General features: G+C 35.7%; 4 protein-coding genes, 2 long non-coding RNA genes and 2 pseudogenes across 13 annotated transcripts; 2 read left to right on the forward strand and 6 right to left on the reverse strand.

The window, feature by feature from the left end:
- Positions 1 to 7,534: 7,534 nt before the first annotated feature.
- LOC114272754 (putative protein phosphatase 2C-like protein 44) lies at positions 7,535 to 10,026 on the forward strand (annotated as a pseudogene).
- A 104-nt stretch (positions 10,027 to 10,130) lies between these two features.
- LOC145793069 (uncharacterized) lies at positions 10,131 to 14,743 on the reverse strand. The gene is made up of 6 exons (XM_082875489.1): positions 13,654 to 14,743; positions 13,202 to 13,419; positions 12,879 to 12,931; positions 12,721 to 12,794; positions 10,624 to 11,581; positions 10,131 to 10,461 (listed from the first exon to the last, which is right to left on the reverse strand). The coding sequence occupies exons 1-6, from the start codon at positions 13,746 to 13,748 to the stop codon at positions 10,222 to 10,224; spliced, it is 1,638 nt and encodes a 545-aa protein (XP_082731615.1). The 5' UTR covers positions 13,749 to 14,743; the 3' UTR covers positions 10,131 to 10,221.
- Positions 14,727 to 18,785, reverse strand: LOC145793070 (uncharacterized). 3 transcript variants are annotated; one of them, XM_082875492.1, is made up of 9 exons: positions 18,647 to 18,785; positions 18,098 to 18,248; positions 17,649 to 17,866; positions 17,326 to 17,378; positions 17,186 to 17,241; positions 15,879 to 16,031; positions 15,427 to 15,644; positions 15,104 to 15,156; positions 14,727 to 15,019 (listed from the first exon to the last, which is right to left on the reverse strand). In XM_082875492.1, the coding sequence occupies exons 2-9, from the start codon at positions 18,190 to 18,192 to the stop codon at positions 14,867 to 14,869; spliced, it is 999 nt and encodes a 332-aa protein (XP_082731618.1). In that variant the 5' UTR covers positions 18,193 to 18,248; positions 18,647 to 18,785; the 3' UTR covers positions 14,727 to 14,866. The 3 variants fall into 3 exon arrangements, with proteins under 3 accessions (XP_082731618.1, XP_082731616.1, XP_082731617.1); XM_082875490.1 differs by having other exon boundaries at positions 18,461 to 18,769; XM_082875491.1 differs by having other exon boundaries at positions 18,404 to 18,753.
- Positions 18,786 to 27,028: 8,243 nt separating this feature from the next.
- LOC145793071 (uncharacterized) lies at positions 27,029 to 30,239 on the reverse strand. Of its 2 annotated transcripts, XR_014333572.1 has the most exons (3): positions 30,049 to 30,239; positions 29,799 to 29,924; positions 27,029 to 27,483 (listed from the first exon to the last, which is right to left on the reverse strand). It is a non-coding gene; the product is annotated as an uncharacterized LOC145793071 (long non-coding RNA). The 2 variants fall into 2 exon arrangements; XR_014333571.1 differs by lacking the exon at positions 30,049 to 30,239 and having other exon boundaries at positions 29,799 to 30,030.
- Positions 30,240 to 51,531: 21,292 nt separating this feature from the next.
- On the forward strand, positions 51,532 to 54,025 carry LOC114269165 (putative protein phosphatase 2C-like protein 44; annotated as a pseudogene).
- A 99-nt stretch (positions 54,026 to 54,124) lies between these two features.
- Positions 54,125 to 65,686, reverse strand: LOC145789333 (uncharacterized). 5 transcript variants are annotated; one of them, XM_082875496.1, is made up of 19 exons: positions 64,860 to 65,686; positions 64,318 to 64,468; positions 63,869 to 64,086; positions 63,546 to 63,598; positions 63,406 to 63,461; positions 62,096 to 62,248; positions 61,644 to 61,861; positions 61,321 to 61,373; positions 61,181 to 61,236; positions 59,871 to 60,023; positions 59,419 to 59,636; positions 59,096 to 59,148; positions 58,956 to 59,011; positions 57,653 to 57,805; positions 57,201 to 57,418; positions 56,878 to 56,930; positions 56,720 to 56,793; positions 54,623 to 55,580; positions 54,125 to 54,460 (listed from the first exon to the last, which is right to left on the reverse strand). In XM_082875496.1, exons 2-19 carry the CDS (start codon positions 64,410 to 64,412, stop codon positions 54,221 to 54,223), a joined length of 3,078 nt encoding a protein of 1,025 aa, XP_082731622.1. In that variant the 5' UTR covers positions 64,413 to 64,468; positions 64,860 to 65,686; the 3' UTR covers positions 54,125 to 54,220. The 5 variants fall into 5 exon arrangements, with proteins under 5 accessions (XP_082731622.1, XP_082731620.1, XP_082731621.1 ...); XM_082875494.1 differs by having other exon boundaries at positions 64,624 to 65,686; XM_082875495.1 differs by having other exon boundaries at positions 64,681 to 65,641.
- A 7,351-nt stretch (positions 65,687 to 73,037) lies between these two features.
- Positions 73,038 to 88,070, reverse strand: LOC145793073 (uncharacterized). Its single transcript, XR_014333573.1, has 2 exons — positions 87,839 to 88,070; positions 73,038 to 73,545 (listed from the first exon to the last, which is right to left on the reverse strand). It is a non-coding gene; the product is annotated as an uncharacterized LOC145793073 (long non-coding RNA).
- Positions 82,480 to 84,838, reverse strand: LOC145793072 (uncharacterized). The gene is made up of 3 exons (XM_082875498.1): positions 84,097 to 84,838; positions 83,355 to 84,013; positions 82,480 to 83,278 (listed from the first exon to the last, which is right to left on the reverse strand). The coding sequence occupies exons 1-3, from the start codon at positions 84,611 to 84,613 to the stop codon at positions 82,553 to 82,555; spliced, it is 1,902 nt and encodes a 633-aa protein (XP_082731624.1). The 5' UTR covers positions 84,614 to 84,838; the 3' UTR covers positions 82,480 to 82,552.
- Positions 88,071 to 108,023: the final 19,953 nt, after the last annotated feature.

The raw sequence follows: 108,023 nt of genomic DNA on the forward strand, positions 1-108,023 counted from the left end.
AGCCCCACTATGATGTCTATAAATACCCCAATATGATGTTTGTTGAAGTCATAACAATAGTAATATATCTACAATTACTATTATTATTAAATTTTTTATTTTATCAACAATGTCTTCAAGAGGTGCAGAAAGTTCACGCCGGCAAAGAAATTCGAAAGTGTGGCTGCTACCTCCATTTACCTATGACTACAAGAGCGAAAAGTACTCGAGTCTGAAGGATTATTATGCTGGTATCCGAGCAGAATGGGCGTTCAGGGTAACGGAGCAAGAAGGATTGTATAATGATCTACGTAACTTTGGGGCACCGGTACCTCATCGGCGTTCATTGACCATGGCTAGACGAAATGTGAGTGACTATGAAAAAGCAGTTAGCAGAATTAAGAAGGAGAACAACAGAATGTTGATGCGGAGATGTCGATATTTCATGCTTCAATTAGCCACCAAAATGGCAGAAGCAAACAACAGAGATTTGACAGTGATTGAGCGAAATAATGTCTTAAACAATGAAAAATATCTCTCTGACTACTACATGTCAGATGAGGAATAAGAAATCAAACACTGTTATCTTTCATATATGTTTGTATGTACGTTGTGTCGTATGTTCGTTACTGGAGTGTAAGGCAATGTTGTTGTTCATCTTACGTACGGATCTATTTCAAGTATTTGTTTTATGAACCTGAAGTTTATGACATAACTACATTTATAGTAATTTACAGTTATTAGTTCATGACTTTCTTTATTGAATTGCAATGAGTTAATGAATGTTCTGGATTAATGAATAGATTAATGTGCGGATCAATTATGTGAATAATTAAAACACATAAAACAGAACAGGTAGCTCGGTGAAAAGCTTCCCCTAACTGCGCCTCGTTAAATAGGGATCCTCTACGTAAAGAATTTCAATCTCCATCAGGAAAGAAGAAAGAGTCACCTTCCAATTCTTGTAAGTCCAGTACAAATGATGACTCTGGTAAGGAATGGGGGGTTGACAGAAAATTAAACTCGGTGAAACGAACTACCGCCTTCAATAACACATAAAACAAAGGAGGTAGGTCGGTGAAAAGCTTCCCGTAACTGGGCCTCGTCAAAGGCATTTTACTCTACGTAAATAATTTCAATATCTATCAGGAAAGAAGAAAGAGTCGCATTCTAATTCCTGGAAGTCCAATAAAAATGATGACTCTGGTAAGGAATGGGGGGTTGACATAAAACTAAACTTCGGGGGCTGGACAAACAGGCTCAAAACCAAGTGGTTGGTCCAGTTGGGGGACTAATAAAGTTCAGACAAACGAACTACTGCCTTCAATAACGCATAAAACAGAACAGGTAGCTCGGTGAAAAGCTTCCCTTAACTGCGCCTCGTTAAATAGGGATCCTCTACGTAAAGAATTTCAATCTCCATCAGGAAAGAAGAAAGAGTCACCTTCCAATTCTTGTAAGTCCAGTACAAATGATGACTCTGGTAAGGAATGGGGGGTTGACAGAAAATTAAACTCGGTGAAACGAACTACCGCCTTCAATAACACATAAAACAAAGGAGGTAGGTCGGTGAAAAGCTTCCCGTAACTGGGCCTCGTCAAAGGCATTTTACTCTACGTAAATAATTTCAATATCTATCAGGAAAGAAGAAAGAGTCGCATTCTAATTCCTGGAAGTCCAATAAAAATGATGACTCTGGTAAGGAATGGGGGGTTGACATAAAACTAAACTTCGGGGGCTGGACAAACAGGCTCAAAACCAAGTGGTTGGTCCAGTTGGGGGACTAATAAAGTTCAGACAAACGAACTACTGCCTTCAATAACGCATAAAACAGAACAGGTAGCTCGGTGAAAAGCTTCCCTTAACTGCGCCTCGTTAAATAGGGATCCTCTACGTAAAGAATTCCAATCTCCATCAGGGAAGAAGAAAGAGTCACCTTCTAATTCTTGTAAGTCCAGTACAAATGATGACTCTGGTAAGGAATGGGGGGTTGACAGAAAACTAAATTTCGGGGGCTGGACAAACAAGCTCAAACCCAAGTGGTTGGTCCAGTTGGGGGACTAAGTTTAAAACCCAATTGGTTTTATTTGATTTGGTTGGGATGAATCACTATTTAGAATTAATTATACCCAAACAGATTGTTTTCTGCACATTTTTGAAGAAATTGACGATTCTCTTAGTATAGAAACTAGAATTGTTATCAGTTCTAATGACGCTGATTTGTTAATTTTCGGATTTATACCCAAAGAGAACAACACTTCCGACATTCCTGTGTAATACCAGTTTTCGAGACAGATTTGAATGGACCACTTTTCTGGACAGATTTGAATGCACCATGATATTCATAAACATTGTTGGCCAAGTACTCCTACGTAACCCACGTTTCACTCACAAGATTCATCATTCTTTTAAAGTTGATTTCAAAAGTTGAGATTGTAAATGTTTCCCAAAATATTACAAATCGAATATTCAAAAGTTGATTTTAAAATAATTCCAAATGACAATAGAAATTCAAATAGTCATACTTTTCCTGTTGATAGAAATAGTAGGTCGTAACAACGAATGATGCATAGCTAAGTGAAACACAACATTGCCTACATAAGCTTCATTTTTTAAAACATTGAGTAGTCAAATCGTGGAGAGACTTGTCATTGCGAAGTCATGTGACCTGGTGCATAGGCTTTGGTTTTCTCGATATTTTGCTCGATTATTTGATACACAGTGACAACTCATCTCTTATTGATATATGTGGGATTCTCAATTCAGAAAGTCACATGGCAACAGTGAATTCACTGATTTACCTTACAGTGAGCATGCCCTTATTTTGTCCGTATATGCAGATGGATTGTCAAGTCATGTGACTTGGTGCACAGGCTTTGGTCAAGTTGATGTTTTTCTCGATTTTTTAATTACTGTGACAACTCATCTCTTATTGATATATGTGGGATTCTCAATTCAGAATGTCACATGGCAACAGTGAATTCACTGATTTACCTTACAGTCAGCATGCCTTTATTTTGTCCGTATATGCAGATGGATTGTCAAGTCACGTGACTTCGTATACAGTATTTGCTTTTCTCTGTTTTTTCAGTCTAGTGACACTCATACCTTGTTCATATATGTGGGATTGTGATGCAGAGGCATCTTTCTAAAGCCGTTCATAATCAACTATATAAACGGCTAAAGGTGAAGACACAACCTTACAACTCATTTCGCTCTACGAAATTGTCATTTATTTGTTTTAAAAAATTAGCATGGCTACATGGTTCATGGGAGGGAGTGGGAATCGCAGAGGTGGTAGGAACTTGCAAAGGGGTGACAGTTCACGACGAGGAGGGGGAAGGGGAAGTGGCAATGCTGAAGATGAAACACCATTTCCTTTGTTAGATGCCTCTTGTGCTTATCATGATAGGTTTGGGAAGCGACATTTTGTCATGCCCAAATACTATCGAGATCCATGTGGTTTGGTGGAGGATCCATCAGATAATCAAATAGGATATGGTTTAGCAAACGCTAGACTTCTGAAGTGGCCTGCACTATTTATAGAGCGCGTGCAAATGGAAAGATTATGTCGGGAAAATCGACTGAAGGTGTCAAAAGCACGTTCTATTGAGATCCAAAAGGAAGATCCTGATAATGTTGATCGACTATGTGAAAGACTACAACGTGAGATTTCTCAAATGCGCCGTAGGTTAGCCCGCGATATGCAGCTATACATAGTTAAGAAGGATGCCCAGAAGAACAGAACAGAACAGAACCAAATGTTGCGGCTATCAACGGTATCATGGAGGATCCTGAGCTTGTCTCTGATGCTGAGCTTTCGGATTATTCAGACTCTGAGCCACCTGCCGATTTAAGCGCGAATTAGGTGTTAATGTCTACACTTCGGCAATATTAGGTCATGCATTAATATGTAATGTTTGTGTTAGAGTAAGTATAACTGTTATGTTATGTTTATGTTTATATTTATGTTTATGTATTGTGTCTGTCAAATGTTGCGGCTATTAATATGCAATATTAGGTCATGAATTATGTGTTTGTCTGTCTAACTATTATGTTTATGTATTGTGTGTTCAGTTCAGGATGTCCAGGATGTATGTAATATGTGTTCAGTTCATGGTGTCCAGAATGTATTTTTGTGGGAGAATTATGTCTGTACTACCTATGTAACTGAAAACTATTACATTTGCAACTTCAGTTATGTTGTTTTCATGCTTGTATGAGTATTTAGTAAATTAGTGACTTTGTATATTATGTATTAAGATTTATTACAAAAATGTTGACAAAATTTATTTTAGGAGCTCTCGCTGTGGCCTTTTTCTTCTTGGCCTACTCCACGGTGGTCTTCGGGTCTCACCCTTCGTCGTTGCTCGTTGAGCTGCACAGTGTGTGGGTGTGCTTCAGACTGTAGAACATGCATATCACCTTCTAACCCATAACAAAGACGAAACAAAAAAATATTTTTTTTTAATGAAAACGGGTACAAAACGGTTTTACTAAACTGGTTTTCTGAATTACATTCTCACCTTCTAACCCAAAACAAAGACAAAAGGATTAATATATATGTATATTTAAATGAAAACAGCTTTCGTAAAGCCAAAATAAATTTCTGAATAACACCTTCTAACTCAAAACAAAGACAAGAAAAAAAAAATTTACATGAAAAACGACTTTAGTAAAGCAAAAAAAAAAAATATTAATTACATTATCACCTTCTAACCCAAAAAAACACAAAACAATAAACAACAAAAATTTACATGAAAACGGCTTTAGCAAAGACCAAAAAAATTTTTGAATTACATTTTCTAAACCAAAACAAAGACAAAAGAAAAAATAAAAAATTTAATATGAGAACGACTTCAGTACAGCCAAACAAAATTTATAAATTACATTATCACCGAAACAATGACAACAGAAAAAAAAATATTTACAAAAAAAAATTAAATCTAATTTAAATGAACAGTGAAAGTGTGGTTTCAATCCATACTTACAATAGTGAACAGTGAAACCATGACTTTTGTAAATGAACTTGATTGGCTTAATAATATCTAAATGAATATGATTTTAAAATTATATATATGAAAAATAGTATGTAAAATAAATATATGAAAAGAGGTTTTTCTCATATTATGTAAAATTTTTGAATTACACCTTCTAAACCAAAACAAAAACAAAAACAAAAGAAAAAAAAAAATTTAACATGACAATGGCTTTAAAAGCCAATAAAATTTTATGAATCACATTATTCACAATTAAAATCGCTATTTGCAATAGCGTTTTATTCAGAAGTGAACTCGCTATTTGTAATAGCGTTTTCTTTATTAAACCAATCAGAAAATGAAGCGCTATTCAAAATAGCGTTTTATAATTGAGGTCGAAAAAATAGCAAATGAAGCGCTATTCATAATAGTGTTTTATAATTGAGGCTAACATCGCTATTCCGAACAGCGTTTTATTAATTAAACTTGCGATTCACAATAGCACCTTAACTATTCATCAAATTTTGGCCTCCAAACAGTTAAAGCGCGATTTGTAATAGCGCTTTAGCTTAGTTTGGGAATTCTGTCAAAACTAGGCCTAGTTTGGGAAATATGAGGCAACAGAGGCTTAGTTTGGGAAAAGGCCCGGGAGAACCTTTTGACCTCCGGTTGAAGTACACAAAATTTTACCCATTGGATTTAGGATTGAGTAAAGAATTTGTGAAAGTAATCTAATCCAGTCCAGTCTAATTTAGTAGATTTGGATTGATTTTTTGAATCCGTCATTCGGTTTCGAATTGAAAAATTAAAAATCCGTAGTTTACGAATTGGTTCCGGATTGGATCCCACGGTTCCGGATTGGAACCGATCCGGACCGTATACAAATTATCTATATTTTTATTATACACCCTTTTACATAGTATCTTCTCTTATTTCATAAAAAACTAAAATCCAAACCTAAACTCGCATAATATTTTCTTTTATTATACTTTTGTTTTCTTCTTTTTAGTATTAAGTTGTAATGGTCTAAATACTTATGGTGTAACCAGTTTTCTTATAGTTATTTAAATTTTAGAACAGTATATTACTATTATGAAAAGACGTGTCGCTATTGTGAAACTAATATGGTGCTATATTTATATTTTTATGAAATTAAAGTGTTATATATATTTTTTTGTTATTTAATTATGTAAATCTGTGGTCTTAAACCGATCTAATCCGTATTTAAATGAATTGGTTCGGATTGGTTCCACGGTTTAAATAGATTAGATTGATTCTAATTTTTCATCAACCAAAGATAACGGATTGGTCATGATTTTATCCAAACCTGATCCAATTCGAACTATGCTCACCCCTAATTGGATTAACCATTGTCTTGCCCTTTTGGTGAAAAGGAAACAACCAAGATATCTGTGTAGTTGTTAGTTTTCTAAAATACTACTAAAATTTAATTTGGTAAAACTAGACATTATAAAAAATAATTTTTAAAATTTTTAAAAATTACTTTTGTATAAATAAGAAAATAATATAAAAAGGATGAATGCTTTGAAATTTTCATTATGTGGGTCATTCATCTATTAAGAATGAAAGTAAATTTTGAGAATTTTAAATACTAGTGTTTATTTCTGTTAAATTAATTTTATTTTTTTAAAAAAATATTTTGAAAACATAACCAAACAGAGTGATTATTTCATTTTAATTTTTTTATTAAATATATTTAATATTAGTCTAGTTGTACAGGTATCATCGATATCTTTTTAATAGTATTAATTCTATAAAAATTGGATTAACATTTAAAAAACTATATATGTTTTATCAAAAAAATAAATAAAAAGTAAAACAAAAAAAAAATGTAGAGAGAGATGTAGGTATACAAGTGTGTGTTGTGTGAAGTGTATGCAAGGTAGAGAGAAAGAAACATATACATATAAAAACGTGTGCATGAGGCGAGAGTAGTGTGAGTGGTGAGGACAAAATGGTAAATGTAACTCTAAATTTCACCCTTATCATTTGTTGTGTAATTTTAGATAGCGTCCCACCAAATGGTAAATATATTTTTTCTTTTTTTCACTATTTTGTGTAATTTTCCTAATAATAAAGCTTTCATATTTGAAATTGATAAGATTTGACATGTTATGTGGCTATTTTTTTTTCCAGTGAAATTTTTGTTGAATTTGAAAGTATTTCACAAGTCAGACAAGATAACAATAAAAAATTAACAGGTATTGGTGATATGTATGTCTAACAAAAGGAAGAAAATGACTAGATTAAATTTATATCAGAAATTCAAAACTCATAAAATGTTGGCAGCAATTAATTTAGATAAGAGTCTTCTTCTTTTTTTTGGGCCAAAAATAGGAGGTGCATTGAAAATTCCTAATAGCATTAAACTGCTCATTGACTACAAAATAATCTCAAAAACGTATATATACCAAGGTCCATATGGGAGTATATATCTCTTCCCAAGAAAATCTCTCTATATTTTGATTTGAAAATCAAAACGTTTAATCTTATTATCATCCTCAAATGCCATATATATTCATTTGGTGAAACACATCTCAAGTTTCAGCATAATCATGTGGTTTAAGGATCTTCATCTCAAGCTCAAGGTAACTCTCTCTCTCTCAAAATCTATATATACATGTGAGTGTACACACACACTATTTACATGGGTTGGAGAATTAGAAGATTTGATTAATGGAGTTTTAGAATTATGGTGAATTTTTCTAGGTACACCCCAAAAAGCACCTTAAAAGCAAAATTTTAACAACATAACCAATCCAGTTATATATATTATTCAATAATTTAGGAGCAGCAAGCATGAGTTTCTTCAAGCCTGTATTTGATAAAAACATGAGTTTGGTTAAGATAAAAGTGATTGGAAGTGCAAAAAAGCAAAAATTATCCACAGTTTTTATTTTTTTGGATCATGGAGTTGAATAGTCTTTGCATTGAGTGGGCATGCCATCAAGTATGGATCCTCCAGAGTAATTTTTCATCATAAAGTCATGTGTTGTTGTATGATCACTCTAGAAGATCCATGCTGCCATACGATCACCATGAAATTCTCAAAATACCAAATATTTACAGAAGAAAAAGAGAGAAAATCAAAACTTTTCCTAAATTTGTCAAGTATGAGAGTGATTGAAGCAAAATTTCTTGTACAATCCATGTCGACATGATAGCTTGGCTTTCAAGTTCTTTAGAAAAATACAGGATTTTTTTTTTCTCACGAAAATAACCAATTTTCTTACGAAAATTCTTCAATGTTTTTTGCTCTTCCAAGTTTATTTTTCTTGTTTCTTGTTTTTTTTAGATGTTTCCTTCATTGTTTTTCGAAGCCACTTACAATTTATATAACTAGACTGCAGATCACTACAATGTTAATTAATTTTTTATTGGACGGCTCCAAAACATTGTTCATTATGTGATGATATATATTTTTTTATTTTCTTTTGTTACTTTCTATTTTGTGTGGTAATTTTGTTAATGAATTGGGCAGGCATTTCGAGTGAGAAGATTTTTCAATGGAGATGTGTCAGGTAATGGAAAAAGAGAGACTGAGTTTCGAAAGAGGCCTTCATGGATGGTGCCAGTGTCACACGGTTATGTAGATGATCGCTAATGATGAGCCCCACTTGAAAGTTGTGGTGCAGAGAGAGCAAATTGAAGATCTTGAGTTGTCGTTTTTTGAAGTTTCCAATGCCAAAATTGGAGATGCAGTCACCAAGTACATGCAATCACGTCTGTTTGATAGAAGCCCAAAGAGGCAAGTATATGCTAAAGAAAAAGCTTGGAGATTAAATTTTTTATTAAAAAAAAAAAATGTTACAGAAGGTCCTAATTTTTTAAAGGTCCAATAAGATGAGATCCCATTTTGGATATGTAGAATTGCTCATCCACATATATGCAAAAATGTTTGACAGCCTAAGTTGAGGAAGAAGAGCAAAGAAACTCTGACAAAGGCGTATCTGGGCGCAAGAGTGAAGATCAGGGAGGCAGAGAAAGCAGAGGAGACATGGAAAGTGGGCTCAGCATCTGCCATAGTCATCAATGGGGAGAGGCTTGTGATGGCCAACATGGGTGAATACAGAGCTGTTGTGTGCAGAGATGGTGAAGCTCATCCGATCAGTAGGAGGCAACAACAAGGTACCAAAAGACACTGGTTTCTCAGATTCATTCCAGGCATGCAACTCTCTCCCCCACTCCAATTATATCAATTATATATTACGTTTAAAAAAAAAGAAAAAAGAAAAAGAAAAGTGAATGAAATAGAATTTTATTTTATTCTGCTTATTAGGTGTCATATGCATGCCTAAAGTGCGCACATCTAAAAGCTCAGAAGTTGTGGTTGGAGAAGAAAGAATAGACTCTGATACAGAGTTTGTAATCTCCTCATTGACTTCAAAACATTTCAAAAATGTATATATAACCAAGATCTATATGGGAGTATATCTCTTCCCAAGAAAATCTCTCTATATTTTGATTTGAAAATCAAAATGTTTAATCTTACTATCATCCTCAAATACCATATTTATTCATTTGGTGAAACATATATATCTCAAGTTTCAGCATAATCATGTGGTTTAAGGGTCTTCATCTCAAGCTCAAGGTAACTCTCTCTCTCTCTCAAAATCTATACATACATGTGAGTGTACACACACACTATTTACATGGGTTGGAGAATCAGAAGATTTGATTAATGGAGTCTCAGAATTATGGTGAATTTTTCTATGTACACCCCAAAAAACACCTTAAATGCAAAATTTTAACAACATAACCAATCCTGTTATATATATCATTCAATAATTTCGGAGCAACAAGCATAAGTTTCTTCAAGCCTGTATTTGATAAAAACATGAGTTTGGTTAGGATAAAAGTGATTGGAAGTGCAAAAAAGCAGAAATTATCCACAGGCGTTATTTTTTTTGGATCATGGAGTTTAATAGTCTTTGTTATTGGGTGGGCATGCCATCGAAGTATGGATCCTCCAGAGTAATTTTTTATCATAAAGTGATGTGTTGTATGATCCCTCTAGAAGATCCATGCTGCCATACGATCACCATGAAATTCTCAAAATACCAAATAATTACATAAGAAATTAGCAGAAATTAGCGCATGTTTAGGTTTCTGATAGACATCTAGTGATGTACTCTTAGATGCTCTGTACACTAACCATTTCAATGTCTGATTTTTGTTTGCTACTTAAATATAACTACAAGAGTTCATAGTTTCACATGCTTAGTTAACTATGAGACAAGATTCAATGCAGTATAAAACAATTTTGGCAAAGGAAAAGTGGATTTGAATGTACAATAAAAACTGTCTTATCAATTACTGGTTTGTGTTGGTCGTCGTTTGTTCCTTTGACAGAGCTTAGCGCAAGTTTTGTTGGCAATTGTTTTCGGGTTTTCTGTGAGGATGCCAACTGAGCAGTTCTTGCTGCAATTCTCTTTTCCCTCTCCATCTTCAAAGTTTCCAGTCGCTTGCGATATTCCTCTTCCTGTAAAAGAAACAACTTGAAGATATAAGAAGTCCATTGGAATGACAAACATGCTAAGCTGGCAAAAGAAAAATTGCACTGTAACTATAAGAACATGAAGCTAAAGCAAAAGGGCATCTTCTCACTGTGTTGTAGAGTGTTGAAGTATAATAAGCAACGTACCTTGTTTTTCTTCATTTTCTGGATATCAGCTTTGAAAGCTCTTAGTTTTTCAGCACGAGCTCGTGCATCTTCCAAAGGACGCATTTTTGAAGTTTTCCCTTTTCTTATTGGTCCCACAGTCTTCTTATCTAAAGCATCTTCAACTTTTGACTTCCGATCCTTGTCTGACTTCTTGGACCCTTGCTTGACATCTTCTTCAACTTCCTTATTTCTGTTATCCAGTGAAGCAGCATCTTCAACATGAGCCTGCATTTCATAGTCCAAAGCAGGGTCATATCCAGTAGTCATTTTTTCTGTCCCGCATTCAGGCATGAAGCTCAAATCATCTGGCTCATAGTTAATTTGGTTTCCAGTCCTATTAGAACTATATTCTGACCTCTGCATTGTTGAAGGAAGCTCAGAATCCATGTCAATAGCAGTTCTAACGTTAGTTCCAACATGATCTAGTGACATTGACTGGAATGGAACTATGAAGGATTCATCAATCATATCTTGTGGTGAACTCCCATCCAAATTATTGGTGGCACGCGTGAATCCATTTACAACCAGCGGATCTGATGAACTCAAAAAATGTGATTGGTTTTCTCGTCCAACAATCATAAAATCATCATTTGCATTGTTCCTATACAAAACCTTTCTTCCATTTGTTTCTATAAATCGTATATCCATTTGGTCATCAGTTGATCCTATACCATCTCCATAATGACCCTCTCCTCTAGAAATTAAACCTTCATCATTTGATGCCCTCAACATCCGAGCCACGTTTCCACTAGCTTTATGGAATTCAGTAATCCTCCCGTCTTGTCCTTCAGTTGAATCTCTCCCAACAACAGCAAATGACACCAGTGGTGCCATGTGATCAATGTCAAAACCAGCAGCTACTGCACGTGCAAAGGCCATGCCTTGTTCTTTCTGCAGTACACTTCTCCGTCTCTCTAGGACTTTCAAAAGTTGGACTCTGATTAAATATGCAAAATAAGTACAATGAGTACAGGGCTCCTCAAAATGTTTTCAAATATTGTTACCCATTAGACATACAAGCAGATGACAACATGTCTCACAACCTTAAAACATGGCATCTTCATTTCATTTTGATTTATGATATGCAAATGTTTATTTCGAATAAAATTGGTTCATTCTTGAGAAAGAAACATCTGGACATTTCACAAATTTATATGAGTATGAATGAGAAAGCAAATAATGCAGAACCAATATCAATGAATTATCAGGTTTCCCCACACAATAATGAGACTTTTGTGTGTGAGCGTGTATATTTATACAACTTATGTCATTAGGCTGGCCCACCACTATATAGGTAGGTGTAAGGTACTGAACCACTATCAAAGACAATACTTAGGCTAGAGCAAATAAGTGACATGGAATAGAATCATCCATAGAGATATTCTAGTAACTACACTGCATTCAGGCAAATAGCTTAGGCGCCATATCCATGGGGACACACACAGCGATTGCACTTGGAAACAGACAGGCATAAAAAAACAATAAATAAATAAAACAAAACTCCAGAATCTAGCCACTTGAACACAACAACTGTGCAGCAGCAAATGAGATTTTGTGAAACACACTTGAAGACACATTTCACCCATACCACTGTAATCAAAGTTTTCACGTTCCTTCTTGTGGACAAAAAGATCATTGAGTTGCATTTACCTCTTCAGCATTCAAACTAAAAGATAGTAATACAAGTATACTTTACATGTCAAGCAGAAATGAAATGGTATTGAATCCAAAGCAGTTTTGTGACATTAGGAAAACTTGAGACAAATTTAAAGATAGAGGCTGCATGAATCTATTCTGTGTATATGGGTGCCCAATGATGCAATACAAGCATAATTATGGGAACCTTGCCGTGCTATTTTGACATTCCAATTTATATTAAATTGTGCTTATTGGATACCATTTGACATTGGTTATGTCCAGATTTAGTTCGTACTTATCAGTGCACCCAGCAAAGTATATTATAACCATCTATATCAATGAAAATCAATTTAGAATTATTAGAGAAAAATTACAACCACCCTAATGTTTAAACCCTTGAGTAACAAAAGAAATTTCACAGATAATTTTATCACCCACCGTAGCACTAGAATATACTTTGAATTTCCTTCCTGTGCGATGGAACCATTTGCCTCAGGTGGATGCAAATCAGGCTGCCAGTACAAGAAACCATATTATGATTGCATATATGATAAGTCCAACATTTGAAGACAATACTTGATTTGATGTGGAGTTACCTTGTAAAGAACAATTGCTCTTTCCTCATTAGCATCAGTCACGGTTTTGTCGCCTGCCCAGAATTTTGAATGTAACTCAATACCATAAAAAATAAATTAAATTTAAAAATTAATATATTCAGCATCTACTGCAGCAGAGTACAAACTTCATGTTCATCGCTTAATCTTTTAAAGCCCTAAAATCTACCAAACCGGTGTGAAATTTGAAGGAACGGTGTAAATGGAATAGGGGGAGTCCAGTGAAATCTGTGATATGATCAGAAGAAAGAAAGGATAACATCTTTTGTTGGTAGGACCACTCATTTATGACTTGGTGTACATACCTGCACTTGCATCAATGGCTGCTTTTCCATTGTCCTCTGAAGCCAAGTCACCATGTGATTCATTCTGTTTGTTGGCCATGCTAGAAAGCATAATGCCTGATGCATTCATGGCAGAGAAGTCTGATCTGTTGGACATTGCTTCTGCTGCTTCAATTTCAAGCCACTGTCCAGTCTCATGCTTTCCCTTCCACAGATCTACGAACCTCGAGCATGCATCCCTGTAGCATGGGCAAATCTAACATCATACAAAAAAATGGTATCTACAAAGAAAAACTGGTGTGACAATTGTGGAAAAGAGGGAATAAAAAGCTCCATTCAATGCAATATCGAAGTGGGCTCTATGAGCACAAACATGAATTAAAAAAGAAAAAAGAAGAAGAAAATCGGTAAGAAAGGGGTTGAGGAGGTGGGGGATGGCAATCAACATCTGCAAACAAGGAATTGCTGCTTACATTAAACGCGAGGCTCCAAAGCATTCAGCAAATGACACCAGTGGTGCCATGTGATCAATGTCAAAACCAGCAGCTACTGCACGTGCAAAGGCCATGCCTTGTTCTTTCTGCAGTACACTTTTCTGTGTCTCTAGGACTTTCAAAAGTTGGACTCTGATTAAATATGCAAAATAAGTACAATGAGTACAGGGCTCCTCAAAATGTTTTCAAATATTGTTACCCATTGGACATACAAGCAGATGACAACATGTCTCACAACCTTAAAACATGGCATCTTCATTTCATTTTGATTTGTGATATGCAAATGTTTATTTCAAATAAAATTGGTTCATTCTTGAGAAAGAAACATCTGGACATTTCACAAATTTATATGAGTATGAATGAGAAAGCAAATAATGCAGAACCAATATCAATGAATTATCAGGTTTCCCCACACAATAATGAGACTTTTGTGTGTGTGCATGTATATTTATACAACTTATGTCATTAGGCTGGCCCACCACTATATAGGTAGGTGTAAGGTACTGAACCACTATCAAAGACAATACTTAGGCTAGAGCAAATAAGTGACATGGAATAGAATCATCCATAGAGATATTCTAGTAACTACACTGCATTCAGGCAAATAGCTTAGGCGCCATATCCATGGGGACACACACAGCGATTGCACTTGGAAACAGACAGGCATAAAAAAACAATAAATAAATAAAACAAAACTCCAGAATCTAGCCACTTGAACACAACAACTGTGCAGCAGCAAATGAGATTTTGTGAAACACACTTGAAGACACATTTCACCCATACCACTGTAATCAAAGTTTCCACGTTCCTTCTTGTGGACAAAAAGATCATTGAGTTGCATTTACCTCTTCAGCATTCAAACTAAAAGATAGTAATACAAGTATACTTTACATGTCAAGCAGAAATGAAATGGTATTGAATCCAAAGCAGTTTTGTGACATTAGGAAAACTTGAGACAAATTTAAAGATAGAGGCTGCAGGAATCTATTCTGTGTATATGGGTGCCCAATGATGCAATACAAGCATAATTATGGGAACCTTGCCGTAATATTTTGACATTCCAATTTATATTAAATTGTGCTTATTGGATACCATTTGACATTGGTTATGTCCAGATTTAGTTCGTACTTATCAGTGCACCCGGCAAAGTATATTATAACCATCTATATCAATGAAAATCAATTTAGAATTATTAGAGAAAAATTACAACCACCCTAATGTTTAAACCCTTGAGTAACAAAAGAAATTTCACAGATAATTTTATCACCCATCGTAGCACTAGAATATACTTTGAATTTCCCTCCTGTGCGATGGAACCATTTGCCTCAGGTGGATGCGAATCAGGCTGCCAGTACAAGAAACCATATTATGATTGCATATATGATAAGTCCAACATTTGAAGACAATACTTGATTTGATGTGGAGTTACCTTGTAAAGAACAATTGCTCTTTCCTCATTAGCATCAGTCACGGTTTTGTCGCCTGCCCAGAATTTTGAATGTAACTCAATACCATAAAAAATAAATTAAATTTAAAAATTAATATATTCAGCATCTACTGCAGCAGAGTACAAGCTTCATGTTCATCGCTTAATCCTTTAAAGCCCCGAAATCTACCAAACCGGTGTGAAATTTGAAGGAACGGTGTAAATGGAATAGGGGGAGTCCAGTGAAATCTGTGATATGATCAGAAGAAAGAAAGGATAACATCTTTTGTTGGTAGGACCACTCATTTATGACTTGGTGTACATACCTGCACTTGCATCAATGGCTGCTTTTCCATTGTCCTCTGAAGCCAAGTCACCATGTGATTCATTCTGTTTGTTGGCCATGCTAGAAAGCATAATGCCTGATGCATTCATGGCAGAGAAGTCTGATCTGTTGGACATTGCTTCTGCTGCTTCAATTTCAAGCCACTGTCCAGTCTCATGCTTTACCTTCCACAGATCTACGAACCTCGAGCATGCATCCCTGTAGCATGGGCAAATCTAACATCATACAAAAAAATGGTATCTACAAAGAAAAACTGGTGTGACAATTGTGGAAAAGAGGGAATAAAAAGCTCCATTCAATGCAATATCGAAGTGGGCTCTATGAGCACAAACGTGAATTAAAAAAGAAAAAAGAAGAAGAAAATCGGTAAGAAAGGGGTTGAGGAGGTGGGGGATGGCAATCAACATCTGCAAACAAGGAATTGCTGCTTACATTAAACGCGAGGCTCCAAAGCATTCAGCAAATGACACCAGTGGTGCCATGTGATCAATGTCAAAACCAGCAGCTACTGCACGTGCAAAGGCCATGCCTTGTTCTTTCTGCAGTACACTTCTCTGTGTCTCTAGGACTTTCAAAAGTTGGACTCTGATTAAATATGCAAAATAAGTACAATGAGTACAGGGCTCCTCAAAATGTTTTCAAATATTGTTACCCATTGGACATACAAGCAGATGACAACATGTCTCACAACCTTAAAACATGGCATCTTCATTTCATTTTGATTTGTGATATGCAAATGTTTATTTCAAATAAAATTGGTTCATTCTTGAGAAAGAAACATCTGGACATTTCACAAATTTATATGAGTATGAATGAGAAAGCAAATAATGCAGAACCAATATCAATGAATTATCAGGTTTCCCCACACAATAATGAGACTTTTGTGTGTGTGCGTGTATATTTATACAACTTATGTCATTAGGCTGGCCCACCACTATATAGGTAGGTGTAAGGTACTGAACCACTATCAAAGACAATACTTAGGCTAGAGCAAATAAGTGACATGGAATAGAATCATCCATAGAGATATTCTAGTAACTACACTACATTCAGGCAAATAGCTTAGGCGCCATATCCATGGGGACACACACAGCGATTGCACTTGGAAACAGACAGGCATAAAAAGACAATAAATAAATAAAACAAAACTCCAGAATCTAGCCACTTGAACACAACTGTGCAGCAGCAAATGAGATTTTGTGAAACACACTTGAAGACACATTTCACCCATACCACTGTAATCAAAGTTTCCACGTTCCTTCTTGTGGACAAAAAGATCATTGAGTTGCATTTACCTCTTCAGCATTCAAACTAAAAGGTAGCAATACAAGTATACTTTACATGTCAAGCAGAAATGAAATGGTATTGAATCCAAAGCAGTTTTGTGACATAAGGAAAACTTGAGACAAATTTAAAGATAGAGGCTGCAGGAATCTATTCTGTGTATATGGGTGCCCAATGATGCAATACAAGCATAATTATGGGAACCTTGCTGCACTATTTTGACATTCCAATTAATATTAAATTGTGCTTATTGGATACCATTTGACATTGGTTATGTCCAGATTTAGTTCATACTTATCAGTGCACCCAGCAAAGTATATTATAACCATCTATATCAATGAAAATCAATTTAGAATTATTAGAGAAAAATTACAACCACCCTAATGTTTAAACCCTTGAGTAACAAAAGAAATTTCACAGATAATTTTATCACCCATTGTAGCACTAGAATATACTTTGAATTTCCTTCCTGTGCGATGGAACCATTTGCCTCAGGTGGATGCGAATCAGGCTGCCAGTACAAGAAACCATATTATGATTGCATATATGATAAGTCCAACATTTGAAGACAATACCTGATTTGATGTGGAGTTACCTTGTAAAGAACAATTGCTCTTTCCTCATTAGCATCAGTCACGGTTTTGTCGCCTGCCCAGAATTTTGAATGTAACTCAATACCATAAAAAATAAATTAAATTTAAAAATTAATATATTCAGCATCTACTGCAGCAGAGTACAAGCTTCATGTTCATCGCTTAATCCTTTAAAGCCCTGAAATCTACCAAACCGGTGTGAAATTTGAAGGAACGGTGTAAATGGAATAGGGGGAGTCCAGTGAAATCTGTGATATGATCAGAAGAAAGAAAGGATAACATCTTTTGTTGGTAGGACCACTCATTTATGACTTGGTGTACATACCTGCACTTGCATCAATGGCTGCTTTTCCATTGTCCTCTGAAGCCAAGTCACCATGTGATTCATTCTGTTTGTTGGCCATGCTAGAAAGCATAATGCCTGATGCATTCATGGCAGAGAAGTCTGATCTGTTGGACATTGCTTCTGCTGCTTCAATTTCAAGCCACTGTCCAGTCTCATGCTTTCCCTTCCACAGATCTATGAACCACGAGCATGCATCCCTGTAGCATGGGCAAATCTAACATCATACAAAAAAATGGTATCTACAAAGAAAAACTGGTGTGACAATTGTGGAAATGAGGGAATAAAAAGCTCCATTCAATGCAATATCGAAGTGGGCTGCATGAGCACAAACGTGAATTAAAAAAGAAAAAAGCAGAAGAAAATCAGTAAGAAAGGTGAGGAGGTGGGGGATGGCAATCAACATCTGCAAACAAGGAATTGCTGCTTACATTAAACGCGAGGCTCCAAGGCATTCAGCAAATAACACCAGTGGCGCCATGTGATCAATGTAAAAAACAGCAGCTACTACATGTGCAAAGGCCATGCCTTCTTCTTTCTGCAGTACACTTTTCCGCCTCTAGGACTTTCAAAAGTTGGACTCTGATTAATATGCAAAATAAGTACAATGAATGAGTACAGGGCTCCTCAAAATGTTATCAAATATTGTTACCCATGGGACATACCTAAATCTATGATTGAAAAAGGAAATACAAAGTTTCCTGTTTACTTACACCACAACCTTGCCTTATTCTTACCTATTCCTAATATATACAATGCCATATATACAAAATATATTCTCACAGTCTCACAACCTTAAAACGAATCCGGATCTTCTGTCGCACTCGCCTGTCGCCCTCCAAAACGACGTCGTTTGGAGGTTTTTTTTTTTTTTTTTTTTTTTTTCCGTCTTCTTCTTTCTCTTGACCCTCCTCTCCAACACAGAACCAACCCATTTTTGCTCTGAATTGCACAGCTATGATTTGAACCCATTGCAATACCTTCAAATTCGAATGGTAAATGAGAAGGAACATCAAGCTGTCCACTTGAATTGCTTCCTTTGAAGATCAAAATCCCAGTCTGTGTCAATCCACAAGCATGAGACACCCCACATGGTAAGATTACCAAACTCCCTCTGAATCTCATCTCCAATTTCACTCTCTCCCCAACAAACAACTCTACTGTTATTCTTCAATATCCCACAAGGAAACCTCTCTGCTTCATCTTTTTTTTACCCACAAACCCAAGAACTAATTTCATCATCAGAATAATCATCATCATCAAACCCAGAATAATTTCTCTGCTTCATCTTTTTTTTTACCCACCCAAAATTTCAAACCCAAGAACTAAAATCAAATTTCATCATCATCATCAAACCCAGAATAATTTCAAACCCAGAATAATTTCGGTCTTTGTTTTTTTTTTTTTAATTGAAAAAAAAGATGTTGGGGGAGATGGGAAGGGTGTGGGAGTTTTTGTAGCATTGAATTGTTTGGGTGGGTTGGCCGGCGACGATGACGCAGACGGTAGAGGAAGTGATGGCGAGGGTGGAGGAGGTGGAGCGTAGTGGGAGAGGAGAGAGAGAGTTCGAAAGAAGAAGAAGAAAAGTCCTCAGCATAGACTGAAGAGAAAGAAGAAGAAGAAAAGAAAAAAAAAAAATACACGGCGGCTCCCCTCCCACCACCCTTCTTCTTCTCCCTTCCTCTCTCTCTTCTTCCCCTCCCCTCCCCTCTGGTTTCTGTTCTGCAGAAGAAGAAGAGGCCTCTGGTTTTCTTCAAACGGTGCTATTTCGTTGCTCGAAATTTAGTGGCCCTAAGGGCTCAAAATTTCCATATAAGGCAAAAAAAAAAAAAAAAAAAAAACAAGGCAAAAAAAAAACGGCGCTGATTGAGGGCCCGTAATTTCGGGGCTCGAATGCCCCGAAATTCCACTTTTGGTAAAAAAAAAAAAAAAAAAAAAGGAAAAAAGAAAGAAAAAAAAAAACAGTTTCCAAAAATGAAAATTAGGGGTATTAGGGGCAACTTTTTTAGGGTCACCAATCATTTTCCAAAAAAAAAAAAAAAAAAAAAACAAACTTATCCAAAAAAGGAAATTAGGGCCATTAGGGCCACTGTTTTAACCAAACACAGACCGAAGTGAAAAAAAAAAAAAAAACTCCAAAACGACGTCGTTTTGGAGGGCGACAGGGACGACGGCAGAGGAGCGCGACCGAGGACCCGGATTCACCTTAGAACATGGCATCTTCATTTCATTTTGATTTATGATATGCAAATGTTAATTTCGAATAGGAATTGGGGTCGCTGACTGTTGTGCCTCATTTTGTGGTGTTTTATGAATTTATTTTTATAATTTAAACTGTTCATGTTGTAGGGTTTGTTGTGTACTTTATGCCTACTAAAAATCATATTAATCGGATATCAATAACTTATGATTGATAACCAAAAAAATAAACAATAAGTTTTTCTTTTGAAAAATAGTATAAAAATATGTAATTTGATGGTATATTCATTTTTATTCAAGTATGTTTTTGGGGTTCATTTGTCTTTATAACCAAGTTATTTATCAAAAATGAGGAAAGAAAAGTGTAAATTTTGAATTTTGGTTTTTTATGTAAATGTTACATGTCAATACTTCATTCTCTTTTTATAAAATATTAACAAACTTTTATAAAGAAATTTTTTTTTGTTTTGCCAAGTTTTATAAAGGAGGTTTAACTTCAATATTCTTAAAAACTATTAGGTTGGCAGTCATGTTTTAAAATGTAAAAATATTTTATATAATTTAAAAAAAAAATTCACCAACAAAAAAATCAACAAAAAATTAACCCTTAAAAAAATATTGGATAAGGCAACCTTACTGCTTGCCAAATTGGTGCAGAATATTGTTTTCAAGAATAATTCTCTTCTAAATTAGTAATAATTTTTTGGTAATGGAAATGGTATAAATCCAAAATTTTTAACCTGGAAAATATTTCAAAATTTTAGTGTACAATATAAATTTAAAATTAATAAAATGTAAGTCACACAATAATGATGTTATTATTTTGAAAACAATATGGAATTGGTATGGGAAGTATGGATCATGGAAATTGATTTAAAATTAATAAAATGTAAGTTACACCATAATGATATTATTTTGAAAACAATGGGTGATCCAATTTTCAATGGAATTGGTATGGGAAGTATGGATCATGGAAATTGAACACGGATTGTGGAAAAAAATACATAGAAGGATATCGGATAAATGAGGAAGGAACCTTTTTTGACCATTGAATTATGACCATCCATTTTTGCCAATTAAATAGTAAACAACAAAAAAATATTTTGATAAATTATACTATACTCATTTATGTTTAATCATCTTTTTATTTAATTTTTTAGATTTTAAGTTTTTTTTTAATTGAATCTTAAAAATAATTTTTGTTAAAAATTTGACAGAAAATGCTATAATAACCATTACATAATGTAAATATTATCCTAGGAAGTTGCATCACACAACAGGTAAGACTCGAACCCAACCATCACCTCTGGCAAGGGAGCACCTCATCTACTGGCCCAATCCTTGGTCTTACTCTGGTACATTTATAGAGTCAAATTTGAGAAAGTAAAGAGTCAGTATTGTAACTTTATTGTCCTGACTATGGCATGAAAAACTTTCTTTCCCTTTCAATAGTTTAGCAAACTCCTAAACAACCTTGCTAAGTTAGAACAATTAGAAATTCTAATTCATAGTCAAATGTGAAGCATGGCATGAATCTCTCGCTATTATAAATCCAGCAAGTTTGAGTTAAAATTAGACTGTCTTTTTGGAGTTGTTTTCAAGAATTCAGTGATTCCTCTTGCACTGGATATTTTATCACTGCTGCAAAAAACCACTATTACCATTTTCGAAAACATCTTTCCTTTTAGTTTACTATTTCTCTTTAGCTGATCTGATGCACAGATCTTAATGGTTTGGGTGTTTTGACATCGGCACTCTCTCTATACAGTGTTTTGACATCCTCTCATTGGTCTTGGATGTTCTTCAATTTGAAGAGCGATAGAAAAACAGAGTGAGAAAGTGAGTCAGTTTTGAAATTGTATTTCTCTTTAGCTTATACACTGAGATCTTAATGGTTTGGGTGGGTGTTTTGACATCGGCTCTCTCTCCCTCACTCTCTCTGTACAGTGTTTTGACATCCTCTCATTGGTGTTGGTTGTTTTTCAATTTAAAGAGAGAAATAGAAAAACAAAGTGAGAGAGTGACTTAGTTTTGAGACTGTATTTCTCTATTAAATATATTTTTATAATTACATTTTAATTTTAAATTTAAATAGTGTTGTAATTACAATTATATTATAATCTTAATATTATCTACACCGTACCTTCAGGCACGGGCATACGCTAGTGTATTTATATGTTGGGACATGAATGTTTATGGTGTGTAGAGAGGTTGGATATTGATTATGATTTGCATGCAGAGTTGAATTTCGAGAATGGTTGTTTAAGTGAGATTTTTTGTGTTGAAATGAGAAGTTTTATTACAAAAAAGATAAGGTTTTTAAAACATTTTCTTTTGGAAGTAATGATGGGAATGAGAAAGAAAAGAAATCATTTTATATTGACTTGTGTCAAGAGAAACATTTCAAGAAAAACACAGTTATATGAGTACATTTTGTATAATAAATGTCACACTACTTATACGGTATGTCCTGATGCATTCATGATCATTTTTATCTATATGTTGTGATTGGTTAGGATCTTCGGGATCTCTATTGGGCTTATTGCTCATCTCACGTGTTGATGACCTTTTTCAGGTACAAGGCTGGAGGAATCGTGTATGATTTGAAGTCTCTTAACTGTTGGCCACAGGGCCCTTTATTTGTAGGCCGAGTGCCATGTATTGTGTAAGAGTAAATCCCTTTATTTTATTTGTGGTTATTCAATGTAAGCCTATGGGCATTGTATCATGTCTTATTTATATCATCATTGTTATCGTGAGAGAATGTTATTATTTATTCTAGTTATTCTCAACTAGATGGAATTGTTATAAAGGATTTGGTAATGGATTTGGATAATAAAAGTCGGGGTGTGAAAAAAACTCTATTAAAATCTCTAATCAACAGTCATAACCAAACTCTTTTTAAAATTCAATTCAAAAAATTAATTGTTAACAAAAAGGAACACTCTTAACCAAACTCTTTTTAAAATTCAATTGAAAAAAATTAATGATTAACAAAAAAATAACAGTCATAACCAAACTCTTTTTCAAATTCAATTCAAAAAATTGATTATTAATAAAAAATTTCAATTAAAATTTTTTTTATTCAAAATTTTATAAACAAAATAATTTGAAGGTCATAATAAATATTCAATTACTGATGATACCGAACTCATGATTGTATATTTGATTCGAATTATATTTTTTTCAATATTTTTTAGTTAAAATATTTTTATATTTTTAATAATTACTATCACAAATCATTTGCTAGTTATTATATTATTATTTTTCAAACAAATGGCCACAAAATTAGAAAGTATTATATACATTGATAGTCAAACAAAAATTAAAATATCATTTCATTCGTATCTACACAATTTATCACACATAATTCAATATTATTGGAATTTTTTCATTTGTTAAATTTCATCAATTGTGTGGGAAACCGAAAACCTATGTACCTTCATGGGAAACCAGTGAACCCTATGTACCTTCATCGTTTATATTATTGTGCCTCACCTGATGACTGAACCAAACCCGTGAACACTCTTAACCAAACCTTATGTACCTGCAAACCTGTCCTGCACACTCATGGCCCTTTCTGCCAAACCTCAGTTTCTGATAAAAAAAAAAAAAAAAACAAAAAATGATGCGTAAAGCTCTTTGGAACGTTGTGAAATTGAGACTATAATAGCCTCATAGCCTGACTTCAAAACACCCAACAACTTTCATTACTTCAATGCCTTCAGCAACTTCTTCACCATCTTCATTTATCTTCATCGTTGAATAGTGTCAATACAACCACCACTAACTTGAAACATATAACCAGCTCCTCCACCAGCTACCTCAATTACTTTCACAAATTCAATTCACCACCTACCTCAATAAATTTCAAAAATTCAGTCTATATATTTACAAATCTTGATCGTGTAAAACAAGAAGAGAGGAAGAGCTTTCTTTTTGTACAGAGCTTCATAACAACACCCGAATCCAAATTCAGTCCACCACCTTCTACAATTAATTTCACAAATTGAATCAATATATTTACATTAGTTTCCATGTAAAACAAGAAGAGATGAAGAGCTTTGATTAAGTTCAGAGTTTCACAACAGCAGTAGAGGTTCACAATAGTAGCAGGAGCCGAATCCATCAAAGAACTGATCAACTGGGGGTCTTCCGACCGATCAATCGGCTCCACCTTTTCACAATTTTTTTTTTTTTGCTCAACCTGAGACTTCATTTGGCTATCCTGTTTCTGACCTTTTGCACACCATTTCCTCACAGCAGCAACCGAAACCTTCCATACCTTTTGCTTACCTTCAGAAGTCATGCCCAGAACAAAAAGAACAAGACCAGAACATGGCAAAACCACTAACCCTCCACTACGCCAACAACAGCAACAACAGGCTTATCCAACTGTTGATTTTCTCACTTACAATCATGAACAAGCTTTTGAACAACCGACCAATTGTTATCGCGAAAAAGGGTAAATCTCCCTCGTCAATATGATCCTCTGTTGGTGAACAAACTTGAGACGATGGGATGACTAAATTTAATCAATTTACTACAAAAAGTATATTCACGTCCTGTGTATTTATTTTATGTTCACTTGAGACCAACTGAGGGAGAAGTTGGAGAGAATAATCTAACATCTTATGTCAAAGGTAAAATAATCACATTGAATAGCCACACTTTGGAGAGCAAATATGAGGGTGGAAATACATTTGGAGAGCACAACCAAATACAGCCAAAGATTTTTTCCTTTCATTTTACTTCTTTCTCTTTTTTTTTTCATTTTCTTTTATAGAAAGATTCTTTCCAAGTATATTATTTTTTTAATCTTAGATTTTAATAAAAAAATTTACTAAAATGTCAATTTTCAAATGAGTTCTTAAATGGTTGTTTGGCATGTGCTAAAATAGCACATACTATTTTAGCATATTATCCTATTTAGGTCACAATCATCTTATTGAAGTCGCATCACCTCTCTACTACATTACTTCAAACCCAACCCATATTTTATATATTTTTTTTTATAAAAAGTCAAAAAATATACTAATTTAACGCTTCTCAAACTATTATTATTATTATTATTATTATTATTATTATTATTAATATTAATACATGGAAGGTGAAGGGAGAACCCTATGACCTCTGGTTGAAGTACACAAAATTTTAACCATTGGATTAACCATTGTCTTTGCCTTTTTGGTGAAAAGGAAACAATAAAGGTATCTGTTTAGTTGTCAGTTGTCTAAAAAAACTACTGAAATTTAATTTGGTGAAAGTACACATTATAAAAAAATCATTTTTAAAAATTTTAAAAATTACTTTTGTATAAATAGAAAAATAATATAAAAAGAATGAATGCTTTGAAATTTTCATTATGTGGTTCATTCATCTATTAAGAATGAAAGAAAATTTTGAGAATTTTAAATACTATTTTTGTTAAATTAATTTTATTTAAAAAAAAAATATTTTGAAAACATAACCAGACAAAGCGATTATTTTATTTTAATTTTTTTATTAAATATATTTAATATAAGTCTAGTTTTAAAGGTATCACCGATATCTTTTTAATAGTATTAATTCTATAAAAATTGGATTAACATTTTTAAAAACTACATATGTTTTATCAAAATAAAATAAAAAGTAAAAAAAAAAAAATGTAGAGAGAGATGTAGGTATACAATTGTGTGTTGAGTGAAGTGTGTGCGAGGTAGAGAAAGAGAGAAACACATACGCATAAAAACGCGTGCATGAGGCAAAAGTAGTGCGAGTGGTGAGGATAAAATGGTAAATGTAACTCTAAATTTCACGTCCTTGTAAGTATTTTCATCTTTATTATTTGTTGTGTAATTTTAGAAAGCATCCCACTAAATGGTAAATATTTTTCTTACTTTTTTTTTTCACTATTTTGTGTAATTTTTCCTAATAATAAAGCTTTTATACTATTTGAAATTGATAAGATTTGACATGTAATGGGGCAATTTTTTTTTAGTAAATTTTTTATTGAATTTGAAAGGATTTCACAAGTTAGACAAGATTACGGTAAAAAATTAGCAGGTATTAGTGATACATATGTCTAAAAAAAAGGAGAAAATGGCCGGATTAAATTTATATCAGAAATTCAAAGCTCATAAAATGCTGGCAGTAATTAATAATTTTTTCAAGTAATTGATTCAAATAATAAAAGCTCATAATCCATTAGTATAATAATTTTTTTATCTAGCACAAAAAAAAAAAAAAACTGGAAAAAAAAAAAAGAAGAAAAAGAAAAAAGAAAGAAGACATGATAGACAAGATAAATATTTTTATGGGTAAATAGTTCCAGCCAAACAACTGCATGATATGCACTAGTCGCTAAATTGGGGAATTGTTTGTTCAATCCCGTCAATCCTTTTATGTTCTAAAGCATCCTCGGCTTGGACATGTTTTTTTAATAAATCCCTACTCCCTTTTTTTTTTTTATTTTTTTATTTTAGGAATTCTAAAGTCCAAAACATCCAATTTGTTTATGAATAAAACTTTCTAAAATAGACACTATGACTTTTGGTTCATACCTTTTTCCAATATGTACAATGTAGAAAATAATTTCCCAATTTTTAAAGATAGATTTAAATGCATTTGTAAGTAAAGTAAAAGAATAAAATAAAAATGTAGTTAGTTAATACGTTCATGTGTACCCTAGCAGTGTCTAATCCTATTTTTACGAAAATTACGAATGTCGACTAGTGTCCTACTTTTATTTTATTTTTAAAAATTATTGTGTTCATGTGTTTGTATTGTGTCGTGTATGTGTCCCGTGTTTGAATTCGTGCTTCTTAGACCAAAATGTTTTCCTTTTCTATTTATTTCCATTATAAAAGTCCAATCATTGCCAAAATTTTTATATGCAAAAGTACTAAAAAACAAACTGTTCTGTAACTAATTCACTTCAACTTCAATTCACCAAGTTAAATATAATTAATTTAGAGGCAAAACCATGTCCCTAGGATCTGCATCCTCCAAATAATCTATAAGGCTTCATTGCTCGACAAGCTTTATCTATAAAATTTTGGCAAACAAATTTATCATGTATTCTCGAAAAATCAATGGAAAGAATCTAACTGAATGATGCAAAACCACACCTTTGGCACAGTGGATAGGTGAAATGAACATAAAAGCATAGCATACACCTAAAATACAAAAATCCAAGGTACTATCAAAAGTGTATTAACTGAACAAGCATTGATTCCAATCGTCCTAGATCATATTCAAGACAAAATCTAAAACAGAAGAAAACAAAACTGAATTACAAAGAGTACTACGGCATAGAACACAACATCAAATCTCAAAAATCAACTGACAACAACTCTCAGATCGCTTGACGAAAAATGGACAAAAGATTCAATCTTTGATGAAATAAAACTCAAATTCACTAAGATTTTTACTATTATGAGTTGTAATAACCTCCAAAACTGTTGCATCAACTGTAGAATCTGATGCATCATTGGTAGCATGATTCTGAAGTTGAGGATTTCCCAACATCTTTTCCTTTAGGTTGGAGAGAACGTCTTTCAGTGTGTACCATGATCCTCCCACTTTGTTCTGGACTTGTGTTGCTTTAGGGAAGGTCCCTGGATGTGTTTCCATATATCTGTAAATTCAAAAAGTACAATATAAAGGGTTCAGAGAGCATATACTTAAAAACAATTGGTTTCAGATATGACTCCAGTTGCAACTATGAGACTATGAGAAATGTTGCAAACACCCATCTGGGCACTTTTTCTCACCCACAAGAGCACACAGACATGCAGATAGTCAATACTTGTATACAAACACCTCAACTGACCTTTTAAACAGTTGAACCAGCTGAATGCTGAGATATCAAGAGAAGAGGCATTCATGGTGCCTCTCGTGAAAGTTTGCAAATGGGAAAATTATGCTAAATTCTAATCAATTGCAAAGTGAAAGATCACTAAAGCTTGGTAGCATAGACATAAAATGAGGCATGGACACACAACACAACAAAGATACATAGATACGAACATAAAACAAAAAAAGCTTACCAAAGGGGGAAAAAATGTGAAAACAAGAAAATGAAAAATGTAAAAAAGGACATGAACAAGCCAAGAATGTTGAGATACAAATATCATACTTATTTTGTTTTATTCATAGTGACATTAACCTTATATCAACTTTATAAAAAAAAAATATTTACCTTGGATTAAATTGTGTATATTGCATTGTGTCTCCATTCATTTTCAAGATCATTAGAAATGGCCATGATGTTGTGTCAGCCAAGTGTTTAATTCTGTATCTTGTACCAAGAAAAATAAAATAAAATTGGAGAGGTGGAAAAGTGGGAGGGGTAGAGGAAGTATTCCTAGGGAATGGAAGGTGGTTTTTGTTCTTTATGTTGGGTTGAATTGAGGGAGCAGAGGAGGAAGGAAAGCATTAAGCAACTTCACAATTAAGTCTTCACATAATAAGGAATAACCATATTTTTAAGAAAAAGTGTAAAAATGCTTATAATGGACTCATCCAACAAGTGTTGGGGGCATTTCTCAAGGAATCCAATATTTTGACTGACAATGCTCCTCTATGGAAGTAACCATGTTGACTAAATCAAACCAATTAGATCATAATAGCAGAGCAATTGAAAACCACAATTATACAGTGATTTGAGTTTTAGATGCATTGATGTGCGAGTGACAATAAGACAAAATCCCATCCCAAACACAAGTAATTAGTTATTGTATAGTGGCATTCCAGTGTTCTTACAAATTGGGGTTATTTATTTCATTATATATATATATATATATATTTAAATCCTTCTTAGTTAAGGTTTCTATGTTCTTTAGATTCTAGTTTGGTGAGAGTTTCCTATTTTTTAAGATTTTTACTTTTTGTTGGTTATGAGTCTATTCTTAAGCTACAATCCAACCTGTTACTTGTTTAGAAACTGCCTATTTTGCAGGAGTTGGTATCCATTATGGTTTCTATGCGACAACTTTAAGAAAGTTTCTTCTCATCTGTAGAGTTCATTAAATATATACATAATGGCCCCCTTGCAATAACAGGAAACTAGAGTTGAAATCTTCCAGGCCACCACTTTTTCCTTGCAGTCTAGCCCTAAAATACAGAAATACCTGCATCATACACATTTTTAGAAAATGGTATTCCATTCTAATATGCTACATTTGTAATCCAATTTTTTTTTCCTATTTCTTCTCCCAATTTTATACATTTTAAGAGGTAAAATAAATAATTCTAACATATTAATCTAAAAGCCAATGTATGGTTTTGGAGGAGTAGATTGCAAAAGGGACAAAGCACTGAAATAGACTTAGTTGTCCATTTTTACATGATTTATTCTAATATAAGAAAGAAAATTCTAAATGTAAATAGATAACTCAAGTATTTCAATAACTGTCTAATTAATAGTCAATTTTAGAAAGAAATAAAAGTACCTCAAAATGTATTAAATTAACTATGTGGTCAACATAACCCCGCCCATATCATAGAGTATAATGGGTACCGAGTTTTAGTTCACGTTCCATGCGCCAAAACAATCCTACTTCCAGATAAGATTGCATCACTTTGTAGAGCTAACAAAATATATACATACATGTCAAACATATATCTAAGTTGGATCCTGGAAAACAAAACGCATTTTTCAAAAAACAAATATATATATATATATATATATATTCAAGGTATTTAAGAGCATATTACAAGAAGTGATCAATAGAGAAATGACAAATTCCTTTATATGGATTCAAATTAAAATACCCACTACTTATTTTTTAGCAAATTCAATTTTCTTATCATTTAGGCTGTGTTTGAATCTTATATTCTTGCACAAATCCAAGATCCAAACACAACCTTAAACTTGAAGCAATTGACAAAAACACAACCCTAACTAAATTCAATAGAGATTATAGTCAAGGGTTTTGAAAAGAAACTCACTCCTTCACGAATGATTCAACAGCGAGAGTCTTCTGTTCCTTGGCGGTTTCTTGGACTGCGATGACTTCTGGGCATCGCCATTATTGGAAGAGGTGGAGCAAAACCACCTTGTTGGGCTGACAAGTCCTACAAATAGAATCAAAACCCACTGTAATTCGAAACACGAAAAGAGGTGATTTTTCAAAAACAACACCAACATTTGGGTGTGGTGCGGAAACAAATGATTGTTTTGTGTGAGATTGGGGTTTACCTACTCTTTGCAAATGAAGTCCTGATTTTGCTTGAAGGAGGCGAGAGACTGCCATTCTCTCTCTCTCTCTCTCTCTTTGTGACAGTCGTGACTGTGGTGGGAGCAGAGAGAGGAAGAAGAGGGTTTTAGGGAGGTTTAGGGGAAAATGGTTGTTATTGCAGTGTACTTTTTTATTGGTTTTTTATTTGTTTATTTATTTTAATAGTGTTTTGCCCTTTTTAAGGTTGGTTTGGAAAGGGTTATATTAATTAAAAAGTTTTAAAAAATATTAAAAATTAAGAATATTTTAACTTATTAAAAAGTTAAAAATATTTTTTCCTTTCATTTTTTTTTTCACTTTCTTTTATAGAAAGATTCTTTCCAAATATAGTATTTTTTAATCTTATATTTTAATAAAAAAAAAAACTAAAATGTCAATTTTCAAATGAGTTCTTAATTACTATCTCTTGTCTATTATTATTATTATTATTATTATTATTATTATTATCATTATTACATAGAAGGGGGAGGGAGAACCGAGACTTTTCCCAAACTAAGCCTCTTTTACCCCCTATTTTCCAAATTAGGCCTACTTTTGACGGAATTCCTAAACTAAGTTAAAGCGCTATTACAAATAGCGCTTTAACTGTTTGGAGGCCAAAATTTGATGAATAGTTAAGGTGCTATTGTGAATCGCGAGTTTAATTAATAAAACGCTGTTCGGAATAGCAGTTTTAAATTATTAAACGCTATTTCTAATAGCGCTTCATTTTGAGAAAACGCTATTCAGAATAGCGACTTCACTGTGCAATAAAACGCTATTTCTAATGGCGACTTCACTGTAGCTAAATGAAAACGCTAATTGAAAAAGCGTTTTTCACACTGCTATAAAAGACGAACCCCGTCATTTGCATTCATGTTTTTCACACTTACATTTTTCGTCTCTCGATCTACAGACTCTCCATCTCTCACTCTTCATCTCCCTCTGCTCTCAGACTCACTCGATCTCGCTCTGCTTCGGCTCACTATCACTCTCCCTCTGCTCTCTGCTCTCTGCTCTCACCCTGATCTTTGCTCTCTGCTCTCTCTCTCTCTCTCCGTGGTATGACATTTAACCCTAATTTTATGTATTTATTTTTTGTGTTTGTGAAAATGTGATGTGTTTTAATTTGCTGTGAATGTTAGGGTTTTATATGTGAATTATTAAATGTGTTAGGGTTTGGAATTTTTTGGCTTTGGAATTTTTTGAATTTGTTTGTGGAATTAGGGTTTGGAAATTAGGGTTTGTGGAATTTTTTGAATTTTTTTTTGAAATTAGGGTTTGGAATTTTTTGAAATCAGAAATCAGGGTTTGGAAATCTGAAATCAGAAATGTGAATGCTTTTGAATTTGTGGAATTTTTTATGCTTTTGAATTTTTGGATGTTGCTTGTGAATTGAATATTTGGGTTTGGATTTTTTACGCTTTATCAGTGTGGTTATGAAATTAGGGTTCTAATGATAATTGTTGCTCGATATCAGATTGTTCACACATCTTTTTAGAATGACATTTTAGGTTTCACATTATTAAGGGTTGTAATGCTTGTGAATTTTTATGCTTTTGAATCATAAATCAGGTTTGGAATTTTTTTAATTTTTTGAATTTTTTAAATAAATCATAAATATGAGAATTGAGAATTGAAAATTGGAATTATGAAATTCATAAATTCATAAATCATAAATATGTTAATGTCATATTATGAAATTCATATAATTGAGAATTGAGAATTGAGAATTGAAATTATGAAATGTTTATATTTTGGAATTTGAAATCAGAAATTGGGATTTTGAAATTATGCTTGTGAATCAAAATGTTTATATTTTGAATTTTGAATAAACCAACTTATATTTGTTGAATTGGAAATTGTTTTTTTTTGCTTGTTAAGAGGAATTAAAAGGAAATTAGGGTTTGACATTAGGGTTTTAAAAGTAATTTTTTTAAATTAAGAATCGTGATTAAAAAATCCGAAATTCATATAATTGATAATTGTTAATGTCATATTATGAAATTCATGTAATTGAGAATTGTTGAATTGAAATTATGAAATGTCTATATTTTGAAATTTGAAATCAAAAATTGGAATTTTGAAATTATGCTTGTGAGTTTTTTTTTTTTGCTTGTTAAGAGGAATTAAAAGGAAATTAGGGTTTGAAATTAGGGTTTTAAAAGTAATTTTGTTTAATTAAGAATAAAATTTAAAATTTTGAAATTCATATAATTCATAATTGTTAATGTCATATTACGAAATTCATGTAATTGAGAATTGTTGAATTGGAATTACAAAATGTCTATATTTTGAAATTTGAAATCAGAAATTGAAATTTTGAAATTATGCTTGTGAATCAAAATGTCTATATTTTTTTAATCAAATTATGCTTCAGAAATTGTTAATGTCTATATTTTTTGAATCAAAATGTCTAATTTCTACTAAATGTAATTATTAAACAAAAAACATTTAATTTTGAATGTATTTTATTAAAAAAAAAAATTGTATTTACTTCAAAATAATAAATGAAAAGATCATGTTCTCTCAAATAAAAGATCATGTTCTCTGAAATATTTAATTTTGACTCTATTTTATTCAAAAAAAATATTTTTATTGACTTGAAAATAATATATGAAAATATCATGTTGTCTCAAAATATTTAATTTTGACTCTATTTTATTTAAATAAAAAAATTTTGGTTTAATTTCGTTTGGTTTATTTCACTATATTTGGGGTCAGGCACCCAGAATATGATTAAAAAAGTTAATGAGCTGAATTTGTAATACATATAATAGCATTATAGTACAAATTAAAATTTCCTTTGAAAACTTAAGAAAATTTGAAAAAGTTTTTGAAATGGGTATTGAACGAAGTGACTTATCGCCACTTCCGCTTTGTGACTGTCCACCACCATTGAAAAGGAAAATCTAAACATTATGTTTTAATAATTTTTATTTTTATTTATATAATTACAAGTCATTATTAGACTAGTTATAATATATGCATGAAAAGAGTCTTAAACTATTTTAATTAATAGTCCATAGCAATTTTGTAGGTAAGAAGGAAAAAAAAAATGGCACTTTGATGGGTAAGCCTGTGTTTCGTAATACCAAATAATTGGTACGGATGGCCCCATAGATTCACATGGATAATTATTCAAAATTTAGTCCATACATTTAACCACCAACTTTAATTTAATTCTCTCTAATGGGTATTGAACGAAGTGACTTATCGCCACTTCCGCTTTGTGACTGTCCACCACCATTGAAAAGGAAAATCTAAACATTATGTTTTAATAATTTTTATTTTTATTTATATAATTACAAGTCATTATTAGACTAGTTATAATATATGCATCAAAAGAGTCTTAAATTATTTTAATTAATAGTCCATAGCAATTTCGTAGGTAAGAAGGAAAAAAAAAAAATGACACTTTGATGGGTAAGCCTGTGTTTCGTAATACCAAATAATTGGTACGGATGGCCCCATAGATTCACATGGATAACTATTCAAAATTTAGTCCATACATTTAACCACCAACTTCAATTTAATTCTCTCTAATGGGTATTGAACGAAGTGACTTATCGCCAGTTCCGCTTTGTGACTGTCCACCACCATTGAAAAGGAAAATCTAAACATTATGTTTTAATAATTTTTATTTTTATTTATATAATTACAAGTCATTATTAGACTAGTTATAATATATGCATGAAAAGAGTCTTAAACTATTTTAATTAATAGTCCATAGCAATTTCGTAGGTAAGAAGGAAAAAAAAAATGGCACTTTGATGGGTAAGCCTGTGTTTCGTAATACCAAATAATTGGTACGGATGGCCCCATAGATTCACATGGATAACTATTCAAAATTTAGTCCATACATTTAACCACTAACTTCAATTTAATTCTCTCTAATGGGTATTGAACGAAGTGACTTATCGCCACTTCCGCTTTGTGACTGTCCACCACCATTGAAAAGGAAAATCTAAACATTATGTTTTAATAATTTTTATTTTTATTTATATAATTACAAGTCATTATTAGACTAGTTATAATATATGCATGAAAAGAGTCTTAAACTATTTTAATTAATAGTCCATAGCAATTTCGTGAGTAAGAAGGAAAAAAAAGAAAATGGCACTTTGATTGGTAAGTCTGTGTTTCGTAATACCAAATAATTGGTACGGATGGCCCCATAGATTCACATGGTTAACTATTCAAAATTTAGTCCATACATTTAACCACCAACTTCAATTTAATTCTCTCTAAAGGGTATTGAACGAAGTGACTTATCGCCAGTTCCGTTTTGTGACTGTCCACCACCATTGAAAAGGAAAATCTAAACATTATGTTTTAATAATTTTTATTTTTATTTATATAATTACAAGTCATTATTAGACTAGTTATAATATATGCATGAAAAGAGTCTTAAACTATTTTAATTAATAGTCCATAGCAATTTCGTGGGTAAGAAGGAAAAAAAAAATGGCACTTTGATGGGCAAGCCTGTGTTTCGTAATACCAAATAATTGGTACGGATGGCCCGATAGATTCACATGGTTAACTATCCAAAATTTAGTCCATACATTTAACCACCAACTTCAATTTAATTCTCTCTAATTTTTGGCCATTATAAATTATCTCTCTAATTATTTTTTTGTTTTTGTATGTTTAAGAAAAAAAGGAGTAAATAAATTAAATTTTTTTTCTTATTTTTCAGAACGATCCCAAATGAGCTTTTGTTTTAATTTTATAAGAAAGCCTCTATGACCTCTACAAAGAGGACGAGGGTTACTAGTTGACATAGGAAATAACTTTGTCATTAAGGTCCCTAAGCACAAGTTTGAGCAAATCAAATTAACTTATATTGTCCTTGAATCTGAAGAATTGGATCACCAGTTTTAAAAAATTAATAACAATGTTTGCAACTTCTATTTTATATTGTCCAAATCAATCGCGTTCTTTCAACTCAATGGAAGAAATATTTAATTATCTACAAAACTTACACTATGATTTAAGATGTTTGTATGATTTGTCCAATTTTGTCCAGTCTCACTGCATAACAAAAATTCTTCATACAATGAAGTGTTTTTTAAATGTGTGATATATCTGTCTACCTTATGAAAATACTAAAAAATAGATCAAGATTTATGAAAAGAAAACAAAATACGTGTTTTTAAAATTGGTCCCACTTACATGCGTACGATTAAATCATTGCCTAAATTAACGGTTGTGTAGAGTCGTTATTATTATTTATTTATTTATTTATTTTCAGTGAATGCCTTTTACAAATTGATCATATTAAGGAAGGGATCACATATGAAGTTATTGCTGCAATGTGATTCAAAATTTATTTTTCGCCACTAATTCAAAAGAATTAACACAAGAAGTATACTTGTTGTGATGTTTTTTTTTAAATTAAGACAAGAGAGCAATGACAACAAAGAACATTCACGTAGAGAAGATAGGAGTCTTCACATAGGAAGTAAATGAAAACTCCACGTAGAGATGAAATCTCAGCTGTTGTTTTATACGAATAAAAATAAGTGAGAAAAATGAGAAAATAAACAGTAATAATCAAATTGAGACACAAATATACAGTTGACAAAATATAAATTGAATTAATGTTTCACCTTTACAGTTCCTTCAATCCTGGAAAATATAAATTGACAAAAAATGAGAGAGTTGATTTTGATAGGAAAATGTCACTTATGATATAAATGTGACTTCTTGAAAATTTATTGTTCTTCTTTTAATGTTTGTTTTAGAAGTAGAATTCGATATATGTATATTGTTGATATTTTAATGTTTATTGTTTCATTGAAGCAAGTATATGGCAACTGTTCCAATTATCTTCTACTGGGGGCGAAACATAATTCGGGATCCTGATGAAGGTGTGTCATATGATGCTGAGCCAAAAGGGATATATGGGGTGCAACTTGGCACCACACTTGGCAATTTGGAGGAGATGTTTATGCCCAAGGTGGCAAGTTACGGGGAAACAGTCCGATTGATCTTCAAATGTAAATATCCTTATCGCCAGTGGCAAGCAACCAGCAAATACAAAATATTACCGATAAATGACGATGAGGCGTTGAACACCATAATAAGTATCGGTGGAAGTTTCCAACCACCTAATTGTTTGGAAGTGTACATTGAGAAAGAGATTGTACACAATCTTCCGAATATAACACAGATGGATCCTCATCCGTTCACTACATTGCTGACACATGGGATTGACACGACAGCGTTTCAGTCTCCTATGTATGAATCAAGTGAATGTTATGCAGCTGGCTACACACAACAGACATTTCATGGCCATGGTGGGGAATCAAGTTCACGTGGTGGATACGAGACTAAATTTCACAATAACACTGAAGATGTGCCCACCTACAGCCATCATACCACTCCAGTTGAAGTTGCTGGTAATATGGCTGAAACGGTTAATTCTATGCAGTTTGCTGACAGTGACATGTACGGTCCTGATGTCGCCCTAGACAATGATGAGAATGAAATGTGTGATGAAGAAAATGTATTGGGCGGATCAGATGATGATGATGATGAAGATGATGCCGACGCTCCCGTTGATATTCAGAATGCCCCCATTCCACTTAGACTTGAAATCCCTTTTTATGACAACATTCGCATGGGTGGTGATTTTGACATTAGTAACCGCGATGCCGTTTCCCGTAACCGAATCTGGAATGCTGAAAATCCAGAGTTGGACAAAGGGATGGTTTTCGTTGATAAGAAGCAACTCGTACATGCTGTGAAATTGTACCATGCAACAAATAATCGAGAGTATAAAGTCGTAACCTCCAAGCGAGACGTTTGGGTGTGTGCTTGCAAGCACGATTGTAGATGGTGGTTGCGTGCATCTCTTAGTAGGATACATGGTCTTTTTGAAATAATGCAGTACAGGGGTCCTCACCATTGTTTATACCCACGAATGAATAGAGACCACACAAATATTAGCTCCAGTTACATTGCTTCTCATCTTTTGGGACAAGTTGCGGTGAGTATACAAAATAAATGTTTACATTTATATACATATTTGTTTGTTTAAAGTGTTCACACAAAAATAATCTAACTCATAGGTATTGTCGTATGCAGAATGAACCTGATATGCCCGTTAAGAATGTCATCGAAGATATAAAAAAGACCATGAACTATAGTATATCATACAAGAAGGCGTGACATGCAAGGGCAAAGGCAATTAGAATGGTATTCGGGGATTGGGATGAATCATATAGGATGTTGCCTAAATTCATGTATGCATTACAAACATCTAATCCTGGCACCATTGTGCAATGGAAGCATAGATATACCGGAAATACAACCATTATGCCCGTCTTCCACTTTGTTTTCTGGTCTTTCAAACCCGTCATCGATGGATTCAGACATTGTAGGCCTGTTATAACCATAGATGGTACATTTTTATACGCGAAATACACTGGTGTGTTGCTTGTAGCAACGATTGTCACTGTCAATGGCAAAATATTACCGCTTGCATTCGCTGTTGTCGACAGGGAGAGTTTGGAGTCTTGGTCGTTCTTCATTGCAAATATCAAGGAACATATTGTCATGGATCAATAGGGAGTGACTTTGATATCTGATCGAGCTGAGAGTATTTTAGCTGCTGTGAGGCGGCATTGGCTGAATCCCTTGCTCCAATTTGTTGGATATCATCGGCACTGCCTTCGACATGTTTGTAGTAACTTCAACACTAAGTTCAAAAATAAGGAGCTCAAACAACTTCTATGGAAAGCAGGGAGTGCTCATCAACGACGGAAGTGTAATGGTTACTTACAACAAATACAGGCTATTGACTAAGAAGCCATCAATTGGGTTTACAAGATGAATCCTGAGGAGTGGGCCCTTTCGTGTGAAGGTGGACATCGGTGGGGGGTATTGACCAGCAATGATGCAGAGTGCTTCAATAGCGTCTTGAAAGGTGCAAGGAACTTACCTATCTCAGCTATGGTTGAATTTACATTTCGGCGGCTTGTAAAATATTTTGACGAGATGGGAGCCCAAGCTGAAATAGATGTACGAAATGAGTTTCAATACCCTAGAGAGATGCAAAAAACTATTGAGGATGGCATCGCAAGGGCAAATACTTTCAGGTTGATATCATATGACAGGTTAGTTTGTAATATAAACTAAATTGTTGTTATTATGTTGTCAAGTTAAGTACACCTAAAAACATGAACTTGATTAATTTCTATTACAATTTTCTAATAGGCCACGCCGCGTGTTTGAGGTGCAAACATCTTTTTACCATGGACGAGGTCGCAATACACAAATTGTGCGGATGAATCAACCCACATGCAGTTGTGAGAAATATTTGATACGACACTATCCATGTTCTCATATGCTCGCTGTAATGTCTGAATGCGATGACAATCCATTCGAGTACGTTGATCTAGTATATAGGCTTCCTGTATACATGAGGGTTTGGGAAACTAAATTCAATCCAATACCGCATCAAGATTATTGGGTTGATCCGCAGTGGACCTTAATGCCTAATGTACTGCGTCTGCGAGAAGTAAAACGGGGTTGTGCATCTATGTCTCGTATTCCGAATGAGATGGACATATCAGATAGGCGTTTGACTGCTCGTTGCAGTGAGTGCCAGCAGACAGGTCATGATAGGCGAACATGTCCGGCACGAGTTGGTCGATGAAGACTATGTATTACTTACATATTGTAATAGATCATTTCTTAATTCTTTATTTGTAATAGATAATTTTATTTTCTTTTGTAATTCATTATTTGTAAACGGGGTCGTACATTTAAATAGATAATTTTTTATTTGTAATAGATTATTTCTATTTTGTAATTCTTTATATATTGTAATTGTTTGATTTCCTTGACAAAATTTACAACTAACATACTAAACAAATAAATTAAACTAAATGACAATGCAAAAACATTTAACTATACCACATAGGCCTATGTTTTTTATTCTCTACTTGATTGAAAATGTCTATTAAAAAATTTTAGTTAAAATCACATAGTTCTTCTACCATTTGAAGATTTTAATAGTTTGACTGATGCAAGCATTTTGTACATTTACAATTTCTGAACTAGATGTACGTAATTTACAAATTTTATACTTTATTGGAAAAAAAAACCTTACAAAATCAATAATGAAGTTTTGTCAAATATGCCAAAATCAATAATGAAGGTTTGGAAAAAATATTCTCATTCTTGTTTTTCGCAATTATTTATGTACGAAAACTATCCACATGTTACTGGTCGTTATTAAGCTTATGTAACTGAGACCGTAAAATGATTTTGTAAAAGATTTCTATATTAGTTATAGCGTACATAACGATAGGTTCTGTTGAATTGCTTATCACATTTTATGGCACATAATATGCAAACTTTAGATTTTAGTGAATTGCTTCCATGTTAATGGCATACAAATTGATACTTTTAAAATAATCGACCACACAAATTTGATACTTTTTCAAGACGTCATGTACTGAATAATTTGAGTTTAATTGTTATAGTTAAATTACATGCTCACCAATACAGTTTTTAAAAATGTATTAGTTTTTTAACTGTACAGGCTTCATGGCACATCTACCTGATGAGGTCCCACTTTTGAGTCATCCACATCGGGCTGACAGTATATGGGAGGACCCGGTATGCAATAACGTTTGTTGGACTTTACGCTTACAATGAAAATATCCTGCATTTTGTTTTATATTACGTGATAATGCTATAATTTAAACTACTCATTCTGTTATGCAGGACCAGGCACGCACCGTGGTAGCATGCCGGCAGGGAGATTCCGGCCTGTGGGAGCATCTATTGGACCATAGAGTCTTGCAGTGTCTACTACGCGCGGGATTCTATGGTGTATATCGTATAGGCCATATCAGACTGGACCACCCATTCATTACTGCTCTCGTTGAGATGTGGCGCACAGAGACTCATACATTTCATTTCCTGACCGGTGAGGCCACCGTCACTACGGTGTACACAGTGCAGTAGCTGCTCCAGACACATCAGTCTCGTCCACGTCAGTGCCTCCCACTTCAGCGCCAGCCACAGCAGGTCATTGGACTTCAGTCACCCCACCGCATTATACCCCATACATTTCTCCAGATTTCCCACACGTATATCTTACCCAGCATGCTGACCCTGACCTTGACCCTGACCCTGATTGGACACCGCCCCGGTTCATGCATGATGTTGTTACCCCACCCACCCAGTTACCACCTGCTTTTTTGGGGAGTACTTCGATCGCGCCCCGGTTCATGCATGATGTTGTTACCCCACCCACCCAGTTACTACCTGCTTTTCTGGGGACTATTTCGACTGCGCCCATGAGTACACATGATGCAGTTCTCACTGATATCTCCCACGTTGATGATGAGGCCGATATTGAGCCCTTCCCCAGAGCGCGAGGAAGAGGCCGAGGTTATGGTTGTGAGGGACGTCGCGGCCAAGGTCGGGGTGCAGGCAGAGGCAGAGGTCGAGGTCGAGCTGCAGATCGTGACATAGTTGCACCAGATGAGGGAGTTTCACAGCTCACAACAGTATCCGATCTGCAGGCACAGACAGGATCAGGGGCAGCAGATGCAGGAGAGGGGGGGTCACACTCACAGGCGCCACAGGCAGTCACTGGAGGGCCACATGCAGGGGAGGGAGTGCCAGATATTCAGAGAGTCTACCGCAGGAGACCGAGGAGGGAGGTCCACAGTCGGGGTTGTGGGACTGAGGGCAGGTTAGGGCATTAGTGGTTGTGATATGGACTGTATAGTTTTTCTTTTTTTTTTGGTAATTGTTATAGTTTCTGTAAATCAAACTTGTACATCTGATGTAAATGTGTCATACTTATTTACTCGCAATTATAATTTCATAATTTTTTATTCTTACTTATATTGATAAATCACACAAATCTCTTTCACATCTCTACCTCTCTCTCATTATCCGTAGTCTGTGCATTATTTATAGTAATTTACGATTTTTCCTCAATTTTACAAATTGAGACAACCATTTATAAAATTGAAGTTTAAATAAATTTGAAGAATTAAATTATAAATCTTAAACCCTAAAATAAAAATAAATAAGGTAGCGTTTGGTAACGTTTACGTTTTTGGTTTATGTTTACAAAAAAAATTTAAAACTGATTTTTGTTTATTTTTAGAAAAACATAAATTACAAATGCGTTTGGTTTGAACAAAATGTTTAAACAACCCATAAAAACATAAAATAAAAAATATGTTTGTTCATGCCTAAAAAATGTGTTTCTTCAAGCCTAAAAACAATTGAAATATCTCCCATCATTGATAAGTCGTGGATAAGCATTACAAATTCATTACAACATAAATGGTTTGGTCATTCATCCAAACAATTTCATTCATTATCATCATCATTTGACATCTCAATATCAGATTCATACATAACATCCATGCTCCACGCGTAATACTTGTGTGCATCATCCATTAACCCATCTTCGGCACGCTCATTTGCGGTCTTCATTAGTGAGGACCTTTGCAAACGTTGGGTCATGCGATTAACTTCGTCGCGGATACGATGCAATGCCCTTTGCAATAACTGTGGAGTGTCAGTTGGCATACGCATGGCTAACCGGTGAGGAAATTTAATATTAACTTCACGACATAACTTAACGAGAACGTTTGCTCGAGTTATGCGAAATTTCCACTCAGCTCTCATGGTATTGACGGTGCCACATGAGTAACGCAAATTTGGATTTAATGGGTATTGAAATTCATCTCCATCCGCAACCCAACAGCGACCCATTGCTGAATATAGATCAACCACCGTATATTTCATGATGATATCGCTCGAAATAGCTGTAAAACTTTTGTTGTGGTATCATGCGATATTTATACCATATATACACATGGTAGCTGTATGTATGAAATTATTGTAAACAACTATGACAACTATGCATCAGAGTTGTCACGTCAACTTTGATGACCTGAACAACTATGCATCAACTTGATAGGAGTTGTCACTTCGACTTTTATGAATTGCATAATTTATTGTTATTTGAAAACAAAAAGTAACAAATTTGTGAAAAAATATTTCAAGAAATTAATAAATACATGAAAATACAAAAAATGTACTGAATGCTTGTATTTTTTTTTTTATATTTTTGGTATTTAGTGAATTTTTAAAAGATTTTGTTTAGAATTTTTTTACTTTTTAAGTGTATTTATGTTAGGTGTGTCTAAAAAGTAAAAAAAATTGCTTAACATATTAAAAAAATTCAATAAAAGAAAAACACGAAAATTAAGAAAGTAGAATTTTCTGGAAAATATTTTCTGAAAAATAAAAACAAGCAAGCTAATCAACCGACTAAACGTCTGAATTAGTCAAATTTCTCTGCTTGAAATTTTTTTGAAAAAATAAATGTGAAATTATAATTTAAAAATGCAAAACAAACACCACGGCCGTAAAATTGGGTAAAAATGTAATTGACAAATATAACTGAACACAGCCTGAATTTTGACTACAACATTGCATTGAAATATACTTATAATTTTAAGTACTAAAATATTTTAATTTATTATAATATTTTGTCTCAACCAATTTATGAGCATTCCCTGTTGGATCACATGCATGCCACTGACCTTATACAGTGCATTTGGCTGGCAGGACTCGACTTTTGTCAAGTCATGAACGAATCAAAGGCCTGTAGCATCGGCTGTTGTGCCGCAGATGGTGTCAGCCTGGCTACTGTAAAAATGTAACTTTACCTTCTTTCAAATGGAAGTTGAAAATTAAGAGGTTGTTTGGGATGATCAAAATAAGTGTATTTTTTCCTCACATTACAATATTTTTCTACAATATATTTTTCTATCCATTGTTCAAACCACTTTTTCTACAATATTTTTTACTTTTATGTATTTCTTAATTTATTATTTTTTAGCAAATTTTTTTACTTTTTACGTGTATTGTAATGGTTATTAATTTATTGTTATTTTGTTCTGACACCCCCTCAAAATTTGTATGAATTGCATAATTCCAATGGGCACAGTAGGTAGGTATGTGACTTTGTGCAGTGATGCAGTGATGTATCTGACTTGGTGCAGTGATACGGTGATGCATGTGACTTTATGCAGTGATGCAGTGATGCATGTCACTTTATGCAGTGATGGAGTAATGCATGTGACTTTCTGACTTTGCCATGCTTCCTCACATTACGTGATGCATGTGACTTTCTGCAGCGCAACTTACATGCTTTGTTTTTTCTTCACATTTCAGAATTCATCTAAGTCACATTAAAACGACTGTGAAAAGAAGCAGAAAATGCTATTATGTTGGTGAAAAAAACATGATGGACGGTTGTGTAATAACAATGAAAATGGGATGACTGTGAAGTTCATTAAGTGAAAATAAGATAAAATATAGGCTGCAAAGTTCCAATCGTGTTTACATATCAGGTGACCATTTTATTATTTTGGAAAAAAAAAACAACGATTGTTTTGTAGGTCGAAGTGAGTTGGACGGTTATGTATTTACTTGCATTTTGTTTCATAGTTGTTTACGAACAATATTACTTTAAAACAAAGAAAATTAAAGTCGGTGTTTCATTTTCAGATTTCAATTATTTTTTTTTTAAAACACCTACACGTATTGAAATCGTCAATTCCAAGTGACTACTTACTGTATTACAAAAGTAAGCATGACAAAATAGTTTCATGTGGCGATGTGACAACTCACTGCATTTTGTTTTATTTGACAACTCACTGCTCGAATATGAAGGGATTGCATTCTGATTCTCTGGCCTACAATTATGATTTTATCTGACAACCATGTCCGTGACTACATCACAGGTACACAAAGTCACGGGTACTCAAAATTACATGAAATGAATAACATAAAATACTATCACGTGTATAACTTTGTCCATAGTGCCCTAGCACGCATTATCGTCACCAGATCATCTCTAGTTAAGCCCCACTATGATGTCTATAAATACCCCAATATGATGTTTGTTGAAGTCATAACAATAGTAATATATCTACAATTACTATTATTATTAAATTTTTTATTTTATCAACAATGTCTTCAAGAGGTGCAGAAAGTTCACGCCGGCAAAGAAATTCGAAAGTGTGGCTGCTACCTCCATTTACCTATGACTACAAGAGCGAAAAGTACTCGAGTCTGAAGGATTATTATGCTGGTATCCGAGCAGAATGGGCGTTCAGGGTAACGGAGCAAGAAGGATTGTATAATGATCTACGTAACTTTGGGGCACCGGTACCTCATCGGCGTTCATTGACCATGGCTAGACGAAATGTGAGTGACTATGAAAAAGCAGTTAGCAGAATTAAGAAGGAGAACAACAGAATGTTGATGCGGAGATGTCGATATTTCATGCTTCAATTAGCCACCAAAATGGCAGAAGCAAACAACAGAGATTTGACAGTGATTGAGCGAAATAATGTCTTAAACAATGAAAAATATCTCTCTGACTACTACATGTCAGATGAGGAATAAGAAATCAAACACTGTTATCTTTCATATATGTTTGTATGTACGTTGTGTCGTATGTTCGTTACTGGAGTGTAAGGCAATGTTGTTGTTCATCTTACGTACGGATCTATTTCAAGTATTTGTTTTATGAACCTGAAGTTTATGACATAACTACATTTATAGTAATTTACAGTTATTAGTTCATGACTTTCTTTATTGAATTGCAATGAGTTAATGAATGTTCTGGATTAATGAATAGATTAATGTGCGGATCAATTATGTGAATAATTAAAACACATAAAACAGAACAGGTAGCTCGGTGAAAAGCTTCCCCTAACTGCGCCTCGTTAAATAGGGATCCTCTACGTAAAGAATTTCAATCTCCATCAGGAAAGAAGAAAGAGTCACCTTCCAATTCTTGTAAGTCCAGTACAAATGATGACTCTGGTAAGGAATGGGGGGTTGACAGAAAATTAAACTCGGTGAAACGAACTACCGCCTTCAATAACACATAAAACAAAGGAGGTAGGTCGGTGAAAAGCTTCCCGTAACTGGGCCTCGTCAAAGGCATTTTACTCTACGTAAATAATTTCAATATCTATCAGGAAAGAAGAAAGAGTCGCATTCTAATTCCTGGAAGTCCAATAAAAATGATGACTCTGGTAAGGAATGGGGGGTTGACATAAAACTAAACTTCGGGGGCTGGACAAACAGGCTCAAAACCAAGTGGTTGGTCCAGTTGGGGGACTAATAAAGTTCAGACAAACGAACTACTGCCTTCAATAACGCATAAAACAGAACAGGTAGCTCGGTGAAAAGCTTCCCTTAACTGCGCCTCGTTAAATAGGGATCCTCTACGTAAAGAATTTCAATCTCCATCAGGAAAGAAGAAAGAGTCACCTTCCAATTCTTGTAAGTCCAGTACAAATGATGACTCTGGTAAGGAATAGGGGGTTGACAGAAAATTAAACTCGGTGAAACGAACTACCGCCTTCAATAACACATAAGACAGAGGAGGTAGGTCGGTGAAAAGCTTCCCGTAACTGGGCCTCGTCAAAGGCATTTTACTCTACGTAAATAATTTCAATATCTATCAGGAAAGAAGAAAGAGTCACATTCTAATTCCTGGAAGTCCAGTAAAATGATGACTCTGGTAAGGAATTGGGGGTTGACATAAAACTAAACTTCGGGGGCTGGACAAACAGGCTCAAAACCAAGTGGTTGGTCCAGTTGGGGGACTAATAAAGTTCAGACAAACGAACTACCGCCTTCAATAACGCATAAAACAGAACAGGTAGCTCGGTAAAAAGCTTGCCTTAACTGTGCCTCGTTAAATAGGGATCCTCTACGTAAAGAATTCCAATCTCCATCAGGGAAGAAGAAAGAGTCACCTTCTAATTCTTGTAAGTCCAGTACAAATGATGACTCTGGTAAGGAATGGGGGGTTGACAGAAAACTAAATTTCGGGGGCTGGACAAACAAGCTCAAACCCAAGTGGTTGGTCCAGTTGGGGGACTAAGTTTAAAACCCAATTGGTTTTATTTGATTTGGCTGGGATGAATCACTATTTAGAATTAATTATACCCAAACAGATTGTTTTCTGCACATTTTTGAAGAAATTGACGATTCTCTTAGTATAGAAACTAGAATTGTTATCAGTTCTAATGACGCTGATTTGTTAATTTTCGGATTTATACCCAAAGAGAACAACACTTCCGACATTCCTGTGTAATACCAGTTTTCGAGACAGATTTGAATGGACCACTTTTCTGGACAGATTTGAATGCACCATGATATTCATAAACATTGTTGGCCAAGTACTCCTACGTAACCCACGTTTCACTCACAAGATTCATCATTCTTTTAAAGTTGATTTCAAAAGTTGAGATTGTAAATGTTTCCCAAAATATTACAAATCGAATATTCAAAAGTTGATTTTAAAATAATTCCAAATGACAATAGAAATTCAAATAGTCATACTTTTCCTGTTGATAGAAATAGTAGGTCGTAACAACGAATGATGCATAGCTAAGTGAAACACAACATTGCCTACATAAGCTTCATTTTTTAAAACATTGAGTAGTCAAATCGTGGAGAGACTTGTCATTACGAAGTCATGTGACCTGGTGCATAGGCTTTGGTTTTCTCGATATTTTGCTCGATTATTTGATACACAGTGACAACTCATCTCTTATTGATATATGTGGGATTCTCAATTCAGAAAGTCACATGGCAACAGTGAATTCACTGATTTACCTTACAAGGAGCATGCCCTTATTTTGTCCGTATATGCAGATGGATTGTCAAGTCATGTGACTTGGTGCACAGGCTTTGGTCAAGTTGATGTTTTTCTCGATTTTTTAATTACTGTGACAACTCATCTCTTATTGATATATGTGGGATTCTCAATTCAGAATGTCACATGGCAACAGTGAATTCACTGATTTACCGTACAGTCAGCATGCCTTTATTTTGTCCGTATATGCAGATGGATTGTCAAGTCACGTGACTTCGTATACAGTATTTGCTTTTCGCTGTTTTTTCAGTCTAGTGACACTCATACCTTGTTCATATATGTGGGATTGTGATGCAGAGGCATCTTTCTAAAGCCGTTCATAATCAACTATATAAACGGCTAAAGGTGAAGACACAACCTTACAACTCATTTCGCTCTACGAAATTGTCATTTATTTGTTTTAAAAAATTAGCATGGCTACATGGTTCATGGGAGGGAGTGGGAATCGCAGAGGTGGTAGGAACTTGCAAAGGGGTGACAGTTCACGACGAGGAGGGGGAAGGGGAAGTGGCAATGCTGAAGATGAAACACCATTTCCTTTGTTAGATGCCTCTTGTGCTTATCATGATAGGTTTGGGAAGCGACATTTTGTCATGCCCAAATACTATCGAGATCCATGTGGTTTGGTGGAGGATCCATCAGATAATCAAATAGGATATGGTTTAGCAAACGCTAGACTTCTGAAGTGGCCTGCACTATTTATAGAGCGCGTGCAAATGGAAAGATTATGTCGGGAAAATCGACTGAAGGTGCCAAAAGCACGTTCTGTTGAGATCTAAAAGGAAGATCCTGATAATGTTGATCGACTATGTGAAAGACTACAACGTGAGATTTCTCAAATGCGCCGTAGGTTAGCCCGCGATATGCAGCTATACATAGTTAAGAAGGATGCCCAGAAGAACAGAACAGAACAGAACCAAATGTTGCGGCTATCAACGGTATCATGGAGGATCCTGAGCTTGTCTCTGATGCTGAGCTTTCGGATTATTCAGACTCTGAGCCACCTGCCGATTTAAGCGCGAATTAGGTGTTAATGTCTACACTTCGGCAATATTAGGTCATGCATTAATATGTAATGTTTGTGTTAGAGTAAGTATAACTGTTATGTTATGTTTATGTTTATATTTATGTTTATGTATTGTGTCTGTCAAATGTTGCGGCTATTAATATGCAATATTAGGTCATGAATTATGTGTTTGTCTGTCTAACTATTATGTTTATGTATTGTGTGTTCAGTTCAGGATGTCCAGGATGTATGTAATATGTGTTCAGTTCATGGTGTCCAGAATGTATTTTTGTGGGAGAATTATGTCTGTACTACCTATGTAACTGAAAACTATTACATTTGCAACTTCAGTTATGTTGTTTTCATGCTTGTATGAGTATTTAGTAAATTAGTGACTTTGTATATTATGTATTAAGATTTATTACAAAAATGTTGACAAAATTTATTTTAGGAGCTCTCGCTGTGGCCTTTTTCTTCTTGGCCTACTCCACGGTGGTCTTCGCGTCTCACCCTTCGTCGTTGCTCGTCGAGCTGCACAGTGTGTGGGTGTGCTTCAGACTGTAGAACATGCATATCACCTTCTAACCCATAACAAAGACGAAACAAAAAAATATTTTTTTTTAATGAAAACGGGTACAAAACGGTTTTACTAAACTGGTTTTCTGAATTACATTCTCACCTTCTAACCCAAAACAAAGACAAAAGGATTAATATATATGTATATTTAAATGAAAACAGCTTTCGTAAAGCCAAAATAAATTTCTGAATAACACCTTCTAACTCAAAACAAAGACAAAAGAAAAAAAAAATTTACATGAAAAACGACTTTAGTAAAGCAAAAAAAAAAAAAAATATTAATTACATTATCACCTTCTAACCCAAAAAAACACAAAACAATAAACAACAAAAATTTACATGAAAACGGCTTTAGCAAAGACCAAAAAAATTTTTGAATTACATTTTCTAAACCAAAACAAAGACAAAAGAAAAAATAAAAAATTTAATATGAGAACGACTTCAGTACAGCCAAACAAAATTTATAAATTACATTATCACCGAAACAATGACAACAGAAAAAAAAATATTTACAAAAAAAAATTAAATCTAATTTAAATGAACAGTGAAAGTGTGGTTTCAATCCATACTTACAATAGTGAACAGTGAAACCATGACTTTTGTAAATGAACTTGATTGGCTTAATAATATCTAAATGAATATGATTTTAAAATTATATATATGAAAAATAGTATGTAAAATAAATATATGAAAAGAGGTTTTTCTCATATTATGTAAAATTTTTGAATTACACCTTCTAAACCAAAACAAAAACAAAAACAAAAGAAAAAAAAAAAATTTAACATGACAATGGCTTTAAAAGCCAATAAAATTTTATGAATCACATTATTCACAATTAAAATCGCTATTTGCAATAGCGTTTTATTCAGAAGTGAACTCGCTATTTGTAATAGCGTTTTCTTTATTAAACCAATCAGAAAATGAAGCGCTATTCAAAATAGCGTTTTATAATTGAGGTCGGAAAAATAGCAAATGAAGCGCTATTCATAATAGTGTTTTATAATTGAGGCTAACATCGCTATTCCGAACAGCGTTTTATTAATTAAACTTGCGATTCACAATAGCACCTTAACTATTCATCAAATTTTGGCCTCCAAACAGTTAAAGCGCGATTTGTAATAGCGCTTTAGCTTAGTTTGGGAATTCTGTCAAAACTAGGCCTAGTTTGGGAAATATGAGGCAACAGAGGCTTAGTTTGGGAAAAGGCCTGGGAGAACCTTTTGACCTCCGGTTGAAGTACACAAAATTTTACCCATTGGATTTAGGATTGAGTAAAGAATTTGTGAAAGTAATCTAATCCAGTCCAGTCTAATTTAGTAGATTTGGATTGATTTTTTGAATCCGTCATTCGGTTTCGAATTGAAAAATTAAAAATCCGTAGTTTACGAATTGGTTCCGGATTGGATCCCACGGTTCCTGATTGGAACCGATCCGGACCGTATACAAATTATCTATATTTTTATTATAGACCCTTTTACATAGTATCTTCTCTTATTTCATAAAAAACTAAAATCCAAACCTAAACTCGCATAATATTTTCTTTTATTATACTTTTGTTTTCTTCTTTTTAGTATTAAGTTGTAATGGTCTAAATACTTATGGTGTAACCAGTTTTCTTATAGTTATTTAAATTTTAGAACAGTATATTACTATTATGAAAAGACGTGTCGCTATTGTGAAACTAATATGGTGCTATATTTATATTTTTATGAAATTAAAGTGTTATATATATTTTTTTGTTATTTAATTATGTAAATCTGTGGTCTTAAACCGATCTAATCCGTATTTAAATGAATTGGTTCGGATTGGTTCCACGGTTTAAATAGATTAGATTGATTCTAATTTTTCATCAACCAAAGATAACGGATTGGTCATGATTTTATCCAAACCTGATCCAATTCGAACTATGCTCACCCCTAATTGGATTAACCATTGTCTTGCCCTTTTGGTGAAAAGGAAACAACCAAGATATCTGTGTAGTTGTTAGTTTTCTAAAATACTACTAAAATTTAATTTGGTAAAACTAGACATTATAAAAAATAATTTTTAAAATTTTTAAAAATTACTTTTGTATAAATAAGAAAATAATATAAAAAGGATGAATGCTTTGAAATTTTCATTATGTGGTTCATTCATCTATTAAGAATGAAAGTAAATTTTGAGAATTTTAAATACTAGTGTTTATTTCTGTTAAATTAATTTTATTTTTTTAAAAAAATATTTTGAAAACATAACCAAACAGAGTGATTATTTCATTTTAATTTTTTTATTAAATATATTTAATATTAGTCTAGTTGTACAGGTATCATCGATATCTTTTTAATAGTATTAATTCTATAAAAATTGGATTAACATTTAAAAAACTATATATGTTTTATCAAAAAAATAAATAAAAAGTAAAACAAAAAAAAAATGTAGAGAGAGATGTAGGTATACAAGTGTGTGTTGTGTGAAGTGTATGCAAGGTAGAGAGAAAGAAACATATACATATAAAAACGTGTGCATGAGGCGAGAGTAGTGTGAGTGGTGAGGACAAAATGGTAAATGTAACTCTAAATTTCACCCTTATCATTTGTTGTGTAATTTTAGATAGCGTCCCACCAAATGGTAAATATATTTTTTCTTTTTTTCACTATTTTGTGTAATTTTCCTAATAATAAAGCTTTCATATTTGAAATTGATAAGATTTGACATGTTATGTGGCTATTTTTTTTTCCAGTGAAATTTTTGTTGAATTTGAAAGTATTTCACAAGTCAGACAAGATTACAATAAAAAATTAACAGGTATTGGTGATATGTATGTCTAACAAAAGGAAGAAAATGACTAGATTAAATTTATATCAGAAATTCAAAACTCATAAAATGTTGGCAGCAATTAATTTAGATAAGAGTCTTCTTCTTTTTTTTGGGCCAAAAATAGGAGGTGCATTGAAAATTCCTAATAGCATTAAACTCCTCATTGACTACAAAATAATCTCAAAAACGTATATATACCAAGGTCCATATGGGAGTATATATCTCTTCCCAAGAAAATCTCTCTATATTTTGATTTGAAAATCAAAACGTTTAATCTTATTATCATCCTCAAATGCCATATATATTCATTTGGTGAAACACATCTCAAGTTTCAGCATAATCATGTGGTTTAAGGATCTTCATCTCAAGCTCAAGGTAACTCTCTCTCTCTCAAAATCTATATATACATGTGAGTGTACACACACACTATTTACATGGGTTGGAGAATTAGAAGATTTGATTAATGGAGTTTTAGAATTATGGTGAATTTTTCTAGGTACACCCCAAAAAGCACCTTAAAAGCAAAATTTTAACAACATAACCAATCCAGTTATATATATTATTCAATAATTTAGGAGCAGCAAGCATGAGTTTCTTCAAGCCTGTATTTGATAAAAACATGAGTTTGGTTAAGATAAAAGTGATTGGAAGTGCAAAAAAGCAAAAATTATCCACAGTTTTTATTTTTTTGGATCATGGAGTTGAATAGTCTTTGTATTGAGTGGGCATGCCATCAAGTATGGATCCTCCAGAGTAATTTTTCATCATAAAGTCATGTGTTGTTGTATGATCACTCTAGAAGATCCATGCTGCCATACGATCACCATGAAATTCTCAAAATACCAAATATTTACAGAAGAAAAAGAGAGAAAATCAAAACTTTTCCTAAATTTGTCAAGTATGAGAGTGATTGAAGCAAAATTTCTTGTACAATCCATGTCGACATGATAGCTTGGCTTTCAAGTTCTTTAGAAAAATACAGGATTTTTTTTTTCTCACGAAAATAACCAATTTTCTTACGAAAATTCTTCAATGTTTTTTGCTCTTCCAAGTTTATTTTTCTTGTTTCTTGTTTTTTTTAGATGTTTCCTTCATTGTTTTTCGAAGCCACTTACAATTTATATAACTAGACTGCAGATCACTACAATGTTAATTAATTTTTTATTGGACGGCTCCAAAACATTGTTCATTATGTGATGATATATATTTTTTTATTTTCTTTTGTTACTTTCTATTTTGTGTGGTAATTTTGTTAATGAATTGGGCAGGCATTTCGAGTGAGAAGATTTTTCAATGGAGATGTGTCAGGTAATGGAAAAAGAGAGACTGAGTTTCGAAAGAGGCCTTCATGGATGGTGCCAGTGTCACACGGTTATGTAGATGATCGCTAATGATGAGCCCCACTTGAAAGTTGTGGTGCAGAGAGAGCAAATTGAAGATCTTGAGTTGTCGTTTTTTGAAGTTTCCAATGCCAAAATTGGAGATGCAGTCACCAAGTACATGCAATCACGTCTGTTTGATAGAAGCCCAAAGAGGCAAGTATATGCTAAAGAAAAAGCTTGGAGATTAAATTTTTTATTAAAAAAAAAAAAATGTTACAGAAGGTCCTAATTTTTTAAAGGTCCAATAAGATGAGATCCCATTTTGGATATGTAGAATTGCTCATCCACATATATGCAAAAATGTTTGACAGCCTAAGTTGAGGAAGAAGAGCAAAGAAACTCTGACAAAGGCGTATCTGGGCGCAAGAGTGAAGATCAGGGAGGCAGAGAAAGCAGAGGAGACATGGAAAGTGGGCTCAGCATCTGCCATAGTCATCAATGGGGAGAGGCTTGTGATGGCCAACATGGGTGAATACAGAGCTGTTGTGTGCAGAGATGGTGAAGCTCATCCGATCAGTAGGAGGCAACAACAAGGTACCAAAAGACACTGGTTTCTCAGATTCATTCCAGGCATGCAACTCTCTCCCCCACTCCAATTATATCAATTATATATTACGTTTAAAAAAAAAAGAAAAAAGAAAAAGAAAAGTGAATGAAATAGAATTTTATTTTATTCTGCTTATTAGGTGTCATATGCATGCCTAAAGTGCGCACATCTAAAAGCTCAGAAGTTGTGGTTGGAGAAGAAAGAATAGACTCTGATACAGAGTTTGTAATCTCCTCATTGACTTCAAAACATTTCAAAAATGTATATATAACCAAGATCTATATGGGAGTATATCTCTTCCCAAGAAAATCTCTCTATATTTTGATTTGAAAATCAAAATGTTTAATCTTACTATCATCCTCAAATACCATATTTATTCATTTGGTGAAACATATATATCTCAAGTTTCAGCATAATCATGTGGTTTAAAGGTCTTCATCTCAAGCTCAAGGTAACTCTCTCTCTCTCTCAAAATCTATACATACATGTGAGTGTACACACACACTATTTACATGGGTTGGAGAATCAGAAGATTTGATTAATGGAGTCTCAGAATTAAGGTGAATTTTTCTATGTACACCCCAAAAAACACCTTAAATGCAAAATTTTAACAACATAACCAATCCTGTTATATATATCATTCAATAATTTCGGAGCAGCAAGCATAAGTTTCTTCAAGCCTGTATTTGATAAAAACATGAGTTTGGTTAGGATAAAAGTGATTGGAAGTGCAAAAAAGCAGAAATTATCCACAGGCGTTATTTTTTTTGGATCATGGAGTTTAATAGTCTTTGTTATTGGGTGGGCATGCCATCGAAGTATGGATCCTCCAGAGTAATTTTTTATCATAAAGTGATGTGTTGTATGATCACTCTAGAAGATCCATGCTGCCATACGATCACCATGAAATTCTCAAAATACCAAATAATTACATAAGAAATTAGCAGAAATTAGCGCATGTTTAGGTTTCTGATAGACATCTAGTGATGTACTCTTAGATGCTCTGTACACTAACCATTTCAATGTCTGATTTTTGTTTGCTACTTAAATATAACTACAAGAGTTCATAGTTTCACATGCTTAGTTAACTATGAGACAAGATTCAATGCAGTATAAAACAATTTTGGCAAAGGAAAAGTGGATTTGAATGTACAATAAAAACTGTCTTATCAATTACTGGTTTGTGTTGGTCGTCGTTTGTTCCTTTGACAGAGCTTAGCGCAAGTTTTGTTGGCAATTGTTTTCGGGTTTTCTGTGAGGATGCCAACTGAGCAGTTCTTGCTGCAATTCTCTTTTCCCTCTCCATCTTCAAAGTTTCCAGTCGCTTGCGATATTCCTCTTCCTGTAAAAGAAACAACTTGAAGATATAAGAAGTCCATTGGAATGACAAACATGCTAAGCTGGCAAAAGAAAAATTGCACTGTAACTATAAGAACATGAAGCTAAAGCCAAAGGGCATCTTCTCACTGTGTTGTAGAGTGTTGAAGTATAATAAGCAACGTACCTTGTTTTTCTTCATTTTCTGGATATCAGCTTTGAAAGCTCTTAGTTTTTCAGCACGAGCTCGGGCATCTTCCAAAGGACGCATTTTTGAAGTTTTCCCTTTTCTTATTGGTCCCACAGTCTTCTTATCTAAAGCATCTTCAACTTTTGACTTCCGATCCTTGTCTGACTTCTTGGACCCTTGCTTGACATCTACTTCAACTTCCTTATTTCTGTTATCCAGTGAAGCAGCATCTTCAACATGAGCCTGCATTTCATAGTCCAAAGCAGGGTCATATCCAGTAGTCATTTTTTCTGTCCCGCATTCAGGCATGAAGCTCAAATCATCTGGCTCATAGTTAATTTGGTTTCCAGTCCTATTAGAACTATATTCTGACCTCTGCATTGTTGAAGGAAGCTCAGAATCCATGTCAATAGCAGTTCTAACGTTAGTTCCAACATGATCTAGTGACATTGACTGGAATGGAACTATGAAGGATTCATCAATCATATCTTGTGGTGAACTCCCATCCAAATTATTGGTGGCACGCGTGAATCCATTTACAACCAGCGGATCTGATGAACTCAAAAAATGTGATTGGTTTTCTCGTCCAACAATCATAAAATCATCATTTGCATTGTTCCTATACAAAACCTTTCTTCCATTTGTTTCTGTAAATTGTATATCCATTTGGTCATCAGTTGATCCTATACCATCACCATAATGACCCTCTCCTCTAGAAATTAAACCTTCATCATTTGATGCCCTCAACATCCGAGCCACGTTTCCACTAGCTTTATGGAATTCAGTAATCCTCCCGTCTTGTCCTTCAGTTGAATCTCTCCCAACAACAGCAAATGACACCAGTGGTGCCATGTGATCAATGTCAAAACCAGCAGCTACTGCACGTGCAAAGGCCATGCCTTGTTCTTTCTGCAGTACACTTCTCCGTCTCTCTAGGACTTTCAAAAGTTGGACTCTGATTAAATATGCAAAATAAGTACAATGAGTACAGGGCTCCTCAAAATGTTTTCAAATATTGTTACCCATTAGACATACAAGCAGATGACAACATGTCTCACAACCTTAAAACATGGCATCTTCATTTCATTTTGATTTATGATATGCAAATGTTTATTTCGAATAAAATTGGTTCATTCTTGAGAAATAAACATCTGGACATTTCACAAATTTATATGAGTATGAATGAGAAAGCAAATAATGCAGAACCAATATCAATGAATTATCAGGTTTCCCCACACAATAATGAGACTTTTGTGTGTGAGCGTGTATATTTATACAACTTATGTCATTAGGCTGGCCCACCACTATATAGGTAGGTGTAAGGTACTGAACCACTATCAAAGACAATACTTAGGCTAGAGCAAATAAGTGACATGGAATAGAATCATCCATAGAGATATTCTAGTAACTACACTGCATTCAGGCAAATAGCTTAGGCGCCATATCCATGGGGACACACACAGCGATTGCACTTGGAAACAGACAGGCATAAAAAGACAATAAATAAATAAAACAAAACTCCAGAATCTAGCCACTTGAACACAACAACTGTGCAGCAGCAAATGAGATTTTGTGAAACACACTTGAAGACACATTTCACCCATACCACTGTAATCAAAGTTTTCACGTTCCTTCTTGTGGACAAAAAGATCATTGAGTTGCATTTACCTCTTCAGCATTCAAACTAAAAGATAGTAATACAAGTATACTTTACATGTCAAGCAGAAATGAAATGGTATTGAATCCAAAGCAGTTTTGTGACATTAGGAAAACTTGAGACAAATTTAAAGATAGAGGCTGCATGAATCTATTCTGTGTATATGGGTGCCCAATGATGCAATACAAGCATAATTATGGGAACCTTGCCGTGCTATTTTGACATTCCAATTTATATTAAATTGTGCTTATTGGATACCATTTGACATTGGTTATGTCCAGATTTAGTTCGTACTTATCAGTGCACCCGGCAAAGTATATTATAACCATCTATATCAATGAAAATCAATTTAGAATTATTAGAGAAAAATTACAACCACCCTAATGTTTAAACCCTTGAGTAACAAAAGAAATTTCACAGATAATTTTATCACCCACCGTAGCACTAGAATATACTTTGAATTTCCTTCCTGTGCGATGGAACCATTTGCCTCAGGTGGATGCAAATCAGGCTGCCAGTACAAGAAACCATATTATGATTGCATATATGATAAGTCCAACATTTGAAGACAATACTTGATTTGATGTGGAGTTACCTTGTAAAGAACAATTGCTCTTTCCTCATTAGCATCAGTCACGGTTTTGTCGCCTGCCCAGAATTTTGAATGTAACTCAATACCATAAAAAATAAATTAAATTTAAAAATTAATATATTCAGCATCTACTGCAGCAGAGTACAAACTTCATGTTCATCGCTTAATCTTTTAAAGCCCTAAAATCTACCAAACCGGTGTGAAATTTGAAGGAACGGTGTAAATGGAATAGGGGGAGTCCAGTGAAATCTGTGATATGATCAGAAGAAAGAAAGGATAACATCTTTTGTTGGTAGGACCACTCATTCATGACTTGGTGTACATACCTGCACTTGCATCAATGGCTGCTTTTCCATTGTCCTCTGAAGCCAAGTCACCATGTGATTCATTCTGTTTGTTGGCCATGCTAGAAAGCATAATGCCTGATGCATTCATGGCAGAGAAGTCTGATCTGTTGGACATTGCTTCTGCTGCTTCAATTTCAAGCCACTGTCCAGTCTCATGCTTTCCCTTCCACAGATCTACGAACCTCGAGCATGCATCCCTGTAGCATGGGCAAATCTAACATCATACAAAAAAATGGTATCTACAAAGAAAAACTGGTGTGACAATTGTGGAAAAGAGGGAATAAAAAGCTCCATTCAATGCAATATCGAAGTGGGCTCTATGAGCACAAACATGAATTAAAAAAGATAAAAGAAGAAGAAAATCGGTAAGAAAGGGGTTGAGGAGGTGGGGGATGGCAATCAACATCTGCAAACAAGGAATTGCTGCTTACATTAAACGCGAGGCTCCAAAGCATTCAGCAAATGACACCAGTGGTGCCATGTGATCAATGTCAAAACCAGCAGCTACTGCACGTGCAAAGGCCATGCCTTGTTCTTTCTGCAGTACACTTTTCCGTGTCTCTAGGACTTTCAAAAGTTGGACTCTGATTAAATATGCAAAATAAGTACAATGAGTACAGGGCTCCTCAAAATGTTTTCAAATATTGTTACCCATTGGACATACAAGCAGATGACAACATGTCTCACAACCTTAAAACATGGCATCTTCATTTCATTTTGATTTGTGATATGCAAATGTTTATTTCAAATAAAATTGGTTCATTCTTGAGAAAGAAACATCTGGACAATTCACAAATTTATATGAGTATGAATGAGAAAGCAAATAATGCAGAACCAATATCAATGAATTATCAGGTTTCCCCACACAATAATGAGACTTTTGTGTGTGTGCGTGTAAATTTATACAACTTATGTCATTAGGCTGGCCCACCACTATATAGGTAGGTGTAAGGTACTGAACCACTATCAAAGACAATACTTAGGCTAGAGCAAATAATTGACATGGAATAGAATCATCCATAGAGATATTCTAGTAACTACACTGCATTCAGGCAAATAGCTTAGGCGCCATATCCATGGGGACACACACAGCGATTGCACTTGGAAACAGACAGGCATAAAAAAACAATAAATAAATAAAACAAAACTCCAGAATCTAGCCACTTGAACACAACAACTGTGCAGCAGCAAATGAGATTTTGTGAAACACACTTGAAGACACATTTCACCCATACCACTGTAATCAAAGTTTCCACGTTCCTTCTTGTGGACAAAAAGATCATTGAGTTGCATTTCAGCATTCAAACTAAAAGATAGTAATACAAGTATACTTTACATATCAAGCAGAAATGAAATGGTATTGAATCCAAAGCAGTTTTGTGACATTAGGAAAACTTGAGACAAATTTAAAGATAGAGGCTGCAGGAATCTACTCTGTGTATATGGGTGCCCAATGATGCAATACAAGCATAATTATGGGAACCTTGCCGTAATATTTTGACATTCCAATTTATATTAAATTGTGCTTATTGGATACCATTTGACATTGGTTATGTCCAGATTTAGTTCGTACTTATCAGTGCACCCGGCAAAGTATATTATAACCATCTATATCAATGAAAATCAATTTAGAATTATTAGAGAAAAATTACAACCACCCTAATGTTTAAACCCTTGAGTAACAAAAGAAATTTCACAGATAATTTTATCACCCATCGTAGCACTAGAATATACTTTGAATTTCCTTCCTGTGCGATGGAACCATTTGCCTCAGGTGGATGCGAATCAGGCTGCCAGTACAAGAAACCATATTATGATTGCATATATGATAAGTCCAACATTTGAAGACAATACTTGATTTGATGTGGAGTTACCTTGTAAAGAACAATTGCTCTTTCCTCATTAGCATCAGTCACGGTTTTGTCGCCTGCCCAGAATTTTGAATGTAACTCAATACCATAAAAAATAAATTAAATTTAAAAATTAATATATTCAGCATCTACTGCAGCAGAGTACAAGCTTCATGTTCATCGCTTAATCCTTTAAAGCCCTGAAATCTACCAAACCGGTGTGAAATTTGAAGGAACGGTGTAAATGGAATAGGGGGAGTCCAGTGAAATCTGTGATATGATCAGAAGAAAGAAAGGATAACATCTTTTGTTGGTAGGACCACTCATTTATGACTTGGTGTACATACCTGCACTTGCATCAATGGCTGCTTTTCCATTGTCCTCTGAAGCCAAGTCACCATGTGATTCATTCTGTTTGTTGGCCATGCTAGAAAGCATAATGCCTGATGCATTCATGGCAGAGAAGTCTGATCTGTTGGACATTGCTTCTGCTGCTTCAATTTCAAGCCACTGTCCAGTCTCATGCTTTACCTTCCACAGATCTACGAACCTCGAGCATGCATCCCTGTAGCATGGGCAAATCTAACATCATACAAAAAAATGGTATCTACAAAGAAAAACTGGTGTGACAATTGTGGAAAAGAGGGAATAAAAAGCTCCATTCAATGCAATATCGAAGTGGGCTCTATGAGCACAAACATGAATTAAAAAAGATAAAAGAAGAAGAAAATCGGTAAGAAAGGGGTTGAGGAGGTGGGGGATGGCAATCAACATCTGCAAACAAGGAATTGCTGCTTACATTAAACGCGAGGCTCCAAAGCATTCAGCAAATGACACCAGTGGTGCCATGTGATCAATGTCAAAACCAGCAGCTACTGCACGTGCAAAGGCCATGCCTTGTTCTTTCTGCAGTACACTTCTCTGTGTCTCTAGGACTTTCAAAAGTTGGACTCTGATTAAATATGCAAAATAAGTACAATGAGTACAGGGCTCCTCAAAATGTTTTCAAATATTGTTACCCATTGGACATACAAGCAGATGACAACATGTCTCACAACCTTAAAACATGGCATCTTCATTTCATTTTGATTTGTGATATGCAAATGTTTATTTCAAATAAAATTGGTTCATTCTTGAGAAAGAAACATCTGGACATTTCACAAATTTATATGAGTATGAATGAGAAAGCAAATAATGCAGAACCAATATCAATGAATTATCAGGTTTCCCCACACAATAATGAGACTTTTGTGTGTGTGCGTGTATATTTATACAACTTATGTCATTAGGCTGGCCCACCACTATATAGGTAGGTGTAAGGTACTGAACCACTATCAAAGACAATACTTAGGCTAGAGCAAATAATTGACATGGAATAGAATCATCCATAGAGATATTCTAGTAACTACACTACATTCAGGCAAATAGCTTAGGCGCCATATCCATGGGGACACACACAGCGATTGCACTTGGAAACAGACAGGCATAAAAAGACAATAAATAAATAAAACAAAACTCCAGAATCTAGCCACTTGAACACAACAACTGTGCAGCAGCAAATGAGATTTTGTGAAACACACTTGAAGACACATTTCACCCATACCACTGTAATCAAAGTTTCCACGTTCCTTCTTGTGGACAAAAAGATCATTGAGTTGCATTTACCTCTTCAGCATTCAAACTAAAAGGTAGTAATACAAGTATACTTTACATGTCAAGCAGAAATGAAATGGTATTGAATCCAAAGCAGTTTTGTGACATAAGGAAAACTTGAGACAAATTTAAAGATAGAGGCTGCAGGAATCTATTCTGTGTATATGGGTGCCCAATGATGCAATACAAGCATAATTATGGGAACCTTGCTGCACTATTTTGACATTCCAATTTATATTAAATTGTGCTTATTGGATACCATTTGACATTGGTTATGTCCAGATTTAGTTCGTACTTATCAGTGCACCCAGCAAAGTATATTATAACCATCTATATCAATGAAAATCAATTTAGAATTATTAGAGAAAAATTACAACCACCCTAATGTTTAAACCCTTGAGTAACAAAAGAAATTTCACAGATAATTTTATCACCCATTGTAGCACTAGAATATACTTTGAATTTCCTTCCTGTGCGATGGAACCATTTGCCTCAGGTGGATGCGAATCAGGCTGCCAGTACAAGAAACCATATTATGATTGCATATATGATAAGTCCAACATTTGAAGACAATACTTGATTTGATGTGGAGTTACCTTGTAAAGAACAATTGCTCTTTCCTCATTAGCATCAGTCACGGTTTTGTCGCCTGCCCAGAATTTTGAATGTAACTCAATACCATAAAAAATAAATTAAATTTAAAAATTAATATATTCAGCATCTACTGCAGCAGAGTACAAGCTTCATGTTCATCGCTTAATCCTTTAAAGCCCTGAAATCTACCAAACCGGTGTGAAATTTGAAGGAACGGTGTAAATGGAATAGGGGGAGTCCAGTGAAATCTGTGATATGATCAGAAGAAAGAAAGGATAACATCTTTTGTTGGTAGGACCACTCATTTATGACTTGGTGTACATACCTGCACTTGCATCAATGGCTGCTTTTCCATTGTCCTCTGAAGCCAAGTCACCATGTGATTCATTCTGTTTGTTGGCCATGCTAGAAAGCATAATGCCTGATGCATTCATGGCAGAGAAGTCTGATCTGTTGGACATTGCTTCTGCTGCTTCAATTTCAAGCCACTGTCCAGTCTCATGCTTTACCTTCCACAGATCTACGAACCTCGAGCATGCATCCCTGTAGCATGGGCAAATCTAACATCATACAAAAAAATGGTATCTACAAAGAAAAACTGGTGTGACAATTGTGGAAAAGAGGGAATAAAAAGCTCCATTCAATGCAATATCGAAGTGGGCTCTATGAGCACAAACATGAATTAAAAAAGATAAAAGAAGAAGAAAATCGGTAAGAAAGGGGTTGAGGAGGTGGGGGATGGCAATCAACATCTGCAAACAAGGAATTGCTGCTTACATTAAACGCGAGGCTCCAAAGCATTCAGCAAATGACACCAGTGGTGCCATGTGATCAATGTCAAAACCAGCAGCTACTGCACGTGCAAAGGCCATGCCTTGTTCTTTCTGCAGTACACTTCTCTGTGTCTCTAGGACTTTCAAAAGTTGGACTCTGATTAAATATGCAAAATAAGTACAATGAGTACAGGGCTCCTCAAAATGTTTTCAAATATTGTTACCCATTGGACATACAAGCAGATGACAACATGTCTCACAACCTTAAAACATGGCATCTTCATTTCATTTTGATTTGTGATATGCAAATGTTTATTTCAAATAAAATTGGTTCATTCTTGAGAAAGAAACATCTGGACATTTCACAAATTTATATGAGTATGAATGAGAAAGCAAATAATGCAGAACCAATATCAATGAATTATCAGGTTTCCCCACACAATAATGAGACTTTTGTGTGTGTGCGTGTATATTTATACAACTTATGTCATTAGGCTGGCCCACCACTATATAGGTAGGTGTAAGGTACTGAACCACTATCAAAGACAATACTTAGGCTAGAGCAAATAATTGACATGGAATAGAATCATCCATAGAGATATTCTAGTAACTACACTACATTCAGGCAAATAGCTTAGGCGCCATATCCATGGGGACACACACAGCGATTGCACTTGGAAACAGACAGGCATAAAAAGACAATAAATAAATAAAACAAAACTCCAGAATCTAGCCACTTGAACACAACAACTGTGCAGCAGCAAATGAGATTTTGTGAAACACACTTGAAGACACATTTCACCCATACCACTGTAATCAAAGTTTCCACGTTCCTTCTTGTGGACAAAAAGATCATTGAGTTGCATTTACCTCTTCAGCATTCAAACTAAAAGGTAGTAATACAAGTATACTTTACATGTCAAGCAGAAATGAAATGGTATTGAATCCAAAGCAGTTTTGTGACATAAGGAAAACTTGAGACAAATTTAAAGATAGAGGCTGCAGGAATCTATTCTGTGTATATGGGTGCCCAATGATGCAATACAAGCATAATTATGGGAACCTTGCTGCACTATTTTGACATTCCAATTTATATTAAATTGTGCTTATTGGATACCATTTGACATTGGTTATGTCCAGATTTAGTTCGTACTTATCAGTGCACCCAGCAAAGTATATTATAACCATCTATATCAATGAAAATCAATTTAGAATTATTAGAGAAAAATTACAACCACCCTAATGTTTAAACCCTTGAGTAACAAAAGAAATTTCACAGATAATTTTATCACCCATTGTAGCACTAGAATATACTTTGAATTTCCTTCCTGTGCGATGGAACCATTTGCCTCAGGTGGATGCGAATCAGGCTGCCAGTACAAGAAACCATATTATGATTGCATATATGATAAGTCCAACATTTGAAGACAATACTTGATTTGATGTGGAGTTACCTTGTAAAGAACAATTGCTCTTTCCTCATTAGCATCAGTCACGGTTTTGTCGCCTGCCCAGAATTTTGAATGTAACTCAATACCATAAAAAATAAATTAAATTTAAAAATTAATATATTCAGCATCTACTGCAGCAGAGTACAAGCTTCATGTTCATCGCTTAATCCTTTAAAGCCCTGAAATCTACCAAACCGGTGTGAAATTTGAAGGAACGGTGTAAATGGAATAGGGGGAGTCCAGTGAAATCTGTGATATGATCAGAAGAAAGAAAGGATAACATCTTTTGTTGGTAGGACCACTCATTTATGACTTGGTGTACATACCTGCACTTGCATCAATGGCTGCTTTTCCATTGTCCTCTGAAGCCAAGTCACCATGTGATTCATTCTGTTTGTTGGCCATGCTAGAAAGCATAATGCCTGATGCATTCATGGCAGAGAAGTCTGATCTGTTGGACATTGCTTCTGCTGCTTCAATTTCAAGCCACTGTCCAGTCTCATGCTTTCCCTTCCACAGATCTATGAACCACGAGCATGCATCCCTGTAGCATGGGCAAATCTAACATCATACAAAAAAATGGTATCTACAAAGAAAAACTGGTGTGACAATTGTGGAAATGAGGGAATAAAAAGCTCCATTCAATGCAATATCGAAGTGGGCTGCATGAGCACAAACGTGAATTAAAAAAGAAAAAAGAAGAAGAAAATCAGTAAGAAAGGTGAGGAGGTGGGGGATGGCAATCAACATCTGCAAACAAGGAATTGCTGCTTACATTAAACGCGAGGCTCCAAGGCATTCAGCAAATAACACCAGTGGCGCCATGTGATCAATGTAAAAAACAGCAGCTACTACATGTGCAAAGGCCATGCCTTCTTCTTTCTGCAGTACACTTTTCCGCCTCTAGGACTTTCAAAAGTTGGACTCTGATTAATATGCAAAATAAGTACAATGAATGAGTACAGGGCTCCTCAAAATGTTATCAAATATTGTTACCCATGGGACATACCTAAATCTATGATTGAAAAAGGAAATACAAAGTTTCCTGTTTACTTACACCACAACCTTGCCTTATTCTTACCTATTCCTAATATATACAATGCCATATATACAAAATATATTCTCACAGTCTCACAACCTTAAAACGAATCCGGATCTTCTGTCGCACTCGCCTGTCGCCCTCCAAAACGACGTCGTTTGGAGGTTTTTTTTTTTTTTTTTTCCGTCTTCTTCTTTCTCTTGACCCTCCTCTCCAACACAGAACCAACCCATTTTTGCTCTGAATTGCACAGCTATGATTTGAACCCATTGCAATACCTTCAAATTCGAATGGTAAATGAGAAGGAACATCAAGCTGTCCACTTGAATTGCTTCCTTTGAAGATCAAAATCCCAGTCTGTGTCAATCCACAAGCATGAGACACCCCACATGGTAAGATTACCAAACTCCCTCTGAATCTCATCTCCAATTTCACTCTCTCCCCAACAAACAACTCTACTGTTATTCTTCAATATCCCACAAGGAAACCTCTCTGCTTCATCTTTTTTTTACCCACAAACCCAAGAACTAATTTCATCATCAGAATAATCATCATCATCAAACCCAGAATAATCATCATCATCAAACCCAGAATAATTTCTCTGCTTCATCTTTTTTTTTACCCACCCAAAATTTCAAACCCAAGAACTAAAATCAAATTTCATCATCATCATCAAACCCAGAATAATTTCAAACCCAGAATAATTTCGGTCTTTGTTTTTTTTTTTTAATTGAAAAAAAAGATGTTGGGGGAGATGGGAAGGGTGTGGGAGTTTTTGTAACATTGAATTGTTTGGGTGGGTTGGCCGGCGACGATGACGCAGACGGTAGAGGAAGTGATGGCGAGGGTGGAGGAGGTGGAGCGTAGTGGGAGAGGAGAGAGAGAGTTCGAAAGAAGAAGAAGAAAAGTCCTCAGCATAGACTGAAGAGAAAGAAGAAGAAGAAAAGAAAAAAAAAAAATACACGGCGGCTCCCCTCCCACCACCCTTCTTCTTCTCCCTTCCTCTCTCTCTTCTTCCCCTCCCCTCCCCTCTGGTTTCTGTTCTGCAGAAGAAGAAGAGGCCTCTGGTTTTCTTCAAACGGTGCTATTTCGTTGCTCGAAATTTAGTGGCCATAATGGCCCAAAATTTCCATATAAGGCAAAAAAAAAAAAAAAAAAAACAAGGCAAAAAAAAAAAGAAAAAAAAAACAAACTTATCTAAAAAAGGAAATTAGGGCCATTAGGGCCACTGTTTTAACCAAACACAGACCGAAGTGAAAAAAAAAAAAAAAAACTCCAAAACGACGTCGTTTTGGAGGGCGACAGGGACGGCGACAGAGGAGCGCGACCGAGGACACGGATTCACCTTAGAACATGGCATCTTCATTTCATTTTGATTTATGATATGCAAATGTTAATTTCGAATAGGAATTGGGGTCGCTGACTGTTGTGCCTCATTTTGTGGTGTGTTATGAATTTATTTTTATAATTTAAACTGTTCATGTTGTAGGGTTTGTTGTGTACTTTGTGCCTACTAAAAATCATATTAATCGGATATCAATAACTTATGATTGATAACCAAAAAAATAAACAATAAGTTTTTCTTTTGAAAAATAGTATAAAAATATGTAATTTGATGGTATATTCATTTTTATTCAAGTATGTTTTTGGGGTTCATTTGTCTTTATAACCAAGTTATTTATCAAAAATGAGGAAAGAAAAGTGTAAATTTTGAATTTTGGTTTTTTATGTAAATGTTACATGTCAATACTTCATTCTCTTTTTATAAAATATTAACAAACTTTTATAAAGAAATTTTTTTTGTTTTGCCAAGTTTTATAAAGGAGGTTTAACTTCAATATTCTTAAAAACTATTAGGTTGGCAGTCATGTTTTAAAATGTAAAAATATTTTATATAATTTAAAAAAAAAATTCACCAACAAAAAAATCAACAAAAAATTAACCCTTAAAAAAATATTGGATAAGGCAACCTTACTGCTTGCCAAATTGGTGCAGAATATTGTTTTCAAGAATAATTCTCTTCTAAATTAGTAATAATTTTTTGGTAATAGAAATGGTATAAATCCAAAATTTTTAACCTGGAAAATATTTCAAAATTTTAGTGTACAATATAAATTTAAAATTAATAAAATGTAAGTCACACAATAATGATGTTATTATTTTGAAAACAATATGGAATTGGTATGGGAAGTATGGATCATGGAAATTGATTTAAAATTAATAAAATGTAAGTTACACCATAATGATATTATTTTGAAAACAATGGGTGATCCAATTTTCAATGGAATTGGTATGGGAAGTATGGATCATGGAAATTGAACACGGATTGTGGAAAAAAATACATAGAAGGATATCGGATAAATGAGGAAGGAACCTTTTTTGACCATTGAATTATGACCATCCATTTTTGCCAATTAAATAGTAAACAACAAAAAAATATTTTGATAAATTATACTATACTCATTTATGTTTAATCATCTTTTTATTTAATTTTTTAGATTTTAAGTTTTTTTTTAATTGAATCTTAAAAATAATTTTTGTTAAAAATTTGACAGAAAATGCTATAATAACCATTACATAATGTAAATATTATCCTAGGAAGTTGCATCACACAACAGGTAAGACTCGAACCCAACCATCACCTCTGGCAAGGGAGCACCTCATCTACTGGCCCAATCCTTGGTCTTACTCTGGTACATTTATAGAGTCAAATTTGAGAAAGTAAAGAGTCAGTATTGTAACTTTATTGTCCTGACTATGGCATGAAAAACTTTCTTTCCCTTTCAATAGTTTAGCAAACTCCTAAACAACCTTGCTAAGTTAGAACAATTAGAAATTCTAATTCATAGTCAAATGTGAAGCATGGCATGAATCTCTCGCTATTATAAATCCAGCAAGTTTGAGTTAAAATTAGACTGTCTTTTTGGAGTTGTTTTCAAGAATTCAGTGATTCCTCTTGCACTGGATATTTTATCACTGCTGCAAAAAACCACTATTACCATTTTCGAAAACATCTTTCCTTTTAGTTTACTATTTCTCTTTAGCTGATCTGATGCACAGATCTTAATGGTTTGGGTGTTTTGACATCGGCACTCTCTCTATACAGTGTTTTGACATCCTCTCATTGGTCTTGGATGTTCTTCAATTTGAAGAGCGATAGAAAAACAGAGTGAGAAAGTGAGTCAGTTTTGAAATTGTATTTCTCTTTAGCTTATACACTGAGATCTTAATGGTTTGGGTGGGTGTTTTGACATCGGCTCTCTCTCCCTCACTCTCTCTGTACAGTGTTTTGACATCCTCTCATTGGTGTTGGTTGTTTTTCAATTTAAAGAGAGAAATAGAAAAACAAAGTGAGAGAGTGACTTAGTTTTGAGACTGTATTTCTCTATTAAATATATTTTTATAATTACATTTTAATTTTAAATTTAAATAGTGTTGTAATTACAATTATATTATAATCTTAATATTATCTACACCGTACCTTCAGGCACGGGCATACGCTAGTGTATTTATATGTTGGGACATGAATGTTTATGGTGTGTAGAGAGGTTGGATATTGATTATGATTTGCATGCAGAGTTGAATTTCGAGAATGGTTGTTTAAGTGAGATTTTTTGTGTTGAAATGAGAAGTTTTATTACAAAAAAGATAAGGTTTTTAAAACATTTTCTTTTGGAAGTAATGATGGGAATGAGAAAGAAAAGAAATCATTTTATATTGACTTGTGTCAAGAGAAACATTTCAAGAAAAACACAGTTATATGAGTACATTTTGTATAATAAATGTCACACTACTTATACGGTATGTCCTGATGCATTCATGATCATTTTTATCTATATGTTGTGATTGGTTAGGATCTTCGGGATCTCTATTGGGCTTATTGCTCATCTCACGTGTTGATGACCTTTTTCAGGTACAAGGCTGGAGGAATCGTGTATGATTTGAAGTCTCTTAACTGTTGGCCACAGGGCCCTTTATTTGTAGGCCGAGTGCCATGTATTGTATAAGAGTAAATCCCTTTATTTTATTTGTGGTTATTCAATGTAAGCCTATGGGCATTGTATCATGTCTTATTTATATCATCATTGTTATCGTGAGAGAATGTTATTATTTATTCTAGTTATTCTCAACTAGATGGAATTGTTATAAAGGATTTGGTAATGGATTTGGATAATAAAAGTCGGGGTGTGAAAAAAACTCTATTAAAATCTCTAATCAACAGTCATAACCAAACTCTTTTTAAAATTCAATTCAAAAAATTAATTGTTAACAAAAAGGAACACTCTTAACCAAACTCTTTTTAAAATTCAATTGAAAAAAATTAATGATTAACAAAAAAATAACAGTCATAACCAAACTCTTTTTCAAATTCAATTCAAAAAATTGATTATTAATAAAAAATTTCAATTAAAATTTTTTTTATTCAAAATTTTATAAACAAAATAATTTGAAGGTCATAATAAATATTCAATTACTGATGATACCGAACTCATGATTGTATATTTGATTCGAATTATATTTTTTTCAATATTTTTTAGTTAAAATATTTTTATATTTTTAATAATTACTATCACAAATCATTTGCTAGTTATTATATTATTATTTTTCAAACAAATGGCCACAAAATTAGAAAGTATTATATACATTGATAGTCAAACAAAAATTAAAATATCATTTCATTCGTATCTACACAATTTATCACACATAATTCAATATTATTGGAATTTTTTCATTTGTTAAATTTCATCAATTGTGTGGGAAACCGAAAACCTATGTACCTTCATGGGAAACCAGTGAACCCTATGTACCTTCATCGTTTATATTATTGTGCCTCACCTGATGACTGAACCAAACCCGTGAACACTCTTAACCAAACCTTATGTACCTGCAAACCTGTCCTGCACACTCATGGCCCTTTCTGCCAAACCTCAGTTTCTGATAAAAAAAAAACAAAAAAAAAAACAAAAAATGATGCGTAAAGCTCTTTGGAACGTTGTGAAATTGAGACTATAATAGCCTCATAGCCTGACTTCAAAACACCCAACAACTTTCATTACTTCAATGCCTTCAGCAACTTCTTCACCATCTTCATTTATCTTCATCGTTGAATAGTGTCAATACAACCACCACTAACTTGAAACATATAACCAGCTCCTCCACCAGCTACCTCAATTACTTTCACAAATTCAGTTCACCGCCTACCTCAATAAATTTCAAAAATTCAGTCTATATATTTACAAATCTTGATCGTGTAAAACAAGAAGAGAGGAAGAGCTTTCTTTTTGTACAGAGCTTCATAACAACACCCGAATCCAAATTCAGTCCACCACATTCTACAATTAATTTCACAAATTCAATCAATATATTTACATTAGTTTCCATGTAAAACAAGAAGAGATGAAGAGCTTTGATTAAGTTCAGAGTTTCACAACAGCAGTAGAGGTTCACAATAGTAGCAGGAGCCGAATCCATCAAAGAACTGATCAACTGGGGGTCTTCCGACTGATCAATCGGCTCCACCTTTTCACAAATTTTTTTTTTTGCTCAACCTGAGACTTCATTTGGCTATCCTGTTTCTGACCTTTTGCACACCATTTCCTCACAGCAGCAACCGAAACCTTCCATACCTTTTGCTTACCTTCAGAAGTCATGCCCAGAACAAAAAGAACAAGACCAGAACATGGCAAAACCACTAACCCTCCACTACGCCAACAACAGCAACAACAGGCTTATCCAACTGTTGATTTTCTCACTTACAATCATGAACAAGCTTTTGAACAACCGACCAATTGTTATTGCGAAAAAGGGTAAATCTCCCTCGTCAATATGATCCTCTGTTGGTGAACAAACTTGAGACGATGGGATGACTAAATTTAATCAATTTACTACAAAAAGTATGTTCACGTCTTGTGTATTTATTTTATGTTCACTTGAGACCAACTGAGGGAGAAGTTGGAGAGAATAATCTAACATCTTATGTCAAAGGTAAAATAATCACATTGAATAGCCACACTTTGGAGAGCAAATATGAGGGTGGAAATACATTTGGAGAGCACAACCAAATACAGCCAAAGATTTTTTCCTTTCATTTTACTTCTTTCTTTTTTTTTTCATTTTCTTTTATAGAAAGATTCTTTCCAAGTATATTATTTTTTTAATCTTAGATTTTAATAAAAAAATTTACCAAAATGTCAATTTTCAAATGAGTTCTTAAATGGTTGTTTGGCATGTGCTAAAATAGCACATACTATTTTAGCATATTATCCTATTTAGGTCACAATCATCTTATTGAAGTCGCATCACCTCTCTACTACATTACTTCAAACCCAACCCATATTTTATAATTTTTTTTATAAAAAGTCAAAAAATATACTAATTTAACACTTCTCAAACTATTATTATTTTTATTATTATTATTATTATTATTATTATTATTAATACATGGAAGGTGAAGGGAGAACCCTATGACCTCTGGTTGAAGTACACAAAATTTTAACCATTGGATTAACCATTGTCTTTGCCTTTTTGGTGAAAAGGAAACAATAAAGGTATCTGTTTAGTTGTCAGTTGTCTAAAAAAACTACTAAAATTTAATTTGGTAAAAGTAGACATTATAAAAAAATCATTTTTAAAATTTTAAAAATTACTTTTGTATAAATAGAAAAATAATATAAAAAGAATGAATGCTTTGAAATTTTCATTATGTGGTTCATTCATCTATTAAGAATGAAAGAAAATTTTGAGAATTTTAAATACTATTTTTGTTAAATTAATTTTATTTAAAAAAAAATATTTTGAAAACATAACCAAACAAAGCGATTATTTTATTTTAATTTTTTAATTAAATATATTTAATATAAGTCTAGTTTTAAAGGTATCACCGATATCTTTTTAATAGTATTAATTCTATAAAAATTGGATTAACATTTTAAAAAACTACATATGTTTTATCAAAATAAAATAAAAAGTAAAAAAAAAAAATGTAGAGAGAGATGTAGGTATACAATTGTGTGTTGAGTGACGTGTGTGCGAGGTAGAGAAAGAGAGAAACACATACGCATAAAAACGCGTGCATGAGGCAAAAGTAGTGCGAGTGGTGAGGATAAAATGGTAAATGTAACTCTAAATTTCACGTCCTTGTAAGTATTTTCATCTTTATTATTTGTTGTGTAATTTTAGAAAGCATCCCACTAAATGGTAAATATTTTTCTTACTTTTTTTTTCACTATTTTGTGTAATTTTTCCTAATAATAAAGCTTTTATACTATTTGAAATTGATAAGATTTGACATGTAATGGGGCAATTTTTTTTTAGTAAATTTTTTATTGAATTTGAAAGGATTTCACAAGTTAGACAAGATTACGGTAAAAAATTAGCAGGTATTAGTGATACATATGTCTAAAAAAAAGAAGAAAATGGCCGGATTAAATTTATATCAGAAATTCAAAGCTCATAAAATGCTGGCAGTAATTAATAAATTTTTCAAGTAATTGATTCAAATAATAAAAGCTCATAATCCATTAGTATAATAATTTTTTTATCTAGCACAAAAAAAAAAAAAAAAAAAAAAACTGGAAAAAAAGAAAAAAAAAAGAAGAAAAAGAAAAAAGAAAGAAGACATGATAGACAAGATAAATATTTTTATGGGTAAATAGTTCCAGCCAAACAACTGCATGATATGCACTAGTCGCTAAATTGGGGAATTGTTTGTTCAATCCCGTCAATCCTTTTATGTTCTAAAGCATCCTCGGCTTGGACATGTTTTTTTAATAAATCCCTACTCCCTTTTTTTTTATTTTTTTTATTTTAGGAATTCTAAAGTCCAAAACATCCAATTTGTTTATGAATAAAACTTTCTAAAATAGACACTATGACTTTTGGTTCATACCTTTTTCCAATATGTACAATGTAGAAAATAATTTCCCAATTTTTAAAGATAGATTTAAATGCATTTGTAAGTAAAGTAAAAGAATAAAATAAAAATGTAGTTAGTTAATACGTTCATATGTACCCTAGCAGTGTCTAATCCTATTTTTACGAAAATTACGAATGTCGACTAGTGTCCTACTTTTATTTTATTTTTAAAAATTATTGTGTTCATGTGTTTGTATTGTGTCGTGTATGTGTCCCGTGTTTGAATTCGTGCTTCTTAGACCAAAATGTTTTCCTTTTCTATTTATTTCCATTATAAAAGTCCAATCATTGCCAAAATTCTTATCTGCAAAAGTACTAAAAAACAAACTGTTCTGTAACTAATTCACTTCAACTTCAATTCACCAAGTTAAATATAATTAATTTAGAGGCAAAACCATGTCCCTAGGATCTGCATCCTCCAAATAATCTATAACGCTTCATTGCTCGACAAGCTTTATCTATAAAATTTTGGCAAACAAATTTATCATGTATTCTCGAAAAATCAATGGAAAGAATCTAACTGAATGATGCAAAACCACACCTTTGGCACAGTGGATAGGTGAAATGAACATAAAAGCATAGCATACACCTAAAATACAAAAATCCAAGGTACTATCAAAAGTGTACTAACTGAACAAGCATTGATTCCAATCGTCCTAGATCATATTCAAGACAAAATCTAAAACAGAAGAAAACAAAACTGAATTACAAAGAGTACTACGGCATAGAACACAACATCAAATCTCAAAAATCAACTGACAACAACTCTCAGATCGCTTGACGAAAAATGGACAAAAGATTCAATCTTTGATGAAATAAAACTCAAATTCACTAAGATTTTTACTATTATGAGTTGTAATAACCTCCAAAACTGTTGCATCAACTGTAGAATCTGATGCATCATTGGTAGCATGATTCTGAAGTTGAGGATTTCCCAACATCTTTTCCTTTAGGTTGGAGAGAACGTCTTTCAGTGTGTACCATGATCCTCCCACTTTGTTCTGGACTTGTGTTGCTTTAGGGAAGGTCCCTGGATGTGTTTCCATATATCTGTAAATTCAAAAAGTACAATATAAAGGGTTCAGAGAGCATATACTTAAAAACAATTGGTTTCAGATATGACTCCAGTTGCAACTATGAGACTATGAGAAATGTTGCAAACACCCATCTGGGCACTTTTTCTCACCCACAAGAGCACACAGACATGCAGATAGTCAATACTTGTATACAAACACCTCAACTGACCTTTTAAACAGTTGAACCAGCTGAATGCTGAGATATCAAGAGAAGAGGCATTCATGGTGCCTCTCGTGAAAGTTTGCAAATGGGAAAATTATGCTAAATTCTAATCAATTGCAAAGTGAAAGATCACTAAAGCTTGGTAGCATAGACATAAAATGAGGCATGGACACACAACACAACAAAGATACATAGATACGAACATAAAACAAAAAAAGCTTACCAAAGGGGGAAAAAATGTGAAAACAAGAAAATGAAAAATGTAAAAAAGGACATGAACAAGCCAAGAATGTTGAGATACAAATATCATACTTATTTTGTTTTATTCATAGTGACATTAACCTTATATCAACTTTATAAAAAAAAAATATTTACCTTGGATTAAATTGTGTATATTGCATTGTGTCTCCATTCATTTTCAAGATCATTAGAAATGGCCATGATGTTGTGTCAGCCAAGTGTTTAATTCTGTATCTTGTACCAAGAAAAATAAAATAAAATTGGAGAGGTGGAAAAGTGGGAGGGGTAGAGGAAGTATTCCTAGGGAATGGAAGGTGGTTTTTGTTCTTTATGTTGGGTTGAATTGAGGGAGCAGAGGAGGAAGGAAAGCATTAAGCAACTTCACAATTAAGTCTTCACATAATAAGGAATAACCATATTTTTAAGAAAAAGTGTAAAAATGCTTATAATGGACTCATCCAACAAGTGTTGGGGGCATTTCTCAAGGAATCCAATATTTTGACTGACAATGCTCCTCTATGGAAGTAACCATGTTGACTAAATCAAACCAATTAGATCATAATAGCAGAGCAATTGAAAACCACAATTATACAGTGATTTGAGTTTTAGATGCATTGATGTGCGAGTGACAATAAGACAAAATCCCATCCCAAACACAAGTAATTAGTTATTGTATAGTGGCATTCCAGTGTTCTTACAAATTGGGGTTATTTATTTCATTATATATGAGAGGGTAATTTTTGGGAAAAATTGGGCCGAGCTCCGAGTTTGGCTTCGAGGCCCAAAACGCGAAGGACTAAGTAAAAAGGCCGTAATGGCTACTTCGGCCTAGGGGCAAGGTTACTCCGGCCTGAAGGAGACAAAGTTACTTCGGCCCGAGGAGGTGAGATTACTCCGGTCCAAGGAAGAGTAAAGCCACTCCGGTCCGGAGACAACTCGGAGTTAGGCCGGTCTCAGAGTTAGTCCGGCCGCAGTATGTTCTGGGAAGACCGGTTTCAGAATTAGTCCGGTCGTGACATACAGCGGTTGGGACGGTCAGAACTTGCTACTTGGAAGTTTGAACTAAGCACATCAAGGTCAAACAGGGCAGCCGAAGTAATCAATTGGAGGAGCAGACCGAGCTGAGTATAGTTCGGCCCTCTGTGGCTCGGTATAGCCAATTTTACTTCGGTCATGTGGAAGTTCGGTCATATAAAAAACCATCCCACTTGGTTTAAGCAGTGGGGGAGGGTGCAAAAGGATAAGCATTATCCTTAGGAGAATGAATCCTAGGAGGACTCTGCATGGAGAAGTACAAGTCCTACTAGGATTGTGCCATACGAAACTTATAAAAGCTCACAAGCAACACCTTGGAGGAGGTAATTGAACACAATCTTTCTGAGAACTTAGAGCTTTGTCTATTTGTCAAGTTTTCTGACTTAGGCATCGGAGAGGTTTCCGGCACACACCCGCCGGCTAGCTCTCGTTTGTGTTTTCAGGTGACAAAGCGACGTCGTACGGAGGAGCGTGGACTTGGTCAACAGGATTATACGAGGAGAATTATTTCCTCCCCGTACAATTGGCGCCGTCTGTGGGAATTTCAGACAAGAACAAAAACCTCTTGACTAAGCTTCTCCTTTTCTCATTCAATGGCGCACATTGAAGAACCACCACAGTCCGCCGTCGACGGGTTAACACCAGACGGGGGCGCAAGGCGAGAAGGATTACCCCCTGTCCCTCCAATGGGAGATCTAGAGCCCCAGCAACATAACTCCAGGAGGAGTGGCAGGGGAAGGCGGAATAACAGCCCTCGCCATTCTCAAAGTCCTGACAGACAAAGGAGGAGGATTGATCCTCAGGCCTTGGAAGATCGCGTAAAGGAGCAAGATGAACTAATTCGAAGGATGGCGGCGGACATGGAGGCTTTGAAACGCCAGATGAAGACTAAAGACGTTGCGACAGGAGAGGGGCGCAAGCACAAAACGCCCCCTCGCCACTCAGAGAGTCGTAGTAGGAATACTACACCTTCCCAAAGAGAGAGCAGAAGCCTCAGGACAGGCGACACTCACTCCTTATCTTCAAGAACTCGTCACTCCAGGTCTGAACGGACGAGATCCGAAAGATCATACACTGAAGGAAGCACGTATTGGCCTTCACATTCACACCAAACCAGATCCAGACAAACCGAGCTACCCAGGTCATCCGACTTACGAACCGTACTAGAAGAAAAAGCACGATGCAAGGAGGATGCCAGGGCAAAGGATCCACACCGAATTTCGGCCCTACAACGGTTGGCTCCTCGAACGCATGGAAGCGTCGAGGTTGGAATGCCAATACCGCGACCGGCCTACGAACCAGCGGACAAAGCATTGGCAAGACTACAGACTTCGCCGTTTGTCCCAGCGATCGAAAACGCACCCCTACCATCAGGCTTCCTTCAGCCGAAGTTCAATACATATGAAGGGAAGACGGATCCGTATTCTCACCTCAGCCACTTTCGCCAAGTCATGGCTGTGTACAGGCGAAACGAGGCCCTAATGTGCATACTCTTCCCATCAAGTCTGGGCGACTTAGGCTTGACTTGGTTCGAAAAACTCCCAGAGGGCAGCATAGCCTCCTGGGCCCAATTGGCAGAAGCGTTCGTAACAAGGTTTCGGACAAATACTAAAACACCGGTGGAGATAGACCAGCTACTCTCCATCGACATGGGTGAGAAAGAAACCCTCAGATCTTACAACAGTCGCTACTGGGAGACATTCAACCAGATTGGAGACTGCCCCACCAATCTAGCCATTGCGCAATATAAAAGAGGCCTACCAGTAGGGAACCGACTAAGGGATTCAATTACCATGACGCCACCCCTCACCATGGAAGCCCTGATGGAGAGAGTGCATCAGCACATCAGGGTAGAAGAAGATGGCGCACGTTCCAAAGCCAAAACAAGTGCGGCCACGGTACCAGAAAAGAAAACCTCAGCAAAGGTTAATACGGTGGACCGAAGTAACAAAAATGGACGTGGCAGACGAGATAACGGAGAAGACCCAGACAAAAGATGGTTGAGAATCCGCACTGCCATAACAACAGTGTTCAAAAAACCAATATATCGGATTCTAAGCGAAATCAAAGATGAGCCTTTTGTCAAGTGGCCAGCCAAGCTTGGGGAAACTCAGAAGAATTACGACGACAGATCACGGTGCACCTTCCACAAGGAAAAGGGGCACCGAACTGAGAATTGCACGCCCCTAAGACAGCATTTAGAAGAATTGGTGGCAGCAGGCCACTTGGATGAATACATTGAAGGAGGAGCGCAACCGGCCCCCCAAGATCATGACCAACCCAACAGAATGCCAAACGACGCACCACCGCAAGGCATTATCAATGTAATTCATGGAGTTTTTGAACCTGAGCGCGTATGCGAGCTTAGAGGTTCAATCAAGAAGGCTGAACACTTTAGGGAAGTATTAAGTTCCCAACCCGCCATCAAGAAGGGGAGGACAGAGGCAACAAACGTCATGTCCTTTTCGGATAAGGACTTGGAGCGAATTTACTGCCCCCATAATGATGCCCTGGTTGTCACTCTCCGAGTCAAGGATTTTGACGTCAAACGGATTCTGATTGACCAGGGTAGTTCATGTGAGATCATGTATTACGACACATTCAAACAACTAAAGCTGCAAGACAAAGACTTGGCACCTGCAGTTTCTCCCCTGATTGGATTCAACTCCATGCCAGAGTGGCCTGTCGGCAAAATAATCCTTCCAGTCAGAGCTGGAAGTGTATCAAAACAGGTGGAGTTCTGGGTATTGAAGGTCCCCTCCACCTACAACATCATCCTGGGCAGAACATGGCTGCATGCCATGCGTTCAGTGGCGTCATCATACCATCAGGTAATGCGGTTCCCCAATGACGCCGGTATAATTGAAGAAGTCTATGGCGATCAGATCATGTCAAAACAATGCTTCGCCACAGCAAATGGAAGCCGAGCTGCCAAAGGATATGTTCATTCGGTGGAAGAGCCAGAAAGTAATGGACTATTCGCTGACGTCGGCAAAGAGGCTGATCAGAAAGCAGTGGAAGACTTGGTGGAGGTAAAAATAGATGAGAAGAACCCGGATAAGTTCTTCTTGCTTGGCTCATCATTGTCCAGCACTGAGAGATTAGAGGTCATGGAATTCTTGACTTCTAATATCGAAGTGTTTGCCTGGACACCTTACGACATGCCAGGCATTGATCCAAACCTCATCAGTCACCAACTCAATGTCCACCCATCTGCCAGACCAGTCATTCAACGCACGCGCAGATCGGCACTCCACCACGCCGAAATAGTGGCAGAAGAGGTGGGCAACCTGCTGGAGGCAGGAGCAATAAGAGAGGTGCACTACCCAAAATGGATCTCGAACACCGTCGTAGTGCCAAAAAAGAATGGTAAATGGCGTGTCTGCGTCGACTACAAAACAGTCAACAAAGCGTGCCCAAAAGACAGCTTCCCTCTACCAAGGATAGATCAACTGGTGGACTCAACAGCAGGACATAACCGACTTAGCTTTTTGGATGCATACAGAGGCTACCACCAGATCGCCATGCATGAACCAGACCAGGAGGTCACTTCCTTCACAACACCAAGAGGGTTATATTGCTACAAGGTCATGCCCTTTGGCCTAAAGAACGCAGGGGCGACATTCCAAAGGATGGTCACCAAGATGTTTGAACCATTGTTAGGCAGAACAATGGAGGCGTACATCGACGACATGGTGGTCAAAAGCAAGGATGAGAATGACCATCTGAAAGACTTAGGCGAGATGTTCCAGATCCTGAAGAAACACAAGCTACGCCTCAATGCGTCCAAATGCGCATTCGGAGTTGGATCTGGCAAATTCTTGGGCTTCCTGGTGACCAACCGAGGTATAGAAGCCGACCCCTCTCAGATCAAAGCGATCCAGGAGTTGGAGAGACCAAACTCAGTCAAAGAAGTACAGCATCTTACTGGTATGGCGGCTGCACTCAACCGGTTCATAAGCAGATCGTCGGACAGACTACGACCGTTCTTCCAAGCTTTAAAGGCCAAGTTTGAGTGGGATGAAGAATGCGACCGAGCTCTGGAAAGCTTGAAGGAATACATGTCTTCCCCACCACTACTTGTTACTCCAGTACCTGGTGAAGAACTCTTTTTGTACCTAGCAGTCTCTCAACACGCAGTCAGCGCAGTGTTGGTTCGTGCAGAAGGAATACAACACTTGCCCATCTTTTATGTCAGCAAGACATTGTTGGGAGCCGAAACAAGGTACTTACCATTGGAGAAACTAGCATTAGCATTAATGATGGCATCCAGGAAATTGGCACACTACTTTCATGCCCACACCATAGTCGTCCTTACGGCCTTTCCATTAAAAGCTCTGTTTGAAAGGGCGAACTTCAGTGGGCGAATTTTGAAATGGGCAGTAGAGTTGGGACAATTCGATATCAAGTTCCAACCAAAGACCGCAATAAAAGCTCAATCTTTGGCAGACTTCGTTGCAGAGTTTACTCCTGGAAGTCATCATATCTGTCCAGTCGACCTGACTAACTCAACCGAACTAGGGACGGGAGTTGACGCCGGAATAACGCAACCCCTAGTGAAAGGTAGTCCATCGACCGAACTAGAGACGGAAGTTGACGCCGGAATAGCGCAACCCCTAGTGGAAAGTAGTCCATCAAGCACAAAGGCAGACCACATTAAGGACGACAAGGAGGAGCCAAACAAAGGCTCACCAGCAGTTCAAACAGAGGACGAAGGGCAGACAGCCAATATGGACTTTGAAGAAAACACCATCCTTGACCCCACGGCATCGTCTGACCCTTCCACATGCTGGAAACTATTTGTTGGAGAGATGTGGAAGCTCTTTGTGGATGGAGCATCCAACCGACATGGTGCAGGGCTTGGCATAGTCCTCATCTCTCCAGACGGCCTGGTTATAGAGCAAGCAATCAACCTTGGCTTCCCAGCATCCAACAATGAAGCAGAGTATGAGGCGCTTATCGCAGGACTCAAGTCAGCACACTTCATGAAAGCAGCCGAACTAATGGTATACAGTGACTCTCTGCTGGTAGTAAACCAAATTTCGGGCGAATACGAAGCAAAGGACGACAGAATGGCCAAGTACCAAGAGTTAGTCAGAACAGAGATCAAGAAGTTTGATGTGGTAAGGATAGAACAAATTGGCAGGGAGGAAAACAGCCGAGCGGACGAGCTAGCAGGCTTGGCCTCAATGGCAGATACATCGATCCCTCATCCAGTACTCATCGACTTCTTACCAAGACCAAGTATAGAAGACCCCGAAGCAGAAGAAGTATATTGCACTGAATTAGGCCCTTCATGGATGGATCCCATCATCCTGTTCCTAAAAGACGGCATCCTACCAGCAGAGAAAAAAGAAGCCAACAAAATAAGGGCAAAGTCGCAGCGATTTTGGCTGTCTCCATCTTTTGCATTATACAAGAAGTCATTCTCTGGGCCTTACCTCAAGTGCGTTCATCCCAACAAAGTAGAAGCCTTCCTGTTCGAAATACATGAAGGGGTATGTGGAAGTCATCAAGGGGGAAGGTCGCTCGCCTACAGGGCTATTTCGCAAGGATATTGGTGGCCATATATGCAAGCAGACTCAGAAAAATATGTGAAAAAGTGTGAAAAATGCCAGAAATTCGCGCACCAAATACATCAACCAGCAAGAGAACTCCTACCCTTAACTAGCCCATGGCCTTTCGCAATGTGGGGCTTGGACATAGTAGGACCACTTCCAACAGCACCCGGTGGCAGAAAATTCTTTCTCGCAGCAACAGACTACTTCACAAAGTGGGTGGAAGCAGAAGCATTGGCGTCAATCAAAGAGAAGGATGTGAAGAAGTTTGTCTGGCAAAATATTATCACTCGGTTTGGCATACCAAAAGCACTGATCTCAGACAATGGAACTCAGTTCGACGGCAGAATTTTCAGAAGCTTTTGCGAAGAATACAAGATAGAGTTCTACAATTCTACTCCGGCATATCCTCAAGCAAATGGGCAGGCTGAAGCATCAAATAAAGTCGTCTTGGATGGACTAAAGAAAAGGCTAGAGAAAGCAAAAGGCAAATGGGCGGACGAACTCCCTCACGTCTTATGGGCTTACCGAACCACACCTCGGCGATCAACAGGAGAAACACCATTCTCCTTGGCCTATGGAATAGAGGCAGTCATCCCACTAGAAGTTGGCCTCCCCACAATCCGAAGCGAAAATTTTGATCCAGACTTAAATGGAGAAGCCATAGCCTTAGAACTCGACCTTATAGAAGAAAGAAGAGAAAAAGCAATGGTTCACATCGCCGCCTACCAACGAGAGTTAATCAGAAAATACAGCAAAAAGGTACATCCAAGACAATTCAAGATTGGGGATTGGGTACTACGCAAAGTAATGGGAAACACCCTAATCCCAGGAGACGGCAAGTTAGGCCCAAATTGGGAAGGTCCTTATAAGGTGGTTGGATTAGCAGGCAAAGGGGCATACCACCTAGAAGACAAGGACGGCAAGGCAATCCCTAGGCCATGGAACACGGCCAATCTCAAGTTATTTTACTTTTAGCTTTTTCTTTTTCTAGCATATGTAATTTTCTCTTCCTTCAATAAAATAAGAAATTCTTTTTGGCGCAAATTACCCTTTGTAAAAGTTAGCTTTCAAGACTTACGTATATTACAAACATGTTACTCTAAGTTAGCTGGAAAAACTAACTTAAAGGTTGGCTGGATTAAACCAACACCCATCCTAAGCCCAGGATAAGGATCCAGGCTGCAGGACATTTGGTCGGAATAACCAAATACTAGAAGTTAGCTGGAAAAACAAACTTCAATGGTTGGCTGGAATAAACCAACACCTGTTACTCCTTAGCCGAAGTAAGCGCATGACTAAGGAGTGGTTGGCTGGAATAAACCAACTCTTACTCTTCAGCCGAAGTAAGTGTAAGGCTGAAGAGTGGTTGGCTGGAACAAACCAACACTTTGTACTCCTTAGCCGAAGTAAGTGCATGACTAAGGAGTGGTTGGCTGGAATAAACCAACTCTTGTTACTCTTCAGCCGAAGTAAGTGTAAGGCTGAAGAGTGGTTGGCTGGATTAAACCAACACTTTGCACTCCTTAGCCGAAGTAAGTGCATGACTAAGGAGTGGTTGGCTGGAATAAACCAACTCTTGTTACTCTTCAGCCGAAGTAAGTGTAAGGCTGAAGAGTGGTTGGCGGGATTAAACCAACACTTTGTACTCCTTAGCCGAAGTAAGTGCATGACTAAGGAGTGGTTGGCTGGAATAAACCAACTCTTGTTACTCTTCAGCCGAAGTAAGTGTAAGGCTGAAGAGTGGTTGGCTGGATTAAACCAACACTTAGTACTCCCCAGCCGAAGCAATTATGTCGGCTAAGGAGTGGTTGGCTGGTAAGTATAGTTTAACCAACCAAAAACCGAAACAACACTTGGAGTAATAGAAGACATTACAAATGCAAGCATATACACAATAACCGGAATAAGAGAAGTAAAATTTTCATTCAAAAAGAAGTCATTACAAGGCTGCTTAGTTCGGTTACAAAGAAAAGACTACAAAATTAAGAAAAAAGTTCATCTATTTCGGCGTCGAAGGCAGCATCGGCGTCAACTTGAAGACCGGTTTCGGGCACTACAACATTTTCAGAAGGAAGGACGGGTTCGGCTGGAGCCACGGCTTCACTTGGTTGATCAAGAGTTAGATCTTCCACCACGGGCTCCGACCGAACTACCTGATCTGCATTCACAACCGAAGTATCCTCAGGGGCAGAGTCTTCATCAGAAACTTCATCGTCTGAGCCCTCAAGGAACTGCTGTTGCATGGCCGTGGCATAATCCATCAGGGAGTTCGGTATAAAGTAGGCTGGAGGGTTGAAAACCTCGGTCTGAGGATCATGACCGAGCTTCTCAACGGCTCCCCTCCAGCCGCACTTAAAGAACAGATCCTTGGCCGCATTGCATTGTTGGGCATAAGCATCCTCTGCCCTCTTGAAGCCTTGTTTGTCGGCTTCCTTCACCTTCTCTTTTATTTCGGCATCCTTCTTTCTTTCAAGTTTTAGCAACTCGCGCAAGTACTTGTCCTTCAGCACAATGGCAGTCTTTTGCTTTTCGGCCTCGGCCGAACTAACCATTCCGGTCAGACGACCGACCTCACCTCGGAGTTCGGCCATTTCCTTTCTGGCCTCCTCTAGTTCGGCCGATTTCGCCTCCGCCTCTGCCGCAGCTTGCCTTGTCACTTTCCTCAGCTCCAGCACCTTCCTATGGGTGATTTGATTTTTCTGGATAGCCTGACAAAGCAACAACTTCAATTTAGCCGAAGAAAAAGAAAAGTAGAAAAACAGAAATACGACCGAAGTTACTTACCAGAATCATTGATTTCGTAGCTGACCGGATGGACTTCAGCTCGGTGGTTAACTGTTTGTGGTGATGTTCCATGTCTTTAGGCAGACACACACTCTTGGCCAAATTGATGGCCAACAGGTGGTCCTTCTCAGCAACAACCGAGTCTGTTTCCAGAATGTCTCGGTCGTTGAAAGATAGCTTCGGTGCCCAGCAACTAATGGTCCGGTCGGAAGACTCCGGTCGAGGGCTTGGTGGTAAGCTCGGCTGAATGACAGGTTCTTCATCAACCAAAACTCGTTCGGGTTCGGCAGTCCGGGGACGTTTGGTCCGGCGGGAAGAGGATGGCTGTTGGGAAGGGAGGGCGACAACGGCAGGCTGCGATTGACTGGGAGGCGTTACTTCGGGCCTAGCCGTTTCGGTAAGAAGGGCCCTAACTCTGCTCCTTTTCGCCATCTCTTCTTCTGCTGTTAGAGGGACAAGCTTTATCTCGGGCAGAGTTGGGTCCGGCTCCGGTGCTTCCTCGAGAAGAAAATCAGTTACCTTTGCTTTGCGGCGACCGCTATACCGGTAGGTCGGCTCAAAATTTAGAAGCTTTGACCAACTTCTTTCTTTAACCCGTAGTGCGGCTCGCAGAACCCCAAGGTTGGGATAACTGTACAGGGAACGGAGATGGGCGAAATCTGCAAAAAAGAGAAGTGTTAGTTCGGCTAATAAACTAAACAACCGAGATAACAAACAAGACAGAAGACCGAAGCAAAATTACCAGGCTCTCCCATTTTCCAATTTATAGGTCGGCCAGGAATTTGAGCTTGAAAATCCTCAAAATTCCCAGAGACCCAAAGGAAATCATCATCGTTAAGATCTTTGTCCGGAGTATGCTTAATTATCTTCTCTCGGCGGCGGCGAATTCTGAGGTAGTAGACCCACCCAGCATTCTTTGAGCCGATGGAATACTGATGGAATATTTCGGCTAGACCAAGATTTAGTCCGGTTTGGTGGTTTAATGCGTCTATTCCCATTATAATACGGTAAGTATTGGTGGACAGTTGGGTAGGACATAACCTAGTCTGTCTAAGAAATTCGCAGATGAGCGGTTGGACAGGAAACCGTAGTCCGGTTTCAATTATTGACTGAAGGGTAAAAGGGACGGAGCCTTCATTGTCCCAGGGAGTAGCATCTTTCTTGGCCAACTCCAGTTGGACATCATCAGGAATCTGGTAGTCCTGCCTGAATTCGGCCATACCACCAGGGGTTTCGACTAAATATCTATACTTACCCATTTGTTGAATAAGTTACGAATAAATTATTTCGGTACGAAAATTTGGCTCAGTAGCCCGGTTGAGCACACGTAGGAGTGCCTGGGCAACCTAAGTCTGCAAGGTAGAAAACAAAGGGGTTAAGCACAGATCGTGGGACCGCGCTACAAATTATAAGCAAGATATACAAATCCTACTTCGGCTCAGTGGGCTGGTTCTACCTCGGCTCATCAGAAGGTTTGTTAACTCGGTTTTGAACAGGTTAGACCGGTTTTAACGTCTAGGGGCAGCTTTCTGAGTTCGGTCTAAAAAACTCAGAAAGCTGGTTTAGTCCCAAGGCCTAAATCGGTTGCAGTTTGAGGAAAGTTACTTCGGTCGAAGCCCCTAGGGGCGGCTTTCTGAGTTCGGTTTAAGAACTAAGAAAGCCGGCTGGGCCCCGAAAGCCTTAGCTCGGTTATTGACCGAAGTACCTAGTTCGGTACGTGCACGTTTTTCCGGTGAGTTTATCTTGGCTAGAGTGGTTGAGAAGAAACTACTGCTATTCCTTTGAGTCCTAGTTCGGTTGTTCTCTGAAATCTATCTACATACACAACACAAACAGTATCCTGGTTCGGTTGGGATGTGATTCTGGATCGAAATCGAGTTTTCTCTAGGGTATATGACATATACTCTTGGGTTCTATGGTTTCTTCATCAAAGTACGAAGAGCAAAGCAGACAAATGAAGAAAAATGTTTGCAAAAAGCATACAAAGCAAAAACAGATGGAAAAACAAGTAACAAAAGCGAGAAGGGTAGACCTGCTTACCAGATTGAAGAAGAAGAAGCTGAAGATGGAGCAGTAGCAGCAACAGAAGCACGAACACAGTAAGCTCAGAACTCGAGCAGCAAGAGAACAGAGAGAGAAGACGAAGGAATAGCAAAAGTGTAGAGACCCTAGCCTCAGGAATTACTCTTGTTAGAAAGCCCAAAATTTGGGCGGGAACCGTTTCAAGATCACAAAGCACGAAGACGGCGTGACAGCCGTCCTTAACCAATCAGAGCCTGCCACGTGTCATTGGAATGAGAAGCGTTACAGTCGCTGTGATTGAAGAGACGTTTTTGACCGGACATAGTGATATCCGAGGTAAAGTTAGATCGGCTAGAGAGGCTAAAGGGTTCTTAGATCGGCTGAAAAAGCCTAATGAAACTCTAGCTCGGCCAGTAGACTGGTAATCCCAATCTTGTTGCACAGATGGAATTAAGGGGCAATTGAGAGGGTAATTTTTGGGAAAAATTGGGCCGAGCTCCGAGTTTGGCTTCGAGGCCCAAAACGCGAAGGACTAAGTAAAAAGGCCGTAATGGCTACTTCGGCCTAGGGGCAAGGTTACTCCGGCCTGAAGGAGACAAAGTTACTTCGGCCCGAGGAGGTGAGATTACTCCGGTCCAAGGAAGAGTAAAGCCACTCCGGTCCGGAGACAACTCGGAGTTAGGCCGGTCTCAGAGTTAGTCCGGCCGCAGTATGTTCTGGGAAGACCGGTTTCAGAATTAGTCCGGTCGTGACATACAGCGGTTGGGACGGTCAGAACTTGCTACTTGGAAGTTTGAACTAAGCACATCAAGGTCAAACAGGGCAGCCGAAGTAATCAATTGGAGGAGCAGACCGAGCTGAGTATAGTTCGGCCCTCTGTGGCTCGGTATAGCCAATTTTACTTCGGTCATGTGGAAGTTCGGTCATATAAAAAACCATCCCACTTGGTTTAAGCAGTGGGGGAGGGTGCAAAAGGATAAGCATTATCCTTAGGAGAATGAATCCTAGGAGGACTCTGCATGGAGAAGTACAAGTCCTACTAGGATTGTGCCATACGAAACTTATAAAAGCTCACAAGCAACACCTTGGAGGAGGTAATTGAACACAATCTTTCTGAGAACTTAGAGCTTTGTCTATTTGTCAAGTTTTCTGACTTAGGCATCGGAGAGGTTTCCGGCACACACCCGCCGGCTAGCTCTCGTTTGTGTTTTCAGGTGACAAAGCGACGTCGTACGGAGGAGCGTGGACTTGGTCAACAGGATTATACGAGGAGAATTATTTCCTCCCCGTACAATATATATATATATATATATATTTAAATCCTTCTTAGTTAAGGTTTCTATGTTCTTTAGATTCTAGTTTGGTGAGAGTTTCCTATTTTTTAAGATTTTTACTTTTTGTTGGTTATGAGTCTATTCTTAAGCTACAATCCAACCTGTTACTTGTTTAGAAACTGCCTATTTTGCAGGAGTTGGTATCCATTATGGTTTCTATGCGACAACTTTACGAAAGTTTCTTCTCATCTGTAGAGTTCATTAAATATATACATAATGGCCCCCTTGCAATAACAGGAAACTAGAGTTGAAATCTTCCAGGCCACCACTTTTTCCTTGCAGTCTAGCCCTAAAATACAGAAATACCTGCATCATACACATTTTTAGAAAATGGTATTCCATTCTAATATGCTACATTTGTAATCCAATTTTTTTTTCCTATTTCTTCTCCCAATTTTATACATTTTAAGAGGTAAAATAAATAATTCTAACATATTAATCTAAAAGCCAATGTATGGTTTTGGAGGAGTAGATTGCAAAAGGGACAAAGCACTGAAATAGACTTAGTTGTCCATTTTTACATGATTTATTCTAATATAAGAAAGAAAATTCTAAATGTAAATAGATAACTCAAGTATTTCAATAACTGTCTAATTAATAGTCAATTTTAGAAAGAAATAAAAGTACCTCAAAATGTATTAAATTAACTATGTGGTCAACATAACCCCGCCCATATCATAGAGTATAATGGGTACCGAGTTTTAGTTCACGTTCCATGCGCCAAAACAATCCTACTTCCAGATAAGATTGCATCACTTTGTAGAGCTAACAAAATATATACATACATGTCAAACATATATCTAAGTTGGATCCTGGAAAACAAAACGCATTTTTCAAAAAACAAATATATATATATATATATATATATATTCAAGGTATTTAAGAGCATATTACAAGAAGTGATCAATAGAGAAATGACAAATTCCTTTATATGGATTCAAATTAAAATACCCACTACTTATTTTTTAGCAAATTCAATTTTCTTATCATTTAGGCTGTGTTTGAATCTTATATTCTTGCACAAATCCAAGATCCAAACACAACCTTAAACTTGAAGCAATTGATAAAAACACAACCCTAACTAAATTCAATAGAGATTATAGTCAAGGGTTTTGAAAAGAAACTCACTCCTTCACGAATGATTCAACAGCGAGAGTCTTCTGTTCCTTGGCGGTTTCTTGGACTGCGATGACTTCTGGGCATCGCCATTATTGGAAGAGGTGGAGCAAAACCACCTTGTTGGGCTGACAAGTCCTACAAATAGAATCAAAACCCACTGTAATTCGAAACACGAAAAGAGGTGATTTTTCAAAAACAACACCAACATTTGGGTGTGGTGCGGAAACAAATGATTGTTTTGTGTGAGATTGGGGTTTACCTACTCTTTGCAAATGAAGTCCTGATTTTGCTTGAAGGAGGCGAGAGACTGCCATTCTCTCTCTCTCTCTCTCTCTCTCTTTGTGACAGTCGTGACTGTGGTGGGAGCAGAGAGAGGAAGAAGAGGGTTTTAGGGAGGTTTAGGGGAAAATGGTTGTTATTGCAGTGTACTTTTTTATTGGTTTTTTATTTGTTTATTTATTTTAATAGTGTTTTGCCCTTTTTAAGGTTGGTTTGGAAAGGGTTATATTAATTAAAAAGTTTTAAAAAATATTAAAAATTAAGAATATTTTAACTTATTAAAAAGTTAAAAATATTTTTTCCTTTCATTTTTTTTTTCACTTTCTTTTATAGAAAGATTCTTTCCAAATATAGTATTTTTTAATCTTATATTTTAATAAAAAAAAAAATTAAAATGTCAATTTTCAAATGAGTTCTTAATTACTATCTCTTGTCTATTATTATTATTATTATTATTATTATTATTATTATTATTACATAGAAGGGGGAGGGAGAACCGAGACTTTTCCCAAACTAAGCCTCTTTTACCTCCTATTTTCCAAATTAGGCCTACTTTTGACGGAATTCCTAAACTAAGTTAAAGCGCTATTACAAATAGCGCTTTAACTGTTTGGAGGCCAAAATTTGATGAATAGTTAAGGTGCTATTGTGAATCGCGAGTTTAATTAATAAAACGCTGTTCGGAATAGCAGTTTTAAATTATTAAACGCTATTTCTAATAGCGCTTCATTTTGAGAAAACGCTATTCAGAATAGCGACTTCACTGTGCAATAAAACGCTATTTCTAATGGCGACTTCACTGTAGCTAAATGAAAACGCTAATTGAAAAAGCGTTTTTCACACTGCTATAAAAGACGAACCCCGTCATTTGCATTCATGTTTTTCACACTTACATTTTTCGTCTCTCGATCTACAGACTCTCCATCTCTCACTCTTCATCTCCCTCTGCTCTCAGACTCACTCGATCTCGCTCTGCTTCGGCTCACTATCGCTCTCTCTCTGCTCTCTGCTCTCTGCTCTCACCCTGATCTTTGCTCTCTGCTCTCTCTCTCTCTCTCCGTGGTATGACATTTAACCCTAATTTTATGTATTTATTTTTTGTGTTTGTGAAAATGTGATGTGTTTTAATTTGCTGTGAATGTTAGGGTTTTATATGTGAATTATTAAATGTGTTAGGGTTTGGAATTTTTTGGGTTTGGAATTTTTTGAATTTGTTTGTGGAATTAGGGTTTGGAAATTAGGGTTTGTGGAATTTTTTGAATTTTTTTTTGAAATTAGGGTTTGGAATTTTTTGAAATCAGAAATCAGGGTTTGGAAATCCGAAATCAGAAATGTGAATGCTTTTGAATTTGTGGAATTTTTTATGCTTTTGAATTTTTGGATGTTGCTTGTGAATTGAATATTTGGGTTTGGATTTTTTATGCTTTATCAGTGTGGTTATGAAATTAGGGTTCTAATGATAATTGTTGCTCGATATCAGATTGTTCACACATCTTTTTAGAATGACATTTTAGGTTTCACATTATTAAGGGTTGTAATGCTTGTGAATTTTTATGCTTTTGAATCATAAATCAGGTTTGGAATTTTTTTAATTTTTTGAATTTTTTAAATAAATCATAAATATGAGAATTGAGAATTGAAAATTGGAATTATGAAATTCATAAATTCATAAATCATAAATATGTTAATGTCATATTATGAAATTCATATAATTGAGAATTGAGAATTGAGAATTGAAATTATGAAATGTTTATATTTTGGAATTTGAAATCAGAAATTGGGATTTTGAAATTATGCTTGTGAATCAAAATGTTTATATTTTGAATTTTGAATAAACCAACTTATATTTGTTGAATTGGAAATTGTTTTTTTTTTGCTTGTTAAGAGGAATTAAAAGGAAATTAGGGTTTGACATTAGGGTTTTAAAAGTAATTTTTTTAAATTAAGAATCGTGATTAAAAAATCCGAAATTCATATAATTGATAATTGTTAATGTCATATTATGAAATTCATGTAATTGAGAATTGTTGAATTGAAATTATGAAATGTCTATATTTTGAAATTTGAAATCAAAAATTGGAATTTTGAAATTATGCTTGTGAGTTTTTTTTTTTTTTTTTTTTTTTTGCTTGTTAAGAGGAATTAAAAGGAAATTAGGGTTTGAAATTAGGGTTTTAAAAGTAATTTTGTTTAATTAAGAATAAAATTTAAAATTTTGAAATTCATATAATTCATAATTGTTAATGTCATATTACGAAATTCATGTAATTGAGAATTGTTGAATTGGAATTACAAAATGTCTATATTTTGAAATTTGAAATCAGAAATTGAAATTTTGAAATTATGCTTGTGAATCAAAATGTCTATATTTTTTTAATCAAATTATGCTTCAGAAATTGTTAATGTCTATATTTTTTTGAATCAAAATGTCTAATTTCTACTAAATGTAATTATTAAACAAAAAATATTTAATTTTGAATGTATTTTATTAAAAAAAAAATTGTATTTACTTCAAAATAATAAATGAAAAGATCATGTTCTCTGAAATATTTAATTTTGACTCTATTTTATTCAAAAAAAAATATTTTTATTGACTTGAAAATAATATATGAAAATATCATGTTGTCTCAAAATTGTAACGACCCTCACCTTACTCTTGCCATACTTGCATACATTCTTGCATGGTCTTGCTTGTTATGATAATTTAAAGGTTTTATCTTGCCTTGATTTGCTTAAATTGCTTGCATGATTTTGTTCCTTGCTTAGTGTGTGTAGCCGAGGTCATCTTGAGCTTAGTCCGCCTTTGACCCTTTGAACTTAGAACTATCTTGAGGTCTTGTTCAACCCCATCTTCACCTCGGGCATTCTTTGCCGAGATGTTCCGCACTTGAACCTTGTCCGCAGGCAGGTATGGCCTAGGCCGAGATGTGGCGCACCCCGGCCAAGGTGTGGCACAGCTTAGTCAAGTGTCGTCCTCCCTAGCCGATGTTTTTCTATCCTGTTGCTGGATCCTTGTTTTGAGCCGATGTCATCTCTTTGCCGATGTGTCTTACCCGAGCTTGCTGCATACGATTTGTCAGAGACTTGTCTTGTCTATCAATCACCTTTTTGGAGCTGAACCAACCCGTTAATGCCACGTGTCCGAGCTGTTTGTTAAGGCAGCCGACAGACCTTGAAAACAAATCATTTCCTTGTCTCAAATCTTGGTCTTAGAGAGAGAAGCTCTAGAGAGGAGGAAGAAGAGTTCTTGAGTGAGAGTTGTCTTCCAAGCTTGATCTTTGTGGCTTGAACCGTTAGATCCGAGTTTTGAGGTTAGAATCTTGATCTCCTTTGGTTGTTCTTGCTGAATATCTAGCTGCATTGCATGATCGGATTTGTTTTGCATGTCATGCATCGTTTTGAAGTTGGTTTTAGAAAGAGAAAATGGTTTTTCATGTGTTCTTGAACAAAGTCTCATTTTGATCGAAGAGTTTGGAACGAAAACCATGTTTTTGTGTTTGTTCTTGCATGACCTTCTTGAATGGGTACTTAAGTCCATATGTTTTGAACTCTTGGCATGAAAACTCAGATTTTGTAACAAGTTGTGAACTTGCATCCATCTTTCAAAAGATCATGTTCTTCATATTCTTCAAAGGAAAACCCAGGTTTCTCCTGACTTTGTTAGCGGGACCTCGGCTTAGCCCTGGACGGTACCCAGTGTGTTTTCGAGAAACGGGAGCAGTGGTTAAGCTCCCAGCTTGTTTTGTTTTGTCTTTGACTTAGATCTGGCATGAATGCCGAGATCATTTGCATGTATATATAGAGCTTGCTTTGAGAATGTGACTTGCCATGTGATTGTAGGTCCTTGATATTTGCTTTGAGTCTGCACCTGAAGAACTAGGTGAGTGGTATTATTGATAAAGCTATGTTATACTTGTTTTGATAAACCTTGCTTGCCTTGTTTTGACAAAAGTATTTGTTAGCATGAATAAATAGCTCTTGTTTGATGTGCCAAGTATACTCCTTGTTGATGCCACCTTTGAAAAGGATACGGTCCTTGTTAAATCGGGCTACGGGCCTAAGTAACACAAGTCCCTTGTGCTGGAGGACTCTAAACTTTCGCAGTACTAAGTATAAAAGGATACGGTCCTTGTTAAATCGGGCTACGGGCCTAAGTAACACAAGTCCCTTGTACTGGAGGACTCTAAACTTTCGCGGTACCAAGTGCACAAGTCCCTTGTATTGGAGGACTCTAAACTTTCGCAATACTTTTGACCAAACGATTACAGATCGTACAGCTTTTGATACTTGACTGATGAATACGGTTCATCCCTTGCTTCGCCGATGTTATGATAATTGAATGATGAATACGGTTCATCCCTTGTCTCGCCGATGTTACGATACTTGACTGATGAATACGGTTCATCCCTTGTCTCGCCGATGTTATGATACTTGAATGATGAATACGGTTCATCCCTTGCTTTGCCGATGTTACGATATTTGAATGATGAATACGGTTCATCCCTTGTCTCGCCGATGTTATGATACTTGAATGATGAATACGGTTCATCCCTTGTCTCGCCGATGTTATGATACTTGAATGATGAATACGGTTCATCCCTTGCTTTGCCGATGTTACGATATTTGAATGATGAATACGGTTCATCCCTTGTCTCGCCGATGTTATGATACTTGAATGATGAATACGGTTCATCCCTTGTCTCGCCGATGTTATGATACTTGAATGATGAATACGGTTCATCCCTTGCTTTGCCGTTGTTACGATACTTGAATGATGAATACGGTTCATCCCTTGCTTCGCCGATGTTATGATACTTGACTGATGAATACGGTTCATCCCTTGTCTCGCCGACGTTATGATACTTGAATGATGAATACGGTTCATCCCTTGCTTTGCCGTTGTTACGATACTTGAATGATGAATACGGTTCATCCCTTGCTTTGCCGATGTTACGATACTTGATTGATGAATACGGTTCATCCCTTGCCTTGCTAAGTTTGATGTGTTTCGTTTTGAAGGACTCTGGCCTTATTCATGCAAACCTTTATTTTTAGTACCATTCACTGAGTTTTGTACTCACCCCTCTATATATATGTAGGTGATGAGCAGGACGGCGGCGACGCCTAGATCGTTGGGATGCTTGTTTTGGATTTGTACTTATGTCGGCTTGCTTTTGCATTTACGTCGGCAATGCCCTGTTTTACATGTCGGCAAATCTTGAAAATCATGCTTCTTGACTTGTATTAGCTGTATTTTGTATATGTCGGCTTGAGAAGCCTTTTGATCAAGATGTAACATGTATTATTTTACCTTGTTGTATTTAAGTTGTAAAGTTAATTGGAATGTTTGGCATTGCTTGGATCTACGCACAGCTCTTACGGACCACTTGTGTTTGATTTATTGCTTCCGCATTTGTGAGCCCCCTATATCCATACTCTGATTGTGTTAAGTTTTGAAAAGTTGGCCTTCGGTAATTACGGATTACTGGCCATCACGGCACCAAACTACTAGGGGCGGTTTGGGGTCGTGACAAAAATATTTAATTTTGACTCTATTTTATTTAAATAAAAAAAATTTGGTTTAATTTCGTTTGGTTTATTTCACTATATTTGGGGTCAGGCACCCAGAATATGATTAAAAAAGTTAATGAGCTGAATTTGTAATACATATAATAGCATTATAGTACAAATTAAAATTTCCTTTGAAAACTTAAGAAAATTTGAAAAAGTTTTTGAAATGGGTATTGAACGAAGTGACTTATCGCCAGTTCCGCTTTGTGACTGTCCACCACCATTGAAAAGGAAAATCTAAACATTATGTTTTAATAATTTTTATTTTTATTTATATAATTACAAGTCATTATTAGACTAGTTATAATATATGCATGAAAAGAGTCTTAAACTATTTTAATTAATAGTCCATAGCAATTTCGTAGGTAAGAAGGAAAAAAAAAAAATGGCACTTTGATGGGTAAGCCTGTGTTTCGTAATACCAAATAATTGGTACGGATGGCCCCATAGATTCACATGGATAACTATTCAAAATTTAGTCCATACATTTAACCACTAACTTCAATTTAATTCTCTCTAATGGGTATTGAACGAAGTGACTTATCGCCACTTCCGCTTTGTGACTGTCCACCACCATTGAAAAGGAAAATCTAAACATTATGTTTTAATAATTTTTATTTTTATTTATATAATTACAAGTCATTATTAGACTAGTTATAATATATGCATGAAAAGAGTCTTAAACTATTTTAATTAATAGTCCATAGCAATTTCGTGAGTAAGAAGGAAAAAAAAGAAAATGGCACTTTGATTGGTAAGTCTGTGTTTCGTAATACCAAATAATTGGTACGGATGGCCCCATAGATTCACATGGTTAACTATTCAAAATTTAGTCCATACATTTAACCACCAACTTCAATTTAATTCTCTCTAAAGGGTATTGAACGAAGTGACTTATCGCCAGTTCCGCTTTGTGACTGTCCACCACCATTGAAAAGGAAAATCTAAACATTATGTTTTAATAATTTTTATTTTTATTTATATAATTACAAGTCATTATTAGACTAGTTATAATATATGCATGAAAAGAGTCTTAAACTATTTTAATTAATAGTCCATAGCAATTTCGTAGGTAAGAAGGAAAAAAAAAAATGGCACTTTGATGGGTAAGCCTGTGTTTCGTAATACCAAATAATTGGTACGGATGGCCCCATAGATTCACATGGATAACTATTCAAAATTTAGTCCATACATTTAACCACTAACTTCAATTTAATTCTCTCTAATGGGTATTGAACGAAGTGACTTATCGCCACTTCCGCTTTGTGACTGTCCACCACCATTGAAAAGGAAAATCTAAACATTATGTTTTAATAATTTTTATTTTTATTTATATAATTACAAGTCATTATTAGACTAGTTATAATATATGCATGAAAAGAGTCTTAAACTATTTTAATTAATAGTCCATAGCAATTTCGTGAGTAAGAAGGAAAAAAAAGAAAATGGCACTTTGATTGGTAAGTCTGTGTTTCGTAATACCAAATAATTGGTACGGATGGCCCCATAGATTCACATGGTTAACTATTCAAAATTTAGTCCATACATTTAACCACCAACTTCAATTTAATTCTCTCTAAAGGGTATTGAACGAAGTGACTTATCGCCAGTTCCGCTTTGTGACTGTCCACCACCATTGAAAAGGAAAATCTAAACATTATGTTTTAATAATTTTTATTTTTATTTATATAATTACAAGTCATTATTAGACTAGTTATAATATATGCATGAAAAGAGTCTTAAACTATTTTAATTAATAGTCCATAGCAATTTCGTGGGTAAGAAGGAAAAAAAAAATGGCACTTTGATGGGCAAGCCTGTGTTTCGTAATACCAAATAATTGGTACGGATGGCCCGATAGATTCACATGGTTAACTATCCAAAATTTAGTCCATACATTTAACCACCAACTTCAATTTAATTCTCTCTAATTTTTGGCCATTATAAATTATCTCTCTAATTATTTTTTTGTTTTTGTATGTTTAAGAAAAAAAGGAGTAAATAAATTAATTTTTTTTTCTTATTTTTCAGAACGATCCCAAATGAGCTTTTGTTTTAATTTTATAAGAAAGCCTCTATGACCTCTACAAAGAGGACGAGGGTTACTAGTTGACATAGGAAATAACTTTGTCATTAAGGTCCCTAAGCACAAGTTTGAGCAAATCAAATTAACTTATATTGTCCATGAATCTGAAGAATTGGATCACCAGTTTTAAAAAATTAATAACAATGTTTGCAACTTCTATTTTATATTGTCCAAATCAATCGCGTTCTTTCAACTCAATGGAAGAAATATTTAATTATCTACAAAACTTACACTATGATTTAAGATGTTTGTATGATTTGTCCAATTTTGTCCAGTCTCACTGCATAACAAAAATTCTTCATACAATGAAGTGTTTTTTAAATGTGTGATATATCTGTCTACCTTATGAAAATACTAAAAAATAGATCAAGATTTATGAAAAGAAAACAAAATAAGTGTTTTTAAAATTGGTCCCACTTACATGCGTACGATTAAATCACTGCCTAAATTAACGGTTGTGTAGAGTCGTTATTATTATTTATTTATTTATTTATTTTCAGTGAATGCCTTTTACAAATTGATCATATTAAGGAAGGGATCACATATGAAGTTATTGCTGCAATGTGATTCCAAAATTTATTTTTCGCCACTAATTCAAAAGAATTAACACAAGAAGTATACTTGTTGTGATGTTTTTTTTAAATTAAGACAAGAGAGCAATGACAACAAAGAACATTCACGTAGAGAAGATAGGAGTCTTCACATAGGAAGTAAATGAAAACTCCACGTAGAGATGAAATCTCAGCTGTTGTTTTATACGAATAAAAATAAGTGAGAAAAATGAGAAAATAAACAGTAATAATCAAATTGAGACACAAATATACAGTTGACAAAATATAAATTGAATTAATGTTTCACCTCTGCAGTTCCTTCAATCCTGGAAAATATAAATTGACAAAAAATGAGAGAGTTGATTTTGATAGGAAAATGTCACTTATGATATAAATGTGACTTCTTGAAAATTTATTGTTCTTCTTTTAATGTTTGTTTTAGAAGTAGAATTCGATATATGTATATTGTTGATATTTTAATGTTTATTGTTTCATTGAAGCAAGTATATGGCAACTGTTCCAATTATCTTCTACTGGGGGCGAAACATAATTCGGGATCCTGATGAAGGTGTGTCATATGATGCTGAGCCAAAAGGGATATATGGGGTGCAACTTGGCACCACACTTGGCAATTTGGAGGAGATGTTTATGCCCAAGGTGGCAAGTTACGGGGAAACAGTCCGATTGATCTTCAAATGTAAATATCCTTATCGCCAGTGGCAAGCAACCAGCAAATACAAAATATTACCGATAAATGACGATGAGGCGTTGAACACCATAATAAGTATCGGTGGAAGTTTCCAACCACCTAATTGTTTGGAAGTGTACATTGAGAAAGAGATTGTACACAATCTTCCGAATATAACACAGATGGATCCTCATCCGTTCACTACATTGCTGACACATGGGATTGACACGACAGCGTTTCAGTCTCCTATGTATGAATCAAGTGAATGTTATGCAGCTGGCTACACACAACAGACATTTCATGGCCATGGTGGGGAATCAAGTTCACGTGGTGGATACGAGACTGAATTTCACAATAACACTGAAGATGTGCCCACCTACAGCCATCATACCACTCCAGTTGAAGTTGCTGGTAATATGGCTGAAACGGTTAATTCTATGCAGTTTGCTGACAGTGACATGTACGGTCCTGATGTCGCCCTAGACAATGATGAGAATGAAATGTGTGATGAAGAAAATGTATTGGGCGGATCAGATGATGATGATGATGAAGATGATGCCGACGCTCCCGTTGATATTCAGAATGCCCCCATTCCACTTAGACTTGAAATCCCTTTTTATGACAACATTCGCATGGGTGGTGATTTTGACATTAGTAACCGCGATGCCGTTTCCCGTAACCGAATCTGGAATGCTGAAAATCCAGAGTTGGACAAAGGGATGGTTTTCGTTGATAAGAAGCAACTCGTACATGCTGTGAAATTGTACCATGCAACAAATAATCGAGAGTATAAAGTCGTAACCTCCAAGCGAGACGTTTGGGTGTGTGCTTGCAAGCACGATTGTAGATGGTGGTTGCGTGCATCTCTTAGTAGGATACATGGTCTTTTTGAAATAATGCAGTACAGGGGTCCTCACCATTGTTTATACCCACGAATGAATAGAGACCACACAAATATTAGCTCCAGTTACATTGCTTCTCATCTTTTGGGACAAGTTGCGGTGAGTATACAAAATAAATGTTTACATTTATATACATATTTGTTTGTTTAAAGTGTTCACACAAAAATAATCTAACTCATAGGTATTGTCGTATGCAGAATGAACCTGATATGCCCGTTAAGAATGTCATCGAAGATATAAAAAAGACCATGAACTATAGTATATCATACAAGAAGGCGTGACATGCAAGGGCAAAGGCAATTAGAATGGTATTCGGGGATTGGGATGAATCATATAGGATGCTGCCTAAATTCATGTATGCATTACAAACATCTAATCCTGGCACCATTGTGCAATGGAAGCATAGATATACCGGAAATACAACCATTATGCCCGTCTTCCACTTTGTTTTCTGGTCTTTCAAACCCGTCATCGATGGATTCAGACATTGTAGGCCTGTTATAACCATAGATGGTACATTTTTATACGCGAAATACACTGGTGTGTTGCTTGTAGCAACGATTGTCACTGTCAATGGAAAAATATTACCGCTTGCATTCGCTGTTGTCGACAGGGAGAGTTTGGAGTCTTGGTCGTTCTTCATTGCAAATATCAAGGAACATATTGTCATGGATCAACAGGGAGTGACTTTGATATCTGATCGAGCTGAGAGTATTTTAGCTGCTGTGAGGTGGCATTGGCTGAATCCCTTGCTCCAATTTGTTGGATATCATCGGCACTGCCTTCGACATGTTTGTAGTAACTTCAACACTAAGTTCAAAAATAAGGAGCTCAAACAACTTCTATGGAAAGCAGGGAGTGCTCATCAACGACGGAAGTGTAATGGTTACTTACAACAAATACAGGCTATTGACTAAGAAGCCATCAATTGGGTTTACAAGATGAATCCTGAGGAGTGGGCCCTTTCGTGTGACGGTGGACATCGGTGGGGGGTATTGACCAGCAATGATGCAGAGTGCTTCAATAGCGTCTTGAAAGGTGCAAGGAACTTACCTATCTCAGCTATGGTTGAATTTACATTTCGGCGGCTCGTAAAATATTTTGACGAGATGGGAGCCCAAGCTGAAATAGATGTACGAAATGAGTTTCAATACCCTAGAGAGATGCAAAAAACTATTGAGGATGGCATCGCAAGGGCAAATACTTTCAGGTTGATATCATATGACAGGTTAGTTTGTAATATAAACTAAATTGTTGTTATTATGTTGTCAAGTTAAGTACACCTAAAAACATGAACTTGATTAATTTCTATTACAATTTTCTAATAGGCCACGCCGCGTGTTTGAGGTGCAAACATCTTTTTACCATGGACGAGGTCGCAATACACAAATTGTGCGGATGAATCAACCCACATGCAGTTGTGGGAAATATTTGATACGACACTATCCATGTTCTCATATGCTCGCTGTAATGTCTGAATGCGATGACAATCCATTCGAGTACGTTGATCTAGTATATAGGCTTCCTGTATACATGAGGGTTTGGGAAACTAAATTCAATCCAATACCGCATCAAGATTATTGGGTTGATCCGCAGTGGACCTTAATGCCTAATGTACTGCGTCTGCGAGAAGTAAAACGGGGTTGTGCATCTATGTCTCGTATTCCGAATGAGATGGACATATCAGATAGGCGTTTGACCGCTCGTTGCAGTGAGTGCCAGCAGACAGGTCATGATAGGCGAACATGTCCGGCACGAGTTGGTCGATGAAGACTATGTATTACTTACATATTGTAATAGATCATTTCTTAATTCTTTATTTGTAATAGATAATTTTATTTTCTTTTGTAATTCATTATTTGTAAACGGGGTCGTACATTTAAATAGATAATTTTTTATTTGTAATAGATTATTTCTATTTTGTAATTCTTTATATATTGTAATTGTTTGATTTCCTTGACAAAATTTACAACTAACATACTAAACAAATAAATTAAACTAAATGACAATGCAAAAACATTTAACTATACCACATAGGCCTATGTTTTTTATTCTCTACTTGATTGAAAATGTCTATTAAAAAATTTTAGTTAAAATCACATAGTTCTTCTACCATTTGAAGATTTTAATAGTTTGACTGATGCAAGCATTTTGTACATTTACAATTTCTGAACTAGATGTACGTAATTTACAAATTTTATACTTTATTGGAAAAAAAAACCTTACAAAATCAATAATGAAGTTTTGTCAAATATGCCAAAATCAATAATGAAGGTTTGGAAAAAATATTCTCATTCTTGTTTTTCGCAATTATTTATGTACGAAAACTATCCACATGTTACTGGTCGTTATTAAGCTTATGTAACTGAGACCGTAAAATGATTTTGTAAAAGATTTCTATATTAGTGATAGCGTACATAACGATAGGTTCTGTTGAATTGCTTATCACATTTTATGGCACATAATATGCAAACTTTAGATTTTAGTGAATTGTTTCCATGTTAATGGCATACAAATTGATACTTTTAAAATAATCGACCACACAAATTTGATACTTTTTCAAGACGTCATGTACTGAATAATTTGAGTTTAATTGTTATAGTTAAATTACATGCTCACCAATACAGTTTTTAAAAATGTATTAGTTTTTTAACTGTACAGGCTTCATGGCACATCTACCTGATGAGGTCCCACTTTTGAGTCATCCACATCGGGTTGACAGTATATGGGAGGACCCGGTATGTAATAACGTTTGTTGGACTTTACGCTTACAATGAAAATATCCTGCATTTTGTTTTATATTACGTGATAATGCTATAATTTAAACTACTCATTCTGTTATGCAGGACCAGGCACGCACCGTGGTAGCATGCCGGCGGGGAGATTCCGGCCTGTGGGAGCATCCATTGGACCATAGAGTCTTGCAGTGTCTACTACGCGCGGGATTCTATGGTGTATATCGTATAGGCCATATCAGACTGGACCACCCACTCATTACTGCTCTCGTTGAGATGTGGCGCACAGAGACTCATACATTTCATTTCCCGACCGGTGAGGCCACCGTCACTACGGTGTACACAGTGCAGCAGCTGCTCCAGACACATCAGTCTCGTCCACGTCAGTGCCTCCCACTTCAGCGCCAGCCACAGCAGGTCATTGGACTTCAGTCACCCCACCGCATTATACCCCATACATTTCTCCAGATTTCCCACACGTACATCTTACCCAGCATGCTGACCCTGACCTTGACCCTGACCCTGATTGGACACCGCCCCGGTTCATGCATGATGTTGTTACCCCACCCACCCAGTTACCACCTGCTTTTTTGGGGAGTACTTCGATCGCGCCCCGGTTCATGCATGATGTTGTTACCCCACCCACCCAGTTACTACCTGCTTTTCTGGGGACTATTTCGACTGCGCCCATGAGTACACATGATGCAGTTCTCACTGATATCTCCCACGTTGATGATGAGGCCGATATTGAGCCCTTCCCCAGAGCGCGAGGAAGAGGCCGAGGTTATGGTTGTGAGGGACGTCGCGGCCAAGGTCGGGGTGCAGGCAGAGGCAGAGGTCGAGGTCGAGCTGCAGATCGTGACATAGTTGCACCAGATGAGGGAGTTTCACAGCTCACAACAGTATCCGATCTGCAGGCACAGACAGGATCAGAGGCAGCAGATGCAGGAGAGGGGGGGTCACACTCACAGGCGCCACAGGCAATCACTGGAGGGCCACATGCAGGGGAGGGAGTGCCAGATATTCAGAGAGTCTACCGCAGGAGACCGAGGAGGGAGGTCCACGGTCGGGGTTGTGGGACTGGGGGCAGGTTAGGGCATTAGCGGTTGTGATATGGACTGTATAGTTTTTCTTTTTTTTTGGTAATTGTTATAGTTTTTGTAAATCAAACTTGTACATCTGATGTAAATGTGTCATACTTATTTACTCGCAATTATAATTTCATAATTTTTTATTCTTACTTATATTGATAAATCACACAAATCTCTTTCACATCTCTACCTCTCTCTCATTATCCGTAGTCTGTGCATTATTTATAGTAATTTACGATTTTTCCTCAATTTTACAAATTGAGACAACCATTTATAAAATTGAAGTTTAAATAAATTTGAAGAATTAAATTATAAATCCTAAACCCTAAAATAAAAATAAATAAGGTAGCGTTTGGTAACGTTTACGTTTTTGGTTTATGTTTACAAAAAATTTAAAACTGATTTTTGTTTATTTTTAGAAAAACATAAATTACAAATGCGTTTGGTTTGAACAAAATGTTTAAACAACCCATAAAAACATAAAATAAAAAATATGTTTGTTCATGCCTAAAAAATGTGTTTCTTCAAGCCTAAAAACAATTGAAATATCTCCCTTCATTGATAAGTCGTGGATAAGCATTACAAATTCATTACAACATAAATGGTTTGGTCATTCATCCAAACAATTTCATTCATTATCATCATCATTTGACATCTCAATATTAGATTCATACATAACATCCATGCTCCACGCGTAATACTGGTGTGCATCATCCATTAACCCATCTTCGGCACGCTCATTTGCGGTCTTCATTAGTGAGGACCTTTGCAAACGTTGGGTCATGCGATTAACTTCGTCACGGATACGATGCAATGCCCTTTGCAACAACTGTGGAGTGTCAGTTGGCATACGCATGGCTAACCGGCGAGGAAATTTAATATTAACTTCACGACATAACTCAACGAGAACGTTTGCTCGAGTTATGCGAAATTTCCACTCAGCTCTCATGGTATGGACGGTGCCACATGAGTAACGCAAATTTGGATTTAATGGGTATTGAAATTCATCTCCATCCGCAACCCAACAGCGACCCATTGCTGAATATAGATCAACCACCGTATATTTCATGATGATATCGCTCGAAATAGCTGTAAAACTTTTGTTGTGGTATCATGCGATATTTATACCATATATACACATGGTAGCTGTATGTATGAAATTATTGTAAACAACTATGACAACTATGCATCAGAGTTGTCACGTCAACTTTGATGACCTGAACAACTATGCATCAACTTGATAGGAGTTGTCACTTCGAATTTTATGAATTGCATAATTTATTGTTATTTGAAAACAAAAAGTAACAAATTTGTGAAAAAATATTTCAAGAAATTAATAAATACATGAAAATACAAAAAATGTACTGAATGCTTGTATTTTTTTTTTATATTTTTGGTATTTAGTGAATTTTTAAAAGATTTTGTTTAGAATTTTTTTACTTTTTAAGTGTATTTATGTTAGGTGTGTCTAAAAAGTAAAAAAAATTGCTTAACATATTAAAAAAATTCAATAAAAGAAAAACACGAAAATTAAGAAAGTAGAATTTTCTGGAAAATATTTTCTGAAAAATAAAAACAAGCAAGCTAATCAACCGACTAAACGTCTGAATTAGTCAAATTTCTCTGCTTGAAATTTTTTTGAAAAAATAAATGTGAAATTATAATTTAAAAATGCAAAACAAACACCACGGCCGTAAAATTGGGTAAAAATGTAATTGACAAATATAACTGAACACAGCCTGAATTTTGACTACAACATTGCATTGAAATATACTTATAATTTTAAGTACTAAAATATTTTAATTTATTATAATATTTTGTCTCAACCAATTTATGAGCATTCCCTGTTGGATCACATGCATGCCACTGACCTTATACAGTGCATTCGGCTGGCAGGACTCGACTTTTGTCAAGTCATGAACGAATCAAAGGCCTGTAGCATCGGCTGTTGTGCCGCAGATGGTGTCAGCCTGGCTACTGTAAAAATGTAACTTTACCTTCTTTCAAATGGAAGTTGAAAATTAAGAGGTTGTTTGGGATGATCAAAATAAGTGTATTTTTTCCTCACATTACAATATTTTTCTACAATATATTTTTCTACCCATTGTTCAAACCACTTTTTCTACAATATTTTTTACTTTTATGTATTTCTTAATTTATTATTTTTTAGCAAATTTTTTTACTTTTTACGTGTATTGTAATGGTTATTAATTTATTGTTATTTTGTTCTGACACCCCCTCAAAATTTGTATGAATTGCATAATTCCAATGGGCACAGTAGGTAGGTATGTGACTTTGTGCAGTGATGCAGTGATGTATCTGACTTTGTGCAGTGATACGGTGATGCATGTGACTTTATGCAGTGATGCAGTGATGCATGTCACTTTATGCAGTGATGGAGTAATGTATGTGACTTTCTGACTTTGCCATGCTTCCTCACATTACGTGATGCATGTGACTTTCTGCAGCGCAACTTACATGCTTTGTTTTTTCCTCACATTTCAGAATTCATCTAAGTCACATTAAAACGACTGTGAAAAGAAGCAGAAAATGCTATTATGTTGGTGAAAAAAACATGATGGACGGTTGTGTAATAACAATGAAAATGGGATGACTGTGAAGTTCATTAAGTGAAAATAAGATAAAATATAGGCTGCAAAGTTCCAATCGTGTTTACATATCAGGTGACCATTTTATTATTTTGGAAAAAAAAAACAACGATTGTTTTGTAGATCGAAGTGAGTTGGACGGTTATGTATTTACTTGCATTTTGTTTCATAGTTGTTTACGAACAATATTACTTTAAAACAAAGAAAATTAAAGTCGGTGTTTCATTTTCAGATTTCAATTAATTTTTTTTTAAAACACCTACACGTATTGAAATCGTCAATTCCAAGTGACTACTTACTGTATTACAAAAGTAAGCATGACAAAATAGTTTCATGTGGCGATGTGACAACTCACTGCATTTTGTTTTATTTGACAACTCACTGCTCGAATATGAAGGGATTGCATTCTGATTCTCTGGCCTACAATTATGATTTTATCTGACAACCATGTCCGTGACTACATCACAGGTACACAAAGTCACGGGTACTCAAAATTACATGAAATGAATAACATAAAATACTATCACGTGTATAACTTTGTCCATAGTGCCCTAGCACGCATTATCGTCACCAGATCATCTCTAGTTAAGCCCCACTATGATGTCTATAAATACCCCAGTATGATGTTTGTTGAAGTCATAACAATAGTAATATATCTACAATTACTATTATTATTAAATTTTTTATTTTATCAACAATGTCTTCAAGAGGTGCAGAAAGTTCACGCCGGCAAAGAAATTCGAAAGTGTGGCTGCTATCTCCATTTACCTATGACTACAAGAGCGAAAAGTACTCGAGTCCGAAGGATTATTATGCTGGTATCCGAGCAGAATGGGCGTTCAGGGTAACGGAGCAAGAAGGATTGTATAATGATCTACGTAACTTTGGGGCACCGGTACCTCATCGTCGTTCATTGACCATGGCTAGACGAAATGTGAGTGACTATGAAAAAGCAGTTAGCAGAATTAAGAAGGAGAACAACAGAATGTTGATGCGGAGATGTCGATATTTCATGCTTCAATTAGCCACCGAAATGGCCGAAGCAAACAACAGAGATTTGACAGTGATTGAGCGAAATAATGTCTTAAACAATGAAAAATATCTCTCTGACTACTACATGTCAGATGAGGAATAAGAAATCAAACACTGTTATCTTTCATATATGTTTGTATGTACGTTGTGTCGTATGTTCATTACTGGAGTGTAAGACAATGTTGTTGTTCATCTTACGTATGGATCTATTTCAAGTATTTGTTTTATGAACCTGAAGTTTATGACATAACTACATTTATAGTAATTTACAGTTATTAGTTCATGACTTTCTTTATTGAATTGCAATGAGTTAATGAATGTTCTGGATTAATGAATAGATTTATGTGCGGATCAATTATGTGAATAATTAAAACACATAAAACAGAACAGGTAGCTCGGTGAAAAGCTTCCCCTAACTGCGCCTCGTTAAATAGGGATCCTCTACGTAAAGAATTTCAATCTCCATCAGGAAAGAAGAAAGAGTCACCTTCCAATTCTTGTAAGTCCAGTACAAATGATGACTCTGGTAAGGAATGGGGGGTTGACAGAAAATTAAACTCGGTGAAACGAACTACCGCCTTCAATAACACATAAAACAAAGGAGGCAGGTCGGTGAAAAGCTTCCCGTAACTGGGCCTCGTCAAAGGCATTTTACTCTACGTAAATAATTTCAATATCTATCAGGAAAGAAGAAAGAGTCGCATTCTAATTCCTGGAAGTCCAATAAAAATGATGACTCTGGTAAGGAATGGGGGGTTGACATAAAACTAAACTTCGGGGGCTGGACAAACAGGCTCAAAACCAAGTGGTTGGTCCAGTTGGGGGACTAATAAAGTTCAGACAAACGAACTACTGCCTTCAATAACGCATAAAACAGAACAGGTAGCTCGGTGAAAAGCTTCCCTTAACTGCGCCTCGTTAAATAGGGATCCTCTGCGTAAAGAATTTCAATCTCCATCAGGAAAGAAGAAAGAGTCACCTTCCAATTCTTGTAAGTCCAGTACAAATGATGACTCTGGTAAGGAATAGGGGGTTGACAGAAAATTAAACTCGGTGAAACGAACTACCGCCTTCAATAACACATAAGACAGAGGAGGTAGGTCGATGAAAAGCTTCCCGTAACTGGGCCTCGTCAAAGGCATTTTACTCTACGTAAATAATTTCAATATCTATCAGGAAAGAAGAAAGAGTCGCATTCTAATTCCTGGAAGTCCAGTAAAATGATGACTCTGGTAAGGAATTGGGGGTTGACATAAAACTAAACTTCGGGGGCTGGACAAACAGGCTCAAAACCAAGTGGTTGGTCCAGTTGGGGGACTAATAAAGTTCAGAAAAACGAACTACCGCCTTCAATAACGCATAAAACAGAACAGGTAGCTCGGTAAAAAGCTTGCCTTAACTGTGCCTCGTTAAATAGGGATCCTCTACGTAAAGAATTCCAATCTCCATCAGGGAAGAAGAAAGAGTCACCTTCTAATTCTTGTAAGTCCAGTACAAATGATGACTCTGGTAAGGAATGGGGGGTTGACAGAAAACTAAATTTCGGGGGCTGGACAAACAAGCTCAAACCCAAGTGGTTGGTCCAGTTGGGGGACTAAGTTTAAAACCCAATTGGTTTTATTTGATTTGGTTGGGATGAATCACTATTTAGAATTAATTATACCCAAACAGATTGTTTTCTGCACATTTTTGAAGAAATTGACGATTCTCTTAGTATAAAAACTAGAATTGTTATCAGTTCTAATGACGCTGATTTGTTAATTTTCGGATTTATACCCAAAGAGAACAACACTTCCGACATTCCTGTGTAATACCAGTTTTCGAGACAGATTTGAATGGACCACTTTTCTGGACAGATTTGAATGCACCATGATATTCATAAACATTGTTGGCCAAGTACTCCTACGTAACCCACGTTTCACTCACAAGATTCATCATTCTTTTAAAGTTGATTTCAAAAGTTGAGATTGTAAATGTTTCCCAAAATATTACAAATCGAATATTCAAAAGTTGATTTTAAAATAATTCCAAATGACAATAGAAATTCAAATAGTCATACTTTTCCTGTTGATAGAAATAGTAGGTCGTAACAACGAATGATGCATAGCTAAGTGAAACACAACATTGCCTACATAAGCTTCATTTTTTAAAACATTGAGTAGTCAAATCGTGGAGAGACTTGTCATTGCGAAGTCATGTGACCTGGTGCATAGGCTTTGGTTTTCTCGATATTTTGCTCGATTATTTGATACACAGTGACAACTCATCTCTTATTGATATATGTGGGATTCTCAATTCAGAAAGTCACATGGCAACAGTGAATTCACTGATTTACCTTACAGTGAGCATGCCCTTATTTTGTCCGTATATGCAGATGGATTGTCAAGTCATGTGACTTGGTGCACAGGCTTTGGTCAAGTTGATGTTTTTCTCGATTTTTTAATTACTGTGACAACTCATCTCTTATTGATATATGTGGGATTCTCAATTCAGAATGTCACATGGCAACAGTGAATTCACTGATTTACCGTACAGTCAGCATGCCTTTATTTTGTCCGTATATGCAGATGGATTGTCAAGTCACGTGACTTCGTATACAGTATTTGCTTTTCTCTGTTTTTTCAGTCTAGTGACACTCATACCTTGTTCA

The sequence above is a fragment of the Camellia sinensis genome, chromosome 6 (assembly GCF_055761805.1).
Source record: "Camellia sinensis isolate YWXY chromosome 6, ASM5576180v1, whole genome shotgun sequence".
In the NCBI taxonomy this organism is placed as follows: domain Eukaryota; kingdom Viridiplantae; phylum Streptophyta; class Magnoliopsida; order Ericales; family Theaceae; genus Camellia; species Camellia sinensis.

Excerpts from the sequence above, each read along its gene's own strand:
- LOC145789333 (XM_082875496.1), bottom strand. The coding sequence starts at position 64,412 with ATGGCCTTTGCACATGTAGTAGCTGCTGTTTTTTACATTGATCACATG. Across the intron at positions 61,862-62,095 it reads TTTGGAGCCTCGCGTTTAAT|GGATGCATGCTCGAGGTTCG; the intron begins GTAAGCAGCAAT and ends CCCATGCTACAG. Across the intron at positions 60,024-61,180 it reads GCACAGGAAGGAAATTCAAA|AGTCCAACTTTTGAAAGTCC; the intron begins GTATATTCTAGT and ends ATATTTAATCAG.
- LOC145793072 (XM_082875498.1), bottom strand. The coding sequence starts at position 84,613 with ATGGGTAAGTATAGATATTTAGTCGAAACCCCTGGTGGTATGGCCGAA. Across the intron at positions 84,014-84,096 it reads TTGGAAAATGGGAGAGCCTG|ATTTCGCCCATCTCCGTTCC; the intron begins GTAATTTTGCTT and ends TCTTTTTTGCAG. Across the intron at positions 83,279-83,354 it reads CTACGAAATCAATGATTCTG|GCTATCCAGAAAAATCAAAT; the intron begins GTAAGTAACTTC and ends TTGCTTTGTCAG.
- LOC145793069 (XM_082875489.1), bottom strand. The coding sequence starts at position 13,748 with ATGGCCTTTGCACGTGCAGTAGCTGCTGGTTTTGACATTGATCACATG. Across the intron at positions 12,932-13,201 it reads AGCCATTGATGCAAGTGCAG|GCGACAAAACCGTGACTGAT; the intron begins GTATGTACACCA and ends AATTCTGGGCAG. Across the intron at positions 12,795-12,878 it reads GAGCAATTGTTCTTTACAAG|CCTGATTTGCATCCACCTGA; the intron begins GTAACTCCACAT and ends TTGTACTGGCAG.
- LOC145793070 (XM_082875492.1), bottom strand. The coding sequence starts at position 18,192 with ATGGCCTTTGCACATGTAGTAGCTGCTGTTTTTTACATTGATCACATG. Across the intron at positions 17,379-17,648 it reads AGCCATTGATGCAAGTGCAG|GCGACAAAACCGTGACTGAT; the intron begins GTATGTACACCA and ends AATTCTGGGCAG. Across the intron at positions 15,020-15,103 it reads GAGCAATTGTTCTTTACAAG|CCTGATTCGCATCCACCTGA; the intron begins GTAACTCCACAT and ends TTGTACTGGCAG.